Source organism: Pteronotus mesoamericanus, unplaced genomic scaffold (assembly GCF_021234165.1).
Source record: "Pteronotus mesoamericanus isolate MK-2021 breed Mesoamerican mustached bat unplaced genomic scaffold, CSHL_Meso_final contig_182, whole genome shotgun sequence".
Lineage (NCBI taxonomy): Eukaryota > Metazoa > Chordata > Mammalia > Chiroptera > Mormoopidae > Pteronotus > Pteronotus mesoamericanus.
In genome coordinates, this window is record NW_026555078.1 from 3064927 (window position 1) to 3208084 (window position 143158).

General features: G+C 47.3%; 1 protein-coding gene across 4 annotated transcripts; it reads left to right on the plus strand.

Moving 5' to 3' along the window:
• Positions 1-8771: 8771 nt before the first annotated feature.
• DICER1 (dicer 1, ribonuclease III) lies at positions 8772-72738 on the plus strand. 4 transcript variants are annotated; one of them, XM_054567071.1, is made up of 29 exons: positions 25620-25722; positions 26227-26290; positions 27222-27322; positions 30801-30989; positions 31611-31773; positions 33173-33303; positions 34299-34433; positions 34856-35016; positions 36917-37085; positions 38339-38811; positions 45297-45429; positions 46701-46943; positions 47517-47671; positions 50024-50156; positions 50960-51035; positions 51669-51808; positions 52541-52720; positions 52957-53170; positions 53373-53526; positions 54468-54650; positions 54892-54997; positions 55781-55956; positions 56813-57593; positions 60681-60836; positions 64174-65083; positions 66754-67022; positions 69423-69585; positions 69677-69752; positions 70107-72738. In XM_054567071.1, the coding sequence occupies exons 4-29, from the start codon at positions 30876-30878 to the stop codon at positions 70270-70272; spliced, it is 5760 nt and encodes a 1919-aa protein (XP_054423046.1). In that variant the 5' UTR covers positions 25620-25722; positions 26227-26290; positions 27222-27322; positions 30801-30875; the 3' UTR covers positions 70273-72738. The 4 variants fall into 4 exon arrangements, with proteins under 4 accessions (XP_054423045.1, XP_054423044.1, XP_054423047.1 ...); XM_054567070.1 differs by lacking the exons at positions 25620-25722; positions 27222-27322 and adding an exon at positions 8772-9097; XM_054567069.1 differs by lacking the exons at positions 25620-25722; positions 26227-26290; positions 27222-27322 and adding an exon at positions 8772-9097.
• Positions 72739-143158: the final 70420 nt, after the last annotated feature.

The following is a 143158-nucleotide window of genomic DNA, read 5'->3' on the forward strand; positions in this document are numbered from 1 at the left end:
CTTCATTTCTGACCATATATTTTTTATGCTGTTTAGGTACTCACTGAGTTCCTTGAGCACCCTTATAACCAGTGTTTTGAACTCTGCATTTGACAGATTGCTTATCTCCATTTTGTTTAGTTCTTTTTCTGGAGTTTTAATCTGTTCTTTCGTTTGGGCCATGTTTCTTTGCCTCCTCATTTTGGCAGCCTCCCTGTGTTTATTTCTATGTATTAGGTAGAGCTGCTTTGACTCCATCTTGGTAGCGTGGCCTAATGTAGTAGGTGTCCTGTAGGATCCAGTGGCACAGCCTCCCCTGTCACCCAAGCAGGGTACTTGAGGTGCACCCTCCATTTGGGCTGAGTACACCCTCCTCTTGTAGTTGAGCCTTGATTGCTGTTGGCTGGTTAATGGGAGGTATTTATCCAGTCAGCTGCAAGAACTGGCTATGACTACTGACTACCAACCTCTGCCGTCCATGGAGGATCAACTGTGCAGGGGCAGGGTGGTGGTGCTCTAACATGGTCTGGATGTGTCCACTGGTGCACAGGCTCTGAGATTTCCCTGGTGGTGCCGGCTAAGGTCAGCCTCCACCTATGTTCTGCCAGGGCCAACCTGCACGAGCTATAAAGCAATCTGAGATGGCTGCTACTTGTGCTGGGCTTGGTGGTTCCCAGGTGAAGCCAAGCTATGCATCTAGGCTGGCTGCTGCTAGTGCCGGGTGTGGGGCCACTTAGCGAGAGATGTGGGGACTAGGAGTTCACTGAGGCCAACTGTTGCTTGTTTGAGAGGATTTAGGACATTGTGAAGCATGAGCCAAGACCAACCATTCACATGGAAAAGCAGCTTGGGTGGGCTGGTAAGTTGGGCAGGGCAGTATTAGCCAGGTTGATGGTGTTTCAGATAAGGCACCCACCTGCTGGCTCTGCGTCTCTGTAGGGTGAGGGTGCAGAAAAAGGACAATGGCCTCTGCCCTTCTTTCCGTCTGGGAGAAAGCTGTCCCGCAGCTCTTGCCTTGATGCCAGACACTTCAGTTCTTCCCTGTATTGTATGCCACTGGTGCCTTTCAAGCTGCTACCTTGGTGCTGGAGATCAAAGGGAGTGAGCCTGAGTAAATTTGTGTGTGAGTTCTTTAAGAGAAACTGCTTGGGACTCTGGAAGTTTCTTCTCCCAACTCAATCCCTGCTGGTTTTTTTCAGCCAGAAGTTGTGGGGAATTATCTTCCCGGCACCGGAACACTGGGTTGGGGGGGCCTGGTGTGGGGCTCGGACCCCTCACTCCCAAGACAGCCCTCCTGAATTTTTATCCGCCACATGTGGCTGTGGGACCAACCCATTCCGCATCTCCACCCCTACTACAGGTCTGGATGGATGTGGCTTCTTTAATTCTGTCCTTGTCAGACTTCCATTCAACTTGCTTCCTGACAGTTCTGAGTGAGGGTTGTTCTGTAGTTTAGTTGTAATTTTGATGTGGTTGTGCGAGGAGGCGAGCCGTGTCTACCTGTGCTGCCATTCTGACTGGAAGTCTGACAGTTAACTTTGAATACTTGTGTAAGGTAGTGTGTGCTAGATTCTCTTTTGTGAAGTTCTCAATTTTTTTTAAAGAATTTTATGGGGAGATGCTTTGGATCTATGTAAATATCTCATTCCTTGTCCAAATTTTACCAGCTGGACTTAGCGAACATTGACATTTCTTGTCTGATGATGGCCAAATGGTGATTTTTCTAATTCCATCATTCCTTCCAAATTTATTGGCTGCCTTCCCCTCTAAGTAAGAGCTGTCTCTTCTCCATATTTATTAATTCATTTAAAAATGTCAGTGTGAACTCAAGGATTATACTTTATTACATGAGTTGTAGTCTCTTATAATAATTTGTTTTGATGCTAAAATTGCCCCAGATTTGGCCAGTAGAAGCCCCTTCAAGATGACTGCTTTGTCTTTTTGGCATTTTGAAATGTCTCCATAATTCCTTGAACATTTTCATACTTCCTGGCACAGTAAGATGTTCCAGGCTTCTGTGGTACTTAAAATACACTTATATTTATTTTTATAGCTATATATAGAACACCTTGAATTCACATCAATACCTCTAATTCCAATCCAATCACACAAGCCTTCTTGCCTTTTTCATTACTGTACCTGTCACCCCTTCTCCAACAGTGAGAAATCTGGCTCCTATTACCCTCAATATAGTTTTGGGGGTTTTTTTGGTGTCATCTTCTCTATACACCCAGCCACCTGACTTTTGCTGCCCAACCCTCCTGGTTTGGGCTCTGACCCTGACCCTGGCCTGATTTCCTCTCTGAATATGGGGGTGGCTATATTCTCCTATGTAGATAGAAAAGCAGAGAGAACAAACTAGTGGAGAGAGATACCCCGATGGAGCAGATATACACAAAATCAAAGGACCCAGAGTATCTTTTGGGTTCCTGGAAGCTTTCAAGCACCTGGTTCTAGCCCTTGGCTAAGATGTGGCTGTGTTCCTGTTCCTGGCTTTGGTGAGAAACTCCTACATCCTGGTGATAAATTCTCCCAATTTGGTTAAGTTACTTCAGGTTGGTTTCTGTTACTTGTAAACAGAGTAATAACAAAGGGTATGCTTATATCCTGGTTTGTTCTATAAAAAAATAAAAATAAAAAACGTAACAAATTGTGGAATATAATCAGGGCAAAGGGAAAATAAAAATTAGCCCACAGAAAATGCATACCACATGGCACTGTACTGTAGCTTAATAGGAGCTGAAATATTAGCGCTAAGATTTTTATTGATCTCAACCAAGTATGAAACATGATCCCTTACAAGATTTTGTCTCCGGATTTAAAACAAACCAGCAATTGGAGGATGGACAAAATGCCTTTGGGACAAAATAGAGTCTAGAAGTGAACCCTTCGACAAATGATCAATAAGTGGCAAAATGTGTAGGCATCTGGAAAAAATATTATTTTGGATCCATACCTCACCCCATATACTGAATCAGCTCCAAATGGATGAGTGTTTAATTGGAAAGACTGGAACTCTAAATGTCCTTCAGTAGAGTATTGGTAAAATACATTGTGGCATATCCTGGCAATAAAGTTATGGGAATTAAAAAAAGTAGTGAGGAGCTCTGTGTACATTGCATTAGACATCTTCTTGATATATAAAGTAATAAAAAGCAAGACGCAGTAATCCTGTATGGCATGCTACCAATTTTGTAAGTCAGGGATCGTCTTGGCTTCAACAGGCATAAAAATATTTTCTAGAAGAATGAGCAAAACCTAGTGGTTACTTGTTTGGGCGTGGCAACACGTGCGAGGAGATTCTTTTTACAGTAAACCCTTTATGCTTTCTGATGGACGAACGATATGTACTTTTTGAAAAATATTTTCAAATTGATGAAATCAGACAAGCCCACTCGTTTTGACAGACTGCAAGGACAGCGGGAGGGGCGGAGAGTTTTCCCTGCCCACAGAGTCCCGTGGCTGGCGGGCCCCAGTGGCTACCGCCGCCCTGAGACGCCGTCCCTCTCGTGAAGTTCTCTCCCCGAAGCCTTCCCGCATGTTGCTGGGGAGTCCTATTGCCCACAGCGCTTGCCACAGAAGGAACATTACTCTCAGGGAAGTCTGCCGAGAGCATCTGCCTGCTTCCTCATTTTGCCCGTGAACATTCCATGTTTAGGTGAATCTACAGTAACTATAAGACGAAACTTGAGCACAGCAGGTGGCTGGAGCACACCGGCTTCAAAGCCAGAACACCTGGGTTCACATCGCAGTGGTTGACTTACTAGCTGTTTACTTGCTGGAAGTGATTCATTTTGTTCACCGTAAAAGACAGGGGGTGGGGGAAAATCACAGCACCTGCCTCACAGGGTCCACAGAAGGACCACAGGCTTACGCCAGCCTGCCCAACAGCAATATAATGCAAGCTGTGGGGAGCATGAACACTCTTCCAGCACTGACATTTTAAAAAGACACAAGTGAAACTAACATTGATTCCCATATATGAAAAGATACTACCACATGTAATATCTTCAACATGTAATCAATATACAATTATTAACAAGATGTTTTACATTTTTTTGGTAAAGAACACACACATCCAAGTTGCGACCAGCATGTCTCGATTGAGACTCGCTGTATTTTAAGTGCTCAGTAGGCCTCTGCATTGAGCCGTGATGACCTAGACAGGGTCTAGCACAGAGTAGGTGCTAACTCTTGCGAGCAGAGGTGCAATTGCTGTTACCATACCTCGCCTGGAGGAAACCTATGCGGGGAGTCCTCTGGGTGAAATGCCTACATTTTGGGATAAATAAATAGGATTTACCTTAAGCCAGCTCACTTGGCCTCCATTATTTTAACTCACAGCTGCAAGGTGTGGTACTGATCGCAGCCTCTGCAAATGAACAATCTACACAACGGGGGGTTGCTGTCCCCATCTCAGTATGTGGCTGTGCCAGCTCCTGGACTGGGGGCAGGAGGTGGGGTCTGTTGTCCCCTGCGCCACTACCGCAGGGCGAGGCAGGAGAGTGGGTAGGTCTTTGAAAATGGGAGGCAAGTGGCATAAGGGTGCTGCGCCCTCTGGAGAACAGTTATAGCCGTGAGACAGAGCCCTGTTTAGGGGGCTGTCCTGCAAGCGTTCGAGGCCAGGCAGGTTCACACGGGATTTGGGCAGATGGAAGGATACACGCAGAGCCATGCGGACGTCTGACACGCCTTTATTCTGGGGTGGGCGATCCACAGTGTGCCACAAGCCGTGAGTCATGCCACGGGAAGTCCTGACTGCCTCCTCTACTAAGTGCACACAGAGCCAGCAGGGTGCCAATGCTGACCTTCTGGTTATATAACAGCTTCATTCTACGCATGCGGGCCCCTGCTCAAGGCTATATGAACACCGCTAAGTTATGTTTGCCCGGACATCCGGGTGAGGGAGCCTGACTGACTCCATTGTCCCTACTTCCCACCCCTTCAGGGTTCCTCGCCATACAATCTACGTGAGGGTGTCTTCCGCGAGGGTCCCTTGGGGAGGAGGGCAGAGCCCTGCACCCAAATGCTGCAATAACAATACAAGCTGCAACAGCACGCAACCAAAACACAATCACTGCCGCCCAAGACAGCAAGGACCCACCACCATTCGGCGGTTAAGGAGGCCTGCTATTCCTGCAGGGGGTAACCTGTCAGGCGTTCGCCAGCATGGGTCTCAGAAGCCAATGCCATAGAGCTTGGCTTACATTGCGACGGACATTTGGAATGTACCTGCAGCATTCGGCCCCAACTACGGCACATGCCCCCCGTGATGCAGTGAGCATGGCGAAGGCCATGCGATTTTGCAGGGCAACTGATACACTTCCTCATGTAAGAGGCTTAAGGAATCATGTGTTGCATTCCATGCACGAACAGTGTGCAAAGATAAAGCAGTTATCTTAGCCTCAGTGACTATAGAAGGGGCCTGAGGAGAAAAAATGGCTAATGGATGGTACTACCAGGGGTACGCTTTACCCAGTGTTGCATCTTACACGCTTCCCAATTGACTGGCCAGTTTCTAAGAGTTTTCTGAACTCGGGCGGGCAGGTAAGGCCACCCCCAGGTACAATGGCCAGTCCAATTTCTGGGCAAGTATGGCCACCCATGTGAACCACACACCCAGAGGGCCTCAGGGGGAACTGCGGCCCACGTGTTATTCCGCACCTCCCAGTAATGCTTAGGAATAGGCTTCTGACACACAGCTCTTGGAGTCCCGTCCACTTGGCTTTGTCCTTTAGGGCTCTCAATACAAAGGGGGCTGGTCCCGCCAACTCCACGGAGTTGAGCCGCCCGGAGTCATCCCATATGGAGTAGCTGATGACAGGCTGCGGCTAGTCATACTGCTGCTCTGCCCCGGCATGGATGTCGGTCCAGGTCGCATTCCACAAGGGATGTGCACTGTTCTCCTGGTGGTGTAACCAAGTCCAGTTGGAAGTGGAAGCTGGAGAGATGCGCCACACCTGCAGCATTGCCCCTTCTAATTCTGTGAGAGAATCGCTGGTTAGCAAAACATCATCAATGCAGCGGAACAGGCGCACTGCTGCACGCCGTGGCCACCGAGCCAGGTCCTCCACCACAAGCTCGTGACAGATGGTCGGGCTGTGCACATACCCTGGAGGGAGCTCTGTGAAGGTCCACTGTCGGCCTTCCTATGTGAAAGCAAACTGATCTTGACTCTCTGGAGCAATATCAATGGAGAAAAAGGCATTTGCTAGATCAGCTACAACATGGTAAGTTCCCAGCTCATTAGTTAATCGGTCCATGCAGTCTATCACAGGGGTGGCCGCTGCAGGTGTTGGGGGAATGGCCTTACTGAGCTTCCTGCGGATCTACTGTCATTCTCCACGTGCCGTGCGGCGCCGCACTGGCCATATGGGGGAGATGAGGGGACTATGGGCGGCCCTAATTATCCCCACCTTTCCCAACTCTCCTATAGTTTCTTGACCTCCTCATGGGCCCCAGTGGCAGCGGGTACTGCTTCACCATTGTCACCCGTCATGGGGGTGGCATCTGAACGGGGTGGGGGGATGCTCAGCGTGTCCCCACAGAACGGCTTTTACCACTCGCAGCCTCAGGCGGAACTCCCCTGCAGTGGGGTTTGCAGCCACAACCCTGGGAGCACATTAATGCCCAGGATGTACTCAGGAATGGGGGACACATACACAGTATATTCATGGTGGGGGGCATCGCCCGATACCCAGGGAGCACTGCACAGCTTCCACCTTCACACTGCGTCCCCCATAACCATCGACAGAGGCCTCAGGTCCCGGAAACTTGTCTGGGTTTCCATACAGGAGTGTACATTCTGCTCCTGTGTCTACTAAAGCCAGGACCCGCTGGACATTTGTAGGGGACCAGTGGATAGTCAATTCCACATGCGGCCTCCAGTTCGTGCCAGCCCTTTAGACGTGCTCCTTGGCCCTCCCCCTATTCCAAATTACAAAGGATATCTCCTCTCTCCTCAGGAGGCTGGCACAGCTAGGTGGTCTTCCAGCCAGACAGGATGGGCCTCACAGGTTGCGTCCTGGGGTTCTCCCTTCACTTCCTTCTTCTGGGGCCGCAGGAAGCGTTGGTCACCTCGCAGCTGTTTCCACAGTTCTAATAAGGAGGCGTTTGGCCTCCCATTGATCTTACTTCGATCTATTCCAGCCCCCAAAAGATCCACCCACGTTTGGGTCCTGCTCAACCACGCGTGGGGTCGCTTTTTGCCTGCGAAACAGAGGGGGCTTCAGATACCCCCCAAATTCCTTTCTGCTGCCATCACCTCTCCCAGACTTGCCACCATCGTGGTGACGTCATTAATACAGCGCCCAACATATGGGGCCAAAACAGCCTTAAGGGATCCAAGGGAGGCGGAGGGGGCGTGCTGAAGCACCAGATTCCTGTTCCTGCCCTAGAGCAGCCAAGATCGGGGCCCTGAGTATTGAGATTAAATATGGCCTGGCGCATGCCCAACTCCGACAGAATCTGCACTAAATCCGCGTAGGACTGCCATTTACTCAGTGTCTGGCATGTCTCCTGCATTCGCCTAGATGTCGCCAAGAGCGGCCATGACCCATTCTAACAGAGAGCGAGAGCCCGGTCCCCTTTCGTGTGGCCTGCTATTTTGCAGCCACTTGCGCAGGGAGGGATGAGTCGTGTGGGAAGCCAACTCCTCCGTCTCTTTATCAGTGCACGGGATACTATCCACCCCTAAATCGCAAAGGCGGAGGAGCCACGCCGCCAGGGGCTCCCCCGGCAGCAGCCGAAACTGTTGGGCCAGATCTATTTCAGCCTGCGTTTAGTTGTGTGCTCAACCGCCTGGGCTGCGCCAGCTGGACTCCCGTCCCGGTGGCCGGAGGCTGCTGTGATTCCACTTCTGTCTCCGTCACAGCTGGCAAACCTGTAGGAAACACCCAGCCCAAGCCCCGCGGTCACTCGGGCACTCGGCTTCTCCAGGATCTCCCCTCCCACCCACAGGGCCTTCTCTACCATGTTGGATGCACCACTAACATTGGGCCAGTCCTGGGTGGGGAGCCCAGGCCACTAGGAGCCCTGCCACCGAATACTCCATACCGGTGGCAGGCCACCCTTCTATCCCCGCTCCGGGGTTCGCGGTGGCTCCATACCGGACTGCGACGCATTCTGCCAGCTGCGCCAACTGTCCTGCAAGCGTTCGAGGCCAGGCAGGTTCACACGTGATTCGGGCAGACGGAAGAACACAGGCAGAGCTCTGGGGGTGTCGGACTCCCCTTTATTCCGGGGTGGGGCCACCTACGGAGCCACAAGTCGCACCGAGGGAAGTCCCGACTCCCTCCTATACTGAGTGCACACAAAGCCGGCAGGGTGCCAATACTGACCTTCTGGTTATATAACAGGGCTTCATTCTACGCATGCGGGCCCCTACTCAAGGTTATATGAACACCGCTAAGTTATGTTTGTCCGGACATCCGGGTGAGGGAGCCTGACTGACTCCATTGTCCCTACAGGGGCGGTGGGTGCCAGAAAGGGCAACAATGGAGGCAGGAGTATTCCGAGCGCCGGCAGATTCTGCCACGCTGAGTGAACGTCCGCAACCTGGGCGGGCGGGCCCACGGAGGCCGCAAAGGCGCGAGGCCGCATCGGGGGAACGCCAGGGGCCGGACAGGCGCTGGGCCGCAAACACTGCCACAGCCTCTGCAGCCGCGTCCGCTGTCTCCCGGCCCCTGAGTGGCTGACGGGCCGGCATTAACCTTTCACCGCCGCGCTCTGTCCAATCACAGGCTCGCTCTCATGCCGGCTCTGAGCGAGCGGTGCGTGGAGGCGGGGGGTGCACGGGGCGGCGCGGGCGCCAGTGGGATTCTCCAAGCGGCGGTGCGCCGTTGCCGCGGGCTGTGCGCGGGCTTCGGGCAAGCCGGGCGCTGCGCAGTCTCCGCAGGCGCCGGCGGGAGGGGTGAAGGCGGAGGCGCGGCGCGGCGCGGCGCAGGCTGCTCCAGGCCCAGGTGAATGGAGTAACCTGACAGCGGGGACGAGGCGACGGCGAGCGGGAGGAAATGGCGGCGGCGGCGGCGCCGGGCGGCACCGGGAGGCCTGGGCTGTGACGCACGCGCCGGAGCGGGGTCCGATGGTTCCTGAAGGCCCGCGGCGCCCCGTGCTGCAGGTGAGGCGGGCTCCTGCGGAGCCGCTTTGTGTCCGGGGCGGGGAGCGGCCCCGCCCGGCCCCGCGCCCGCCTCCGCGCCCGGCCCGCGTGGGCGCCCCGGCCCTGGGCCCGCGCTCCGGCCTGGCCTGCGGGGCGGAGACGGCGCGGGCAGATGGCGCGGCCTCGCCTGGTCCTGGGCGGCGCGGCCTGCGGGGCCGGAGCCCACCCGCCGGGCTCTGCGCCTGCCGCAACCCTGGCGCGCGTCCTGAGTCGCCGCTTTGGAGTCACTTAGTGCGGTCGCAGCGGCCCTGGATGGGGACGCGGGCACCTCCGCACACTGAGCGGAAAGCGTCCTCAGCCGTCTTCCCGGCCGGCTGGAGAGCAGGGGTTTGACAGGTCCGGTTACGCGCACGGAGCGGTGCGGACACGGCAGCGGCGTCTCGGGAGCATCCTAAGGACTTGCGGTGGCGGCGGCCACTGCTCTGGGCGTCACTGGACACCCTCGAAAGGGCCGGGAGGGAAGGAAGCCTTGGGGCCCGCCCGGGAAGGATTGAGAGGATTGTTCGTGTTTATTGGCAGGTGACCAGGTCTGGGTCCCAGGGGGCGGGTGACCGAGGCCATCTTTCCGCCCCTCCCCTCCGTTGTTTTTGTGCCAGAACTTCTGGACTTGCAGAGGAGCCGTTCTTCAGGATTTGTAAGCTCGGGGAAATCAGTGTATATTTTAAGTTGGCACTCAGATTTATGTAGATTACCTAGAAAAGCTGAGCTGCCCCGATGGCTTCGCCTGCAACACAGAGCTAACAAACCACGTAATGTATCCTCAGTAGCCTGAATATTTGCAAAAACGGAGATGAGTGGGGAGTCCTTGCTCTATAGCGTTTAGTCTCTGTGTGTGTGTGTGAGTGAGCGTGAGCAGAAAGTCGTGCTGAAAAGGCCCGCGTTACTGACCCACGCAAGTCCGAGTGCTCTTCCAGCGAGGGAGCGCGGTTTCACAACGTTCATCTAATTAATCACTTTGAAGTCCGTGCCTTGTGCGGTACTTCCTTAAATTTTCTGAATCTCTACTGTTCTGATTTTCAGTTGTCTTTGTGTTGCTAGTTCTTCAATTGCAGCGCCCTCAGTGAATGGAAAAGGGCAGAAGTTCGGTAACTTGGAAATTGTATATATATTTTTAAATGTGCTTTTATGAAAGGACAAATGGTAGTGGAAATATACAATAAAGATCAAATCAAAAAAAGGTTAACTAAATTGAACAATGTATTGATATAAACATTAACATTTCTAAATAAAAATACCCGTCTTAACCAAGAGCTCCAGTAATTTATTAGAGGGTGGAGGATGGTACAGGATCCTGGGTGAGGAGCCTCGTGATAGTAACTTTAGCATTACCAACATCTGCAGGAAGCAGGTTCTGGAATAATCAGTTTATTTCGCCAAGTGTTGTCTTTAAAACTAGATAGCTATGTGTGGCACATGTACATTATATGTAATGTATGCCGTGTATATACACCCATGGAGTTATTTCAGAACTTCATTTTAGGCCATATTTTATAAAACTTACCCTGCCTATGGATTAGAAATACTAAAGATTGCTTTTAATAGGGTCACTCTAAAGCATTTAAATGGTAATGTTGGTTTAGGGGTTTATTCACAGCATCAAGATGCTGTTTTAAAAAGAGATGTATTAGTCAAATTTAATATGGGGAGGAAAGACTTAACTTTCCTGCAATTCTTTTAGGAAGGACTTGCTTCACTCCTGATGCTGCCATGACCTCCTTAAAGGGGGAGGATTGTCCAGTGCGGCGGCTCGGTGTGTGAATTGTGCCAGGAGGCGGCTTTGCCATTGCTGGACCTTGTGATCTTGGTTATAGGAGACATTTTGTTTTGATGTGGCTCATGATCTTATTTGGTAGCGGTTTTGCGGTGTTACATGTTGGGCATTATGTTCAGTGTAGCTCTGCCTTCCAGGAAGAAGGACTTGTATGGCATCGAGATACTTATTTCCCTGCTGCTGTCTGCCATGTGAGATGCTCGTTTCCTTTGAGAAAGTAGATACTGAATAGACATTCTCTCACTTGGGGCCTTCACATCCTGTGGGCGTTACTTGTGGGAAGGCGAGGGGAATGTTTACTAGTAGGAAATGCCTCCTTGTCTTGTGCCAAGGTGTTTCAGGGGCATTCTCCTTGAATCCTCACCGTGACGCAGGGAAACTAAGCCTGCGGTTATTGCCCGGAGGAAGGAGTCTGCGGCTGGCAGTGCTAGGGCTGGCCTGGTTGGGTTTCAGAGCCCGCGCGCGTGCGTTCATTTCATTGCGTTATATTGCGGTTCTCCGTGGATTTTAGAGGAAAAACCTGTACAACACATAGGTCAGTCTTTAGTTAATACTTGTTGAATGAAGGAAACACTGTCTAACTCTAAATGTTCAGGTGATCCCTAATAATTTGAATATTTCAGATGATAACATATACATAAAAAATGTATCACATTACCCGTTTTTAAGTGTGCAGTTTTGTGGCATTGCATTCATACTGTTTTGCTACCATCTCCAGAATTTTTTCATCTTCCTCAACTACGACTCTGTCCCCATTGGACACTAACTCCCATCCCTACCGCCCCCCAGGCAGCCGCCACCATGCTTCCTCTACAGACACGGCTGCTCTGGGAAGCTCACATGAGTGGAGTCATACAGTATTTGTTCTTTTGCACTGGCTTATTTGGCTTAGCATGGCATCTTCAGGGTTCACTTTTGTTGTAGCATGTGTCAGGATTTCTTCCTTTCTAAGGCTGAATAACGGTTCATGGTGCAGGTATACAGCACCTTTTATTTATCCGCTCGTCCAGAGGTGGACACCTGGGTTGCATCTGCCTTTGGCTTTGTGAGTAATGGTGCTGCGAACATAGGTGTACAAGTACCTGTTTGAGTCCCTGCTTTCATTTCTTACGGGTGTGTGCCCCAAAGTGGTCAAATTGTTTCTTGATCGTCAAAACACTGGACTCAGAATTTATCTTAATATGAATTTTCTCAGGGTTGTTCCAGACGGTTAAGACAGTTCCTCTTTGTCATAAAAGACTTTAATCTCCTTGAGGCCCAGGATTGACTCATTTATATGATTTCAGTTCCTATCAGTGCCTGGCAAATGGATACTCAAAATAGCTGAGCTTACTCAGTTGATCCATCATGGAGCTAGGTTATGCTCTTGGATGCTGGAGGCACTACTGGTGAGGTCTGTGTTTAACCTGTGCAAATAGGAAGTTGGAGCCAAGTGATTAATCTTGTTTACCTTGTGCTTTGCTTTTTTGGACATTCAAGGTTTAGTTCGGTCTAAAAGCCCAGTGGATGTACTGTATGTTTTATTATTGTCTACCTTGAGAAAGGATTTGAGGTGACCTTAACACTGATAGGTGTTCGAAAGGACTGAACCTGGTAAAGGTTGCGGGGTGCCCTGTGGAGGGGGTTGGAGGGAGTTAGAAGGGGGTCTTAGGGCATGGACAGCCCGGCATCTGCATGGAACTGAAGGTTTGCTTTTTTAAAAATTTAAATAGTAGTCAAGGCAAAAGAGGAAGCAGTAGTAATTATAGTTGGCATTGATTAATGAAAGGAAGTATACCAATTAACCAGGAGAAGCAGACTTTTCTCTTGTATGAAGAATAAGCAATTGTTTAAATTCTTTAAAAAAATGATGATAACATATGGACAGAATGTTTTACAAATGATAAGCATTTTCACATGCCATTTTAGAGAAACTAGATAGAAGACTCAGGCATAATAAAGTTTTAGTGATACAAGTGTACGTCATTCTGGTGATTTGATTTATTAGATTTAGTTAATGTCTCTTTCAGATGATTTCCCTGAAATACCAGTTATTTTATTCAGGCTTTTGACAGATGCTGAATGACAGGCAGTCTATTCACAAATGAACTCATTTCTGGACGGTACAGGCAGTCAGGGTTTCCCAGAGTCTCTCTGCCAGTCTCCAGGAATGTGTGCTGGCCTCAAAAGCAGGGCTGCGTGTGTGGCAGTGTGTACTCAATGAAGGAATCCAGAGCAGGCGTTACAGTTGATCCTTGAACAGCGCGGGGCCTTGGGGGCGACAACCCTCCCCACCTGCCCGCCCCCCGCACCCCACCCAATCGAAAACCTGCCTGTAACTTGTTTCCTAAAAACGCATGCATCCCTCGTTGTCAGCTGGTTCCAGGACCAGTTCTCCGCCCCATTCCTGTCCCCCTGCAAATGCGAAAATCCTTGGGTGCTCAAGTCCCGATATATAATGGCCTTCGGCAGCTGTGGACTGAAAACAGCACAGGTATTTACTGAGTAAAAATCCATGTGTAAATGGGTTCTTGACCCTCATTGCCGTGTTCAAAGGTCAGCTGTGTTTTTGAGGTCTACCTGATGAAATGGAAATTTTCAGTAACATAAGAAGGCCTTTATGAAATAAATTCTGAGTACAAAACGACTGTCCTCTTTATATCTAAAATTGTCAGTGAATTGTTGGTTCATCTTTAATATGCAAAGTTGCTATACATTTTAAATAGATGATTAAGAAGTTGCCACAAGAAAGCATTGTCTGAGGATAACACTTACTAGAAATATGACATGAAATACTTAAATTTTGTCCTTAGTGTTTTGATTTTTGATACTTGTAGTGACATTAAATGTCTGTTAAGTTTTATAGAAGAATAAGGGTGGAATAGAACAGTGCCTGGCATATAGAAGGTGCTCCATTTGTTCAATGAATAAATTAGTTTGTATTGCCTTTTGAAGTACTTAGAGGCTAACACAGGTTTATGGAGAATAACATTGCTTGTGTATTAAGCTTTTAAAAAGATTATTACTGTTCTGATTATGGACAGTTCTGCTGCCTGGTTCGTCTCAGTTAGTGAGGTGCATATAATTAGCTGCATAGAAACACTGTGGACCAAGGGAAGTGGTAAGAACTTCATAGAGGAAAATCACTATAAAAATGGGGAGTTTTACCGGTATTGTAGGCTTTCTCATTGTTGAAATGGGCTAAGCCTGATAGTTGCAGTGGCTCTTTTTTTGGTCACAGCTCAATATATGCAATAAAGTCAGGATTTTAAAAACACATTTGGAAATTCTTTTGGGGATTAAAAAATGCCAACAAGTCATAATCAGAGAAGGGCCTCATTTTGAAAACTGATCTTGAAATGATAGTGAAAGTTTCGTTGATTAAGGAGTTAGATCAGTAGCCCCATTTGGAGGGAAAAGCAGCAGACTTGCCTGGTGTTTTGAGATGCCAGGATTTCTGTCTCCCTTCTCTATTGGTAACAGCCTAGGAAGGCAAGACCCACCGGACGAGCGCGAGGATTCGAAGGGCTTCCCTGCTTGCGTGTCCTGCTGCGCAGCCATCGCTCGTGTGTGGCCCTGATCGGTGGCCTCTTAAGCCTTTCCCACTTTGCAACATTAAATATTAATATTTTATTACAGCATCCAAGGGATGTTTAAGATCCAGTCTTTGGTGTCAGAGAGACCAGGGTTCACATTCAGATGCCTCCAGAGCTGAGGAGCGTGGGCACACGGCGGCCTCTCTGAGTCTGGGCTTCCTCATTGGCAGACTGGTCACAACGGTAGTATCTACTTCTGGAGGTTTTAAGAAAATGAGTTCCTTAAACTCTTAGCTGATTCTAGCACATAACTACCATTTGATAAAATTTAGTTGATATTTTTTATTTAAACATGTATGTTAGAGAAAATCATGCTCTATTCTGCATGTGATTATATATATTTTTCCCTCTAAAATGGTTAATATTGAGATGTATGTCTGTATAATGGAAGGTGAAGGAAGAGGGCGTGAGAGCCATATTTTACAGACAAGTTTTCTGTATTGAGACCTGATATGTTGGGTGAAGTGGTTCCACTATTTTAGTGATCACATGTGTAGTAGTGCCTTAAATATTGCTCACTTTCCCGCAGTAACCATTCTTCGATTGTGCATGAATAAATAAATCATCCTTGAATCTGTATTTTGAATCAGCATAAACTTTTGTTATATGTCACATGTACTTGATGTGGCCAGTGGTTTTTACTTGTTGGAGCCTTCTGCTTTGTACACACTCATACTCTTACATAGAATTATAGGAGATACAGGGACTCCCCCGAACACACTCTGTAGGCGCTGCATTTAGATTATATCTGCACATGCAATGACAAGTAATGGTTAACTCAGGAACAACACCACAGTTCTGGATAACTGAGGCATGAGTTCCACATGGTTGGAACTGAATGAACAGTAAAAAATAATAAGCAGTAAAGAAACCTGTGTTCTAGTTTGGTTTTCCTTCTAAATAACTAGCTGAATCTTAAGGGAAGTCCATCTTGGCCTTTCTAGACTTACCTTTTAATTTTCTCATTATAATATGAGAACATGTACAAGTCTCCAGCATGTGTTACAGTCAGTAATCTTCGAGGCAGCCATGTAGTTCAGGTACCTGTCTATTTCAAACCGAGATTCCAGACTAACTCTTAGATGTGAAAAAGAGAGACTGCACTGGCCAAGCACCAAGGTTTGTGGAGAGGGACCACAAGAAAGGGCATGATGGGATTGTGAGGTGTTCTGAGCAAAAAACGGAAGATGAAAGCCCTGGGAGATAGTCTTAAAAAGTAGATAAAGTCAGATTTTTCCTCGAGTGGACAGCAGGCCCTTACACAGACAATTGAGTCTTTTCGTCTTCTATCACCTTTGCTGCTAGTACAGCGCAGCTGAGTGCATGCTTGTGAGTGGGCGAGATTCTGGAGCTGTCTCATGCTTTCTATCTGATCAGCGCGGAGAAGCCCAAGTAACCTCCTGAGGGGCCTCTGGTACGATTAAGGAGAAGAAAAGTGTCTAATAGTTACCCTGGTATTTTAATTTTAAAAGTGTTTATTTTATATAAAACACTGTAGGGAGATTACATAGCCTTTTTCACAGTTTTGTATAGCTAAACATTAAAAAGAAAAAAAAACCCAATTTCTAAATCTTTATACATACCTGTTACATATAATAAACAAGTGATTTATTAATCTTATACCAAACATTTTGGGTGTTTTAAGGAAAATGCAGAATTTTGATGATAAAAAAATAAGAGAACCACCTAAATTAGGTATTTAAATATAGTATGCAGATGGAACTGGAATTAAGGCAAGCTGCAACTCCTACATGCTACTGTATTAGTATCCTAAAAGAAGTAATTTTTTATTGCTTAGGAAATATATGGACTTTGGTTTTCAACACTTTCTCCAACAGTAAGGTGTTGCCAAATAGTAGTATTCTTTTTTGGATACATTTGAAAACAGTTTCCATTGACATACAGGGTAGGACAGACATAAGTTTACAGTTGTGAATATGTGAAACAGAACTTATTCTTTTACATATTACTTATTAATTATTGTATTATTTTCCATGCAAACAACTGTAAATCTACTTTAGCACCACCAGTATGAACAGTATTCCAAAGGAGAATGTTGTCTTTACACTCAATCTTTGTAAGCGTGCAGCTTTTGTTTCTGAACATTCCGGAAGGTTTTTTTTCTGTTTTAAACACATGAGTTGGGTTCATACTTTGGCCAAGAGAATGAAGATAATTTTTTAAAGCCCCTTTAACATAGACACATAGATACATATATACGACACTACACATAAACACACACACACACACACACACACACACGTGAGATCTCTGTCTTGCCTAAGCAGCAAACACTCTGGCAAGATGCTTACGGTGTTGTTTGATTTGAGTGAAGAAAAAATTACACAGTATATTGCAATTTCTATAAAATTAATTTATCTAGTTTGATTTGCTGTGTCTGAACCCCCTTTATGAAAATCTCTGATGATAGAACTTATCATTCATTAGAGGAAGAAGTCACTATGTAGTGTTTGTGCCAAACAGTGAGTCATGTTCAGTCTGCAACTGAATGGAATAAAAATACTAGAAAAATTGTGAGACATGTAGTCAGTTATTATGTATTTATGGAGCACCTGTTTCTAAACTAGCAAGGCTGAGGGAGATGTGAGCAGGACTGATTTCAGTTGCTAAGGCTTTACAGTTAAAGCAGTGTTTGTTTAGATATGTTTATGTAGATTCAGTTAAAAATAAAATATTCAGTGATTTTGCCTCTTATCTGAAATTGGATCCACTCTTTTTCAGCCCCTTGAGATCAAAAGGAACTTAGCCAGATGCAGCTTATGTTGACTGGCATATCAGTGTAGATAGATCACCTTGTCTGATCGTGGTGTATTGCAGGTTGTAGAAATAAGGGAGTCAGACAAAATTTTAAGTAGAATTCCACTTCTCCCATTTATTAGTCAAATGGCTTTTGATAAGTTATTTCAGATCCCTATAAAGTGGAGATGATGCTTAGTGTTGTTTTGAGGACAGGATTAAACCAGATAATGGAACTTAAGAGCTCAATAAAGGTTGCTGCCTTCTCCTCTTATTCTGAGAGCTTTTGCTATTTTATACCTATTGTAGTAAATGAAGAATTTTTACATATTATGTTAAGGATTGTTTTCTTTTAAAAAAAATGATTTTATTTATTTATTTTTAGAGAAAGGGGAAGGGAGGGAGAAAGGGAGAGAAACATCAGTATGTGGTTGTCTCTCGTGCCTTACTCTAGCTTCAGAGTCTTAATAAATTTGTTGGTTTTTTTCCTTTTTATATTAAGCCATCTTTGCATTCCTGTGACAAAGCACAACTGGTTTTGATGCATTTTTCTTTTCAAATATTCATGGATTCAGTTTGCTAGGATTTTTATGTTTTTTGTTTGAGAGCTAGGTCTGTAATTTTACTCTACTGTAATTTTACTGTCCTTTTTAGGCTTTGGTATCAAGTTTAAGCTTGTCTCATAGTAAGAGCTGGGAAGTATTCTCTCTTATTTCTGTCCTGAAGAGTTTATTTTTAAGATTGGAGTTATTCTTTAGATATGTTGAAGAATCATTAGTGAAGTCATCTGTGCTTGGAGTTTTTAAAAGTTAATTTTTAATAACCTGTATTCCTTAAAAGGTATAGGCCTCTTCAAATTTTCTGTTTCTTCAGATTTTTTTAAAGATTTTATTTATTTATTTTTAGAGAGAGGGAGGGAGAAAGAGGGAGAGAAACATCAATATGTGGTTGCCTCTCACACACCCCCTATTGGAGATCTGGCCCGCAACCCAGGCATGTGCCCTGACTGGGAATCAAACCAGCGATCCTTTGCTTTGCAGGCCAGCGCTCAGTCCACTGAGCCACATCATCCAGGGTGGTTTCTTCAGATGTTGACTTTGGTAAATTGTGTTTTCTCAAGGAATTTGTCCACTTCACCTAAAGTATTTCCTTGCATTGTATTAGGAAATAATTGATACTAAAAATAACCAGATAAAACTTGACTCTGCTTGGAAAAATGACAACTTTTTAAGAGATCATTAAGTAATATAAAGAATACTCTTTTTTGTATGTATTGAAGAATAGACAACAGTTAATGCCACTTAGGTTCATTATACTCTTAGTTAGGCATAAGTGTGGTTTATGTGGACAAAGTTAGTTTCCTGAAAACTAATGATATTCAGAAGCTATTGGTATGTGAAATCCGTAATAAGATTGAAAGTAAAATTTTTAATCTTTGACCAAATTCACTTTGGATTACTCTAACCAGTGAATTACAATTTCACATATGCTTATTGTTCTTTGAAGGATTGTTTCTAAGTAATAATAAAAATAAAAATTTGTGAAGTATAAAATAGGAGTATCTTTAAAACATTTTGGGAGGAGGACAGTCAGTGTATTTGACTTCCTCTTGCTAATTAATATGTGCAGTTCTTTTTCCACACCAAACATCTTAGGTTTTGTTAGTGATCTGCATGTATGTCTTGGCTAATGAATTAAGTGTATGTGCTCTGGATTACTTAGGGGAGCAAGGGGACCCTGGAACTGACATCTTTATAGGTCCCATCATAGAAATGCAGCTCAGACTGAGGCCTTACAGGTAACAAACGGATGCAGTCACCACTCTGACTCCGAGCCCGCTTCCTTCCCTCTCACATCTGAATTTGTTCGGTAATATATGTATATTGGGTATAATTGTAACATGGTGGTGTGAAATAAGAGTTGTTAGCTTAAGAAGCTTCATTTATTCTGATACTGCTGCTTTTTTCCCAAAATTCCTGAATTCCTATAATGAACAGAGTAAAAAAATTTTTTTTTTGTATTTAGCAAGTAGCAAATCTTTATCTTTTTTATTTTTATTTTTTAGATTAATTTAACTTTTGGAACAGCCAGAAATTCCCTTAGTGACAAAATGTGGCCCTCCAAGTGGAAACGTGCAGCAGACGGGCAAGGCTAGAGACTGGGAGCTGGAGGTGGGGTGGCCAACTGTCCTGGTTCTTCCTGGGTGGGGGTGGGTGGGTGGGCGGTGCATGGGACAAGGGACTTGCAGTGCACAGACAGGGACAATTGCAGGCCAACCAGTATGAATACAGGTAATGTTTGTATCCAGGAAAAGGAATGTCCACTCCGAAGGAAAGAGTTCAAGTTCAGGAGTCTCTTCCTTGTTGTGTTTCGAGGTCCGTGCCTGTGCAGTGACGTGTTCTGAGGTGGCACATTCTGATTATGCCCTTTTTACACGTTTCCTTCCCTAATAAAAGAGCCAGCCCAAGAATGTACATTGCATTTAGTTGTCGTGTCTCTTTGCTCTTTTATTTTATTGTTTTTTTTAGTCTTCACCCCAGGATGTGTTATTGATGAGAGAGAGAGAGAGAGAGAGAGAGAGAGAGAGAGAGATTGGTTGCCCTCTGCGTGCACCCTGCACTGGAGATTGAACCCACAGCCCTGGCGTGTGCTCTGGCCAGGGATGGAACCTGCAGCCTTTTGGCGCCTGGGACAATGCTCTTAACCAACTGAGCCACCCGGCCAGGGCGTCTCTTTACTCTTTGATTCTGATAGTTTCTCAGCTTTTATCTTTCATGATACTGACATTTTTGAAGGACACAAGTGAGTTGTTTTGTAAAATGCATCGCAGAATTGGTTAGATTTAAGTTTTGCACTTTTAGCAGGAAAACTACATAAATGATAGTTCTCAGTTCATCACATTAGGAGGTGCATGTTGTCAGTTGGTGATGTTAACTTTGTCACTTGGGTTAAGTTAAAGCGGTATCTGTCAGGTTTTTCCAGTGAAAAATTTCAGTTTCCATTTCAAATAGGTAATCTGTGCAGAGATATTTTAAGATGTATATATTCTTTTGTAATCATTACCAATTAGTTTTAGCATCCATTAATGATTCTTGTCTCAATTTTACTAATATGGTTAAAAATGGCGATTTATTTTTTTGTCTTTCCTTCTGTACTTATTAGTTGACATTGAATAGAGTTTTATCTGGATTTTAAATCTTGAGAAAAATACAGTTTCTAAAAATGAAAAGTTAATGAGAAGTATTTTTTGAGTCCTGGGGTTTTCCCAATTGCCCTTGAAACTGTAGAGCCTTAAATTGTTAGGGAAGCATTTCCAAGGCCAGTGCCAGATGAGACTGCGTTCCTGGAGGAGCCAGGTGCACAGCGCCTGGGAGCGCACCTGGGGGGGCCTCTCATGGGGGGGCGGATGCAGTTGGGTGACGTCAAAATTGCCGTTTTTCAGATTGATGCCTCTCTAGCTTTGGTCCTTTCATGTCAGCCCTGAACTTTTCTTTGTAGGAGGAGGGGGCAGGGATGGAGACATTTAAACTTATTAAAATAATTTGGGTTGTTTAAAGTCTTTAAAAAGGAGGAAGTATGTAAATTGAAATTTTCTTTGACCTACAAAGATACATGTTAATTTAAGGTGAGATAGATGAAGTTTATTCTCAACATAGTTAATTAACAAAAATATATTTTTGTTTATTTCTAGCTTTGCTTGAATTTAGTGTAAGTCAAGTAGGAGATCATCCTTCATTTCAGAGATTTAACAGTTTCAGGGTGGAGGGATAGCGAAATCAGTAACGGTCAATGAGGAGCAGAAGATACAGTTAAGCCCTGACTTGGATGATATAGATGGCCTGTGTGTGCTGGGCAAGAGGAGAGTCAAATGATAGAGGTTTTAAGGGGGAGCCTGGTGGGCGACGGGTAGGGCCCCCGAAGGGGAAGCTCACCTATGAAGGCTGGGATGCACGTGTCACAGGGAACGCACCTGAGTGGTTGCTCATAGTGTTCAAATTGAGTGGCTTCTTTCCCGACTCAGCATTGATTAACATAACGTCATACTCCGCAGCCTCCCAGGCTCATTTGGTCTCAGGACCTCTCTTTAGTATTAAAATGTCCACATTATATTGTGTTAAAATCGCTTGACGTAGAAAATTGTGCCCCTTTTTCCTCATGGGTGGTCTTAAGTGTAAAAGATGGGCAGGTCTCAGTTGAGTAAAATTCTAGTGCTTGTTGAACAATGTTTTCATTGAGTCAAGTACAGAAACTTGGAATCAAACATCATCCATAAAATTCACCTTGAAAGCTAGAGGTGTTTTAAGTATTTACATACATTGAAGCAAAGCTGCAGGGTAAATGCCATTATAGGTAACTTGAAGGGGTAGGATAGGTATCTGTGCGCTTTTGATAAGTTGGAAAGTATTCCAAGTAAGTGAGCCATTGGCTGATGGCCTAGAGAGACTTTGTGTATGGAAATTTTGAAGGATGGAATTTGTTATAATGGTATTCGACCTGCATTCAACTTCAATTTTGGACAAATCTAATTTTAGGCATAATTATGTTGCAGTGTAAACATAATATATTTATGTTACAAATTTAGAGAAACCCAAAAATTTGTTTGGTTCATAGAGGAGTACAATAAAAGAAAGCTATTGAATTTGCGGTTTAAGTTATAGAAACTTGGGTCAAATTTACCACATTTAATGACTTCAGAAGGTAGAGGTTTTCTCTTCCCCAGGATCTAAAACAGAATCATATACCTTTAAACTGTTGTCTTTATACTAATCATTCTCAGTTTGAAAGTTTGGTTCCCAATTCTAAAAGTAATAAAGAGTTCAAATTGTAAGGAATTTTAAAAGGCAGAAGAGTTTTCAGGAAAAGAAATCACTCTCTCCATTTTTCCCTCCCTCCCCCATATGTTTTATACTTAAAGATGTAATCATGATATTACTGTAAATAACAATGTTCTGCTTTTTTCATTGAATGCCATAACATAAGCATTTTTGTTCATTATAAACGCATTATTTTTAATGGTTCAATTGAACTTCATTATGTAAAATGAACCATGGTTTATGAAACCATTCCCTCATTTGTTGGGAGGCATGTTAGATTTGGGGGTCGGATGGGAGGGGCACTTTTTGCTATTATAGTTGGTAATGTTGAGGGAAACATTTTTACATGAGGTTTTTTGTTGTTGTTAATGTTGTAGGGTAGGTTAATCTGCAAGGATTTCTAATTAATAATGACAGATATGACAAGTTAAAGTGGAAATATCCATGTAATTAAGAATCTGAAGATACCAGTGTTTAAATTCTTGACGTTATTGTCCCTTTCGTCTTCTTTTTAGTCTCAATTTTTGGTTTGACCTTAGTCTTTTCATAATCTATATTCATCAGATAGTTCCTGATAAATCCTTGAAATATATTTTTTATATACTATAGATATTTTGAGTATTTCCTACTTTTTTGTTTTTTCTGACATTCTGTATTTTCAAAACTTGTCTATTTGATGATGATGGTGATTTCTTGCCCCTTTGTGTCCCATTTTATTGCCTAAGAAACAGTGAGGGAAGTGATATTTTCAGTGGTGTCTGTGGAGCCAACAGAAATAGCATGTGACTTTTTGGTTTTTTTGCTTTTAAAGAAAACTAGTGGATACAAAGCTATTTAATTTTATTTTACATTATATGCTATATTTTGTGATTTAAATTTGATTTTTTTATCCTACTGTAAATTCATCGTGACTAGCTAGTTGGGAGTTTGGGGGTTTTCATCGGGTTAAAATACTGTATAAAATCTTGTATACTTTAAATTTTTATGAGAATACACTTTCTATACTGAATTTTAGGATTAATAAAACATTTTAGATTTTCTTTAAGAAATCCCTTTCAGTCTTAATTAAGGATTGCTTGAAAACATGGTTCTAGATAGAGATGGCACTGTGGTTTCTAAAAAACTACCCCTTTGTGAGCATTTTCTGTGCTGCAGGCACTTTTTCTCTAGTAGGCTTAAAACACATAGATGATCTTACTTGATCTTCATAATAGTCAGGGGTTCCTATTCTGTAGGCAGGGAAACAACCTCGGAGACAGGCAGTGGAGTCTGATAAACCATGGTCTTCCTGACACCGGACCCCTTGCTGGCGTTCAGATGATTTTAAATGAAAAATACTTGAAAAAACAAAGACTTGGCGTTCTCCGTCCCCAGTGGCCTTACTCGGTGCCTCTCCCACATCAGAGGGCCTCTGAGGGGCCGTGACCGTGCTGAGCGCCTGTGCGGAGGGGGGCTGGTCAACGTGACTTAGGACGTTAGCTTACGCAGGTGAGACTCTCCTCTGACTTGAATGTAGAGAGGGTGCTTGGTGGGAATTAGACAGCTTGGCTCCTTTCTGTGTGCAGATTTCTTTTTAACAGGGCTCTTGGTCCGCTTAGTTCCCTCTTCTTCTTTAAAACCCCTTTCCCCAGTACAGTTGGGCGGCATATTTTAGGATTTCTCTAGTATTCAAGTTCCCCGAAATGGAATTATGTTATTTGGCATGCATGCTATTTGAGAATTGGAGTTTTTAAAATATTTTACAAAACCGATGCTGGGGAAATAGAAACAAAATCTCTGTGCAGCCTGGAAAAGTCTCTCCACGGGGGTGCAAGGGAAGAAAACAGTTTTATTGCTGAGTAAACATGGAGCCAGAATGTGATGGCATCACCGGTGAACCACTAAAGAGATGGCGAAGACAGACAGAAAGCTTGTTCTTTTATACACCTCAGTAGTTACAACCCATTGCATCCCCGTTGCCAGGATAAATTGCTAGTTTTTTATATCTTTATCACTGGAGGCAGGTTTTGCAATTTGGATCAGGTCACAGGTTAGGCCCCTCTCTTCCTAGGAAACTCGGAGATTGGGCGTTATCTTTCCTGATTACATTTCAGATTTGGCTCTCAGGTCCTTAAGGAGACATTCCTGAGCAGTGACAAGGACTCAAGTTTAAGGTTCACATCCATTTGGCAAGGACTGAGAAAGATTTCTGTTAAAAAAAAGAGAGAGAGAGAGAGAGGGAAGGAGTCTTTTCTATTTACTTTTAAGTGGGAGAATTAGCCTCTTAATTTCAATTTTGCCCTTACACCAACGACCATAGAAGCAACCCTATAAAGCTGTCACTTTGTATCCAGGGCCAGGGGTGCCTTGAGCGATTTAAGCTTGTTGGAGTTAAAATAATGCCTTGGATACATACCGTAGCACATTATGTTAAACAAAAAGTGTTAACTTCCGTGACTGAGAGTCTCTAAAAGAAAGGGTTTATTAGGCCATTGCTAGGGGAAGAAAAGACCTGTCTTGGGGCATAGCGTGGCTAGACAGAAGAGACAGCATGTTCCCCGTCCTGGCCTTTTGCAAGCATTTTTACACGTCAGGTAGTGGGGAGAAAGAGGCGAGCCCTTCTGAAGGAACTGACATTGGCTGTAGACAAAAGGGACAGGAGAGGGTGATGCGGAGCCACTTCCGGGGTAGCAGCGTCCAGGGAAGAAGTGTTGGACAGAGTCTTGGACAGGCTGTGCGCAAGTCTGGAAAGCTCAGGTGTAAATAAGGAGCTCAGGTTCCTGGGGTTCCATGGTGACTGGCTGTTCTCTCTTTAGAATAACCTGGGAAGTAGCCCCCTGGAAGTTAATCCGAAATTCCAGCGAAGGCCCAGGAGCGTGCAAGGTCTGTGAGAGCTGGCTCAGGGCTTGTCACGGGCCAGCCGTTCTTTTCTCTCTGTCTCGCGCTCTCGCTGCTGTAATTTTAATTTAGAACACCTCAGAATTGTTTTTCTGGTCAGTTACTATAAACTAAACTAAAAGCTCTTCAGTCATTTTTTAGTTTTCTCTGTTAGCTCACAGGGGTGCTTTTGCCCGTGTTTTAAGGTCACAGCGTTCATGTTGTTTTTCTTTTGTTCACTATTGGACTTTATGGTAGTTGTGCATTTGGCCTTCACAAGAGTAGGAGTACAATCGGGACATTAATATTTATAAAGTTAATAGTATCAGACTCTGTGACACATTACAAGAAAATGGATGAGTTAGAAGTTTTGTGTCACCAGGACGCTCTAGATGCCTTTCCACTTCAGACCAGAGGGCCCGTTGTGTGCGGTCGCGAGCCTCCGTGCGGAAGGGCGCAGCCATGTGCTGGGGGAGGTGCTGCCGTGCGCTAAGCTTGTGGGTTTGCACCGAAACGTGACAGAGCGGTGTGTGGGGTGTCTTTTTCAGAGTTCAAGGGGCCTATCAAACAGGAGTTTGCATGTTTGTAATTTAAGTTGTGGTCATCAGTTAAAATTAGAAAACACAACCGATTGTCTCTGTATTATGAACATAAAATAAGTTCTCATTATTCTTGGCATGTTAACTTTGTAATGTGTCCCTACAGGATTGGCTAGGGAAATAACCTGGATAACGCAGCAGTAAGAGTGGAGCGGCAATGAATTGTGAAGGGTTATCAGCGTACTATTTTGGTCATGGTGCTTCTAGAAAAGAGGTGAATGAATATGAAGTAGAAAAGAGGGAGTGAGGTTGGTGTATGAAATTCACCTCTTATTACTAGGGGGCGGTAGAGAAAGGAATTACAAGTCAGAGCATGAGGCGGCTTTAGGAAGCAGGAAAGACAGACTGCGAGACAGGGAGATGCACGCGTGCTCGTCTAAGGGATGATACTGACTTACCGTAGTGTTTAAGTGTTTTCAAAGCCAGATTTTACTGGGGGGAAAATGTAATTTACTACCAAGAAATCTCCCTTATGTCGGGTTGTACTAACAACTTTTTAAAATTTTCCTATTAGAACATAATAAATACAAATTTTAAAGGGCACCTCTTTCAGACATGTACTGTTTTCTTGACTCCCCATAGATAGAACTCAATTATCTTATCACGGATCTTATTCTGATAAGTTAAATATGAAAGTTTTGTTAAGTAGAAAATTTCTTAAAGTTGGCTTTTAAAAATGAGTTGCATGTTCTAAAATATTCTCTCTGATTGCTTTTAGGTTACCTAGGGTATGAATTAATACAGACTTGGAAACTGAAAGAACTTAGAATCAGCATTTTGAGGTAAATATGTACGTACTTAAATAGCGGTAAGGTTTCCCCATTCTGCTTTGTTAACTTACTAGCAAATAAACTTGCGTATGAAACGAGAAGGTTGAATCTCCACAGGAATGTTCTTTAAACAACTAGACTGGACTTAGATGAGTGAGAGGAGGCCACTGCCCATCTGGTCTTCCTGTGCTTCTGCTCCCAGAGGCACTGCCGTAAGTTAATGGGAACCGGTGTCAAACCCAGCAGTCGGGTGGTGATTAAATTGAGCTTTCATCTCAGTGCTTTGTGCTTCCTTAGTTTTCAATTTAGAATCTGTTAGGAGAACCACCCCTAAATTTACATTTCTCTACAATATTAACATTGGTGAAATATGTTCCTAAATTTTTTTATTCATAAATGAATTCTGTAAGAGCTTAGGGTGTGGATTTAACTGTTTTATGAATTTGTTTTTAATTTCAAGAAATTGAAATTGCTGATGCATTTTATACATGTACTGAAGACCTATGTCTAGGTGACTTGGGTTTTATAGCCAGGTTACCCCTTCTGTTGACCTTTATTATTTAGTGTGTGTGAATTTAGGAAATAACACACACTTACCCTTTTATTTTCTCATTTTCCTAGTTGCTATCTTTAGAGTTTTACTTTGTTTCAGAATTTATTTACTTTGTTTCATTTCCTTATATTCATTTTAGAGTCTTTTCTTGAACTTTTTTCTTTCCCCCACATCTCTTGGAATTAGACCTACGATTGTTCCTTTTCTTGTTCTTTGTTTTAGAATAACTTAGTGTCCTACAATAACCCAAATGTCTTTTGTTTAACATTTAATACAGAAACAATGGCCTTTAGTCAACGCTTCATATCAATGAGACGCTCTTATAGATGTATTTGTGTTCAGTTGAAGGGCAGGAGTGTTAAATTGGCTGTTTTTTGCGTTTGTTTTTAGAGCAGAAGCATGGGCATGCTGTGATTTCCCAATAAGCTGCTCTCACAATGTCACAGTGCAGCTCAGGCAGCAGCAACACAGAGGGCTCAGACATTAAAACGGTAAACCAGCCATTTATCCGGGGTGGGAAATGGAAAAGAGTTCATTTGAGTGCTGTCCTAAGTTGTTTCTGAGTGAATAATAATATAGAAGCTACGAAGCAACCTCGCCGATTCCATGAGTGTAGATTGCTTGACCAGAGTTAAGATCTGCGATTGAAAAACAGTCCTGTGTAGTCACCGTGGGCGCTGCTGAAGCAGCGACCTGTGGCAAGTTCCTTTGTGAACTGCACAACTTGTGCTTCCCAGCAGGGGCTCAGAGCTTTTCATAAAGGGCAAGCTAAGGAAGAAAGGACAAGTCTATTTCACCGTGCCAAAGAAAGTAAAAATTGGCAACATTACAGATTTTTCTGTTTTCACATTATTGGATTACCTGTCGAATTTTTAAATATTGAGTCTGCTTTCCCTCAGTGGGAAGTCTGTCACTGGGGCCAGTCACCGTATACGAAAAGAGAGAAAATCACCGGACCTGTCCGGCCTTACGGAAACTCTGACTGGGAGGGTTAAATTGCTGTCCTCCGTCCCCTCGCGCGCCCTCTCTTCGCGCCGCGCCCCGCACCCTTCACGGCTGGGAGGAATGGGGTGCGTGTGCATTTCCAGACCAAACAGAAAGGGTTTTTTTGGAGTGCCTGTGATTCTGTTCTATACGTTACTGTGTGGACACTCTTGAATCTCTGATGAGGTTCATCGGATGTGTATTTACTGAACTGCGTGTACTGCGCGTGTATGAAGGAACGTAAGAGCTGTGGAGAGTGCGACTGTGCATCTTGTATGTACGGAGCGCGAGTGCCAGTACAAGAATAGGGGGTGTGTGTGTCTCTGAACACGTGCAATACGGCAGGTGTTACAGGAGGCAGAGGGAGGCTGTTGGAAGGTTTTCCCGTCGCTCACGTGGACGTTGTTTTCGTCCCGCGGACCTGCTCGCGTGTGTGTCCCGTGCCAGCTGTGGCTGGCACGGTGCGTGATGCAGATGTGTGTGGGACGTACGGCTCCTGGGCTCAAGGAAAGCCTAGCCCGTTGGCCATGTTTGTTTACCCTTTGCAGCTCTTTACTTGGAAATAAGTTCAATTTTATGGAAAAGTTGCAAGATACGAATAGGACAAAGAGTATATCCACATTTGCCCCGTTTTGCCCCATTTCCTGTATCAGTTGCACACAGATGATGGATGTATCTATATGTACTTTCTTTTTCTGAACCATTTGAGAATAAGTTGCATATATCATGGCCCTTTACCACTAAATACTTCAGTGTATATTTTCTAAGAATAAGGTGTTCTCTAACACAGACCGTAACCACACTGCAGCTCCCAGCTCAGTGAGTTTAGCAGTGCACCTCTGTCGGTGGACTCTGTGTTGTGCCGTGCGGCACTGTTCTGCCGCACAGGGTCCAGTCAGATTAGTTCCTTCATTTAGTTGTCATGTCCCTTGATAGTCTTTAATCTGGAACATTTTCATAGTTTTTTTTTGGTTGTATTTTATGTATTTTGAAAAGTGCGGACTTCCCTTTTCAAAAACAGGACATGCTTCTCATTTGTTTTTGGACAGTTTTTCCCTAGAGTTACAATTATTGGTGTCATTGACACGAGAAGAAATAGTGGCATGGTGACCGTGGGGGTGGGGGGGTGTCGCTGGTTCTGGGCTGTGCCCGACGGAGGAAGGTGCGTTCGGGGATTGACACTGTTGTCCTCTTCTTTTCTCCCATCCTGCCCCAGGATTAGACTGGTTTCCTGGTACTTTCTCCCACGGCTGTGATTTGGGTCGGGCGAGGAGTGAGGGGTCAGGGGAAAGGATACATAACCCTGGACAGGAAGCGGCCTGCAGTAGGGAGGGAGAAGTACAGAGGGATCCCATGAATGCAGTCGGGCGGGAGGTGCCTGCAGGTCTCAGCCTTGGCCTTCACAGTGACCTGAATCTCAGGAAATTAGGTAAAATAGGTTTTCACTTTGGGTCCTTGGCAGCTGTGCTGAGTAAAAAGCTTGAATGATGCGCCTGAGGGTGTGTAACTTGTGGGCCTGCGGAACTGAGAAAAGTGAACGCTCCGCATGGGGGGAAAGGGATTGCTGCTGGGGCCCTGGTTCCGTGGAGAATGAGCAGATTGTCCCTTTGATCCAGGGAAAATAATGACTTGGGAGTTTTTTGTGCTGTGCTCTGGGATGCTTTGCGCGCCGTCTTCCTCCGAGGGGTAGTGCAAACGGTTGCGCTGTCTGGTCCCCAGATGGCGCCTGCCTCTCTGAGGCCCGGGACTCCCGCGGCCGGGTGCCCGCTCCATTTCCTGGGGACCGCACTTGTGTGAGCTGGATGGTGAATTCTGGTCCCCTGAATTAGTCTCTGCGGTCAGAATTTGCATCATGTTTACGCATAGAAGAGGACTACGCTTGAGACTTCTTGCTGGATTAGGTGCAAGGACTGAAGTCACTGTTTACCAGGTTGTAAATTTAATATGTCAGGAGATTCAAAGTTTTTGTCATCAAGCAACAAAGAGCTGTATTCTCTCTTTTCAGTTCCATAGGGCGATAACAATGAACACTCCAAGGGAGAAAGTTGCCTTCTCCGGGGCGAGTAAATTCTGCTGACAGGCAGCAGGGCTGGTCATGGACATTGCCATTGCCATATGATTTGAAACCCTCAAACTCTGTCTGCAGGTTAGGACTCTTAGAAAGACTCAGTGTTTGTCATTTTACGTAAATAATTTATCTTCAGGTAAGAAGACAGAAATGCACAAGACTATGCCTAGATACCGTAAAAAACCTGTCATTTCACAGAACGGCGTGTTTGTGTTAATTTATCTAGGATACGTATCATTTTAAAGATACGTATTTAAATAGTTGATCGTGTCTGCAAGGTGGTTGATTGAGAAAAGACCTGTGTTTGGTCTTTTGATGAAAGGATTAAATGTTGGCGGGCGCCGGAACCTGTCCTCTGTGCGGGCACCGTGCTAAGTGCCTTCCTGCGTTGTTTCATTATTTGGTCAGTAATAGCTTCATGGGCTTTACAAATAACATTTGAAACATATCTGTGTACATACTTACCTGTTTTATGTATACATATATTTAAAAAAGGAGTCCTACCACACATATGGACGCGGTTCTGTGTCAGTAAATACAGACGTGTGTAATCTCCGTGGATTCCAGGTATTTCAATACAGCCGTGCCGTCTTTGCTTGGCTGATTTTTTATTAATACATTTAAAGTTATTTCTTGTTCTTAGTAATAATGCAGCAAGAAATGTTCATGTACTTACATGTTTGTACAGTTGTCTAATTCTTTTAGACAAGCTTCTAGGGATAAGGTTGCTGGGTTGGAGAGAATAGAATGCTTGACTTTTAAAATGATCCTCTTTGATCAAGAAAAAGCTAAAATAGTTACAGGAAGACTTTGAAAGGCTCATAGGAGTGATATTCTGATGTTTCTCTTGTTTCTATGCTTTCTTTTGTTTTTAACCCTGCATGGTTGTGTAATGGTATTCTTTTTCCCTTTTGTAGTAAGCTGTGCTAGAACAAAAATGCAATGAAAGAAACACTGGATGAGTGAAAAGCCCTGCTTTGCAACCCCTCAGCATGGCAGGCCTGCAGCTCATGACCCCTGCTTCCTCACCAATGGGTCCTTTCTTTGGACTGCCATGGCAACAAGAAGCAATTCATGATAACATTTATACGCCAAGAAAATATCAGGTACTAATGAGAACACTAATACTGAAGCATTTTCACTAAAATGGAATAAATTAGCATATAGTTGACACAACTTATAAAACTCATTTACCTTTTCAAGCTTTCCTCTTCTGATTAATTTTCTCGTTCCAAATACCTTTGTTCTTAATAGTCCTTTTCTTTTCTAACATCTGCTGGGTAATTGGTTCGATAGTTTTATTTGTGAAGTTTTTTGTTTTTTTACCCCCTCTGAAAACATCACTGTTCCTTAATATCCATTTGGACATGTCTGTCCTCATGAGCTGGGTAAGAATTGAAATTGGTTTGAACAACTATGAACTGGCAGAACCACGGTTGCTGTAAATTTAGTCATTCGTATAATTCTAGAGAAGTATTCTGTCCGTGCAAAAATCTTTCTTAAATTGTAAATGCGTTTCCACACGTGTTTATGCAGCACAGCTATACATCACAGGCATTCTAATGCCTCTGGTTATTACTTGTATACACAGATGCAGAAAGTCTGCACATTTATGGGAGGGAGATTTTAGGAAACAGTGGAATTTCCTGAATTAAAACAAAATCCAATTTTCTGAATTTTGTACGTAGATAAGAGGTGTATCATCTCTTTTTCCACTGTGTTTCCAGGTTGAACTGCTTGAAGCAGCTCTGGACCGTAACACCATCGTCTGTTTGAACACTGGCTCAGGGAAGACGTTTATTGCAGTGCTACTCACTAAAGAGCTGTCCTATCAGATCAGGGGAGACTTCAACAGACATGGAAAAAGGACGGTGTTCCTGGTCAACTCTGGTAATAAAAAGTTACTCTGTCAAATTGCCTGCAGGAAACTGGATGAGATTTTATGGTTAAGCAGATTTTCTCGATGGGCATTCGGTTAAATTATCGAAAATGTTGTAAGTTTGACAAATAATGTGCTTGTTGAAGCTCTGAAAGAAGAAATATAATTTTGTTTTATTCCTTAACTACATGGTATTTCTCCTAAATGCTAGCCATTTTATTTCATAGGTGTTAAACTTTAGCTTTTTTTAAAAAATGTGATTGCATGTAATTCCCATTCTGCACTTCTTTTGAATGAATTACTATTGGAACATAATTTAAGTTGTGACTTAAATTATGGTTATTTTGTATTTGGTGTTTTTGCTTCACAAGATATGTCAATAGATGCTTGATTATGAGATAGGTAACTTTCTGGTTTATGATTTTGCTCTACCAGTTGTAGGAAGAAAATTACATGCTTCTTAATAGATAGTACGTTTAAAATACTGGTTTTTATGTGTTTGGGATTACATATTAAAATAAAAAGTATAAAATGTGAACCTGAGCTGCTAGGGCACTAATAACAACCATGTCATCCCTCTCCTTTTTTTGTATGATCTCAGCATGTGGTGTTATTTTTTTTGGTAACATTTATTTTTTAAAAGTTAACAAGTACATATAATAGGAACCTGAAAAACACAAGAAGCAAAGAACAAAGTCATCCATAACCACAAGCAGTTTACAGTTTGACATATCCTAAATCCCCTGTGTATCTGCACGGCTGAGCTTCCATTTTTGTGTAATTAAGATCGTAAAGTTATGAATCATGCTTTTCCACACACCATGAATATTTACCATTTCAGTGTCTCAAAACTATCTGAGTATTCTGACAACCAAGAATACACCACACTGACTAATCTGGAAGAAGAAAATGCCTTTCTAGGCAATAAAAATTTTGTAAAGGACAAAAACAGCAACAGACCCCCTAAATAAAGATATTGGCAAAGTTAGGATTAAAATACTACATTCCCTTCATGTTCATAGTTACGTTGTGACGATAACCGTTCCAGCATGTGATGGTCTTACGTGCTCTAAATACACACTCATCTCTATTGTTTCTTGGTGAAATGATCAGATTGTATTGAAGAAAACAAAACAGGCGGATCTGCAATAGTCGCCTTTCTAGGCCAGAAGTTACATTTTTAGGTTGGGGAGAATCAGCTATAAAGCAGGAAGGTGATTCACGGCCCCCTGAAGGGAGTGACCGAGGCCGGGAAGCGAGTCTAATGAGTGTGTTTTGGAAATACTGAACACATAGGTGGTTGGATATGATGCATAATAAAAAGGATTTTATGCCTGTCTCAGTTACTCGTACAGAGAACCAACTAGAGCCAACTTGTCATGTTTACATGGAGTTTTTGTTTGTAATCAGCAAACCAGGTTGCTCAGCAAGTGTCAGCTGTCAGAACTCATTCCGATCTCAAGGTTGGGGAATACTCAGACCTAGAAGTAAATGCATCTTGGACAAAAGAGAAATGGAACCAAGAGTTTACTAAGCACCAGGTATGACTTGTAGAGAAATTTCACTCTGTAAATCCCTGCACGCCCTTGATTTGGTTTATGAGATGACCTTAGCCTTGGCTGTCAGAATTGGACTTGAAATTATGAAAATTCTAGCTCCCTGTGCTTTGTCAGCCCAGAAACTTACTCTGCGTACTCTCTCTCACTGTGCATGCATCCTAAAGCCACATAGATTGCAAATTTATGTTGCTCTTGCTAGAAAAGAAACAGCTTTATCATGTGATTTACTTGCTTGGGGAAAAAGCGCAAATTCCACCTACCAATCTCCCACTTGCAGATAACCTGCTTTCAGAAAATTTACTCTTGAGTTAAATGTCTTGAAACGGGAGACATTTCGTGGTTGAGATCTTTGGGTCTTTAATGAGAGTTCCTCTAACTTACCGCCTCCACATGGCCAGCATGTGCTGAGGGCCTTTGGTGTGTTGGTGTTGGTGGCTCTGACGTGGTTAAGAGCTGCTCCCTAACCAGCCTGTAACAGTCTGCAAACAGTCTACTGGCATGTCTCCCACAGTGGGTTAGGTCCACATTTAAAGCTCTGAAACGGCCACGGAAAGATAAGCTATGAAAAGAACATTTAGTTTGTGTTATCTCCTAGAAAACCTTGTCAATTCAGTGGGGAAAAAAAGAAAAAAGTGTGAATTATTTTGTGATTTGATTAAATTGACAGGACTCACCAGACAAAATATGTCTGTAGGAAACTAAACACCTGAAGTAGATTTAAGAGATTTATCATTTAAAAAAAAAGCTGGTCTCCATTATCAAGAATTTCTTTTTTTGTAGTCTGTTTCATGTTTTCCTAACTCTGCTTCTTGGTTCTGAAGTATGAGCTTCCATACATTTAAAATTTTTGTTTTAATTATGACTAATGGATTTCTCAGTTCTCACCTGCAGTACAGTGGCTCCATAGTCTCCTTTTATAAAAGTGTATTCGGGTGGGTGAATGGCACATTTGTGTACTGATGTTGATTTTATTTTAGGTTCTCATTATGACTTGCTATGTCGCCTTGATTGTTTTGAAAAATGGTTACTTATCACTGTCAGACATTAACCTTTTGGTGTTTGATGAGTGTCATCTTGCAATCCTAGACCACCCCTACCGAGAAATTATGAAGGTAAATTTTTATATTTTACTGGTCTTAATAATTCAATTCAAATTACTGAGTATAAGCAGTGTTTTTGTATATCAAAAACAATAATATTAGTTACCAATTTTGAGAACTTGGTTTCAGTGTATAAATGAATTAATATTAAATTAATGTTCATTTATATCTATGCTCTATGATAAACTATAATGAATAATCTATAATCTAAATTTGTAATAAAATTTTAAACAGAAATGAATTACATAATCTGTCTTGGCATATTTAAATCTTCCTTTTTTGATAAACAGAGTTTTTAAACAAGCTACTGTAATTCTGTAAGTAATATTTTTAGTATTTGTCAGTCTTTTTGACATGTTTTAATATGGTGTTACCTCTTTTGTTACGGCCTTGCAAAATGAATTTCTTACTGCCAGTATCTTTTATTATGTTAGCTCTGTGAAAGTTGCCCATCATGCCCTCGTATTTTGGGACTAACTGCTTCCATTTTAAATGGGAAATGTGATCCAGAGGAATTAGAAGAAAAGATTCAGAAACTGGAGAAAATTCTCAAGAGCAATGCTGAAACTGCAACCGACTTGGTGGTCTTAGACAGGTATGCACTCAGGCTGTACTGGTGGGGTCAGATGAGTCAGAATTAATTTTAAGCCTCTAGTACCTTTCACAGTGCCTTGCAGATAGTACCCGTCTACGAGAAAACAGTGGCTGTTCTCAGGAATAAGCAAGACTAGCAGTTCTTTATCAGGACAGGTACTGGCGAGTGCAGGAATTTAACCTTGTTCCCACACAGTAGCAGATGGAGTTCCTTCTGCCTAAAGAGAGAATGTCACATCAACAGGTGCCCTTTGCATTTGCTGATAATTGACAAGGACTGGGAACGTGGCAGTATATTCATGTCCTTCTCCATCGATGTGTGTGCTTTGTTTTTCTGACCTAAGTGTCTCATGTGATGGTTTGAAAAGAGCTTTATCTAGAGAATTTAGTATTTTACAATATGCTTTAAAATAATTGGAAACACTTTGAAAATGGGTGTGAATTTCTGAGAAAGATGTTCATGATTTCTCAGTTTGTCTCTTTGAGGAGGTTGCTATTTTGAGTTTTATTCACACACACACACACACACACACACAACATGCTTTTTGATTTAAGTTCATGGAAGGGAGTCTGTATAAATTAGGTTTTAAAATAAATGTAACTAATCCAATTCATGTTAAAATACCTTTATATCCTTGTAAGATACAGTCTTTAACAAGGCTAAAGATTACCAAGTGGAGCAGTTAAAATAAATGGAGAAGAGCAATTTCTTAGGTTATGGATTTGAATCAAAGATGGGTTTTGAATACCGGCTCCACTAATTGTAAGCTCTGTGACTTCAAGTGAGTCATTTACTGTTCCTGAATCGATAAAATGGCATTGACTGTGGTTTCAGGGAATTCTTTGCTGATTAATTACATTGACACCTAGAAAACAATTTGCAGTGTGTCTGTCATACAGTAGAATTTTGGAAAAGTTCTCTGTGTAGAATGAGAAGAAAAGGAAATGTTTCAGGTTAGGGAATTTAGGTATCCAAATGCTGTATGAACTACAGATCTCATAGCCTTTAGGACATGGTACTTTTGACTTTTGAGCCAAAACGATCCATGATATAGCAGTGAAGGGTTTACTTTTGTTTTTATTCGACCTGAATTAGATTGGTAGGCTGTACTACTGAAATCTTCAAAAGCAATAGAAGTAGTAGAGCATTTAAGTAAAACTGACAAGTAATCTGTTGAATTTGGCATTACCTAGTTCTCTAAATGTGGCTCTTTGGTTAAGTATAGATTATGGTTGAGAAGAATAAAAACGGCAGTATTAAATATGTCTTTATTTCTTTTCCTTAATTATTGTATGTGCTTTTAGAATAATACGTGCCATTCTGGTGGTTATAGTTTATGAAACGCATGAAAGATCCAAGGAATGACATTGAAATTGATCGAAAGTGGAAGGGAGCTTTCCTATGTCAGGAGACATTAAAAACACATTAAAAACAAAGGTGACATTTGCAAATGCTAAAAGTTTCAAATAGTATGGAAATGGGTCAATTTAATGATAACACTGTCTCCCCATGATCTGCCTGTGTCACTGATTTCTCTCCTGAGAAGTAATCATTGTTGGGTTTCTTGAGTATTTCGACCAACATTGTTCTAAGGGGATAAAAGATGAAGGTCTAAACCTAAAAAATGAAACAAAAAACCTGGGATAATAATGGATTCACAGAATTCTTTGATTGTCAGCTTTTGGCGGCTGCCTCCGGAGCCCTGGCAGGCACACAGTGTGGGCACCGGGGGCAGGGCGGGGGGGGCACCGCTTCAGCAGGGCTCGTGAGTCTGCCTGATACCCCAGCAGGCGCACAAACCGAACGTGGGAGGTTTCTTTTTTGGTTTAGATATGTAGTGAGTCATAATGCAGTAGTGAATTTATTGTAGTATCGACAACTTTTGTTTCTGATGTTCAAGATACACTTCTCAGCCATACGAGATTGTGGTAGACTGTGGACCATTTATGGACAGAAGTGGGCTTTATGAAAGACTGCTGATGGAATTAGAAGAAGCACTTAATTTTATCAATGACTGTAACATATCTGTACATTCAAAAGAAAGAGACTCTACTTTAATTTCTAAACAGGTAAGTGCTGTTTGTACAAAGTAAGTACAGGAAGTATAATAAAAGCCTTTTGTTTTAGTATTTACATGAAAATATGCTTCTAATGAGGCTATCTTCTATACATTTTCATTTAAGGCCTTACCTTCTTTCTCTTTGGACATTTTTTATTAAACATGTATTGGGTTGAGTTTACTACCTGCTACCGGACAGACATTTCCATTAACTGTAGACCTTCCTGATTTAAGAGATGACTTAGGATTTTTCTCATGGCTATTTAAGTCAAAGGAGTGAGTCCAGTTTTTTTTTTTTTTTCCTCCTTGGTCAGATGGGTTAGTTCCTGTTCAAACCTTTGGTTAAACAGCTTCTTCTGAGATAGCCTTATATGAACTGGATATGAGCTCGTTGTCCCCCAGTGGGATCCAGCTTTGAGAAGAGATCCCATAAGATAGTGGTTCTCAAAGTCTGGATCCCCCTGGAACTTATTAGACATGCAAATTACGGGCCCACCCTTGACCTGCTGAATCTGAAGCTCTGGGGCTGGGGTCCATCCAGCTGAGGTTTGACAAACCCTCCAGTTGTCTTGATGCATTAAAACTTGAGAACTTGTTCTAGGACTTTGCAGCCATTTGTGAATGTTAACACTGTTGAATCTGCATTTTAATTTCTTTCTCTCGCAGATTTTTTCTGAAGCAGCAATGCCCAGACTCTCCTCAGCCCTTGCATTTTCATTAAGTCTCTGTTGAGCCCAGTGGGCCTTTTACTTGTCTGCAGAAGATTCCTCAGTTACTCGCTATGGATTTATACTCTGCTCTGAGCTAGGGTTGTAAGGTGTAGTTCTCTGGGCATAAAGTTAAAGGCAAATTGCTTGCTCTTTGATACCTAAAATAAAATGACTGCAGTGGAATTCCTTGCATAGTTACCTGGAAGTCCATGGCTCATTTGTACTTCTGACTAATCACAGATCTAAAATTGAGTTTTATTATCCTTTTACAGTTGCATCTTTTAATTTCTATTATTTGGTTATTTTTGCTGGGGAAAACAAAAAAATCGTTCTGGACATAATAGGTGTGAAAAAGTAGAGCTTGAAAAGACCACTGGCTCCTTCCCCCACCCCCAACCTTAGGGAATTAACCTTAGTGTTTATATTAGTGGTATTAGTGGGGTGAGTTTATTTTGAAGGGGCGGTCTGAAGACAACTTGAACCCCAGTTAAACCCCATAGGAAAATGCGACTGGATTGTTGTTTAGCGTTTGGCTCTTCACATTCTTTCGTAGATACTGTCAGACTGTCGTGCAGTGTTGGCAGTTCTGGGACCCTGGTGTGCGGATAAAGTAGCTGGAATGATGGTAAGAGAGCTGCAGAAATACATCAAACATGAACAAGAGGAGCTGCACAGGAAATTTCTATTGTTTACAGACACTTTCCTACGGAAAATACATGCACTATGTGAAGAGCACTTCTCACCTGCCTCACTTGACCTGAAATTTGTAACTCCTAAAGTGATAAAACTGCTTGAAATCCTGCGCAAATATAAACCATATGAGCGACAGCAGTTTGAAAGTGTTGAGTGGTACAATAATAGGAACCAGGATAATTATGTGTCTTGGAGTGATTCTGAAGATGATGATGAGGATGAAGAAATTGAAGAAAAGGAGAAGCCAGAGACAAATTTTCCTTCTCCATTTACCAATATTTTATGTGGAATTATTTTTGTGGAAAGAAGATACACAGCAGTTGTCTTAAACAGGTAAATCTCTAAGATTAACGTTTTCCCTGTGGCAGAACAAAGCGGCCTTTTGTTTTGCGATCGGCCTGGCAGGGCCTGAAGAGCCGGTGGAAGGGCGACGGAGGCGGCCCCTGGCCCCTCGCGGTGCGGTTAACGTGCGGCGGGTGCCACACCGGCGGGCTGCGGGGACGTCGGTCCCGAGGGTGCGGCAGGCTTCCCGAAAGGCCGGGTTTCCCACGACTGAGATTTTTTTCTTAAAGGCTACTAACCTATTTGAATCCAGCGAACAGAGAGAGCAAGTGAGAAAAATCAGGTTAAAGTAAAGCATCCCACATGTGTTGAATTCAGCTGTTAATTCAGTTCGGATATTTATTGTGCCGTGGCGATGTCTCAGGCGCTGTGTTGAGCATTCCACAGCGAGCTCTCTCCTGAAGACAGTCTTTGGATGAATTTTTATCACCGGGTATTTGTGGCTGATTTTTTTATGTTAGCTTTTTCTCCCCTTAACAAATGTTGATTCAAGTTTGCAAGTTTGCAGTGGAAACATTTAGAACCACTGGCTTCACAGTTTGGATTGGTTCAGAGACTATATATTAAATGTTCTGAATCAGGAGAGAATAAAACATTAGGGAAGAGTTTGGAAACTTTTGGCAAAGGAGACAGTGAATCCAAGTTAGGCTGTGGATCCCCACCCTCCTTTTCTTCAGCGACAGTTTATCTTTCTGGAACACAGACCCTGACAAGGAGATGGACTTGAAATTTGTGTCAGATTGTCACCTGATGACTAGTTCTTTGGTTTGTCGATAGATGCTTTGTTATCTGTAAGGGCCAAAAAGGGGGGGTGGGGTGGGGGGTTTATTTTGTACTTCAGGCAAAATCTACTTTTCTGTGAGATCCATTAATTGGCCAGAGTTGATCCCTAAGAGCCTTTTCTGCAAGTAGTGATCTCCGAGGAGAAATTAAGCTATGTTTCCTGAGGTAATTTGGGATTTTTTTCCCCCCTAAACTGCTTCTGACTGGTTTGGGATTTTTGAAAACTTACTTGAGTAAGGAGAAATTGGACTCTGGGGTCGTCATCTGGTGGTTTTCAGTCTGGTAATTTTCATAGTCATTGGGCCTGATCCTTGTGATGAATAGAAAGTAAAATAACTTTAGGTACTGAATTACACTGAAATCAGAAGTTTAAGGTTGGAAAGGGACTTCACCGACTATCTAATCCAGCCCACTTATTTTTATAAAAAAGAGAAGGGGCCTCAGGAGGAAAAGTGGTGTGCTCCCAGCTAAATTGCTAGTTGGTGACAGAGACGCCGCGGGAATCCTGCTGTCCCCCTCGGGGCCCCAGCCCCTCCTGCAGCCCGGAGCCTTGGCGCACACCGGCGCCTTGGGCCGGGAGGGCTGCCCCCGGGAGTGGGGGGCTTGCATCGGGCGCAGCTCTCGGCCTGGCTGCAGACCTGCTCCCCGCCCCTGCGGGACGGTGCAGGAATTCAGTGCCCTTTCTGGGGCTTGGAGAGAAGAAACGGGGTCTCTTTTTTTTTTTTCCTTGCCACTCTTCTCTGCATGTGTTTTTAACTGTAGGGATGGGCCAGTTTTCATTGCAGGAGTATTAATTAGCCTGAAAAGGTTCTTCAAAAATCAGTCAGTTACTTCCTATTGACTTTGAGGATCAGATGAATTGTGATCAACTCTCATAAAACGGGGCTGGAATTTAGTGTTGGATGATGAATCAGGAGCGGTTTGAGGGTTGACTTTATGGGCAGCTAATTAAATATACAATAGAGGTCTTGTTCCAGTTAGCTTTTTAATAAGCTTAGAAAAACTTCCTGAAATCCAGAATCCAGATTCTTTCCTTCCATCAACTTAATGGGAGGAAAAACCCCTTCTTCAGTGAACAGTTTCATGGGAGTATGAGCTATTGTAATACATGGGCAGTTTTCTCCTCTGCTAATTAAAAAAATAAACCACATCTCCTTCTGTATACAGTGTGGGTTATGTGTACAGTCTTACGTTCATAGTTTCCCTTTTGCCATATATATACAGTTCATAATGTATCTTTATATATGTATTTTTCTATTTAACATCACTTCATGAGAGGGAAAGGTAGATATGTTTACTATATTACAGATGAGGAAATGAAGACTCAGTTTGTGACTCTCCCAAAATAACGCTGATACGAAGTGGCAGAAAACAGCTCCCATTCTCTAAGTCTAGTGCTCTTTTCACTGTGTGATTCACTAGAATTACGTGACATTGGGGTTGGACAAACCTGGGTTTATGTTACTCCCCACCCCCACTCTGCATTCTTCTAACAACTTTTTGTTTACAGAAAAATTGCAAACATAGTGCAGAGTTTCCCTGTACCCCTCCCCTGGTACCCCCATCTCTTAGCAACATCTTATGTTATCATGGTATGCTTATCACAACCAAGAAATGGATGTTGATGTATTACTATTAACTAAATTCCAGACTTCACTTGAATATCACCAATTTCCCCATTAATATCCTCTTTTTTCAGTATATGTGCTGCCAAAGCGAGCACTACTATCCTCTTTATAATCCAAGGCACCATATTGCATTTAGTTATTATGTTTCCCTCATCTCTGGTTTGTTACAGTTTGTCAGGCTTTCCTTGTTTTTGATAACCTTGACAGTCTTGAGGAGTACTGGTCAGGATTTTGTAGAAAGCCTCTCAATTTGAATTGGGTGTTTTTCTCAGTATTAAACTGGAGTTTTAGGATTTGGAATAATACTACAGAGATGAAGTGCCCTTTTCTTCACATTATATCAAGGGATTCATGATATCAACATGAAGCATCACTGGTGATATTATTACATGGTTATGCTAGCGTTTGCCAGTTTTCTCCAGTATAGTTATTATTTTGCCATTTTCTTCCCTTTAGTCTTTAGAAGCTGGTCACCAAGCCTAGTTTATCCTCGGAGGGCAGGGTTGAGCTCCCTTCCTGGGGAGGGGCGTATCTACGTATAGTATTGGAATTCTTCTGTAAGGAAAACATGACTCTCTTATCCTGTGGACCTACTTATGTTTATTGAATCAAGTTCTTTTATCAGGATGAACTCATGTTTGTTTATTTTATGCTCCGGGTTGTAAGCCAGTACTAGGTGATTTATCTTGTTCACGGTGTTCTGCGCCTTTGAGGGTGGCTGCTGTGCTCCGTAGCGGTGCCCTCCCCGTGTCCGGGGCACTGCCGCATCCGCTGGCGCTCCGGCGCGCCTGGGCTCCTGTGCTTTTCCTGCTGCAGGACTGCGGTTCCTCCTAGGAGCTCTGGTTCTATTTCTACCCACTTTTTATTTGTATATTTTGTGAGAGTTATTTAACTTTTTAAAGCTTCGGTCTCTTCACCTGTAAAATAGTAACAATAGCTTCCTCTCCTATTGGATTTTTAATAAGCAACGTTGTATGTAAAAATGTCTGTTTTCTCACCTGAAACACAGTACGTGCTAATTTTTCATGTTCTTTGTGCATTTGGGGAATACATTATCCATGTATTGTAACTATCAGTGGGAGGGGGGTTTTTTTGGTAAGATTATAAAGGGGTCACATTTGATTTTCTTACAATGATAAAAAAATATAAGGAGTACGGATATTATTAAAGGTATTGCTGAGAACATACTTCAATACCTGGCAGACATTTCAGAGGATGTGCTTGCGTCTTTGAATTTTTTCCCCTTATGGCTGTCTGTGAATTAGGTTTAGTCAGATCACAATTTTCAATAGTATGACTAGATCTGTCCAGAAAAAGTCCAGCCATTGCTAATATAACAAAAATGGTTTGTGCGACATCAGTGTAACCTGGTGGCCAAGCAGAGCAGAGTGGAATGCGCATGCGAGAACAGTGATGGCTTCACTGTACTAGTCAGTGGGGGCAGTACATTGCATATGCACCAAGTTTTGCGTTAAGCTTGAACATTCCTCCTCGGAAACTATTCAGGTGATTCAGGTTTTCGGGGACGATGCAATGAGTGCAGCGCAAATAAAAATGTGGCACAAACCCTTGAAAGGTGGTTGAGAATCCGGTGAAAGTCACTCATGTTCTGGAAGGCCCGCGATAAACAGAACACCTGAGCATGTTGAACGTGTATGGGCTGCAGTCAACAAAGATCAGAGAAGTGTGAAGTCCCAAGGTGTCTGCTTTGAAGGAGACTGAGGCATCATTGCTCCATGTACAACATTTCTTGTATCTTGCATCTTCTTCAATAAATGTCCCCATTCGGCATAGCGCTTAGCTGGATACTTTCCAGACAGGCCCCGCGCACACCCCTGTTTCGGAGCCTGGCGTGCCTCTCTCCTTTCTGGGGCCGTGCTGCTTCCTGTGTGATTGGGCAGGCACGGTGCCTTTGCGCACAGCCTCACCCGGGATCCGTGCCAGCTCTGCCGACTTAGGTACGGAGAGGGAGGACAAGCATCCAGAAACTCCTCGTTTTGACAATAATTATGCCTGCTGAAGATGATACGACAGTAATGATCTTTAAGTTTTATGTTGTTAGTAGTTCATGTTCATGGAATTTTACAAAAATACTGGTTTCTGATGGATTCGAAATTAGAAAAAAACAATAACCAGTTCACTACAGATAGTTTTGGAAGCTCTGTGGCGGACAGCATTTATTTTGCACAGCTTGCTTGTGGAATAAGTCACATGAACTCAGGGTGAGAGTCAAAAGAAGCAAATGAGGCATCGTCACCCAGCCCTCTGGTGCCCTGGCCTCCCCGGCAGCGCGCCTCGCTCACAGGAGCTCCCTGTGGCAGCCGGCCGGCTGGCGCGCATTCCCGGGGGCCGCGGCTCTGTCCTGGGCGCGGGGTTGCCATCCCTTCAACTCATCGGAGAGGGAGATGAGCTTTTTCTCTCTGTGTGTCATTAGCCTAGGTGAATAGCCTTTAATTGCTGCTTACAAGAGATTTTGGTTATTAATGTGCACATGGTCTCTTCTGTTCTCTGCACTACTGATGTGAGTTTCACGGAGGAGAAATAAATTTTCTCTTAGTGCCTCCGTTTCTCAGCTAATTAAAGTCTGCCAGGCCAATCAGTTTGGTAAAGTGAAATACAGCCTTTGCCTAATGAGTAGCTTGAAGTGCGTTGTCGCAGCCTCTGTTGCATTCACATTGATGCTTACTTACATAGACGAAAATTTGGAAGCACATAGTTCTAAGATAATTTCATATTTTAGATTTTGGGTCATGCTCTTTGTTTGCATGTGGCACTGCTTTTTGTCCCACATGTCTTAGACTCATTACAATAACTAAACAAAGCTTCGAACATATTAAGGAAGTTCCTGATTCTGAACATTTTAAATACTTGAATTGTAGACAGGCTTTCAGATTAACCTGGACAAGCCGGGGTTTTGCTGACTTGGAGGCAGGAGGATATTTTAGATGGCCACTCAAGGTTTCTTCCAGCTCTTTGATATTAGTCTGTTTCATGTATTTATAAAAGAAAAAAAAAAGAATGGTTTGACTTAAAAATGCAATTTTCTATTAGGAATTTATACTATGTTGTAGGACTTCAGAAGGACCATATGGAATCACTTATGTCAGGTGTGGAACCATTTATCCTGTGTGCCGAGTTTTTGAATGTGGATATTTCCAAAATAGCTGTAATGGCAACACTAACTGTTAACCTTCTGCACCGGGTAACACGATCTCCTCCTGGAGCCCTTTTCCGTTTCTTAGCCAGAAGGCCAGCTCTAGGTGCCGAGCACAGTGGGTTAACGCAGAGGAGCGGGCGGGGAGGGGGAGCTCCGCAGTCTTGCTCTTTCATCAGAGGGTGGGACTGGCCCCTGCGTTGTTGTGCCCCAGTCTGGTGGGTGTCGGTCGTGCAGAGCTGCGATCAGTGCCGGGACAGGAAGGCGTTGGGGCTGCAGCTGCTTATCATAGACGCAGGCCGCCCTTTCCCCGGAGCCCGGCTTGCAGTGGTACCAGGCGTTGGGGTAAGACTGAAAGAACTAACAGCCTGCCCGTTGCGCACAGCTGGAGCTCTCCTTGCTCGCACAGGGAGATGAGGTCTCCTTTGCTGTGGAATTTCTCTCTTTGGTGGCAGGGTGTGTGGTTCTTCCTCTGAACGCGAGGCCTCGGAGATGAGGCATGGCTGCCGCCACAGGTCCTGCCTGCTCTTGGACAGGCTTGTGAGGCCTACAGCCAAGGAGGAGGAGGAGGAGTTCCCGTTTCTCTCCGCCTGGCTCTGTCCCCTCCTGGGCCACATTTCTATCAAGTCATTGCTGCCCAATTAGGAAGCTGGGGACACTGTGACCATTCTGTTTGTCTGTGTAAAGCGCCCCTGTATTTGGTGTTATAAGCGTTGGGTTCATAGACTGCTCGGTGAGGGGTGGCAGTGATTTCTGTTTAAGCTGCTTGGGGAAAAAAATACAAGATCATTTTGTTAGGTATATTGGCAAAAAAACACATGCATTTCCATTTTAAGGGGGACTTCCCAAACAAGGTCTCAGTTTTTTTCCCTCACCAATGCTTAACTTCAAAATGTATATAATTTTCTTAGATTGATAAAGGAAGCTGGCAAACAAGATCCAGAGCTGGCTTACATCAGCAGCAATTTTATAACTGGACATGGCATCGGAAAGAATCAGCCTCGTAACAAACAGATGGAAGCAGAATTCAGAAAACAGGAAGAGGTAACTTAAGTTAAAATCATCATACAATGACAGTTTTGAGAACATAAGCAGGCATACTCTGCCCATAGGAACTCCCTTTCTTCATAATTCTTCCACGTTTCTTGTAATAGAGAGTACTTCTCCATAATTAGAGTAGCTGTCTCCTCTGAGGTAGCTGGATAGTGATTCATAAGTTCAGGAGGGAACTGCTGTCTGGTTAGTCCGTTTTGTCTCTTAATTGCTATCAGCCGTTTCATTTTCCTTTATCAACCTGGTGGCCGTCAAGTACATTTCATGGGCAAACAGCACGTGTAGTCATGGCTCCTGCTGACTCCAGGTGACTCTGAAGCAACAAATGGAAGTTTTTCCTAGAAACGCTTTTGTTTTGCTTCCCATCAAGATTTTGACTTTGTTTGTTTTCATGCTTTTTAATACTTTAATACAGAAAACAGCATTCTGAAGATGCAGAAATCTAATACAGTGTTCTGGCTCACAAACAAAAACTTTTTCGTTGGAGTTTGTTACTTAACTTAAAAGTAGCAGAATAATTCACGTTGATGTCATATCCTACGTCATAGCTTTTCGATAATACTCCTAGGTTGGGGAGCCCAATAGCCAGAGTCTGACAGATCTGTCTAAAACCCAGTTTATGTTGTTATTTATTCTGGATTGGGAAGTAATGTTATTTTAAATTTAGTAAAAAAGAAGTTTTCACTTTATTTTTTAATTAATTCTGATTTCTGTGATTGAAAGTTTCCCAAGATTCCAGAAAAATAAATAATGCCTTATAATTTTAATTCCAACTGATTTAGGGATTTCAGCGAATTTTGACATGTTTGAGGGAATGTTAGCCCAATCTCACAGACATGCGACATCATTGCAGAGGGTCAGAATGTCAGCAGGACTCAAGAAGTGGATTCATTTGTTCACTTTGTTGGCTAAATTCTTTTGTGGAGATTGAAGAAGCCCACCCCTTCAGCCTGAAGGCTGTCTGCTATTTGTACATGGACACTTCCGTATAGTTAAAAGGCACTTTGATTTTTCAAGTCGGACTCAGTTGAAAACTGTTTTTTCACCCGTGTGTTCATGCATCTTGAGTTTTGTTTGATGTCATCTTCTTTAGCCTGTCCTAAAAAATCTAGTGTGCCCGGAGTATGTGTCAGAAGTAACAGCTGTCACTTTTTTTTAGTTTAATTATTTTTTAATTGTTCAATTACTTTGTCACTTTTACAACATTGTTTTCTTTGGAAAATTCCTTAAAATTGCTTTTATTGGTGGATTTTTTTTTTCAGGTACTTAGAAAATTTCGAGCTCATGAGACCAACCTGCTTATTGCAACAAGTATCGTGGAAGAGGGCGTTGACATACCAAAATGCAACTTGGTGGTCCGTTTCGATTTGCCCACAGAGTATCGCTCCTATGTTCAGTCCAAGGGAAGAGCCAGGGCACCGATCTCCAATTATATAATGTTAGCAGATACGGACAAAATAAAAAGTTTTGAAGAAGACCTGAAAACATACAAAGCTATTGAAAAGGTAAGATCCAAAAATCAACACGGTATCTTTGTTATTTTTTACGTACATAGAAATTAAGTGTATCTACAGAGAATAGTCTCAATAGACATGTACAATGTGCGCATTATAAGACGTTGAACTTCATCACAGAGGGCTGGGAGTATTTATAAAATGTTTGAAACCTCACAGTAAACTAAAGTAGCGAAATGGACAGAAGGGTTATTGGGGGACACCGCCTGCGAGGCGCCCTGTTAGCGCGGACAGGGTGGTAACCGTTAACTGGCTGTATCGGGGGAGGGGGTCTGACATGGTGACGTAGCTCCTGCGCTGATGGAAGGCTGGTGACGACGGGTGTGTGCGTGTAGGAGGGCGCGGCGCCAGCCCCTGCACCTGTGTCATGAGAGCCACTGTGAGATGGACGCCGGGAGGGAAGCACTGGGAGAGGGTTTCTGCAGCAGGTGACTTTGGAGGATTGGAGTGCATTTAATAGAGGTTTTACACTGAAGAAACTTCTCTAGGTACAGAGGTGGAGAACCCACATATGGCAAAGAAGGTGTGTGTTCTCATCACAAATTCTGTTTATAAAACATTCAGATCTTGAGAAACAAATGTTCCAAGTCAGTTGATACTGGTGAGACCGACATTGAGCCTGTTGTGGATGACGACGACGTTTTCCCACCTTACGTGCTGAGGCCCGATGATGGAGGCCCACGAGTCACAATTAACACGGCCATTGGACACATCAATAGGTATGGTATGAACTTGTTTGCATGGACTACCTAAGAGTATTGCAAGATTTAAGTCTAAACCTGTAAGTGTTGCATTATTGTTTACCTTTTGTAAACAATCACCAATCTTTTCATTCATGGCTTATAATATTTTGATAAGAGGAAGGAAAGTTGTTTTTTTTCCATTCATTCTTTTTGGTCAAGAGGCACAAGGAGTATTGTACGGTTCTCATTGAGAGGGTTGACTTAAGGAAGGCATGCGTATTTTAATTAGATTTAATTTTGCAGTACTCACTAATACTTTTCTGAATTCTGAATTTATTGTGCCGTGTCACAAATGTTGGGAGATACTGCATTTTTCATCAGCAACGATTTAAGATGATGATGAATTGATTTTTCAGTATGTTCTAATTTGCTTTGTCCTGTGTTGGCAATGACATTTTTAAGAACTAAGAAAAGCAGATATGTACCTAGGTTATGTATCAGGATAGAGAGGCAAAATACAGCAGCAGCAAGCATGAGTTTTTCTTTTTAACTTTTTATTTGAAAACAATTTCAAAGTTTAAAATGTTGCAAGAATTCCACGTGGAACTCCCATATACCCTTCACCCAGGGAAACCCATTCAAGTTTCACGAGAATGTTCTTTGTAGTGAAAGAATCCCGTCCAGGATCATGGCTTGTATCTGTTTTTCTCATCATCTCTGGTCTCCTTCAGCCTGGAACTATTCTTCAGTCTTTCCCTGACTTTAATGACCTTGAAGCTTTTGAAGATTTGCAGGGCCAGTCACTCGGTGGCCTGTCTCTCACTTCGGGTTTATCTGATATTTATGACGATTAGACCCAGGTTACACACTCTTGGCCAGCGGGTCTTCTCATCTCATTTCATCAGGCACACTCGATGTCAGTCTGTGCTCTTACTGGCGGCGGTGACTTTGATCGCTTACGTGAAGTCTTCTTGCTTTTGCTGCTATAAAATTACCTTTCCCACTTTACAATTAGTGACTTTTCATGGAGAGAGACTACATAAAATCAATCCTTATTCCCAGTTTCACCCATTACCTTAAGAAACTATTGATATTTCTTGCCTAAATTGATTATTACTGTGATTTCTGTTGAATGGTGGTTTTCTCATTCCATTTTTCCTTTCTGCATTTATTAGTTGGCCTCCTACCGTAAGGAAGAGCTTTCTCTTATCATCCAATGTGAATAAACAGACTCCTGTTTTATTCAAGGGGTTATTATCTATTATTTGTTTCACTGTTAAACTTCTGGCCTTTGGGAGCCTCTTCAAGCTAAGCCGCCTTGTCTCTTCAATGTGCCACTGTCACTCTCCGGGCGCTCTCTTATGGCGCACCAGTGAGTTTGAGACTGAACTCACACTCTCACTGCCCTGGGCCGCACCCTGGCTCCACAGGGGCCCGGCTCCTTCCAGGGGAGGAGGAGTGATGTTTGCAGACAAAGAGCTGAACGCTAGGTGCGCCCCTTGCCGCTGGAGGACTGCGGCTGCCAGGCTCTTCAGTAGGCGCAGCTGGAAAGTGCATTCCTGCACGTGCATGTGTGCATATTCACATCGGCATTGGCATCTGTGTTTCTGTACTGACTCTTGATCTGTGGGCTCCCTCCATTTTTCGTGTGACAGCAGAGAGTCCATTCTAGTTTTCCTCTTCTCCCGTCTTTGTTCCCGGCTCCCTCGGCAGTGAGAAGTAGGGTTCCTGTGGTCTTCACAGGGTTTTGTGTCCAGCCTCCCTGTGTGCAGCCAGCGCCTCCGCGCTGCAGGGCTGCCATCATGTTTGCTTGCCCTCACCGCCAGGCTCCGCCCTGCCTCCCGTGAGCTGGCTGCTGGCGCTGCAGCGGCGCTGCCCCTGTGCTGGGGGGTGGGCTGGCCCTCGGCCTCCTCGGTCAGTGCCGGCTGCCCTTCCGCTCTCCGCTCCTGCCTTCTGTGCACGGGCCCCGGCGGGGCTGACAGGTGTGTGGCTGTGTTCTCATAACAGATTCAGAACAGCATTTTCTGCACTGTCTAGCGTGGTAGTCACTAGATGGATGTGGCTATGTAAATTCAAATTTCGATTTTAATTAAAATGAAATAAAGTAAAAAGTTCCCTAGCTGCCTGCTCCACATTGCAGGGACTCAGTGGCTACCCTGTTGGACAGTGCATATACAGAACGTTATCGCAGAAGGTTCTGCTAGACAGCCCTGTCTCATCTCATTGAGAGTTTGAAGCAGTGAACCTCCAATCTGCATGTGAATACCAATCCAGTAGAGGGGAAGAGGGACGTAAGAAATCAAACTTGAGGATGTAAATATCAGTACAGATTTTTTTCATCAGCTTCTCAGTTGTACATTGAGCATCCGAATTTCTTTTTCTTCACAGATACTGTGCTAGATTACCAAGTGACCCGTTTACTCATCTAGCTCCTAAATGTAGAACCCGAGAGTTGCCTGACGGTACATTCTATTCAACGCTTTATCTGCCAATTAACTCACCTCTTCGAGCCTCCATTGTTGTAAGTTTAGAAAAAGAAACAATTGTGTGTTTAACATAAACCATTAATGGACTTTTCCCCCCAGCTTCTCTAAGCCTATGAGGTTTATAGGTAAATACGGCTTTACATTTACTTTGAAAAGTAGATATATAAATCTCTTTTGTAATCAACTACATGCTCAAATTTTTAGTAGACTACATACCTTACAGGCTATTAGAATTGGAATATATGACCTCTGCAGTTCCCTGGAAGCTCTGATTAATGTAAACCCTTCTGACATGATCATTCGGCTGTGGCTTAGATACAGACAGTGACCCAGAATTCACTGAATATGATTGGACCACTAGTTATTTTGTTGTTGACTCGAGAATCTGCCTTTGAGTAACTGCCGCTGTCCTTGGTCCCAATGCTGATTTCCGAATCCTCTTCCAAGATGGCGCGTCTCTGTCGCACGTTACAAGTTGTCCAGTACTGTTAACATGTGTGTCATGGTCACGTCCTGCTATATCTTTATTTTCTTTTGGTTATAAATTTGTAGATTAGTGAAAATAAAATACATTACAATCTTGTTAAAATTTAAATTCACCAAAATCGTCAAATCTTAGGTATAATTTATTTAGTTTTTTGTGGGCAAGATTTTTAAAAATGGCTACTTTAGATACGGAGATGAGGATATTTTAAACTTGTTGATATTTTTCAAAATAAAGAACTTTGGTAAATTTTAATTTTAAAGGTATTGGGGCAGAGGTTTTGTAGCTGTTTTGGGTGTTAATGATAATGTAGCTACATTCATATACAATGGAAATGTATTTTGTTACTTTCAGGGTCCACCAATGAGTTGTATACGATTGGCTGAAAGAGTTGTAGCTCTTATTTGCTGTGAAAAACTGCACAAAATTGGTAAGCATTTGAAAAGCATGTGCAAGTAAAAATAGAGTTAAAAAACATTGTGAAATAAAAACATATCAAGGACTTTGTAGGCCTCTGGGGATTCAGTGGAGCTGTGGACTCGTGGCCCTCACTGTGCCTTGGCAACTGTGGGCGTGACGGGGGTGGAGCCAGAAGACCCGGTGCAGGTGTAGGAGTGCTTTGCTTCCTGCAGCTGAACTGCCGACAGCTGTCATTTTTGTTTCTTTACTGACTCCTTCTAAGTACATAAAGGTTTTCTTACGCTGTTGAATCACAAATGTTTGTATTTTACTGTAGCTCTCAAATCTATATTAGTGTACAAATTCATTCACTTTCTCCATGACTTTTGTCAAGTGATGATAATGTGCTGTTTTCCTGCTTAGATGTTTTTTATTTTTGAAGCTTGGAACAGTTTATAATCCTGCTCACTTTGCATATATGAATGTCAACATAGACTTTGCCTTAAGTGTCACATGCAGTTACTTTTTTACTAAGAGCAAAGATTCTTTCGTTGTCAGTACCCTTCCCGTCGCTCTCTAACGTAGTGCTGTTCTGTGTTACTTACTAATTACTTAGAGTGGCAAAATTTGTGTTGTTTATGTTAATTCTCTTTAAATTTTGTAGGTGAACTGGATGACCATTTGATGCCCGTTGGGAAAGAAACTGTTAAATATGAAGAAGAGCTTGATTTACATGATGAAGAAGAGACCAGTGTCCCCGGCAGACCAGGTTCCACAAAACGAAGACAGTGCTACCCAAAAGCAGTTAGTATTGGTTAGGACTGAATAAAAATCTAGTCCTTCTGACTTTTTATTTCCTGCTACATCAAATCTCAGTCCCCGTGCTTGGCTTCCCAGGCCCCTGTTATTTGGTCCACGCTGGACCTCCACTCGTCATCCCCATTTACACCTCAGCTCGGATCAGCCTGTTTGCTTTTTTGCACGTGTCCTCGGTTCCGTTTCCTACTCAGAATAAGTTGATTTCATTTAAAGAGAGAGTTGTTTCATTCACTGTAGTGAGAAGATTTTTGCTTTACTTAGGTTTGGGGCTAAGACAAAAGAGGATTTGTATGATAAAATAGAGAAGTGAAAAGATGCCCGTTCAAGATGAGGGGCGCACCTGCGGTATAGGTACACGTGTGTGTAAGGAGCTAGAGTGTGGCCTACTGGGAGTCAGGATCGGTTACCTCAGTGCATTGTGCCTGGGTCGTCTGTGGCAGGATTTATGCACCGAAGCGTCCTGAGACTGACTGCTAGTTACAGACGCATAAGCAACAGTGCGTTATAAGGCGGGCGAACTTGGACCACCTTGCATCCCAGACCTGAGAAATGCGTCCTGTCTGGTGGGTTAAGTAATCCAGAGGTCTGCTTCTGTTTTTCTTAGCTTTTCCTCATCAGTGTTTAGTAAAGCCAGAAATCAGTTTGTTTTCGTGCCAACATCTGGGAATGGGGCTATTATACTTGAGCTTAATGCTTAATTTTTTTTTCCACTTCTAGATTCCAGAATGTCTGAGGGATAGCTATCCCAAACCCGATCAGCCCTGTTACCTGTACGTGATAGGAATGGTTCTAACAACACCATTACCTGATGAGCTCAACTTCAGAAGGCGGAAGCTCTATCCCCCTGAGGACACCACAAGATGCTTTGGAATACTGACAGCCAAACCCATACCTCAAGTAAGACACTTGACAGTGATAGTTTATGTTAAAAAATACATTGTTTCCTTAAAAAAAGAAACACTAAGAATGACTGCCTTTTGTTACCTCAGTGTTTCATATTTAAAAATTGAGGTGTGTCTTCTGTTCCCTGACAGGAAGCATCATTCCTCTTCGAAAGTTACTTCTTTCGAATATTTATAAAGGAATAAAATACCTGTTAACCTTTGGGATGCTTTATTTTTCTTTTTGCTAAGATTCCGCACTTTCCTGTGTATACTCGCTCTGGAGAGGTTACCATATCTATTGAGTTGAAGAAGTCTGGTTTCACACTGTCTCTTCAAATGCTTGAGTTGATTACAAGACTCCACCAGTATATATTCTCACATATTCTTCGCCTTGAAAAACCTGCACTAGAATTTAAACCCACAGACGCTGATTCAGCATACTGTGTTCTACCTCTGAATGTTGGTAAGCAGGACCCAAACTCTAAAACGTTCACTTATACTCACTAAAAAACGAAAGTTTTGTTTGACAACTAGCTTTTGTGTCTACTACAGAATCTCTGATTTTGATAACTCTAAATTAGCCACATATATGAACATATACCATAAGTAAGAATCTTTTCTGCATCATTACACTTTAACAGACTAGAGTCTTTTTCTTCCCAAAGTTAATGACTCCAGCACTTTGGACATTGACTTTAAATTCATGGAAGATATTGAGAAATCTGAAGCTCGCATAGGCATTCCCAGTACCAAGTATTCAAAAGAAACACCCTTTGTGTTTAAATTGGAAGATTACCAGGATGCAGTTATCATTCCAAGGTAAGTAGTTAAGTGGAAATCAAAGTGCTGGGATACTTTGTTTCAAAAGGTTAAATGGTTCAGGGTAGAATGTGAGTGGGCTGTGATTTTGGCATTGATGTTTCTACTAAAAAATTTAAGTATCTCTCTATGGTGGACTTGTTCTCTTCAATTTATGTCCTTAAAAACAAAACCTAAACACTGTAATTGAGATTTTACTTTGTGAAGGTCAGGTAATCTTGAGTGGTGTTTGACAGGCTTTCTTCTTAAAATTGCCATCCTTTTAATCCCCAAAGTCTTTTAGAATTTAAATGATATTTCTCTTAAAATTTTAGAGGAAATAATGATATGAAGTACAAAGGATGTAGTAAATCAAATTTTTTTTTTTTTAGTAAAATTTAGGATAGAGACTTTTAGCAATACAGTTCAATACAGGCATTTTTCAAAGAATTAGTACTGGCTATAATATACTCTTTCTCTGATTCTTTTTCTTTATGCACTCAGTGTTATCTTTTAAGTGTTAGCTGTCATCAAACCATCAGCATCATAAATGGTACAGTAACATTTCATCTGGCTAGTGTCTGTTGTGGTTAGCATTAGTAATGTACAAAGTGTTTATACATTTTGGATATTGGAAGTTTTATATTCTGTTTATATTGATGATATAAAGAGATACTTAAAGGTGTCATTTAACGTCCATGTGTTATCTAAGTGTAGATAGTCAAGACAAGGATAATAGGAACTAGGGGAGAATGGTCAGTTAGATTTTACTTGATATACATGTAATTCTTTTTATCAAATCTGCTTGAAATATGTAATTTGGAATTGAAGTTTTCATTAATGTTATTTTTAACCTTTTAAACTCTTACATTAAAATCATATTTGCATATCCATGTTAAAAACAGTTGTGTTTTGGAACAATTGATTTAAACCAAAAGACACTGATTGTTTCTCTTTTTTAGGTATCGAAATTTTGATCAGCCTCATCGATTTTATGTAGCTGATGTGTACACTGATCTTACCCCACTGAGTAAATTTCCTTCCCCCGAGTATGAAACTTTTGCAGAATATTATAAAACAAAGTATAACCTTGACCTGACCAATCTCAACCAGCCGCTGCTGGATGTGGACCACACATCTTCAAGGTAAGGCGTTGGATTTGCGGCATTTTCCCAGAGCTCATTAGGCACCTGTAGGGGTTCACTGTCTCTCTGACCCACCTGTAGACTCTCAGTTTTTGCTCACTCGGTCTTCCGGGGTGCGGTCCAGGGGTCTGTGTTTTAAGTGAGCTTTTCCAGTGGTTTATAGTCGCACCGAAGTTGGAGAATCACTATACAAATGTACTTGTTTTTGTCTGTTCGATAAAACTGTTTTGAAATTTTACAGACTTAACCTTCTGACACCTCGCCATTTGAATCAGAAAGGGAAAGCTCTCCCTCTAAGCAGTGCTGAAAAGAGGAAAGCCAAGTGGGAAAGTCTGCAGAATAAACAGGTGAGGAGCCCCTGGTTCCTAGCGTAACTGAGTGCTTTGAAACATAAGTTTGACTTTTGTAATACCAAGTGAACTAAGAGACTGGCAAATACTTTGGAAATTGCCTGACTCTTGGGTTTTGTTTTGGTTTAACTGATATGTTGAAGTTCATCTCACTGTCTTTTTGGTAATTATGAGTGGATCAGCTTTTACATTTGGTCCACTGATACAATTACATCACGAAATCATCCTTATAAATCCTAGGATAATCCCATTTGGCCCTCAAGGGTTATTTTTTTTAAAATTTTGTTTTCAGTTTTTCAGTTACAGTTGACATTAGTTTCAGGCGTACAGCATGGCGGTTAGCCATTGACGTAACTTACGAAGGAATCCCCTCTGTGAGTCCAGCACCTCCCTGACACCATGCGCAGCCATCGCAGGATCATTGACTGTGTTCCCTCTGCTGTACTTTACATCCCCATGGCTGTTTCGTAACCACCAGTTTGTATTTCTTAATTCTGTCACCTTTTTCACGCAGTCCTCTGCCACCTTCCCATCTGGCAGCCGTCAGTGTAGCTTATATATTTGTTCCACTGATAATTATATCATGAAATCATCCTTATAAATCTTAGGATAAAACCCATGTGGCCTTCAATGATTTTTTTTTATGCTTTTAAAAATAAGGTGGTGCTAGTACTTAAGATCTTTGTCTTTATTCATTAGTGAAATTGGTCTTAAATTTGTTTTCCATTCTTTTGTGTGTTTGGTTTGCATTTACCAATTCGCATTTTCTCACATTCAAAGATACTGGTTCCAGAGCTCTGTGCTATACACCCCATTCCAGCCTCGCTGTGGAGAAAGGCAGTCTGCCTCCCCAGCATCCTCTACCGCCTTCACTGCCTTCTGACCGCGGAGGAGCTCAGAGCCCAGACAGCCGGTGACGCTGGCGTGGGAGTCAGATCGCTTCCTGGGGACTTTAGGTACGCCTGTGCTGTTGGCCAGAAAGAGCAGCAGAACTGAATTAAGTGTCCATTTTAATTTTAGGTAAAATCGTTCTTAAAAGATTTTTAAAAATGGATGTCTAATACACGACATAAATGCATCCTTTGATTCCCAAGTGAAGATTTGTGTAGCCCCGTGTTTTGTAAAGTTGCGGAGGGAGACGAAATGCTAAGATTCAAAGTAACCATTCCTCCCTCAGCGATGGCAGCTGAAGTAAAAATGGAAATAGGCCTTTGTTCCTGCGCTGGCGTTCTAAGACTGCTTCCCTGTGTAAAATCCAATGTATATTGAAAAGCAGTTGCCTTAAAATGTTCTTTGTCTTCGTTATTTTCTTCCTACTAGTAAAGCCTCTGTGTTCTATGGAAGTTATTGGTTTATCCACTCAAATTAGTTTTGATTATCCAATTGGCAAGACCAAGACGGTTCTAGAGCTTGAAGAACTTGTTAATAGTAGGAATTGTTGTTAGCTTCTCTTCCAGGTAGGAAGCTCAGGCACAGAGAGGTCATGGAAATTGCCCAGAGTCACCCAGCCAGGTAACTGGAGGCCCAGGGTCCCAGGCCCCGTGGCCCGCTTCCTGCCTGGCCCCACCACCGCACCGCTGGAGGGCAGGGGCGAGGGCGGCGGCGGGCCGCGCGCGTCCTGCCGCGTCCTGCTGCGCAGCTCACACTGTGCGGACTTCCAGGAATGTGGAGGGCTGCCTTGGAAGCTGGTTTTTCTTCTATAGTAGGAGTATATTTTTAAGGATTTTCATTTATTTTACATTCAAATTACTGTTGCTCTAAGCCTAGCCCTTTTGAAGGATCTGATGAAAACTTATAAAAATGCCTTTGCAGGTACCCTAACTTAGACTTTGGGTGGAAAAAATCTATCGACAGCAAATCTTTCATCTCAATTGCTAACTCCTCTTCAGCTGAAAATGATAATTACTGTAAGCACAGCACAATTGTCCCTGAAAATGCTGCACATCAAGGTGCTAATAGAACCTCCTCTCTAGAAAATCATGACCAAATGTCTGTGAACTGCAGAACGTTCTTCAGTGAGTCATCCAGTAAACTCCCAATTGAAGTTTCAACAGATCTGACAGCAATTAATGGTCTTTCTTACAATGGAAATCTTGCCAATGGCAGTTATGACTTAGCTAACAGAGACTTTTGCCAAGGAAATCAGCTGAAATGCTACAAGCAGGAAATACCTGTACAACCAACTACCTCATATCCCATTCAAAATTTATACACTTACGAGAACCAGCCCAAGCCCAGCGATGAATGTACTCTACTGAGTAACAAATACCTTGATGGAAATGCTAACTCATCTACCTCAGATGGCAGTCCCGTGGTGGCCGCGGTGCCTGGTACTCTGGAAGCTGTTACAGTGCTCAAGGCCGGGACGGGCTCTGAGCAGAGCCCTGCTCCTGGGTACTCCTCGAGGACTCTTGGCCCAAATCCTGGACTCATTCTTCAGGCTTTGACCCTTTCGAATGCCAGCGATGGATTTAACCTGGAGCGGCTTGAGATGCTCGGTGACTCCTTTTTGAAGCACGCCATCACCACGTACCTGTTTTGCACTTACCCCGATGCTCACGAGGGCCGCCTTTCCTACATGAGAAGCAAAAAGGTAAGACATTGTTTTTCTGTTTTGAGCAGTTAGAGGAATTATTCAGGGTGCCTCCCTTGCTTTAAAGGATTGGGTGGTTTCCGAGGATGAGGAAAGGGTGGCCCTCAGGGCTCGCCACACCCGACCTGTGCCGCTGCAGCCTGCGGTGTAGCCGCCCAGGAGTTGGCACGGGTCTGCATGTCGCCGATTACGCCCTGCGGTTGGGGCTAGCTGATCTGTGTGTGCCTTGTTCGGTGGCAGACACTCCGTTCAGATAAAACTGTGAGAGCGTGTGTCTTCCTCAGTTGAGCCGAGTGGACAGCACTGCTTCGGGAGGCTGCCTTGGCACGCCGGACATACGGACGCAGGCGGGGCCCGGGGCTTTCCCGGAGCGGCCCGCCTTCCAGGCCCCGGGGAGCCGCGGCAGGGAGCGCGCAGCGCCTCGCCTGAGCTCCGTGACTGCAGCCCAAGGAGAGTGAGCCCAGGGTGCTGAGGAAGCAGCGCTTGAGAACCCAAGGGGGGGGGGGGCAGCTGCTTAAATTCAGTGTGGAATCACGGTTTAAGGAAGAAAAGTAATGAAGGTCAAATGTGTAGTGATGATAAAAGAGGTGTCACAAGGCAACGCGTGCCTGCTTGACAGATAACTTAGCAAGCCACCAGCCCCCCTCCGCACTCAGGGCAGGGGTCAGCAGAAGAGGCTCATTCACAGTGCATGCGTGAGAGGGACACGTGGCCGAGCATGTGGGCTCTCAGTGAATCCGATGTGGCAGCAGCAGAAGTCTGGACATTTCTGAGAAAAGACTTGAAAAGGAAGGCGGGCTGAAGCCATGCTGTGAAAGATCTCCCATGCTAGGCGAGGGAGGTTGCACTTTGAAAGTTGTAGGCACTGTTGAGTGTTGAAGGTACTTTTTGCATAAGGGACTATTAATATTACCAAAGCAGTGGCTTTAAGTGATCAATCTGGTAGCAGGATGCAGCATGAATTGAAAAGCAAGACCAAGCCAAACCAAGTGACCAGATAGGCGTTCAAGAAGTCCAAGCTTAAGCAGACAATGGGATAGATCGGAGTTCTGGCAGTGAGGGCTGGGGGGCAGGGGCTGATATTTCAAAGGAAATAATAATTTTAGCCAACATTTAGGAAGCGTTTACTCTGGCCAGACACCGCTCTCTGTCCCATTTGATAGATGAGGGCACTGAGGTAGCAAGGTCACCATCACACCAACCTTCCTTTGATGTCACCTGGTAATACCAGGCACTACCCTGGGCATTTCACAGACCTTCTCCCTTAATCTCTCAACGAGCCTCTGAGAGGTGGGCCACATGTCCCCATTTTTCCAGATGAAAAACTTCCTGGAGAGTATAAGTGGTCTGTGTCAGGTCACCTGGCTAATCTAATAAAGTCAGGAGCGTGTCTGAAGCTCAAGCCCTTGCCCTTCACCGTCTTCTTTGCTGCCTCCCAGTATGGTTGGGTGACAGAGCGAGGGCTGGGGGGACAAGACAGGAATGACAACCATATAAACTGGAAGGTTGGGGTGGGGGAGGCAGAAATGTGGGAATCAGGGTTCAGGTTGGGTTTTTAGACCTCATGGAATATGAAATAGAATGTTCAGGCAGTTGAGAATTTTGGACTAAGAAGGTTTGGGGGAGTAGTCTTCGTACAAGTGATAGTTGCAGCTCTGAGGATGAACGCAGTCCCCCAGGGGTGCCTGCAGGACGACAGTATCAGAGACTAAACAGCTAGAAAGAAGTCTGTATACTCTGTAAGGTGAGCAAGACATTATTTTATATTTCAAAAATTCATCCACATGCCTGCCAGAAAGCTCTGACTCTGATTTCCTGCAGAAATCCTCAGTCTCATCCCCCCGCCGCCCCCCACCTTTCAGGGCGCTCAGCCCGAGGCGTCTGTGTCATAACCAGGCTCACGCCCTGGTTCCTCACCCAGACCTAGTGCACGCACACGGCTGGCATTCCTCCCCACGCGCTCGCCCCGTTTCCGCCTGTGGAATTCTGCTTGGCCCGCATTGAGCCTCATAGAAGTCCTTAGTTATGAATGTTTTTTTATCCTGCCAACTACTTCTGTCGACTTTGTGATTCCATCCCTTTCGAGTCCTTGTTGCACTTGGTCCTCTCGTTGCCTTCTGGGACATGGCGTTCTCCACGTATGGAAAAGGAAACTAGCATTTATTTGCGCTGTTGTGCTTCGGGCAGCACAGGAAAGCCCTGGAGTGCTCGGTGGGTGTCGGGTGGACCCCTCTCCCCCGGCAGGGTTCTTGGCAGGGCCCCGCACCCCTGCCTTGCTGACTTTGTTCTCCAGGGGACGCCCGACCCAGCACCTCTCTGGGGGGGGTGCTCCTCCTGTGGTATTGAGTTACTTGGGAAAGGGGCTCGTGAAGTACTTAAATAAAAGGAAACCCAGTTTTTAGAAAACAAAAATGAGGTTGACAGTTGTAGACCTTAGTTTCCAAGTAAAAATGAAACAGAAATGCATTAATTTGAGTAAGTTAGGGAGGAGAGGGAGGCCTTAGGGAAAACAATGTTTTATTGATGTGCATAAACATGGGAGTTGTTGCTGATTGCCTTTTGCTCTATTTTCAATGGTTGAACAAAACTATCTTGAAATACCATCCAAAACAAAAGAATAATGTTTAAGAAAACATTACAATTGAAATCATATTTGTGGCTTATATTCTAGCAATATAAAATTATTTGAACTCTGTTTAGTGCCAGTTTTCACTTTATTTCATTGAGAGTATTGTGACATCTTGGGCTTTTTATATACATTCTTTTTCTGATAGACCCAGTTAGCAATTTGCATTTTATATCATCAGGTCATGCGTTCACAAGGTTGAAATTGAACTCTTTCTTCTGACTTTACAAGGAATTTGCATCTATCTATTATCTATCTATCTATCTATCTCAGGTTTTTTCTCATCTGCATTTAATATTCAGAAATAGTCATCTAACTACACTAAAGGATATAGAATTTAATATTTTCTGTCAGTCTTGACAGTTGAGGACCAGTTACAGTAGTTTTGGTAAAAACATGTTAATATGAATTTCAGTACTGATCATTTATAGTAAGTGTGTTATAAATTTTTTTTGCTAAAGGTCAGCAACTGTAATCTCTATCGGCTCGGAAAAAAGAAAGGACTGCCCAGCCGCATGGTGGTGTCAATATTTGATCCCCCTGTGAATTGGCTTCCCCCTGGTTATGTAGTAAATCAAGACAAAAGTAACACAGATAAATGGGAAAAAGATGAAATGGTAAGTTTTTGGTAACTGGAAGGAGTTATATTTTGGTGATAGGAAGAAGTTTGTTCTATTAATTTTATGTTTCTTTTCCCTGCCATGTTTATATTTGAGTAGATATTTGTTATGTTGAGTTTAATAACTCTGTAAATAGACTGTTTTTTTGTTGAATTTACAACCACTCTTGAAATTTTGATGGAAGACAACTTCTGTTATGTTGCTTGCCAGAGGTGAAGAGTATCTGATGTTACAGCTCAAAAAAGAAGAGAAAGAAACCCCACAACATTTCACTTTCCTGTTACATATTGTAGTTTAAAATAGATCCTTAGCTCTGTTCAATGAAATGACTTTTCAATGACCTATGCTCTCCAGTCTGTGAAATAATGAAATATCAATAAAATCTGCTTTGGCAGCTCAGGGTTTTTTCAGGACTCTTTCTCCTCTTGTGACTGAAAAATAATAATAAGTAAATCTGTGTAAAGAAAGGTTGTTTTCTGGAAAAGGTGTTGCCAGTGACTTCAGAATACTTCAAATGTTAGCGCACCAGCTGCTGTGCAGTGTCTTGTCCGGAAGGCCACCAGGGGGCACCTTGGAGGGCCGTGGCTGTGGCCACGGAGCCGGCAGCTGGGTGGCTGGCGGGGAGACGCCAGAGCCCCTCTAAAGGGAGTGGTGATCTCAGGCACTTTACTTTCTCGGATATTTATTTTGTGCTAATGATAAGCCGGTTCGTTGTTACTTCATTTTTACTTCAGGCCAACAATAAGAATGCCGTTTCTTTCACAGGTTATATTTTCTAAATGTACATGTTCTTATCTTCTTTCTGACATGCACGTCCCACATATCTGTCTTAAGTATTTCCAGGTTGCATGTTCTATGACTCTATTTGGATTTTTACCTCTTTATTGAGTATATTTTCAAGGCATGCAGTATTTTACCTACTGTAGAAATTAAACTTATGTGGAGAAGGATTAAGAGAATATTTTAATGCAAGTTGGGTTAGAAAAAGTACATTTGTCATTAACATAGAAGTAGGTAGAACCTTAGGAGAAAATGTATAGATTCTGAGAATTTTAGAGGAAATACTACATTTTTACAAAAATTATTCTAGTGAAAAAATATATCCTGCCTTGTAAATACTGTTTCATAATATAATTGACTGTTAAAAAAAACAAACAGCATAAAGTTGACATTGGCATGTTGTTTCAATTAAAAAAATTTTTTTGAAGATATAGCACACAGTTCTTTTTCCTGACACTTCAGATGAACTGACATTTTGGTTCTTTGAATACATTAAAAATACTGTTTCTTCTTTCACTGAATAATTTATACTTATTTGAAAAGCTTATCCTTATCCCACTCCTGTTCTACCTGCCCGCCCCCCAGCTGATGGGGTTAAGCGAACGTTCTGTGCAAACGCCGCAGGTGGTAAGAACTCAGGTAGAAAGCACACTTGAACTGTAAGAGAAGAATTTCCTGCTGGTTTTCTTATTTTTAAAGAGCTTGCAGTGCTCTTGGAAACCATTTAGTGAGGCAGGATTCCACTGGTTTGCAGATAGGGAAGCTGAAAGACAGAGGCTTAGGAATTTTGCCCGAGATCATACAGCTTATTTTTGATAAAACCCAGTCCGTGTGTGTGTGTGTGCACAGTCTGCCAGTTATAGCTTATGTTAGCATCTCACTAAAGAGATACAAGGTTTTTTAAATTAAAAATTATTGAGTCTCTGCCCTGACCAGCGTGGCTCAGTGAGTTGAGTGTCATACTGCAAAGCAAAAGGCCGCAGGCTCAATTTCCTGGTAGGGCACATGCTGGGTTGTGGTGCGGCCCCTGGTTGGGGCGTGTGCAAGAGGCAACCGGTCAATGTTCTTCTCTCACATTGATTTTTCTCTCCCTCTATTTCTCCCTCCCTTTCCATGTCTCTAAAAAATAAATAAAAATCTTTTTTAAAAATTATTCAGTCTGATTTTCAAATTGTAATTTGGCCCTTTCTTCTAAGGACCAAAAGAATGGTCTGAAGCATCTGATGTCACCTGGAAAGTATAGAGTTCTAACAGGAAGGAAATGGTTCCCAGAGGTTTGCTGTTGCGATTTCTTTCGGCATTCTTCCTTATTCTTGAGAAAGTGGTATGAACTTTTTTTACTTAAAAAAGTATAGATAGTTATAGATATATGGCTTGGCTCACTTCTCTTATTTCTTTTCAAACAGTTATAGTTTGTATCTCTTTTGAGCCTGGCTTAAAAATGAAAATATTTGTGGTATTTAAAAAGTGCTTGACAGAAAGTTTGAAAACTTTTATTTTTTTTTCAGGACACTCTGGAAAGTTGTCAGTATCAAAATTGAAGCACACCCTCCTGCTTATCCCCCCAAAGTAAAGTTTTGGGGTTTGTTTGTTTTTAATTTCATTGCTCAAGAGAAAGTTAGCATCTTTCTAGCATTGCAAAAAAAGTTCTATCATTACTGAATCCTAACCCATTATTAAGATTGTCATTCACAAATAAGCTTTTGCCAAAGAAATTGGAATTAGCAAAGGTCTTCTGACAGAAATTGGATTGTTGTGTTTCGTGTTAGTCTAGATTTTCTTCTGTTTTTGTCAGTTCTGCTATACTCTGTTACCCTGATTACTGTAGTTCAGTGGAAGGGAAAAGTGTAATTTCTCAAATTCATAGCTTAAAGGTTCAGTGATCACTTTTAGTTTTCAAGTAAAGCAATTTAGTTTTACATTGTAACAAATGTTAAAGTAGAAATAAGGACAAAAACTTCATCATGAAACTCGGTTGCACATTTTTATTGTTATGTAGAAATAGGGACAAAAACTTTATAATGAAACTCTTGCACATTTTTAATGTTATAAAGATATAAGAAATAATTTTATCTGTTTTCATATTATACTCTTAATTGCAAAGATAATGCTTTTTCTATGTCTGGAATTTCATTTTAGTAATTTGAAAATCTTTTTAAAACTTTATCAGCAAAACTGAAGATCTCCTATCAGCATGTGCTTTTTGGTTGTGTGCCCTGCCAGAGGTGGACTTCTTAGCTGGAGTTTTGCCTTGTGGGCACTAATTTTAACTTCATATACCATGTATAAAGTCCTTAACTTAAAGCTTCATACTGGATAAAGGTCATTTTATAACTTAGAAAATGAACATTCAAAGAACATGTTTTACTTTGTTTATATGATTAAATAACTTATTTTATGTTAATTGAAAACAAATGGCCATGATTTTAAAGTTGCCTTTTAGTATTTGTGGTTGTCATTTGAAATTATCCATAACCCTTGCTTTTATTGAGTCTCAAACCCTTTTAAAAACAGCAGCCATGTCTCCTCTCCTTCCCCGTGCCCCTCGCTGCAGACAAAGGACTGCCTGCTGGCTAACGGCAAGCTGGACGAGGCCTTGGAGGAGGAGGAGGAAGAGGAGGAGGAGGAGGAGGAGGAGGAGGAGGGCCTGGCGTGGAGGGCCCCCAAGGAGGACGCTGACTACGAGGACGACTTCCTGGAGTACGATCAGGAACACATCAAGTTTATAGACAACATGTTAATGGGGTCGGGAGCTTTTGTAAAGAAAATTCCTCTGTCTCCTTTTTCGACCACTGATTCTGCATATGAATGGAAAATACCCAAAAAGTCCTCCTTAGGCAGTCTGCCGTTTTCATCCGACTTTGAGGATTTTGACTATAGCTCTTGGGATGCGATGTGCTACCTGGACCCCAGCAAAGCAGTGGAGGAGGATGACTTTGTGGTGGGGTTCTGGAGCCCGTCAGAGGAGAACTGCGGTGCTGACACAGGGAAGCAGTCCATCTCCTACGACCTGCACACGGAGCAGTGCATCGCTGACAAAAGCATAGCCGACTGCGTGGAGGCCCTGCTGGGCTGCTACCTAACCAGCTGTGGCGAGCGGGCTGCGCAGCTCTTCCTCTGCTCGCTGGGGCTGAAGGTGCTCCCGGTGATTAAGAGGGCTGACCGGGAAAAGGCCGCGTGCCCCGCCAGGGAGAACTTCAATGGCCAACAAAAGAGCCTTTCAGGGGGCCGCGCTGCTGCCTCTGGAGCCAGCTCCCGCTCCTCCGCGTGTAAAGACTTGGAGTACGGTAGCTTGAAGATCCCGCCGAGGTGCATGTTTGATCATCCAGACGCAGATAAAACACTGAATCACCTGATATCAGGTTTTGAAAATTTTGAAAAGAAAATCAACTACAGATTCAAGAATAAGGCTTACCTTCTACAGGCTTTCACACACGCCTCCTACCACTACAATACTATTACTGGTAAGGAGCCCCAGACCAGCTTCATTTCTCTGAAACTGAGACCATGTGTTAATTGTGCTACTTTGGCCTTGTTAAAAAAAAATGACCTATGCATGTACAGACTTAGTGCTTAATTTGCATGGTGGGGGGAGGAAGCAACAAAAAATGAAAGAAGCCTTTAATTCCCTCATCTTTTGGGGAGAAGGCGCTGCTGCTTTGACCGTTGGGAGGATAGCTCTCCTCTGTGCTGGCACATGCTATTTTACGTGCTGCGTCATTGGGGGAAGTGGAGCCGTGGCATTTTGCTGTGCTTTTCCTGTTGTACCCCCGCCCCAGTGTCTTTCTGAGGCCTGCTCAGTGCTGCCTTTGGTTCTTGATTTATTTGAGTATTCTGGATGCATTTCCACATCCTTTTATCATTCTTCCTGAACGAAAAAGAGCCCCCTCTTAAAGATCTTTTTAAGTCTAAAGATGAATCGGTTATGAGGAACTGCCTCAGAAGCGGCACGGCCCGCCCTGACGGCTGTCATCCTCTGCTCTGGGTTGGGCGTCATGTGCCTCCCCTTCTCTCTCCCGCGGGCTCCCGGTCCCTTAGACGGGAAGGAGGGATTGGCACCCAAAAACTAAGTCAGCTTCAGCCTGCGCAACCCAGCTGATGTCAACGTATTTTTTCTGTATCAGAGTAAGAAGGGCTTGAATCCAGGATACCAAAGCAAAGTATAAAGTTTGTACAAGGAAAAAAAACAATGTAGATTAAGGTGGTCTGAAAAACGTAAAGCCAAAGGTGAAAAATGATCCAACTCTGGGCTAGAAAGACAGGTGAAATGGAAACCGGTCTTCCTGGTGGAGAAACGAGGCATGGCTGTCCACTGCGCCATCATGGGGGAGGCCTGGGTTCCAGCCTCAGCCCCTGCCTCTTAACTCACAGGGGGAGCTGGGGCACGTTGCTTCGTCTGTCCCTGCCTCAGTGTCCTCGGTTGAATGGGCGCTCTCTAGTCACGGAGAAAGTTTAGGTGCTGGTTAATACTGATAACGTTTCACATTTTGATAGCCAGCTGCTTTTGCCCGAGGCCTTGGCTCACTTCCGCACCTCTTCTTTCTCAGTCCCTTGCTTTGTGTCAAATGTCAACATTTCTAATCCAAGTTGAGAAGAGGGTCTTCTTGTACTAACTGCCACCTTGTGTAGCAGATGTAACCCAGGTGTGGCGAGGCCTGGTGTCACTGACACACATGCGAGTGTCAGTGAGCCAGTGCACACCAATGGCAGCAAAGCGTGAGGCAGGTGGAGGTGTGTGTTCAGGGATTGGCCTCCAGAAGTGACGTGCGACGGAGGCTCAAGGATAGTGCCCAGCACCTGCTGGGCCGGCATGGTGCCAGAAGAAAAGGGCTCAGTGATCATGATGTCACCTTTTCCCTTAACAAGCCGCTTGTCTTTGGGCCACTGAAAGAGTTTATGACCCCAACTTCTTATATAAGAAATGTGCTTAATATGCCAATAAAGTTTAGTTGCCAGAGGCTTCAGTAAGTATGAGATGTTAAGTAATTTTGTCATTGAAGAATATATACGAAAGTGAATCCAAATAAAATTCTCTTCAGTGGCTCCGGGGTCAGACCTCTCTACCCGTCACTCTGTGGCACCCGGGGAAATGACTCTGCCCAGGCTCATGGCTCCACTTTGGCCCCTCCCTCAGATTGTTACCAGCGCTTAGAATTCCTGGGAGATGCGATTTTGGACTACCTCATAACCAAGCACCTTTACGAAGACCCGCGGCAGCACTCCCCAGGGGTCCTGACCGACCTGCGCTCTGCTCTGGTCAACAACACCATCTTCGCGTCGTTGGCCGTGAAGTACGACTACCACAAGTACTTCAAAGCTGTGTCCCCGGAGCTCTTCCACGTCATTGATGACTTTGTGCAGTTCCAGCTCGAGAAGAACGAGATGCAGGGGATGGATTCCGAGGTTAGTGCTGCTGGAAGTGTGTTCAAGGCCGAGTGTCAGCCAGACGTCTGGGCCCTCGGTAGTTTCAGTGCCCTGGCTGCACCTGCACGTTCCCGGGGAGACCTGGGACTGAGCCGGAGTCTTCCGGGGCCCTAGAAACCTGGCCACCCACACGGGGGACGGGGGAGCCCAGAGCAGTCAGGTATCATCCCTTTCCCGTCGCGTCCCCAGTCCCATTCGGGCTTCCAGAGAAGTGCAGTCCCCCGCCCCCGCGGTAGGGTCAACAGAGGGAAGGCTCCGCAGGGCTGATTCGCTCTGCCTTGCTGTTCGGAATGGATCAGGGGCGTTTGCCCAGGTCTCAGGTAAACAGCACAAATGTGTTTTCTGCTTCTGCTGGAAGTGGGAGACTCAGGTAAAGACCAAGCTTCTACATTTTTAACCGTTGGAATTTGAAAGGCTTCTCCTGTAAGTTCAGCCAAAGGTTCTCTGCTTGTGGACCTTTCTGCCGCTTTGTCTGAAAGGCTGTTGCTTAGATGTTCCCAGCGTCCCCTCGTTGCTCACTGCCATCCACCCGCACACCTGTGTGGCCAGGAGGATGCTCCTGTCTCTCATCCTCCCTGTGTGGATCCCTTTGTTTTTCTTATTTTTGTAGGTTTCTTATAAGATGTTAAGGAATTAATTAAAAATTCCTCTGGTAGCCATTTCAATTTTCCTTCTTTGATTTGTTACCTTCCCTTTTTTTAATTACACCAAACCACTGTGGGGGATTTAGTGCATCCTCTTGACCGCCTCTGAGGAGCGAAGGGTCTCAGTCTTGGGGTGTCACCGCAGGCTGCGGCTGTGCGCACGGGATGGCCTCTGCACGGGCAGGAGGTCAGCTGGGAGCGGGGTGGCGGCTGCGGGGGAGGGAGGCCGCCGGCGGAGGTCGTGCCCGCGTACGCCTCCCCGGGCCGGCGGGCTGCGCGGGGACCCAGCCAGCGGCGGGGTTGGGGAGCAGGGCCTTCCCACGTACGGTCAGCGGTGTTTCCAGTCTCATTCTGTAGGAGTACTTTCCACTTAGAATTTGAGGAATTCGCTGAAATTAGATTTAAATTCTCTTTTAAATGACTGGTTCTGTTCATTTTTGTTCATTCTTTTTCTTCCCTTTGTCTATAGAAACAGGTATAGAAGTTACAAAAACTGATTGAAAATGTCATGGCCTGGCTTTCCTAATTTACTATTTGACTTTAAGAAAATCTCTTCACCATTCTGGGCCTCAATTTCCTCATCTGTAAAAGGAGAGAATTAAACTTCCTAGGTTTTAAAATATTGTTTAGGAACAAGAACTCTTTTCTTTTTCCAGTAGTTGGCATTATAAATGATATATAGAACTTTGTGTCACTAAACAATCTGTTGAGAAATTACTGGTGCCCTGCTTTTTATTTCTCTTTCACAAGTAATTTGTTTATTTTAGACAACACAAATAAGCAGAAAGGAAATTAAAGTTACACAACTATACAACCTGAGAAATAATCCAGATTAACATTTTGGGATGTAGTATTGCTAATGTATGTAGATGTAAACGTATATGAAATGGAATAATATTATGCTTAGTGTACTATTACCCTTTTTTTCACTTACTATATTGTGGATGACTTTCCATGTAGTGAGTGGCAGTATGACTTTCAGGAGCTGCACACAAGTCAATATACGGCTATCATGTATTGTATTTAATAGTCCTTTGTGGCTGGATATTTAAGTTGTTTTTAGTTAGGACTTCTAATAAACATGCAGTAAATATTCTTATTTATCCAGTTACCTCCTTAAGATAAATTTCCAGACTTGGAATTGCTGTGTTAAAGAATTATGAACCTTTAAAAAGCTTTTGATACCTATGTAAGTTTTTATTCTGTGAACTCAAATACACAGTGCATGTCAGGTATTCTTTGATAGCGAACATGTGTTAAGTGTTTCATAAAAAGGAGCTTGGAGGAAAATATCTTCTAAAGGAGCTTGGAATCTCCCTGACAAAAGGATTCTGCTTAATCCTTGCAAAGCCACTGGGGGTAGAATCGTTAATGCACAGTTTTTTGATGGCAAGTGAATTTGAAGTTTTTAAAATATATGTATTGACTATTTCTAATTTTGTGCCAAAGTTGTATTTATTTAGAAATAACCTTTTTTTTCTTTGTTGGGTATATAATATTAAATGGGTAGGGATTTTTTCATTTTTTTCTTGAGAAGTTTGAAAACACTTTATTTTAAGGTAAGATACTGTTGTGAAGAACCTATTATAGCACAGTAGGCACGCCGTAAGCGGTTGGTGGTGTTACCTCCATTACAGATGTAATAAAAGTCATAGCCAAGAAAAGAAACATGCCTCTGCGGACTGCCTTTAAAAATGGCCTTTGTGCTTACAAGTCACTTTTCTCTCTGTAATAGCTTAGGAGATCTGAGGAGGACGAAGAGAAGGAAGAGGACATTGAAGTTCCAAAGGCCATGGGAGATATTTTTGAGTCACTTGCTGGTGCCATTTACATGGATAGTGGGATGTCACTGGAGATGGTTTGGCAGGTGTACTATCCTATGATGCGGCCACTAATAGGTACGGTCGGCTCCCCTTCTAAAGAAACAAAGTCAAAGTTAAAAACAACTTCAAGGGTATTATTTACATTATTCTTTTATTTTGATTATAGAAAAATTTTCTGCAAATGTGCCCCGTTCCCCTGTGCGAGAATTGCTTGAAATGGAACCAGAAACCGCCAAATTTAGGTAAGCAAAAATGTGCATGGAAAAAATTAACTTACTTAAAAACGAGGTGGGGGGAAGTTCTCAAGGATGCCATAAACGAATGATTCTGAAAAATATTTACACTGGGGCACGCTCTTGTGCAGTTTCCACTTGCAGTCTGATTGACTTCTCTTTTTGTTTTTATAAAGTGATGCTGAATTAGAAGGAACGGCAGCCCGCCTGCCGCTGGTGTGCAACAAGTCATGGTGCACGTTTCCTTTGTGTGGCGTCGGCTCGCACACGGGACGCTGCGCCCGCGAGTGCATACTTCTTGCTGATTGACAATCATAATAAATACTTCTGACTGCTAATTCAAGCTGTTTGGCCTCTTTACAGCCCGGCTGAGAGAACTTACGACGGCAAGGTCAGAGTCACCGTGGAAGTGGTAGGCAAGGGGAAGTTTAAAGGCGTTGGCCGCAGTTACAGGATCGCCAAATCTGCAGCAGCGAGAAGAGCCCTACGAAGCCTCAAAGCTAATCAACCTCAGGTTCCCAACAGCTGAAACCCCTTTTTAAAATGTAAAAAAAAAAAAAAAAAAAAAAGCAGAATTAGGGTGGAAATATTTCAATTGAAAAGGATGATTTAAAGTTGATACTGAACGGAACGAATTGAAGGCAGAATTTAAAGTTTGATAACAAGATAGATTACAGAATAAAACATTTAACATATGTATAAAAACTTTGAAACTAATTGTAGTTTTAGTTTCTTGCGCAAACACAATCTTGTCTTCTTTCCTCACTTCTGCTTTGTTTAAATCACAAGAGTGCTTTAATGACATTTAGCAAGTGTTCAAAATGATTATTGACAGTTTTGGGTTGTTTTGTTTTGTTTTTAGTTCAATTTCCATCACCTTTGCTTAGTGTTAGGAGGCCACGGAGCTGAAACCTCAAACAGTCCCTAGGGTGATACTCGAGTCCTCGCACGACTCTCAGTGTGTCCCACCTCGTGGGGGAGCCCGATAGGACGCTGCGGTTTGCGAGAGGGAGGGAGTGTGCCGGTGTCGTCTCTGTCTCCATGTTCCACTGTGTAAGATGATGTTTCCCAGGCGCTGTTGCACTTAATAGTAAGGGACAGATTTTAATGAACATTGGCTGGCATGTTGGTGAATCCAGTTTTAGTTTTCTCATGCCACATCGTCTTGCATAAAGAAGGTTCTTGCCTTAAAAGTAAAATCTTCATGGATAGTCTATAATTTCGGATCTTTTTTGGAACAAACTGATTTTACATTCCCTTCATTTTGTTATGCATTAGATGTTGAGATAGTGTGATGCTCACAACTCAACTAGTATAAGTTGTAACTTAAAGCAGGATATTAGGATTTCTGTCTCATGTACTGAAGACATTTTAAAAACCAGAATCTGTAGCCTATGGATTTTTTAAAAACACGGTAATAAAAATGATCTTTGGCTAAATACTCAATTTTACTTAAAAAAAAAAACCAACCTCCTGCTAGGTAGTTCCACTGATGGAAATTGTTTGTGGCAAATAATTTTGCCCTGTAGGTTGTTTCTCTAACAAAATAAACTTTAAACATATCACACCTAAAATATGCTGCAGATTTTATAATTCATTGGTTACTTATTTAAAGACGCAAAACCCAGCACCTTTACCCTTAGTCTTCTCACATAGGTTTCTTATTGTACTTTTCACAGTGTTGCATGTGTATTTCACCTACCAAAGCTGTGCTGTTCATGCCGTGAAAGTTCACGTTTGTGATAAACTGCCGTAATTTTGATACATCTGTGATTTAGCTCATTAATTTAGATAAACCAGCTCGTTATTTCCATCTTTGGAAAAGAAAAAAAAAAAACATTTTTAGGCATTTGCCTAAGTTTCTTTAATTAGACCGGTAGGCACTCTTCACTTAAATACCTCAGTTCTTCTTTTCTTTGGCATGCATCTTCCCCTGTTTGGTGCTACGTTTATGTATTATGCTTGAAGTTTTAATTTTTTTTTTTTGCACTGTACCTATAATACCTCTTAATTTACCTTTTAAAAGCTGTGGGTCAGTCTCGCACCCCCACCAACACACCAGTGGAGGTTTGCCGCAGTTCGCCCCATTAATTACGCTTGAAGTTGAAGGGAGCCGAGCGGAGGTGTCTAACATCTGCTAGCACACTGTTCCGAGCTTGACGCTTCGTGCAGTGCTGCACCTGTGTTGTCAGTTGCAGCTGAACGCTGTGCTCCTCGCTGTGTGTGCACCACCCACCCCAGGGGGGCGCCTCCGCACGCCTCGCCCTGAAAACTGTCAGCTTCACTCGCTGAGGAGACCTGAGTGAAGGGCATGATGCTAAGTTTCTCCGTTATTTGTTGTCTCCAGTCTTACACTTAAATTGGAATGGGTCTAAATTATTAAATCAGTTTTTGAGCAAATTAATTTGGGTGGACTTGTTTTTAAAATACTGAATTCTGATTTGGCAACATAGATTTCTGTTTGGTTTTTTAAAAATAGCTCAACATACGACCTCCTGGCAAGTAAAAACCAAGCGATCCTGGAATAATATAACTGTAAGCATGTACAATTAATAAGTAAGGCTGGATGTGAATTTTACTTATGAGGGTGATTTGTGGTGAGGTTGTGTCACAAATCTCTGAATAGCTTATAAACTACCTGCGGCCAGGAGCTTAGGGCTTTGCGTTGTGTCCGATGCACTAATCCCAGTGTTAGGGATTCTCTCGCCTCCTGGCACCAAAACCAGATTGTTCCACAGTTACAATTCCCATTGGGAGAAAAATGCCTCAATATATTTTGTAACCTTAAGAAGAGTATTTTTTGTTAATACTAAAAAGTTCAGACTTCGATGTGATTAGGTCATACATTCTCAGGGGTTCAAATTTCCCGCTACCATTCAAAATATTTTATCAACAGCAAAATTAAGCTATTTCTCTTTCCTCTCTCTCCTCTCTCTCCCTCCTCCTCCTCCTCCTCCTCCTCCTTCCTGTCTGTCTGTCTCTCTCTCTCCCTCTCTCTTTCAATTTTCTGGAGAAAAGTAGCTGAGTTTAATTTGTGGCTCACACTTTGAAGCATTCTACGATCCCCTGGTTACTATGTTAAAAAAGGAAAGCTATGAGTTAGACCTATGAAATGGTTATGAACGCTTTTGTGCTGCTGATTTTAATGCTGTAAAGATTTCCCCAGTTTAGCTTATTGAAATGTTTCGTGTCTATTAATTAAGGGAGAAAAAAAATCGCTTTGTGTTGCCCCACTTTCCAACTCTGTGTGTCCCCCTTTTGTTCCTGTGACCGCCCTGTGTGACCGAATGTAACGCGGAAACCCTGCCTGCGGGGGTGCCCTTGCGCGACCGGCACCCCGTGACGGGCTGGTGAAGCCTGTCTCGAAAAGAAACTACAGAAATTCCTCATGACGATTGTGTGGGGGTTCGTTGGCCCGAGCCTTCATTGTACATGTCTTTCGTTTCTGTTCCATGCCTTCGGCAGTCCTCACTGTGCTGCGGTTTGTACGGTGATAGTGCCCCCCGCCCCGCCCCGTTCATGTAGCACCGATGAGCGTTGCACTTGGTACCTGCCATGCTTTACCTCATTTCAAGGAAAACAGGCTTCACTGAGAGGAAAGATGGGGTTTGGCCTCGCTGCTGTTTGGATTGACCGAATCTGAAAAAGATCATTGTAATGCCTGCAATGTGTCATATACTTGCACAACTTAAATAGATCGTTTTTGTCTGTGGCATTTTTACTGTTTGTGAAAGTATGACAAAGATTTGTTAACTGAATTCTTAATTATGTTTTAAAAATGTTTGTTACTTTTTTCTTTTACATTATGTGAAGTGATTAAATTTAGAATGACCTCTAACACTCCTGTAATTACCTTTTAAAATACTAATATTTTTATTTTCTTAATAATAGCTTACCCTCAGAAAGATTCCAATTTCCCTGCCTAAATCGCAAGAGACTCGAAGCTGCTTTGGTTCCTCGGGTTCCGTCCACGACGGCAGCCGTTGCCGGCAGGCAGCTCCTCCGGGCACGGCCTCAAGTGCGGCGGGGCTGCGGCGGGGCTGCGGAGGCCTGCGGAGGGCAGAGAGCAGTCAAAACCCAGACCTGCCGAGCGCAGTCTGAAGGCCCAGTTGATTTGAAACTTGGTGTCTTGCTCCGTTAGGGTGTCTAACTCTTTTACACAAAATTTTAGCCACCAAACTGAGGCCTTGATATTTTTATTTAAACTGCATCTGAAATGATGTCGAGTCCCTCACCGGTCTGTGTCCTCTGCAGAGGAGAAGTTCATGTCACGTTTATGACTTGCACGGTTCTTTTAATTACATTTAACTAGGTGTATTTTTTCAACCACTGACTACCTTTCAGGAATTTAATTATTTCCAAATAAATGTCTTTATTTTATATTGTACATGAAAAGTTTTCAAGATACATTGAAGACCAAGAATATTAAAGCGATTTTAAAAGTTATTGGAGACGCCAGTAGCAGTATATAAGGAATTTGCATTGAGACGATTGTATTTTCCACTAGCAGTGAAAATGATCTTGCGAAACTAACTTGTAAATATATTTTAATCATTAATTGCTTTTTTTTCCAGTCTATTTTTATTTGAACATCAACCACAGACAGTTTAAATTTTATAGATGTATTCAGAATTCACTGCGGCAGCAGGTTACATAGCAAAACTGCGAAGGTGAACAGGAAGTAACATTTCTGGCTTTTCTGCTGTAAATAGAATGAAAGAAAATGACTAAAATCAAGTAAAACTAACATAATTTGATTGACAATAAAATATTTACCATTACATGCTGCAGATGTTTTTAAGGAACATGATGGAACTCATTCATACCATGATCAGGCTGCAGAAATTTGCAGTCTGTACCTTATGGGTCAGTTACCTTTAGTTTTCTGTTTTGTTTTGTTTTAAAATAATTGTAGCTGAGTAAATCTCCAATAAAGCTATGGTCTGTTCATGTTCACTGTGTGTCCTTTTATCTTTTTCTTTTCTCAATTTGATCGGCTTGACTGGGTGGTAACTCAAGTAGTTGTAACAGAAATGATCTTTAAAATGTTTTAATTCCACGGTCATATGAAAATGCGTATTTTAATATGATGAAATGTTGTTTACCAAGTTCTGCTTCACAGCTACTTGTAGAGTTGCAGAGGAACAATTGTCTTTTTCTTTTCCAGATTTAAATAATACCAGTGTGTTTTTCTGAACTTCTGCCACAGTGACTGATATGTTCCAGGTCCTGGGTTCCTTATGATAGATTTGACACATTCCTTAAGAGAATTTGGTTATTCTGACATCAAGTGGACAGAATGTTCAGCTTCCAGGCTTGTAGGACCTGCTTCCAAATTGTTGGTTAAGAAAGAATTTTATTATTTCAAGCTTTGACCCAGCCTTTTTGTAACCGCAGTAAACTAAGCGCTAATAGAAATGAGGTGGCTGTAGGAACAAGATGGTAAATGTAAGTTTCTCAGAACAAGAAAAAGATTTTAGTTTTCCTTTGTAAGAGTTTAAATTAATCCCTTCCTTTCCCCTCCCTCTCACTTCTCTAACTAAAGGAGAAAAAGTGCATGTATTTTCAGTGCTGAGGAATTTGGTTAAGCGCTACGTGCTTGTATGTGTTGGTGTTACTGCCCAGAATCCGTTGGATAGTTAAGGCCAAGCCTCAGCCTCAGCTCCTGCCTGCCACCTCTAGACCGCGTCCCTTGGCCAGCCATAGAGCACACAGCTAGGCCAGGAGTATCAGTTTGCAGATCGTGATGTGCGTGAAAAGAATCCAGATGGAAGTGAAAAAGCTTTTGCTTTGTGCAGCTCCATAACCCTAGTGCGTGTGTAGATGGAATGGTAGATGCCGACTCAGCGGGCGCAGCTGCGAGCTGAACTGTGATCTTTGGACGACACTTGGAGCGGGGCGGGGGCGGGGGGTGGGGGGCGCCCAGGTGGGCGTGCAGGCCAGGAGCCGGCTTCCCAGCCCGCCTGCAGGGCGCTGTGTGGACCACTCCTCCGGCCTTTTGTTTCTTTTGGTGGTAAAATATACATGAAACTTACCATTTTAGCCATTTATAAGTACAGTTCAGTGGCATTAAGTTCATTAACATTGTTATGTGACCGTCACCACCATCCATTTCCAGAACTTTTTCTTTATCTCAAACTGAAACTCAGTCTCTTTAAAACACTAGCCCCGCATCCCCTCGCCCCCAGTCCCTGGCGGCCACCATTCACTCTGCCTTCTGTCTCTGAGTCTGACTCTCCCAGGGCCTTCCCAGGCTGGTATCAGACAGTGTATGTCTTTTGGACTCATGCTTTTTTATTTTGCTTTACATAATGTCTTCAAGGTCCATGCCTGTTGTACCATGTCACAGAGTCCTTCTGAAGGCTGAGTACTGTTTTATGTATTTTGCTTGTCCATTCCTCTGCTGATGGTGGGTGGCTTCCACCACGGGGCTGGAGTGAACGGTGCTGCTGTGAACGTTGGTGTTCGCACATCTGCGTCCCCACTTGCCATTCTTCAGTCTCCGTGTCCGGAAGTGGGTTAATAGATCATCCGGTAATTCTGTATCTAGTATTTTGAGAAACAGCCACACTGTTTAACACAGTGGCTGCCCCATTTTATATTCTTGCCTGCAGTGCACAAGGGTTTCAATTCCTCCTCATCCTCACCAACACTTGTTTTTCTTGTTAATAGCTTTTTTTGGGTAACAGCCATGCTCATGGGTATGAGATGGTATTTTATTGTGGTTTTGATTTGGATTTCCCTACTTCACAAGGGTGTTGAGCATTTTTTTTTTTCATTTGCTCATTGGCCATTAATATTTGTTCAGAGAAATATCTATTCAAGTCCTTTGTCCATTTTTGAATTGGGTTGTTTATTTTTTTGTTGTTTTAGGAGTACTTTATATATTCTGGATAGTAGACCCTTATTAGATTTTTTCCCAGTCTGTGGGTTGCCTTTTTATGCCTTTGAATCTCTTGAAAAATTTTGAACTGCAGAACACGTTGACCTCAGGCTGGGCCTAGGAGAGCTAAGGCTGTTGGTCGTGTGCCAGGTGCCTGGCCTGTGCCACAGTCTGACGTGTGTTATGCCATTTACTCCACTGCGGTGATAGAAATGGCTCCTTTTGGAGGGAAGTTATCGCACAGAGATTCAAACTGAGCACAGCAGGCAGGCCACCTGGTTCCCAGCACCGTGACTTTGGGCAAGTCATTGAATCCCTCTTAGCCCACGCCCTGGCCTGCACCGTGAGCAGCCGTCCTTCGGATCACGGAAAGGTCACGCAAAGCGCTGGGCACAGTGCCCTACATGCCGTAAGGCCAGCACGTGAATGCTAACTAACTGTTGCCACGATCCCCATTTTACAGATGGGGGAAGTAAGGCGCAGAGACGTGAAGCAACTCGAATGGAATCACAGCAAGGAGTCAGGGCCTTGAACCCGTGTCTGCCTGAATCAAATGTCTGACCATCATTCAATGAGTCTCTAACTTATGTGGACCTTCTGAGATGAAGGGGGCATTAAAATGTGTGGTTGTATGTACACGTGCATCATACGTGGTTCCTGTGGAGAAGGAAGCCAGAGGCTGACACGACCAGCGTAGGCGGCAGTGGTGGGATTTCTGTCCCTTCGTTGTGAAGGTGACCCGATAGCTTGTTTTTCTCAAATGAAGAAAAGACTCAGGTCTTCGTCAGAGAGCCAGGTTGAGAGCTGCCATTAGTACCCTGTTACCCGACTCACATTAGCCCGAGAAACTAGGGACATGCCCCGTGGCCACTGAAGGCCTTCATGTGAGGCCAGTCTTGGCAAGAGAAGCCATCAGTTCCCCATTTTCAATAATGCTTTGCCAAGTTTGATGAGAAGCAAGCATGTTCTTGAATCTTTGCTGTTTTCCCACCTGCGTTTGCATTGCCGGTGTTTGGAAGAGCGAGAAAAGCCCCTCTCCCTCAGTAAAGCCGCCTGTTGTGCTGTAAGGTGTCACTGTAATTGTAACAGGACTCAAGTGAGTGAGTGGAGCTGGGGCTTCAGTTCCAGCAATAGACACGCTTGCACGCTCGCAGCAGCAGCTGGGCCCCTAGCGGCACATTCGCCCCGCAAAGTGCAGGAGATGTTTTCTGATCTGATGACGCTCTCCCAGTTTTTCTTGGTTGGGGGAAGAGGCTGGCGGTGGTTGATAGGAGCGTAACTGAAGCTCTAACTAGGAAGTTAATTACATAGTGAAGATTACTAGAGTGCTGTTTTTACCTGGAAAAACTTTCACTTTTTTTGGACATAATTTTTGGTGAGCTGCATATAAGCCTGGATGCACACGTACTCTCTCTCTTTTTGCTTTGAACATTGTCTTTCATTTGTAAGACTTCCCACCCTCTCCCACTTGCGTAATTTCCGGGGATGTTAAAACAGATGTGATAGGACCAAAAAGGGCTCCATCGTTATCTAAGTTCGGACGGTCATGGGCGAAACAAAACCAAAGGGTGCTCCTTGCAGGACCTCTCAGGTTCTTCGCTGTGCTTTGGGGCCCTTAGGCAGGCCTGCGTTTCCCAAACCGATTAGACTGAAGGCCTTCGCAACAGGCCTTGCAGTACCAGCGTCCTGAGCAACACACTTGAGGACGTGCCCTACCAGGGGCCCGGGCACACGCTGAGCCACATCCCTGATGGCGCCAGGAGCTCAGGCTGATGGGCCTGCCCGTCAGCCGGCCCCAGGTCACAGCTGTTGCTGACCGGCGGCCCCTGCCGTTGGTGGGCTGGAAGGGAGCCCGGAGGTTCTCCAATTCCTGGGTCCCTTTGGCTCCCCGCTCACGGAGAGTGAGTCTGGGTCCTGTGGTCCTAGCTGAACTTGACTTGCACCGAGTACTTGTAAAGCCAAGCCATTAAAATGGGTGTTTTATGTCAAACGGGTTTGGTGTGCATGTCCAGGCGCTGGACCCTGACGGCCCCAGAGCAGACGCGATTCAGGAAGCTGGCTTCCCTCGAGGTCGATGGCTGCTTCCTCCTGATGATCCCCAGTCTGCAGTTTGTGGGGAGGCCCTTCCAGGTGCTGCCACCTCTGCCCAAAACACTTGAGGGCCTTTTTACTCTCGGGACACCTTTACTCAGTCACACTACCCTTCCTTGCAGGGCTACCTGGGTGCCTGGCCCTCCCCCCTGCCCCGCACACCTGCTTCCTATACCCAGCCCCACCCTGGCCGGGTCTGCCACAGGCCCAGCCCCTCCCGTAGCACACCTCACCCTCGTGTCACCCTCTGCCTGTCCCTGAGCTGCTGGGATGCAAGGGACTGTCCTAAACGCACCCCTCCATGTTCTGGGCCCCAAGTGCTGCTGAGCTGTCCCATGTGCGTGGACGGCTCTTAAAGGGACAGAAGCGCAGGGTCAGGAGGGAAGGGGCGGGGGGTGGCTCCCAACCGAGGAGTGGGGAATCTCTGCTTTTTACTGTCAAAGGAATGGGACCTGGGTCCCTCCTGAGTATGTGCCACTGAGTATGTGGCTGAAGGGTGGATTTCCTGGCCAGTCTGACACAGCTGCTACAGGAGGAGTTGAAGACCCGGAAGAGAAACGTCTGGAAGAGCCCAGAGCCCCGTGTGCTGCCTGAAAATTGGGTTTGAATGGACACTGAATCTTGTAGCTGGTCTTTTCCTTTTTTGCTTTGACTGCTGGGCAGCTCGGAGCGCCGGCAGATGCCCAGTTCACCCACTCACTAAGGTGTTTATTGAGCACCTTCTAAGTCTGGGGGAAAGAGCGGCGAGTACATGAAGCTCTTGTCCTTCCTTACAGGCTGTTGCACCCAAGTGGGTCCGGGTCGGGGGGGGGGGGCAGGCCATGGCCACAGCAGCAGGGAGTCATTTTCTGGGAATAAAACCCTGTGTTTGTATTAGCTTCTCCCTTCCTAGTCCTCCATCCTCCCGTGTTAATGCTACCTGTACACTCGTCGTCATAGATGGTTTTGGGGACGAGATGAGCTATAACAAACATTGATAATGCCTAGTCCAAAATCCATTTCCGAAGCAGTGGCTAAGGACTGGACGTGAGCTGGCCTGGATGAGTAAGGGACTCCCCAGGAGGCGGGTGGCGTTCTCCGGTCACTGCTCCGAACCTGTGCCGCGAGGTCCCAGCAGGCTGCCGCAGTAAGTGGGCACAGCCACAGCGTGCGCGCCGTTTTTGTGAAGACAAGCGAGATGACAGCCAGCGTGGCCCCTCACGCGGTAGGGGGCATTGTGCTCCCAGTTTTGTCTCGTTGAGAGCTCAGGTTTATATGTGGGCAGACACCATCAGACACGCGTCGCTTTTATGGGAAAGTGTGTTTGAGCTTTAGGTTCTTTTAAGAGCTGTAAGGCCACTTTGGGTTTTGTTGGGTGGGTAGTTATTTTTGCTTATATTTACCTATTTTGGAATAAAGGGCTGAATCAGTCCTCCTGACAAGCCAGAATTCCAACTTGAGGTTATGTGTATATATAGAACATCTAGGCTTTCCAGAACTAAAACTCACTCAAACCAATTTTGTTGACAAAGGGGAGGTACTGTCAACTAGTGGTGTGAGCATTTTTAGGCAGCTGGAACTGTGGAGTGGCAGACACGCCCCCAGCGCCTTTCAAGCTTAACCCTCCAGTGCCAAGGCTGCTGAGAGGGGCCAGCCCACGGGGCTGGGGGCCCGCACTCGAGAGTAGCCTGGACCCACCCACCACCCTGGCTTCTCTGTCTCCTTGTCTATGCAGTGAAGGAGGTGGCTCCCGGGATCTACTAGCAGTTGACAATACTCAAAGCCACAGATGTTTAATTTGTGAATGCAGAGGAATAGAGACTTGAATCATGGCAATTCAAGACTAAATTCCTAGAGGCCAAGGTCATGTCCTTGCCCTTTTGCTGAACATACACGTGCATTCGCCCACCATCATTATCCAGCACTGACCACTCAGGGTGCTGCGGGCTCAGTAGGAACCAGACGGACGGACAAGCCCACAGGTTCACAGAAGCTTACTGTCCAGTGCTGGGGTGCGGGGGGAGGTTGGGGAGACAGACATTAAATAAACCTGATAGTTTCAGGGAGTGAGACTTGCTAGGAAGACAATGAGAGCATTGTAACTGAGTGACTGGTAGAGTGGTATGGCCCAGTTTAAATAATGAGAGGAAACTTCTTGCGTACCAACCGCTCTGATCACTTCTGCTGACTTTCATAGAAGAGTCGGTACTACCGGCATCCCCATTTTACAGATGAGTAAACATACACAGGGATACTGAAGACAGAGCACCTCACATGGTGGGGACAATTGTGTACCTAAAACCAAGGAATTTCAGTCCAGTGTCCCCTCCAATAAAGAACTGACCAGGGCACAGAAGACAAAGGCTGAAGGGTTAAGGGAATGTTCACTGGGGGGTATGAGGGACGAGTGGACATTCTCACTGTGGTAGTTGGTCTGGGGCGCCGTGGATGTCTGAGATCTCTTCTGTAGACTGCGTTGTTCTTGGGACAACGGGTCCAGGGAGGCTCCTAAGACTCAGCTCATGGTGTTTGCCCACTTCATAAAGTCCTGAATGTTTGAGGAATTATTTAAGGTAAGTGATCACTATAAATCTTCAAAATTAACTCACACATTTTAACCCAAATATACAATTTCAATGTGGAGAGTGACGCCGCTGCAACAGTCTAAGAGCCCGCTGATTTTTCTGCGTTACAGTTTTAAACCTGTATTTCCTTAAGCAAATCTCTTTTCCTCTCCGAGTCTCAGGTTCCTCAAGTGTAAAATGGGGGCTGAGCCAGACCAGTGAATCTGAGTTAGAACCAAAACAAAATCAGCATCCCGGGTGAGCGCGAGCGTGTGTATTTTTAAAAAGTTGCCCAGGTGACTCTTAACATGCAGTCAAGGCGAGGAAACAAAGAAGCAGAAGAAGGTCTCCCAGCGGGCTCTGCAGAAGCCGATGGGGCCAGGAAGGAGGGAAGCTGCGGGGCTGGGCCTCTCCTCTCTCAGCCAGAGCTCTTCTGATTTTATCTGCTATTTATTGAGCTTTCTTAAAACATTGTGTTGGAAGAAGGCGCTCACTGTCAAAAATTAACGTTTGAAAATCCCAGGGACAGAAGCCAGTTAGGAGCCCCCGACTGGACGCCCATCTGCGGTTCCCTGCAGTAGGGCTCCCCCCGCGCCCCGCCCCTGTGGTCTGGGTCCGGGTCTGGGTACCATTTCTGCACTCCCACGGCAGCCGCAGCCTCCGCTCCCAGGTCTCGCCACCCTTCCTGGGTAGGTGAGCTAATCCCCCAAGGTGGCCGCACAGCATTACAATGAGAGGCTTGATTGCCTCCTTGTGAGTTACAGCCAAGCGCCCTGGTGAAGGGTCGGAGGTATTTGAGATCCTTGGGGATCCAATGCGAGATATTACTAAAATGAGACTCCATTTAATAGGTGATAAATCTTGATATTGTGAGTTTAATATAGTTTGATGGTTGTAAATCCAATGACTCTACTGTAGGAATTTGCTGTGTGTTGCGTTTATGAAATATTTAGTCAGGTGTTTCTAAAGGTACGACTTTTCTCATAAGGTCCTAACTTTTATGGGCTTAACAAGAAAATTTCATATTGGTGTCAAGTGCGCTGCTGTTTGTGGGCCTTTGAAATGAAAAAGGAAGAGGTTTTGCAGTCTTTTTCTTTTTTTATATAAGAAAACTCTCTGATAATATTCACAGTAAGAACCAAATCAAGAAGTAGATTTTACCATCTTTAAGAATACATTTTAGGATAAGCACCTTAAAAGTAAGCTTATATTTGATGTTTAGACTGTAAATAGGAGGAAGAGATACATGTACGGGGTCGAAACGTGGCCAGAGTGTGGACGTGGGGACACGGCCACTAGGACGGTGGCCAGGAGCTCCTTGCCAGCCGTGTGTGTTTGGTTTGTTTCGCTGCAAAACAAATTCACGTAAATGTGGTGGCTCAAAGCCACCCCCACTCACTCCCTCACAGTTCCTGTGGCTCGGGAGTCTGCGGGGCCTTCTGCCCGGGCCCTGCAGGCTGCCATTAAAGTATCACCTGGGCTGACGTCTCACCTGGGCCCGGGAGCCTTCCTACCTCCCTTGGTCAGGGACCGATTTCTTCCCTTTGCAGACGCGGGCCCCTGGCAGCCGGCCTTTCCAAGGCCAGCAGGAGAGCTTCTGTCCCAGTTCAGTCTCTCTTTTCGGGGAAGGCCGGGCCCCACTTTTAAAGGGTTCACCTGATTAGGTTGGGCCCACCTAGGATACTGTCAATTTTGTTTCATTCACAGCCAACTGATTAGGGATCTTAATTACATCTGCAAAATCTTTCACCCTTGCCATATAGCATGACCTTACCATGAAAATGACATTCTGTCCTAGTCTCGGTCCCTGTCTGCCCTCAAGGGGAGGGTGTTACACAGGCACACACAGCACGGGGCGGGGATCTTGGGGACCGTCTCACCTGTCACACTATGGCTGTGACCTGAAGTCTCTTCTTGTCTTGGAGCCTGACAGCTGTCACATAGCGACGGTAATTCCCGCCTGTCTCGGAGGGATGCTGTCGGCCTAGAGGAGAGGCTGTGTGGGAAGCCCCGGGTGCTGCGTGCCGCGTGCCACGTGCAAGGGGCAGGCGGGAAGTGCCTGAGTGGACGGAGATGTGGGGAGTGTTACTCATGCTAATGCTGCGGTTCTGCTTCAGCCCGAAGATACCAACCGAGCACCTGAGTGGATGCCAACAGGAAGGCAGCCCGGACAAATCCCCCGTTCCTTTCCTTCCATCAGCGGTCCGAGGGGGCACCGAGCGGATATTGCTGCCCGCTTTTCACAACAGTTGCCTTCCCGAATCCCCACACTCTGAGCAGTGGCCACGACCCCTTTCTTTGAGGGGGGGGGCATTAGCAGCAGATGCAGTGCCCAGTCCTCACCGTGACTCTATTGTCCTCCCAGCCATTCACTGAGATCAGGAAGACACTGTACTCAACAGCTCTGTGACTGACTGTGAGTGCCGCTCGGGGGGACATGCCCCCCTCCTTCCTGGGACTCCTCCCCCGGGACCCCCCGGATCACTTTCCACTTCACAATCAATGCAGAACCCAACTGGACTCAGAAAGGAGAAGGCCGTTTGCTCGCGCCATTGCCTCAGGTTGCGGGCAAGTTATTGGCTGAATCGCGCGCGACGGGCAGATAACGGCTTTTGCCATTGCAGCCGGAGGCGCCCTCGGCGCAGTGGTGATTACAAATGCGGGGAAATGGAGGGAAAATCCATCTTATTTAAAAGTGTTTTAGTGTCAGCAAACACACTGCGATGCCATTAGGAAAGTTTTTGTTAAGGACACATTCGACTTGAGGTTTTTAATTTGTTTGAAGTGTTTTGCTAAAACAGAATTATGTTGGAGTTTACATAAAAGTAGAGAATGACATGAAAAGTTTTAACTTAAGCAGCAAAATATAAAGGCTAATCTTATTTAAAAGTAATATGTATGTCTTGATTGAGTGCCCAGATACTCTCAACTGGGACTTTTTAGTGGAATCGGGCCTAAGCTGTTACACTGAGTTATACCGAGAAAGGGTTTCCTGAGCTTATATTGCCAGACCTGAAATACTCTTGTGGCTGCATTTAATAAAGAAACGAAAGTCTTGAGTAAGGGGATATGATTTTTTATGACAGAAGGAATGCAAATAACTTTTAGTCTCATTGCCTTCACTGGGTTCGGTTTGATTTGATGGCGTTTAATAATGACTTATAACCTGTGCTGACAATATGCAGGCCCGCACAACGTCATTTCACTCATTTATTCTGCTTGCTGTAAAAACAAAGAGATGGCAAATAAATATATGGAATGTTCATTGTTTGTCAGAGGGCCCAAGCCAAGAGTTTTCAGTGACCTTTTAAAATATGGTCCCAGGCTAGTACTAAAATGTCTGTCACTCAACACACACACTTGCATGCTTTGACTCTTTAACCCACGCATCTTGTGTTTTTCTCCTTCAAATGGGTGTATGAATTTCCAATCAGCTGCCCCGATTTAGGTTTTTGCATTGGAGGATTACTGTAAATTGCGGCCTGACAATTACAATACGCAGGGCACTGGCGAGTTATTAATGGGCTCGCCTACTGATGGCCTTTCAGCGCTGCCTCGGCCCTGCTGAGGCTCAGCCTAATTAGATCCAGGGGTAGGGGCCCCTGCGGATGAGGCGAGTGGGGAGGGGGGGTCCCTGAGACCCCACCCCCCGCAGAGGAAGATATCAATTGATTATGTATGGCTCCTGTCCGCCATGTCGGATCTCTAATGACTTGTATTGGCTTAAGGGGCTCTGCCTGATTTGACAGCGTCAAGCTCAGCTGACAAAGACCAGCAGGTGACTTTAATTGAGGACTTCGATTGCAAGAGGTTTTATGCAAGACAGAGCAGCAGTTCAACAGACACAAAAGAGGCCTGTAAAAAAAAAAAAAAAAAAAAAAAAAAAAGTCTGTAGCCCGTCTCGAATGAGACCGGGACCAGGCCTGGAGTTAGCTACTTTCCTTTCGTTCAGTTTACACTTTTTTCACCCTTCCAGTGGTGGGATCAGGAAGGGAGACCCCCTTGCCTCCCCGATCCCCGCCCCTGGAAACTCTGCAGCCGTCTCTCCTCTCTTGGGTTTCAATATTTATCTTTAGGGATAAATTATGTCCAGGCATAAATTATGTTTGACACATCTCGATGCTGGGGGAAAAAATTAAATTTTTCACTGCTCTGAAAAACATTCCCCAGAACATATCACGCTCAGAGTGCGTCCTGAAAGGGCTGAGCGTGCTGTTTAGTTTTACAGAATTAAATGGATGGTCTGTCTGGAGCATCGGAAGGCGGAGGATAATGATCAGTGAGTGAATGAATGAAAAAAAAAATGACGGCTGATAGGATCGCAGACTTGGAGACCCTGTAAAGGAGGGGAGAAGGAGGGCTAAGCTGGCTCCGGCCAGAAAGCTCCTCACCGGCAGGGTCAGTTAGAAAACTCTGGAGGAGCCGCCTTGGCCTTCGGGAGGGTTGGGCCAGCTAAAGGCTTTGGGGTCATCCAGGAGGCTGGGCGGCCCGCATTTGCTGGTGGCCTCTGCTGTGTGCTCCATTCTAGAGACTCGGAGGGACTGTCTCTTCCTTTTTGGATGTGGTCAGTCCATTGTGAACTCCACATCCTGTTCAACCAAGCACCCTATACTTTGCCTCACCCAACTCCTTGCCAAGTATTTTCATGCTTCCAGGCTTGCCTGTGCTACTTGCTCAGCCTGACTTTCTCTTCCTCCTCCTTCCTCTTCATCTTGCAAAGTCTCATTCACCCTTCATGGCACAGTTTGGCCACCTCCTCCAGGAAGCCTTCAGTTGCTCCCTTTGCCCCCACCCCCCCACCCCCAGCCATCCTGACTCTGAAGCCTACATTCTCACCCACTGTGCTGTGTTACCTCCTACAAAGGGGTAAGGAAACACTTGAATATCCAGCTGACCGGCCAGAAAACAATTTGCGCACCCTGGAAGGTACCAAAGCCCGAGTCCCAGAGTTAGGGAGAAGGGAGAGATGAATTCTGGGGGAGGTGGGAGGAAGCGGAATCAGGGGATGCTTAGAAGGGACTTGGACCCTGAGCCTGGGCAGGACTCTGGGGTGGTGGTGGCTGTGGGGTATTCTGGGCGGAGCTTGGACTCCCGAAGCCAGATAGTTTAAGGGCTGGGAATGTTGTCCACAACTCCTGACTGGGAAACTCCAGGGCCCGTTTGGCTGAAAAGCCTAGCTTGGTCCACAAGCTATGAGCAGGTTGGGAGATGCTCCCTGAGCCCCCAAAGGAGCAAATTCAGGCAGTCCAGCCTCCCTATGAGCTCCCATTGCCGTGGCCTCAGCCTCCCACCTCTGCGCTGCTGAACAGCCTTCACTGTCCACCCGGCCGGGCCCCACCCAGCTCACACAGCAGTCCCTCCTCTGGGAAGCCTTCCTGGATTCCAGGTCTTGGTGGAACTGACAGTTTCCTCGAGCACCTATCGTGTGTTATCAGTCCTGTTCTGTGCATTCCTGGAGCCCCACTGTGAGCTGCTTGGGGGCTGGTATCAGTTTCTTCTCTGTCATCCCAGGGTGGCCTCTTGTCTGCTGTTGAATGAAGGAGAAAGCACAGAGGAGGAGCTGATCCCAAAGAGCTTTCTCCAACCCCCAATTCTGGAAGTTGCTTGATTTGTTTTTTTTAAACATATACCTCGGAACTCTTTAGTGATTATTTGTCTCTGGGGGTCTTTCTTAGGTAGCACAGTGTGTGATGAGGGTGGTCCTCTCTGGTTGCTGAGCACCTACGGAGGACTGGGCTCAACGGGGCTGGTGGCTCCTGCCACAGAGGTGACTCCGGTCCAGGTGCAAACAGAGAGCGATAGGGTGAGAAGAAACCCGCTCTGGGCCCGGGGAGGTAGGGAAGGACGGAGAGGGGGACATCCCGGATCTCGTCTGAGAGGAAGGAGGAGGTGAGGACTCTGAGTGTTCACCGTTCCTGGTGCAGGGGGTGGGGACAGTCTGAGCTCCTGCGGTACAAGGACCATCACAAAGTCATCTTAGCCTCCCTTGAGGTCTGGTCCAGAGCCTGAAACAGGCGGTTTTCAATACGTATTGAACGAATGAATGAGTGAATGTTGAATGCGTGGAGAGGGTCCTGAATCTACACACCGGCGCTGAATTTTAGCCGCAGCCGGAGTTCCCCAGTGCCTCCCACTCTCCTCAAGCCCAGCCTGGGTGGTCAACCCGCTGTTCCCCGCACCGCTCTCTGCTGGGCTGCGGGACCCGCTTTTCTCTGCTTCTAGAAATGCCCAGATGCCTCCTTCCCCCACAGAAATGTCTCTCCTGTCATGTCCGATGCCAGGCTCTGCCTTCCCGCTGGCCTGTCTGGACCTTTGTCATAGCTCCTGAGCAGCTGCCTGTCTTCAGCCTTCCTCTCCTGACAGCTGTCCAAATTTTGGATGGAGACTGCTCAGCTCCTGCCCAGCCTCTTCTGATGCCTCCGAGCCCTCCTCTCTCCCCCCTGCTCTGCCCCCGAGTCCTTGCTGCGCACCTCTGCTGGCCCGTCCCGGCGGTCGCTGGCTCCTGCCTCCCTCCTTCATCTCAGCTTCCCTGCCTGTCCACCACCTTCACTTGGGCCACACGTTCTAGGCTCCATTCATTGACCTTAGACTAGCAACTTACCCACGACCCTTCTTGGTTCTTGTGTTGCTAAGATGAGTGGGTCAGTTGGAGTGAGCGGTCAGGGATGGAGGTGACATGACATCATGGAGAACCGCATAGCGTGGACCCAGGCAGGGCTGGGTTCGAACCCAGATGGCACCACTTACCCGCTGTATGACCTTCTGTCAAAAGGTGACCATGACAGCACCATAGGGTTGTTCTGGTGCTTAGCACAGGGCCAGGCACGCGTCCCCTGCCATCTGGCTCCACCCCCAAGTGACAGGAAAGGGTGCTGCTCTTGGCTGCCCCCCGTAAGCTTTTAGGATAAGCACCTTAGGAGGCCACCTTGGGTGCCTTTCCCCCAAAGGGCCCGGCCCTTGGGGGCCAGGGACCCCGGAACAGTCCAGAGTTGCAGGCCAGCCTGGGGTCGCTTGCTGGGCCGAGCACGGCAAGGTCAGGTGCTCCACGGCTGAGCTGGTGTCCGTATCACTGCTCTGGGCTGGCCGCCTCACAGCCCTTCTGTGGACAAAACTCAGGCCTCGGCCGGGCCACTGGCCCACGTACTCACGGGACCCTTGGGCAGCTGGGATCAGCTGCGGCCCTTCACTCGTCACCGCGGGGCGGGACGGGGAGGGGAGCCCGCCTCCACCCCGCTGGGAGGCTCCTGAAGGAGGCTTTGTGAATTTCATCCGCAGCCCAAAGACACGGCTGTGATGGATGGAGGTTTTCTGGCCAAGCTCAGCTGAAAATGGGCCCCACATTCGAAAGTGCTGGGCTGCAAGGGGCAGGGCTGGAGGACGGCGGGTGGGGAGGGGGATGTGGCGGCAGTGGGCGGGAAGGGGCAGGCCGGCGGTTTATGTGCCTGGGAGCTCACCCAGGAGGGCACAGCCCGGAGGCCGGCAGTGCCAGTGGGGGTGTAGCCGTCCCTGCGGAGATCACTGGCACCTCCCGCGCGCGAGCCATGCCCCCTCTCCCCGGGTCCCACCTAAGGAGGCTCCCGTGAGAGGTGTCCAGACAAAGAAGTGGCCTGTCCCAGGCTGTGGAGATGCAGCCCCATCTCTGGGGCTGAGCAGCTTTTAGGGGCTGGGGGCAGTGACGCTTGGCTCTTCCACCCTCGTTGGGGAACACGGGACGGCGCGGGGGCCTCCTCCCTCCACAAACGTGCAGTATGAGAGCTGTGTGGGGCCTTCGGATCTCCCAGTATAATCCTTCCTTCCCTCCCCAGACCACTTTCTAATGCGGGGAATGAGGCACAGAGAGGGGAAGTGGCTCGTCCTATGTCCCCACCTGTCTGACACCTGCCTGGCTGTGGACCTGAAACAGCAGCCTGCCCGGGACCCTCGGCACGTTCTACCATATGCCCCTTCTTCACTTCCGCCCCACCCCCACCCCATTCTCCCTGTTTTATATTTTTCTTCTCTAGGCTCTTTCCAGTTCAGTCACCCCTTAAGCAGAGGGAAGAAGCCAAGACGGGGGGTTCTGAAAAGGAGCACGTGCATGAGAACCACTGGGAACGGGGCGGAAGAATTGGGGTGAAGACCCAGGATGACAGAAGCCATCTCCGGGTGTGGCGTGATGGGGAGGAAGAGGAGGCGTGAGAGTGGGACAGTCGCAGAAAGAGAGAGGGGCAAGACGGGGGGAGGGTCCCTGAGGAAGGAGGCTGGAGACCCGAGATCTTGGGGGGGGTTAAGGTACCCTGAATTTTCTCGGACTAATGTTGGGTATGAGCGAATACATAAATGGCGGCGATGGTCATGGTGGCGGTGATGGCGGTGGCGATAAGGATGGCGTGGTGATAATGGTGAGGAGGACGGTGGCGATGGCTATGCTGCTGGTGGTGGTGATGGCGGTGGCAATGCAATGAGGAAGGCGTTGATGATGATACCGCTACCTCGCCTGTGTGACCGTGGGCAAGTCCTCTTCGTTTTCGCTGGGACTCAGCTTCTCCGTCTGTAAAATGAAGAGGCAGAGCTTCAGCCTCCTCCCTCCTCGGAGATTCTGTGATCCCCGAGAAGGGATCAGGAGGATGCAGGTACATTTTGGGGGGAAGGAAAGAAAAAAGGCTGGGCCCCAAAAAACAGGAGCCCAGAGGAAACATCCGTGTCGTCACGAGACAATAGAGCCACCTCTCCTGGAAGTCTCTGTCGTCCCTGGCCTGGGAAGGCCGACCCCGCGCTTCTGGGGATGAGGAGCCGCTCGTGCTGGGATGAAAGTGGGCTCACGGCACAGCCCACCGCGCGCTGACAGCACCCGGCTTCCCGGCCCAGCAAGTCCTCACCTGCTAATTACATCTACCAGGCCTGCCTCCACCGGGAATTTGGCTCCACACAATCACCGCCCCACCCCCCAAAGGGTCTGGAGCAAATCATTAAAATATCAGGTTTCCAGCCTCTGGGGGATGAGTAGGTGCTAAAAAGAGGCCAAGCTGGATTTGTCAAAAACCAATCAGCTCTCACACACCAAATATCCCCTCTCGGTGCGAGCAACCAGCCCGGCCTTCAGGGGTGTGAGAGGCAGTGGGAGGGGGTGGGGAGGGGGGCTCTGGGAAAGCACTTAACTCCAGGGCACTAATTGGTTGCCCTCAGGGCCAGACAGAGCCATGGGGAGCCGGGAAAGGCCCAACTGTCCAGCAGGCTTGAGGCAAGAGAAATCACCTTGTGACGCTCCTGCCGGTCCAGGTCTCCACCCAAGGAGGAAGTTTATGAAGCTCGGGCTCAGTCTGGCTGGCCTCCCGCACGGGACAAATGGGCCCCGAGCCGCGGCACCACTCTGCAAGCTGCAATGCACCGAGGAGCCGTAACGCGTCTGTGCGCTCCTTCGGGCTAGAGGGCCTGCGAGCCCCAGCGCCAGCGCCCCCGCCGGGGAGGTGGGCTGCGGAGCCCGCGTCTGCCCCGGGACGCCAAGTTCTTCTTTCTCCACTTCTCCCTCAGCCTGCGACCACAGAAAGGTCGTCTCTGCTGGCTTATCCTCTGCCTGCCCCCCCAGATGTGGGGGCTCTTCAGCCTCTGCCCCGGGTTCAGCTTTTTCCTCCTCTCCCTTCGTCCTCAGTCCCTGGGGTGATGTCTTCGACCCCCATGGCCATAATTACTCTGGGTGCCAATGGCCCCCCAGGTCTAAGTCTCTCGTCCGGAACGATCTCTCACTTCCGGACCCGAGGATCGGTCTGCCGCCGGGACTCCCCGCGCAGGGCCCTCCGCACCAGCTCACCGAGAAGGGGGCACCCTCCCAGCGCCCCCCAGGCACTCCCCCTCTGCTCCAGGGACGACGGCAGAGTCCTCCCCGCTGCCCGGCCGGCAGGCCTGGGAGTCACGCTGTGAAACTCGCCCTCCTTGCCTCATCGCCCGTCAGGGACGCCCAGGTCCTGCCTGTCTCCCGTCAGAGCTCTGGCTTTGGCCGCCTTTCCCGGCCCAGCCGGGCGGCACCTTCCCGGCAGCCTCCCCTCGGCGCTCCGTCCCCAGCCCTGTCTTTTCTGACCCCTTCTCTGCAGTCACCGTAATGACCTTTCTGAAACACAAGCCTGATGCCAGCCCCGTTCCGTAGCTTTGCCACATAGGGGACCTAGGAGAGCCCCTCTGTGCCTGTGCTCCTTGGGGTCTCACTGCCGAAGGGCCTCCTTCCAGTGGTTTTTACCTACCTATCAGCCTGGATCTAAGCAAGTCACTTAACACCCTCAGCCTCAGTTTCCCCCTCTGTGAAATGGAGAAAACACGTGCCCAATGCACAGACTGCGGTGCGGGTCCCATGAGAAAGGTGTATTCCGTGTTCATACACCGGGTCACAGATATGTCATGTACACGTGTGTGTAGCAGTGTTCCGGTGGCACACACAGAATTGCAGGGTAGATGTGAGGCGCTTCCTTAAAATATCAGTTTCACTCAATTCTTGAGGCCCAATATTCATTTGTTTACATATTGACTTCTCCAATGTATCTTTATATTAAAACACGGACACATTATGGAATCGAATGTGTCAGCAGACACCGCTGGCGGCCTGCCCCCCTCACCCCTCGCACCCAGGCCGCGCCCCTCGCCTCCCATTGAGCGCAGCTTCAGCATTTGTCCGGGAGCAGCCGCGTCCTCCTCCCACCCCACACAGGCAGCAGGGCAGGACACAGACCCGCTGGCAGGGGCCACCCACCCGCGAGCAACCGGCGTTGTTGTAGCTGTGCCACCATGCTCATGGAGGGGGGCACAGGGTGAGTGGAGAGCTCTGAGGTGTGCGTGCTCTGGGTGTGTGAGCCCTGAGGTGTGGACGCTCTGAGATGTGCAAGCCCTGAGGTGTGCGTGCTCTGGGTGTGTAAGCCCTGAGGTGTGCGTGCGCTGGGTGTGTGGGCTGCGCTGGCTGCAGCAGGGTAGGGGCAGCTCCCTTCCTGTCCCAGCCCCGCTGCTGAGTCCCGGGGTCCTTCCTCTCTCGCAGTGATCTCGGACTCTGCCTCTGGGAGAATGAAGCTAAGGCAGGACTCTGTCTACCAACAGCAGCCAGCAAGAAAAACAACCATAACAACAACAACAATAGCTGCCAATTGGCGTGCTAATCGTTTTCACGCACCATCTTCACTTAATCTCGTGTTTCCCCGGCAGGAGCTTTAGAAAGGCTTCTTAACAGGGCCAGCAGCTGGTGAGAGGCCACAGGATTCCAGCTCCTGAAGAGTCTTGAGTGACCTCTAACCTCTAGGCCATTGGCCACTTTGATTGGTGCCCGTTGGTGGAAACTTCCAGAAGCATGACTTGAGGAAAACAAGGTGGATTGTTATCCAGGTGGTGCTGAGGAGCCCGAGGAGCCCAGAAACGCTCTGGGCCAGGCATTCCCCGCGGGTCGCCACTCGGTGACACCCCGCCTTTTTAACAGCCGTCTCGCTGTCCCACCTGACAGACACGGGGCGCAGGGCACCTCCCTGGTTCTCAGCGGCATGGAACGAAGGCTCACGGCCCGGGAAAGCAGTGCCGGCTCCACGCCCTCAGCTGGGATTTTTCACAGGAAGCTCGAAATCCCGATTTTTCGATGAAATTTCCCATTTTAAGATATTGGCCGCTATTTAAAGACATTTAAAATCCCTGCTTTGGTAACCCAATTATCCCCATCTGGGGGCCAAATTTTGTCCGCAGCTGCCAGCTGGTGACCCTGGCTGTGTTGTGACACCTGCCAGAAGCTGCAAGGGTTGTGCCTTCTGTCTCCTCCTCCCTAGGGAAACCCAGATCCCCGGCTTCCCTTATGAGGCAGGGGGACCCCTTCCGGGGCCCTGCCGGCGGGCTGGGGACGAAATCTCTTCACTGGAACACGCCGTGTGGGGCTGAACTGAACCTCCCTGTACAACCAGGGGACACTGAGGGGGGCAGGGGAGGCTGGCTGCCAATTCCCACCCTCCAGGCAGTGTCTGGACGGCACCCGCCCTCTCCCCGGCCTCCTGTGCCCCCACTGCTGGCGTGGCCCCGGTAGGGCCGCGGGAGGGGCCCTGGTGTGAGCGCCTGGCGCGAACCTCCCCGCTGGTCTGTGTGGGTGGCTCTGCCCATTGGTTAGTTTTCAGAGCCCGGGGCGTTGGAGTTTGCTGACAACTGCCAAAGCCCTGGGTGAGCAGTGAGCCACCAGACTTCAGAGGCTGCGGGTGTTTATTTAAAACCTTACAAACAGTTTACAGCCAATGGAGCAGAGTTTCCAGGCCAGGACCTCACTGCTGGGCGGCCGGAGAGGCTGTGGAAAGGGCAGGCTTCTAGCCGGTCCTCACACGTGAGGGGCCCCCAGGGACATGCCTGCTGATGGGCACCCCGGGAGGGTCCCAGCTCTGGCCTTGTTTCACATACTCTTCTGGGTTCTCTCATTGTTATGGGTTGAACTGTGTCTCCTCAAAAGACATGTTGAAGTCCTAGCCCCCGATCCCTGTGAACGTGACCTCATTTGGAAATAGGATCTTTGCGGACATAGTCAAATTCAAGTTGAGATGGACTCTAATCAATTACGACTGGCGTTCTGATGAGAAGGCCATGAGCAGACACAGACCCACAGAGAAGGCCATGTGAAGATGCAGACAGAGACTGGAGTAACGCGGCCACCAGCGGCGGATGGCCGGGAGCCACCGGAAGCTGAGAGAAGCAAGGAAGGATTCTCCCCAAGAGACTTCAGAGAGAGGGGGCCCTGCTGACACCTTGACTTCACACTGCTGGCCTCCAGGACTGGGGGAGGGTAGTTTCTGTTGTTTTCAGATACCCAGTGTGTGGTTCTTCGTTACGGCCGCCCGAAGAAACTGAGGCACCCTCCCACCTGCCGGCCCTCTGCTCGGATTCACTCACTGTGCACGCCCCCCACGTCCCCCCACACCCATACCCCCTACCGCCACTTGGGCCTGTTCACCTGGGTGCCCTGGGTCCCCAGCAGCTCCGCTTTGCAGCAGCCAGGAGGGCTCGCGCCCTTAGGGTGGCCTGGCCGGTCTGAAGTTCATGGTGCTCCCAGGCCACAGGGCCCTGGGGCAGGTGAGCAGGAAAGTGGCAGACACCACCTGGGAGCTAAGAGGACGTGGTCCTGAGCCTGCGACTGGTGATGGAATCAGACGCCCCGGAGAGCTGAGGGTGGGACCTGGAAGGCGGAGGCGGAGCTCCTACCCTTGAGGAAGGTCCCAGTTGCCCTCAGGCTGCGGGGCCCTATGCGCAGTGGCCTTGCAGGTGACCTAGCTGAGCTACCCGGTCTGAGACTCTACTGCTCTGCTGTGTGGGGGGCGCCCTGGGTGCTGGCGAGTGCCACCTTCGTTTATTTGATTGGAGTCCATCCCCTGGTGTCCAAAACCTCACTTTTGTTTATTTTCCCGAGAAGCTAAACAAGCCAGTGAGACTGAGCAGCTTCATGCCAGACGTGCGTTTGCGCTGTAAAAATATTTTTGCGGGTCAGAAAATCGCACCAAAATGTTTTCACAGGCAAAATGCTGCTGGGGATGAGGCTGGTCAGCCGCCCGGGATGGGGCTGTGTGTGTGTGGACCCTGGAAATGCATTTCAATAGCGACAACAACGACGACAGGGAGGTGTTAGGAAGCACTTAGTATTTGTCCGGCAGCCTGCCTTAAATTCCTGTGGGACGGAGTCTCACCTCCACGCCCCCGCACCGGGTCAGTGTGAGGGCCATCAGTTCCACTTTGCAGATGAAGGAATCGAGGCCCAGAGAGGCTGAGCGGCTTCTCCGAGGGCACAGAGCCTGAGCGGAGCAGAGTGGGATTTGGAGCCAGGTCCGCTTGACTTCAGAGTCCATGTGGACAGGAGTATTAGAGTCCGCAGGGCCCCCTGTAATCTGCTCCTGGTGCAGGCACACGAGGTAAGTGACGTGGTGGCGCTGGGCTGAGACACCCAGCCACTCGGCCTCCCGGCCTCCCGGCCTCCCGGCCTCCTTGGCTGAACTTGTCTCCTTGTCTTGTGAGGCTGGCTGTGTCATGTGAAAGCAGCCCACACAGCTTTGGGGCATGACTGAAGCTCTCGATGGGCATCTTTATACACAAAGGCATCACGGGATGTGCCGCAGACCCACTGGAACTGCACCCTGCATCGTAGAACGCGTCCCTCTGAGCTGTGATTTCAGGACTCACAGGGGAGTCTAAGTCACACAGCAGGACCATCACTTCATGTTTATACTCAACTGTATTTACCCAATAAAAAAATGGGTGTAAAAGTCAGTTTAAATAATGTGGGGGGCTCCTCCCTCCCGCCCCCCAGGCCCACGATGTCTGGGACCAAGCTGGGAGCCGCAGCGGACAGAAACTCACAGGCACATGGCTTCCGCCGCCACGGCTCCAACGCCCGCAGCTCAGGGGGCTGCTGCTCGGGTCGGGACGCCGGGAGGGGCCGGGCTGGGTGGGCTCTGCAGGAGGCGGCTATGACCCCAGGCCGGGCGGCAGGCAGTCGGAGGTGGTGGGAGGAGGTGCAGAGCGTGTGAATGTATGTGCGGGCCCTCGCCCTCTGTGCGCCGGCATCTCCGACCTGGGGAGGGTGAGGTGCCCTGTGTGGGTTTGCTTGTTATCCTGCCCCCCAGGGGCAGGGCCGCGGCGAGCCCTCTGCGTGAACGCGGTGAGTGACGGGTGGCATAGGGCCAGGGTCCTGCTGTCCTCGGGGCGAGAGATCTCCCCGCTCTGGCTCTGCAGAGAAGCGTTTTGGGGCCACAGACCACACCTGGGGCCGGGGCTTCCAGCAGCTGTGGGGGCAGGGCAGGACGACCCAAGGGGCATGTCCAAGGGGGACAATGACATCCTCTGGTGGGAGTTTTTAGAGGGGTCGGTCACTGCCCCGGCAGACTCGGGGGCTCAGTAACTGAGGGAGGGAGGGAGGGAAGTTCCTGAGCAGCCAGCCCCTCTCCTGTGCTGGGCACCCGTCCGCCCCGCAGCCACACAACCCCTTCAAGTAACATCACGGTGCCAAGCAGAAGACGTCACGCACTCCCGCTGTTGTCTCTGTACACCCAGAATGTGGCGCAGGGCGGGTGTGGGGGGGTCCTCTGTAAACAGTGTTTGAACAAAACTGTATAATATTTAGACCCATTTAGTCCCGGATGATGGCCCTCTAAGAGGTCTGGATGTGGCTGGCCTCATGTTCGCCTCGAGACAAAAGATTTTATACACCAAACAGTCTCTTTTACAAATGAGGACAGCTGCCCAACCCTGCAGTGTGTGTGTGTGTGCGCGCGCGCGTTTGTGTGTTGGGTACATTGTGTGTATGCGCACACGTGTGTGCTGGGGAGCTGGAGATCAGCTCCAGAGGGGGCCGTGCTGGTGGCCACATGGACAGATGCCAAGGAGGGACCCAAAGGGGCCCACTGCATCAACTGGGAGCCAGGGCACCCAGAAGCAAGTGGAGAGGGTGGGAAGCCATGCATCTGCCCCCAAAGAGGAGGGCAGGGGATTGAGCTACAGACTCAGCAAAGGTCAGGCGTGTGAGAGACATAGAGCGGACTGGCAGGCAAGGGACTGGGGCATGCGAGGTGGGGAGCAGGTCCTCGTCTCCGCAGACCATGGGGCACGGTGCCGCCGCCGCCACGGTGAAGCCGCATTGCCTCTACATCCCTGCGTGCTGGTCCCTCCGCTCAGCCCTATGGACACTGTCCCATTCAACATGTGCCCCAGGCTCAAGAGGCAGGGCTCCTGCTGACATCATCAGTGGACTGATTGCATGACACCAGACACATGAGGGGACGCATCCAACATCCCGCAGCAGCTGAGAGGCACAGCTGCAGGCAGACCCTGAGCTTGAGCCACTGTGTTGTGGGAGGACCCGAGGTGCTGCTTGTTGCACGGACATTCTCACCTTCTGTGATGGACAATTTATGTGTCAAGTTGACTGAGCCACAGTGTCCAGATATGTGGCCAAACATTATTCTAGATGTTTCCATAAAGGGTGCTTTTGGATGAGAGTGGCATTTAAATTGGTGGACTTTGTAAAACAGATTGCTCTCCCTAATGTGGGTGGGCCTCACCTAATCAGTTGAAGGCCTGAGTAGAACAAAAGACTGACCTCCCTCAGCAAGAGGGAATTGTGCAGTAGATAGGGGCTGAGCTTGAATGTTGGTGTTCTCTCTGGTTCTTCATCTTGCCAGCCCGCTGTCCCAGCTCACCCTGCAGATGTTGGATGTGCCAGTCTCCATCATTGTGCCAGCTAATTCCTTAAAATCTACTCATCCATCCTATTGGTTCTATTTTTCTGGAGAACCCTGACGAATATGCCTTCTCAAGAGTGGATGGCAGTAGGAGTGGGAGACCAAGGTTGGGCAACTTGAAATTGACTTGAATGGAAACTTCTGGCATCCAGAGTGGCCTGGGAAAGGAGGTGAAGCCAACGACTGTGAGGTGCAAAATGGGTTTCCGAGCAGGAAGAACTGGGGCAGGAAAATGGGTGCAGTCTGGACAGGGCACCCGAGACTAAACCCCTCTCTGCCACGCCCTTTCTCTGTGACCATGGCTGAGCCACATTCCTGCTATCCGCTGCTGTTTCTCTCTGTTCATGTGTCCCCTGAACAGATGGTCTGTGTACCAGATGGTCTGTAGTGTCCTTCCTGCCTGGATACTCAGTGACCTCCAGAGGAACAGAGCAGAACTAAGAACCCCATGAGGGCCCGCGCCGTCTCGGGACCGCTGCTCACGGCCTCCAGTGGGGGTGTGGACACAGCCGGCAGGAGGCCCGGTTCCGGCCCTGCTTCAGCACGTGCCAGCTGCGGGGCCTCGGGCAGGCCGGTTTAGACTCCGTGTCCATTTTCCCTCTGCAGAAAAGGGCGCAGTGTCACCCAGCTGGCTCGTTCTGAGGGTGAAGTAGGCGGTGACGCAGGCCTGGCACTTGATACACGTTTCAAGGAAGCACACTGGCCACTCCCGCCGAGCTCCTGGAGTGGGCAGGCGCGATGCGTCTGACCTTGCCTTCCCCTGAAGGGCTCACAAGCAGCATCTCCACCCCCGTCCGCACGGGGGCTTCTCTTGGCAACATCCAGGGGGCTCCTTTCTCAGGCCTCCCTCCTGGACGTGCAGACAGCTGTGTTCTCCCTGCGTCTTTGCCCAGTCCTTCCCTGGTGTTTCCGTGTCCTCTTATTATAAAACACCACTCAGGTCGGAGTAGGGCCCACCCACATGTGCCCATTTTACCTTAATCACCTTTTAAAAGGCTCTGTCTTCAGACACTGTCACATTCTGAGGCTCTAGAGGTTAGAACATCAACGTAGGAATTTCAGGGACACAAGGTTCAGCCCGTAACACCTCGAAAGGGAGAGGGCTTGCTTCTCCTGCACCAACACATTGGGAAACTGAGTCACCGAGGGGCACATGACTCGCCCGAGGCCTGTCACCAGCATGTGGTTGGGCCACGTCCTGTTCAACGAGTGCCAAAGTGCTCCCTGCCACCAGCCCAGGCTGCCTGGAAAGCTGAGCGCGTCACCTCCCCGCTGCTGGGTCCCATCCCCGCAGGCGCACCTCATCAGCGACGGGGGCCGGGCGAGAGCAGGGCCGCAGCCCCGCTCCCCAACCTCACACTACATCATGTCGTCCCCTTGACGGTGGCCTTGGTGTAATCAGACACCCGAGTCAGATGTCGCAGAATTAACAATCCTCCACATGGTACAAACAGAGTCTAAATCAAATGCTAGTGAAAGGATATTGCCTTTTAAATAGGCCCTGACAGCTGTGGAAAATATTATGCCCAAATAGAATCCTTACATACGACAGACATTAATTCTTACAGAACCCCCGAACGGGTCCTCTGGATCGTTTGTAAGATTTTATTTTATTATGGATTGGATGTATTGAAGTAAGACTATAATCGTATTGTGCGCTGACCTCTGTTTTTATAGCTCTGTATAAACGGCAGTTACCGTATTAGATGGAGAGATGTTTACAGACGGAGAAATAAAAACACGCCGGTTTACTGTGTTGTGGAAACCTGAGAGCGGCCCGAGGCAGGGCCTGTGTTTCATTCGTCAGAGGCCCCGTCCTGATGGGAGCAGACAGCCTTGACAGGCAGGGACCCAGAGCAGGGGGGACGCGAGCTCCTGGCTCCTGAGCGTCAGGTCCTGGCCACGGAAACCCCGGCCGGTGGGACCCTCGGTGGGACGCAGCCGAGCAGAAGGTTCTGGCCTGAGGGGGTTCGGCTCTGTCTACCTGTGGAGGCTGCGCAGAGAGAGGGCTTGGGCTTTGGGGCTGTGCAGATCCGGGGCTGGTCCTAGCTCTGCACCCCAGGATTCTCTGATCTTGACCTTCAACCCTCGGAGCCTCGTGTCTGAAACGTGGGAGTGACAATACCCGTTTCATAGGTTCCTGTGAAGAATGAAAGAGAATTTTAACAGATGGCGCTGGGTGTTCAAGAACATTCCTTGCCTGTGGGTTTGTTCCCCAGTCGGGGCACATAGAGGAGGCGGCTGATCAATGTTTCTCTCTCACATTGACATGTCTTTCTCCCTGCTGTGCTCTCTAAAATCAATAAAACATATCCTCTGGTGAGGAGTAAAAAAGAGAAAGAAAGAAATTTTCTTGCCTTTATCCTCCCCCCCCCCTTTTTTTTTTCCTTTTCAGTATTTGGTTGCCTCTTGCAGACCCCCAAGTGGGGACCTGGCCAGCAACCCAGGTATGTGCCCTGACTGGGAATTGAACTGGCGACCTTTTGGTTTGCAGGCCAGCCCTCAATCCATTGAGCCACAACAGCCAGGGCTGACTCTTCCCCTTCATTTAAAATCCTATTATCTTTCTGTGACAGTGGACCCAACAGTTCTCGGACAGTGGCCTTGCCGTGCCCGCCACGGGCCACTTTGTAGAGCCCACTTTGGCTGCCCAGGATCTCTTGCCATTTGTTTGTGTGGAAAGCCAGCTGGAGACACGTGCAGGGAGAAAGCGAGGGGAAGGGCAGCGGCAGGCTCTCCGGATCGGGGATGTTGACCTTTTAGGGAGAGCGACTAAGGAAACTTTTGAGACGTTAACTTTTGGGTGAAAACCCAAAATAGTTTTCCACGGAAAACTACACGTAAACATTTGGGACAAGATGACTCCAGGCAGGGGGGACAGGCAGGCCCAGGCAGGGGGTTTGAAGCAGGAGTGAGGGGACAGTGGTGGGGATGAGGCAGGGTCAGCCAGGGCCAGCTGTCCAGATGTGTGTGGTCGGTCACTCAGCTGGAGCCGCTGTCGGCCCGCTGGCTGCAGCGCGGCGCTGGGCACCCGGGGCTGGCGGCTGTCCACGGGCAGGCCGCCGGAAGCGAGGTGTTCTGGATTGAATGTCTGTGTCCCTCTTAACCCATATGCTGAAGCTCCGGCCCCTAATGTGAAAGTATCAGGAGGCAGGGATTTGGGAGTCATTAGGTGTAGGTGAGATCATGAGGGTGGAGCCTCCGTGGTGGGATCAGTGCCATTTAGGAGCAGAAGGAGACACCGGAGTTCTCTCTGCTCACCCTCAGAGAAGGGGTCCCGTGAGCACACAATTAGAAGGTGGCCGCCTACAAGCCAGTCCTCTCACTGGCATCACCTGCCTTCCTCCGAGGGTGGCAGTGGGAGAGGAGGGATCTCAGCATCCTCTTCAAATAGACAACGGCCCTGGGACACAGGGGCAGGCTCAGCCCAGTGCGGGGGGTCCTGGCGATGGACACCGCAGCAACGCAGGGACCTCTGAATGAGCCTCCGTCCTGGGGGAAGGACCCAGCCCGGGGCCCTGGCGCAGGAGGCGTGGGCCAGAGGTGGAGGCAGCGTCGTCAGACGGGGAAGGGGCGCGGGGTTCCTCCGTCAGGCGAGGGTCCGCACTGCTCGCGCCTCCCTGCTCTGAGTGCCCGTGAGTCTAGGGCGGTGCGTCTCCAACAGGGCGATCTCCCCCGCCAGGGGGCAGCCATCAAGGTCTGGAGCCATTCTGGGGGCACTGTTCTGGCACCTCATGGGTGGAGGCCAGAGATGCTGCTAAGCATCCTACAATGCCCACGACAGCCCCCTGGCAACGAATGGTCTGGCTCAAAGTGTCCACCGCAGCTGCGGTGGACATCAGTGTCTGGTGAGGACCTCAGAGGTGAAGGCATGTTGGAGATGGGGAAACTGAGGCCCAGGGAGGGGAAGGGGCTTACTCAGGGCCACACGGTGAATCGGGGACTCTCCGTCCAGTGCTCATTCTCTTATACCTGGCCAATCTGGTTACCGGTTCACCTCGGAGAGCCCCGATCTCTGCCAGCCCTTTGCACGAGTAGACAGTCAGGGCTCCGGACGAGCCAAGGGTTAAGGTGACACCGTGCCCACAGCCTTGTGCTAGTATAGATGTAGTCCCCACTTGCTGGGTGGCCGAAAGTCGGGAACATACTTCTTTTTCACTCTCCCCCTCCAGAATCTGGACTGAACTCAAACCAGACTTACCATCTCCTCCCTGAGCCACAAACCCAAGCAGGCCTCCTTGTTCATCTGTCTTACGGCCCAACCCAGCAACACTGGCTCGGTTTCCACCCTTAACGAAAACCAGCGGCACGGAGGTAGAGATAAAAGGCTCAGCCTCTTTGGGACAAAGCAAGTAAAGGTTCTTCACCTCTAGGCTGTTGGGGATGGGTCCGCGAGGGAGCTTCCAGCATGGGCTTTGCACGCAGCCGCGTCCCCCAACGCCTCTTTTGAGACCCAGAGGCCGGACGCCAGGCCTCGGGTGGGAGCAGCGACTGATCAGAAGAGCACTTTCTCTAGTTACACCTCAGATCACACTGGAGACATGCAGGGTCCTCCCGCGGAATCTAGTGCAAAAATGAGATGCCGGCTGGGGAGCCTGGCTTGCGTGTGTGCATTAGCCAACCCAGCTGGAGTCATGGGCCCGAGGGTCCCCGTCCCTTCTGCCCCCAGGAGTGTGCAGGACCGGCCCATGGCTCTGGGCCATCTGCTGGCTTCCTGGCAGAGAAGCAGTCCCCTGGGGCAGACATCCCCAGCCTCCACGGATGGAGGGAGGAAAGGAGGTCAAGGAGAGTCTGAGCGTGAATTGGCACATATTCCGTTCCATATTTCCGTATTCTTCCTTTTTTACCTCTTTATGGTGAAATAATGATAGACTCATAAGATGTTGCCAAAACAATTTTGAGAGGCCCTGAGGACCCTCCCCAGCCTCCCCTAGTGGTGACATCTTATGGACCTGTTGTGTAGTGTCAAAACCAGGACATTGCTTGGCACAACGCAGTGAACTGGACCACAGACTTTGCGTGGATTTCACTAGTTTGTACAAGCGTTCGTGTGGTTTTATTTTCCGCTTGTCTTTGTGCATGGCTCCATGACATTTTATCCCACGTGCCGCTACCACGATCGTGACTCAGCCTGCCACCCTGAGGGACTCTCTCCAGCTTCCCCTACGTAGTCACACCCGCCCTGCCATGTCTGGCACCCGGGTCCTCTTCTCTTTTCCGCATCTCTATAAGTTGGTCATGCTGAGAATGTCCCCTATAGGGGGCCACACAAGTAGGGCCTTTTTGAGACTGGCTTTTTCCACTCCCTACAATGCCCCTGAGATCCATCCAAGTTTGTCCCTTTTTACCGCTGAGGAGTGATCATCCCTGGTGTGGATGTCCCAGCTTTGTTTAACCCGCACTCCATCAACATTGCCAAGGCGGCCCAGTTGGTGACGGCTGCGCGGGACACGGTGACGCGGAGTGACTCAGCCCCGCCCTGGTCAGCGGAGGACACACCAAGGTGATGGGCCATGCTGCTCCCGTCCATGGGTTCACACGGTCGCTCAGCACGGTTATTTGGCACCGACTCAGTACAGCGTGAGCGACACATCAGATGTCAAGGGAGATCCAGTTCCAGATGCCGAGGAGCGTATGGCTCAGGGGCGGAGACGAATATTTAACAATTAAGCAGAAACTATCGTTATAACTTGTGGTAAGAGCTTTAAGAAAAAGAGCGAGGTGCTGGGGGCGAAGGTGACTGACTGGGTGGGGTGGCTGCTGCAACATCACCTGAGCATGAGGAAGAGACGTCAGCCCGTGGAGGAGACAGGCATTCCAGACCCGGGAACAGCATGTGCGGGCGCTTGGAGGCTGGAAAGGAGTGCACGTGCTGGAAAAGTGGACAGAAGGCAGAAGAGCTGAAGCCTGGCCCAGGGGCCTGGGGTGAGGCTGGGCCGTCATCTGGGTCCTTACAGGTGCGGCCTTTTATCTCCAGGGCAAGGGGAAGGTTTTACAGTGTTCGAAGCAGGGAAGGGGGACCGCCTGGTTTGGGTCTTCCACAGACACGCTGGCTGCAGTGTGGAAGGACATGGAGCCCTAGGGGCCGGGGGGAAGCTGGAGACTTGTTGGGAGGTCACGACGGCCTCCTGTGACCATGACCCTAGCAGAGCGGTCTCAGCATTCGTTAGAGAACGGGACCGACTGGAGAAGTGGACCTTCGGGGACGATGGGAACTGCGTGAGGAGGAGGTGGAGACACTGTCCTGGGTCTGCGTTGCCACTCTGGGCTGCGGCTTGTAGGGAAAGGGCCGCATCAGGTGGCAGAGAGCGCGAACCGGCCCTGGACAGATCGGCCGAGTTCAGATTCTGGCTCCACTGTTCGCTCGCTGCTGGGGCTCGCTGAAGCGGCTTAGCTTCTGCCAGCCTCCGTTTCCTCATCCGTAGAATGGGTATAGTCCTTATCTCACAGAGCTGTTGCAAGGACCAAATGGGAGGGTATGTGCATGGCGTCCAGCACAGCAGCTGAGGCAACAAGCCCTCAATAGATTATAATCATCTTCCCAAAGCCTCTCGCCAAGGACAGGAGTTGGGTCTCATTCGGCCTCGTCAAGCCAGCCTCTAAGTGCCTGACACAGGGCAGGTGCTCCATAAGGGCCTGTGCATTCTTCCCTTTCCTTGAATTTCCATGAGAGCCTTCTCATCCAGAGACATGTGGATGGTGCTGGGAGGCTATAGGGCATGGGGGGAGGGGGGGCGCGCTCCGGGACAGAGGATGTGGCCGGGGCCCCTTTGATGTGCTGGGCTTGAAGCGTTCTCTCCTTCATTTTTAGAAAGTGTGATCCACACTACATGATGGCTGTTGAAGCTTTTAAAAGCACACCCCAGGGAAAGGCGTGGGAGATGAAGACTTCGCAGGTCCAGAGGGGAAGGAGTCTCCTGTATTTCTTTCATTTGAAGTCAATATTCTTTCTCTTTCCTCCTACTTTTCAGCGTTTTTGAAGTCAGGATCCATCACGCATCTGGGTGTGTTTTGTCCCCCAGAACTGTAGTTAAATCTTTCAGCTGATGGCAGTTTATATGGAGGAAGCCTGGCTGGGCTTGCCTTCCCTTCCCCTGATGCACTCAGTCACTGTGAATTAGGCTGGGCGAGCCAGACAGAGCCTGTCTGAGGGTTTTCCGAGGCCCCTGGCGGTCTCTCTTTGCTGTCCAAAGCTTCTGAAACTAGACGGAGATATTTTATTATTTGGTAGTGTATAACTTCCTCAGCGCGGTCTCCTGGGGGTTATTACTGGTGAACTCGGAGACATTGACTGCGCATCAGGGCTTACCCCCGACAGCGCAAACCACTGAGTGAGGAGAGTTCCCGTCCGTGACGAGTGTGCCATAGGAAGCGTGTAAAAAGCGGGCTGTCCGTGGCAAGGCCCGCGGTCAGAGGGAGGAAATTCTCGCCCACCTGTCCCCTGGAAGCAACGGTCACGGCTGTGCTTTCGTGAGCGGCGTGGGGTCTAGCCGAACTTGAAGCAGGGCTGGCGCTGACTGGACATGACTGGACATGACTGGCCCCCGGGTCAGTGCGCATGTAAACTCCTGCACGGGGTCAGGATGTGTGGGGAGGACGGGGAGGCAGAAGGTGGCCCAGAGGAGACACCCTTTGGGTGCACAGAGTTTTGAGGGAGCGGGGACCCCTGATGTCACGGGCCTCTGGTCTCCTGTGCTGCTCCACATCAGTGGTGCTGGACACATGGGTCACGAGGAAGCCCGCTTGTTTGTGGGCAGTTCTGATTTCTACATACAAGGCTGCCCTCCCCCACCGCCCCCCACCCCAGGCTCAGTCTGTGGCTTAGGGACAGAGTGGATCAGCCCTGCCCTTTTCTGAAGGACAGCCCTTCAGAGAGGCGGCTGTACCAGTGTGGGGCTGAGCTCTGAACTATCTGTTCTTTCCGCACCCTCCCCTGTGACATGTGGATGACCCCAGGGTCCACTTCCTGGCGCGTGGTGACACAGGGAGCCTCACAGGACAGGGGAGTAGCCCTAGGAGCTTCTTCTATGCTGTCCGGCTGTAGGAGGACACTGTTCGGCATGTGGCAGCGTGTCCCACAAGGAGCCAAGGTGGACACTTCTCTCTCCGCAGTCCCAGGCGGAGCTTGGGCTGCCCCGGCCCCAGCTAGGCTTGCTGTGAGCACATGGACTGTCCTGCCAGGCACGGAGGTTTTGGAGGGTGGGGCCCGGCACCTGGGGGTCTGAGGAGGTGGCTCAGGGCGGCTGCAGCGGGGGGGAGCGCCGTGGGTGGGGTGGAGGCCGGGCTCCTGAATGAACGCTCCCCGCCCCCACGCAGCACAGCCCCAGACCCATCTGTTTTACATACTGTGGTTCTCGGTGAAATGACTTCTGAGGAAGGTGGGCCCTCAGAAGGTGCTAGCTCGGCCTGCAGGCCACCAGGCCCCAGGGGTCGGACCTCCGCCTCGTCATCCCTGCCCATCGGACTCTGGGCTGCGTGCATTTCCCTCGGGCTGGTTTCTCCATCTCCTTTTTATGGTACATGTTTTGTGTCATTTCATGTAGCCCATTTTGGGCTTTTGAGCCGGGCAGGGTGAACTGGCTGACAAACACCGTGACTGTTGGCACGCCCTCTGTGTCGCCCTCAGGTGTAGGGACTTGTCCAGGGCTAGGAGAGGCGGGGCAGGGCCTGGTCCCGAGACCCTCCCCCCACCCCCCTCCCCCCCTGTACCCCACGCAGCACCCCTCCCTGCGAGCCCAGTGGCTCCCCACCCCCGCGCCCACTCCTTGTTGCCGAACTCTCCGGGAGGCCAAAGGCTTGGGACCCCTGCTCCAGCCTGGGCCACATTCCTTTCCTAGAGTGTTTGTTTGATTTTTCTTCTGTCCTGTAAACACTCCAGGAGCCCATGGGCATGGCAGGCACTGTTTAGAGAGAAGCGAACGATGACTGTCCAGCTCAGTGGTGGATTTGGGCTGAGCCGGTCTTCCCGGCAGGGGCGGAAACCCTCAGTGGAAGCGGGAGGGGTTTGGATGCAGGGAGGCGGCGGCCCTCGCTGGCCAGGGCCGGGCCTGGACCGGGCCTAGACCTGGGCTGGGAGCCCGAAGCCCAGCCCTGCACAGCCTGCTCCAGGGTCCCTCTTCCCGGACGGGACATGTGCTGACCGCTTTCCCTCCCGGAGGCGAGGCTCCACGCACAGGCAGACACAGGGCCTGCCCCCCAAGCGGAGCCACGCTCTGTCCTCAGCCGGCCGTTCTTCCTCGGAGGAGGCAGCCAGCCTTCGCAGCATGGCCCGTCTGGCCTGTGTAATGGGGGGCATTTGGGCAGCCTGTGGTCGCCATGTTGGTTCTGCTCGCTGCTCCCGTCCCTGGGCCTTCAGGAGGCCTCTGGGAAAGGTTGGGGCAGTGCAGGGCCCCCTTGTGCGTGTCCTGGTGGGACAGGCCTCACCCCGCCTGGGCACTTGCAGTCACAAGCAGGCCCCTCCCTCTCTTAAGTCTCCTTACCCCCACGCTCCCACCTGCACCAGGCCGAGCCCCTCCCCGGTGCTCACTCACACCGCACGCCGAGCACGCACATGCCTGCACCAACAGTCATACCCGCTCCCACACACACGGTCCCAGGGACAGTTCCACAGGTGACCAAGTGCTCACACACATGCACACATGCATGTACACACACAAACATGGCCCCAGGGACAGTCATAGAGGTGACCAAGTGCTTTCTTACAGACACACACATGCATGTACACACACATACACACACACACACATACGGTCCCAGGGACAGTTCCACAGGTGACCAAGTGCTCAGTCACATGCACAGACATGCACACACATGCCCCTCCACCGGGTACTCTTCTTCTCCCCAGAGAAGAGCGAGGGGCGGGCGCCCCCCCAAAAGCCCCACCAGTTTCCCTGTGGGAGGCCAGCGCCCCCTCTCCGGCCCACACTCCTGCTGCCGCTGGCGTCAGCGGCCTGCGGTTCTTTTAAGGACCTGCCCCTCTCCGGGCTTGGCCTTGGCTGAGCCCACCAGGGAGCCCAGGGGGTGGGCAGACCTGGCCACGCAGAGGTGTGCCACGGCGCAGGGATGGGCACGTGACCCAGCTTGGCCAAAGGTAGCCCTTGGCTGGAACTTTCCAGAAGCAGGCTGTCCCCTCAGCTGCACTAGTGGACTGAGAGCCCGGAGGTGTGTGCACCCTGGCCAGCCTGTGCCCAGGGCGGGAGCTGCGCTTGGGCTCCCTTAGGGGCACTTATCAGCCTTCCTTAGCCCAACAGTTCGTGTTGGGTTCTATCCCTTGCACCCAAAGGCACCCTGGGGCGGTGGGGGGAGGCGGGGGTGGAGTTGAGGGGGTGACGGGCCCTGGGACACTTTGGTGTGAAGAGAGAGCTAGGTAGCCAGGCTTGGTGAGAAGGAAGTGGGGGCACGTGGCTGGTTAAGGGGTGGAGCCAGGACTGAAAGTCAGGGTCCCGTGTCCCAAATCCTGCTCTTCCTTTGTCATTCCCCTCAGGCCTGCTTCCCTAATGCCAGCCCGTCAGGCTGCTTGGAGTCCCTCTGAGAATGACCTGTGCTCTGCCGTGTGGGGGCCCTCTGCTGTGTGGTCCTCGCTCCTCCTCGCAGAGACGGGCGGGGGTCAGTGGACACCTGCACCAGCCTCCAGTCCCCCGATGGGACAGTCCCGAGGTGCGTTCCCTGTTTCCCAGAGAGGCCCCAGCCAGGTTGGGCCCTGGGGCCCCCAGGGGGGACCAGCCGCGAGCCCCCCTCTCCTGCCCCACTCTGCCCCTCCATCCTTGATCTGCTCTTCCTGGGACAACCTCCAAATCAACAACGGCCCCCAAGGCCTGGTCTCTGGGTCTGCTTTTGGGGGTGCAAATGGAGACAATTATTCTGATGGTAAAACAAGACTGCCTCTCACTGCAGCTGAGCACCATACCAGGCAGAAAGTAAGTGCTTAATAAACACAGGTCATGGTCGCTGTATCATTTACCCTGTTCCGTCATTGGCACTGTGGCTGTCACCCTCCCTGCGGTCATCAGTCATGTTTCTTCATTGGACCTGGCTGCCTGATGTAACAGTTTCGCTCATCCTCCCACCCCGCCTCCCCCCTCCCCCGCAGGGCACTTGGTGGCAAGCGCTCCACACAATTGCATTCCAGATCAGCTGCCAATCAGATGTCCCGAGAACTTGTCCCTGGCCCTGGCACCTGCCAGGGGCCCTGCTGCAGCTGCTTTTTCTGCCTTTCTGCCTTTGAACTGTAAGGTAGAGGCTCAAGTGTCCCGGTTGGAGCGCGGCCAGGGGAGCTGGCCCCTCCCGCGGGCCTGGCGGTCCCCTCCAGCGGCTCCAGCAGGAAGATTCGGTGACTTGCAGAAGGCGGGCGTATTCTGGGCCCAGATGGCTGCATCCCCCCAGCCCTTCCACACACAAGATGCACGTTCCTCCTGCTCCGTGGTCCGGTGATTAAAGCAAACATATTCAAAGCAAAAAGTTGTGCCAAATCAAAGGGAAGACAAAGAATGCATAAAACCCCAGCAGTTTAAGTTTCATATTGGAATATCAAAAGAATATTGAAATATAGGAATATCAAATACCAATTGGTTCTTTTTTTCATGTTTTGCATTTACAGACTCAGTTTCAACGGGATAAAGCCTGCCGTCTCTGAGAGGCTCCTGTAGAACATAGACTTCACTGGTTTTAAAAGAAACAGATTGGAGACCTGGGGCACAGATAGGTTTTCTCCACTCCCACCCCTTGTTTTTGCCAGACCTTCGTTGGTTTGTTAGTCGAGTCATCAAGGCCCCGTGGAGGAGCTTGTCTGATCCCGCTGGGTGCTGGGGAGACTTGGAGTAACGGATGGAGCTGTATGTTATGGCTCCTGCCTTCAAGGAATCTCAGTCCTCCTGCTAAACAAGATTGACCCTGGATGTGTTAGTCAAGGTTCTCTAGAGAAACAGAGTAAGTTATATGTGCGTGCCTATGTATAGAGGTCTGTCCAGAAGGTATCCGGCCATGTAATATGAAAAACAGAGACATTTATTGAAGAAGATACAAGGAATATTGTACCTAGGACAATGATGCCTCAGTCCCCTTCAAAGAAGGCATTTTGGGACCTCCCATAGTTCTCCCAATTGACATCAGCTGGCCTGTTGTATTTTCCTGAATCTCATGGATGGTCTGATATCTCTTTCCTTTCAAAGGTGATTTTAGTTTTGGGAAAAGCCTGAAGTCACAGAGCCCCAAACCGGGAGCGGGGGGGCGGGGGTGTCACCTAGGTGATGTTTTGCAAAAAAACTGCATGAGACATGATGCATGAGCAGGTGCATTGTTGTGATGAAGCTGCCAATCACCAGCTGCCCAGAGCTGCGGCCTTCTGAATCATCTGAATAGTTTCCACAGAGGAATGTTCAAGCTTAACACAAAATTCGATGCAGATTTGTTTCTCTCCTCACTCAGTCATTTTGAATGCAATGGCCACACAGTACACATGCTCACTCGATGGCGCCTACCACCCTCACTGACTAGTACAGTGAAGTTGTCATTGTTCACATATGCGCATTCCAGTCCACTGCCTGTTTACATCGATGTCGTTCAAACTGTTCTTGTTATACTAACAATGGCTAGGCTTTTTTCCAGATAGACCTGTATATGTGTTTGTCTGTCTGTCTATCTATCTATCTATCTACCTATCTATCTATCTATCTATAATCTGTCTATCATCTACTTTCTATCTGTCTCCATATCTCTATGCCTATCTATCTAGAGACTTATATTGAGCCACTGGTTCATGAGACACTGTGGGGGCAGGTCCAAAACCTGCCGATCGGACCAGCAAGCTGGAAATTCCCGCAAGAGTTGTCACTGCAGTCTTGAGCGTAAAGGTGGTCTACGGACAGAGTTCCTCCTCATAAGGAAACCTCAGTGTTTGCCCTTCAAGTCTTCAGCTGATCGGATGGGGCCTACAACATTACAGAGAGTAATTCGCTTTGCTCAAAGTCTACCAGTTAAGTATTCATCACATCTAAAAAATACCTTCATAGCATCAGCAACATTGGTGTCTGACTAAACAATGAATTATCATAGCCTGGTCAAGTTGACTTGTAAAATTAACCAACACGTTTATCAAACAACCTGAAAGGAGCATATAATTCATACAGTTCAGTGCGGAGTTTGCCCAGTTGCTCAGGCGCTCTGATGCGCCCAGCGTTGTCCCCACTACTGGAGAACGAGCGGGAAAGCGGGAGGCCGGGCTTCAGATGCCCCTCTGGGGGGAGCCTGGCAAGGAAGTGAGTGGACACACTCACAGGGTGAGCTCAGGGAGTGGGAGGAACTGTGGAGAAAACGCAGCAGGATAATATGATGGACAGAAGTGACACGTAGCTCTGGGTAGGGGGAGAGCCGCTTGGATGGGATGGATGGTCACCTCTCTGGGGAGGTAACATCTCAGCAGGGGTCTGAATAATGCGAAGGAGCCGATGATGCGACAATGAGAGGGAAGCGTGTTCCTGGCACAGGGAACAGGCAGCACAAAGCCCTGGGGAACAGCCTGCGACCAGGAAGAGGGCTCACACAACCGGCATGAGTGAAGGGGTATGTCGTGAGGTTAGAGGGGCGGGCAGACATTGGCTGGAACATTCTGGAGTCCATAGGTTATTTATATTCTACAGTTAATGGGAAGCCTTTAGAAAGTCATAAGCAAGGGAAAGGCATGATCTGATTTACGTTTTTGGAGAGCCACTCTGGCTGCTGGGTAGAGACCGGTGTAGGGAAATAAGTTGCAAATGGAGAGCCCAGTTGTGAGGCTGCTGCAAAAATCCAGGGGGGAAGAAACAGCTTCCGGTGCTGTTGGGAGCTCTGCAAATCCTCTTGACAATGAAATAGGCAGAGCTGGTAAAAATATTAGAAAGCAACTATTAAAGTCTCTGGAAATTGTTCTAAGGACACACAACAAATGAAGAAACATTCATCCAAGAAAATCTATTAAATCTGTGGTGATGCATATGTAACCCACTCCCTTCTCTCCAAAAACACGGGTCCCTCTCTCCCAGCTCCCCCTGACGCGACAGTGTCTCCTCAGGAGGAGCAGCCGCCAGTGTTTCTCATGGCCCCAGCTCTGGGCTGCAGGGGCTGTATCCCAGGGCAGCGTGGCAAAGGGGTCTGGGCTCTCTCCTCCAGTTGCCCCCACCGGGAGAGTAGAAGCTCGGCCCCAGGTGGGCAGGCCAGGATTACACAGGCTCCAGGTGCTGGCTTGCCCATAAGGTGGAAATTCTGCTAAAGGGAGAGCAATGTGAACAGAGACGTCTTGAACCGCATTATAAATCAAGAACATCTAACAATTGTCCATCAAATAGGCTACCTAACCACAGCAGAGTTTTCATTCTCCTCAGTGCACATGGAATATTCTCCAGAGTAGACCAGATTCTAAGTCCTAAAACAAGCTTCATTAGATTTGAAAGTTATTGGAACACAGTATCTTCTCTGGCTATAATGGAATGGCTTTGGAAATCAGTAACAGAAGGAAATTAAGGAAATTCACAAATATGTGGAAATTAACCTATTCCTAAATAACCAAGGAAAATTGGAAAACATTGTGAGACTCATGAACGTGAGGCTACGACATACCAAAGCACGTGGGGTGCAGCTGAAGTCACGCTTAGATGGAAATGCATAGGTGTGAATGTCTATATTAAAAAAGAAAAAAGATCTCAAGTCAATAACTTAATGTTCCATATTAAATGACTAGAATAAAAAGAGCAAACTCACCCTAAAGTGAGAAGAAGGAAGAAAATAATAAATATTAGAGAGGAAATAAATAAAATAGAGAATGGACCAACAATAGAAAAAAATCAAGGCAACCAAAAGTTGGGACTTGGAAAAGATCAACTAAATTGACACAGCTTTAGCTAGACTGACCTACCCAAAAGAGAAAAGACTCAAATGGCTAATAAAATCAGGAAGGAAAGAGGAGACATCAAAACTGACTTTATGGAAATAAACAGGATTACAAAGGAATCCTCTCAGTAACTATGCCAACAAATTAAATAACACAGATTAAACAGACAAATTGCTGGAACATACCACCTACCAAAACTGAGCTGAGAAGAAGTAGATAATCCAAAATAGACTTCTACCAACTAAAGATGTTGAATTAGTCATTTAAAAACTTGCCACAAAGAAAACCTCACACTCAGATGGTAAATTCTACCAAACATTTAAAGAAGAATTGGTACCGATTCTTCACCAGCTCTTCCAGAAAAGAGGAGGAGGGGACACTTTCCAACTCATTCTGTAAGGCCGCGGGACCCTGGCCCCAAAGCCACACACGGGTATTACAGAGAAACCTGCAGACTAACTTCTCTTACTTTGAAGACGTTATTAAAGATGAATATTGAAGAAAATGAAAATAATCACGAACTAACCCAGTAAGATATAAAAAAACATTGTGCCCCACGACAGGTGCCATTTATTCCAGGAATGAGGTGGCTGCAAGGGGTGAGGGCAAGGAGGGGACCCGGCAAGTATGAGGTTCTGAGATTCCAGCCTGAAAAATTCATGCCATGTACTGAGGTGGAAGATGGAGCCACGTCAGCTTGTTTTGGGGGGCGGGGCTAGGAGCTCTGGTTAGACCTGTGTGAACAGCATGGGGGACATCCTAGTGGACACCCTGGTGACAATATGCACTGTACAGGGGGAACATTCACTGTTGCTCTTCCTCCCATTCTGTAAATGAGAAAAGCAGGGCTTGAGAAGCTGAAGGCACTCTTTGAAAGGACCCATCCCGAGGGGCCCCAAGGAAGGAGCCAATGCCTCGAGATGTCACTGAGCAACCCAGGGGCCGCCTCACAGGCATTTTTGCTTAGAGGAGAGAATCCCTGATCTTTATTGCGGAAGCCATCGGAGCAGAGGTTTCTGCTCCTTGCAGCTGGAAGCATCCGCTGAAGCGTGCTCCACCATTCTCCCACAGGCTAGTCTCCGTGGCAGCTGGCTCTGCCTGCTCCTTGGAACGAAACCCAACCCCAAGGCTGGGGAAGAGATGGCTGCGGCCATGGCTGGATCCAAAGACCCTCCCCAGGTTGCTGAGATGTCAAGGCCCACATCCTATCAGCTCAGCAACCCTGACAGAAAGAGGACTTCATCAGTGGGAGAACTCTCTTGGGCAGGCTTGCACCGGCTGTCCGGTTTTGTGACGAGACATATGAGAGAGGTTCCGATTCAGCCCTTAGAGGCCACCACAGAAACAAGAAGCATCTGTCACTAGAAGAAGAGGGGAGGGTGCCGGACAAGCAGAGAGCCATAGATGACCACTGTACCTGCCGCTGAAGGGCTTTGTGGGTCTTTGTTTGGGAAGTGCTACAGCATAGATCTCCATCCTAGAAATTTACAAGGCATCTTGGAATATTAAAGGCTCTGAGAAGTCCTGCAGAAAAAGGATAAAAACTCTTGGAAAAATGTAACCTAGCATGTAATAAACCCTTTCATTTTGTTTTGCGTTAAAGTTCACTAATGAGCATCACATGAATCCCAGTTTTGAAAAAGGGTTGGGAAGTGCTGGGCTCCAGGCCCCTGCTCCCAGGCCCCGCCTCTCACATTTGTGGATCCTTCAAGGTTACTGAGAAGGAAGCAAACAGTAAGGTCCTGGGCTCAAGGGGGACGCCGCGTAGGTGCCAAGTCCACTCAGTGTGGCATAGCTGAGGCATCGATTGGGAGAGTCGGTTGTCCCCCGTAGGCGCACCGTCCACCAATGTGTGTGGCTAAAGCAGGGGAAACCCCCATGATACCCCGAAGATGTGCTCATGAGATTGTCAGACCGTGAAAACAGCACCCCACCTCTGCCCCAGAAGGTCCAGGGTGCACAACCTAGGTGAGCCAACGGTGAGGAGTTTAAACTAGTCCTCTTGGCGTCATGGGGTTTGTATATGTTCACAAAATCAAGGCAAAATTTGTGTTTGTGTGTGTTTCAGATTTGTCTCATGCAAATGGAAAAAGCACTGCACTGGTTGCAGCTTCATAAGGCTGGGAGATCAGCCTCCAGATCTGCGCCTTGAGATAAAACGGGGCCACTGCGGAGGCGGGCCATTGCCTGGAACGGCTTCACAGGGAGCCCCAGCACCAGAACTGAGGACTCTGATGGCACGGAGACGTTCCAAGAATGTTCCCAACCACCGGCATTGCATCAGCCCTGCCTCGGGGAGCCCAGGCCGAGGCTCCCGCCCAGGGCGCTGCTTCCCCTGCGGACAGCAGGCTGGATTCCCAGAGCTCCGCCTGCTGGCCCTACCACGCTAGGTAGGTGGGGTGTCCCTGCCCCGCTCGATGGTGGCCAGCCTAGTCTAGCTCTGTCCCCGAGGAAGCGAGGGACAGGTTCCCAGGACTGCTCAGATCACCAAAGGCAAAAGAGAGGAGGCAAGATGCCAGAAACAAGCCACAGAGCCATTGGGAAGTCGCTTTCCCTTGACACCTGAACTTCCTTTGGCCCTCCAGACCCTCAGCTTTTGCCCGAGGACTTTTATGTCCTAGATCCTTCTTCTGAGGGACAAAACATCTCCAGACACGCCAAGGGACACATGTCTCTCCCTTTTAACTTTAGAAAGGTTGTTGAATAGGGAACAGGCTGCAAGAGCTGTTGGGAAGTTGCCTTCTTCAGACACGGAAGTCTGGGGGGCGTCTCTAGGAACTCTGTCGCTCACTAACAGCCACGGAGATACAGAAGTTCTGATGATCGAAAGAGTCCACAAGGCCAAACTAGGAGAGATGTTTGTGAAACTTAGTTGACAAAAGATTGACACGTGGAGCACACCGCCTGATAGAAATATAATGGAAGGTACATATGTAGTTTTATAGCTTCTGGTAGCCTTAATAAAAAAAAAAAAAAGCAGGTTAAATTAGTTTTAATTCATGTTAACAATATGTAACATATATAATAAAGTTTTAATGAAAAATATTCAAACTTCCTCAGCTTTTAAATTGAAATACATTCAATAAAATTAAAAATTCAGTTCCTCAGTAGCACTGATCACATTTTCCACGTGGCAGTGGCTCAGCTTTCACTCTTAACTGTCTCAACGGCCAACTTTTGGAATGAAGATTACATTTTTTAATGATTCAGACACATACCCTTTCTCAGCTTCTTGTGCTTGAAGAACAGGAACGGAATTATTTTATTTTGGCAGCTTAAAATTTTATTTTAAAAGCAATATAACAACTGTTAGAGAAATTTCAACAGAGAAGAAAACCTCCCATAACCCTACCTTTCACATTCCCGGGCAGCCTGTGTACACGCCCTCCACACCACACGTGTCACGCCTCACATTCCTTACACGCAAGTGTGCACACACATGCACACACTCCCGTTTTGCACATCAGACAAGGTTAAATTCAACAATCCTCCCTCAAACACCCTCCCAGAGCCCTGCACTTATCACCAGCACCTAGTACACAGCAGGTGCTCAATAAATGCTTGTTGAATAAGTCACTCCCGCAGCCCTGCCAAGGCTGCCCTGTAACATCTGTTATTACAGCAGAGCACATTTCCAGTTTGCGGCACCGTCTTCACACCCGAAGGCTGACCTGGAGGAGTCCATGTGGGATATTGGCTCAGCCCAAGTAGCGTAGCAAGCTCTGCGTTTATCAACAGCACTGCGAGGAACCTCTATCTGCATATAGCCTCATCGACTGACTTGGGCCTCCACCATACTGTCTCCAGGGTGGTCAGACCGGGCCAAGCCTGGGATCCTACTTACAGCTCTTGAGCGACGTTGCCAAGCTGCCCTCCAAAAAGGTCACACACCAGGCCCGCCTGCCAGAAGGCCCTGCGTTACACTGGCGTTGCCAGCAGTTTGTGTCCTGTTAAAACGATTTCTTTTGCTAAATAAAGTGGGTCGGTTAAAGATTGCACTTGGCCTGATGTTTATATTTTGTTTCATCAGACGTGCGTGCCTTTTCCTTTGCAATTTTCTCTTTGGCTTCAAAGCTTAGAAAATAACTACTTCTCCAGGAGCGTGACAAATATTTGATTGTATTTTCTGCTAGGCTTTGGGGATAATGTAATTTTTTTATGTATAGCTTTTTTTTTTTATTGGAAAAACCAATATAACAACATTGTGGAACATTTTGAAATAAAATTGTTCATACCCAACGCGACCACCCCATCAGAGCTCCTATCATTTTCTGTGGCCCTCTCAGTATTTTTCCATATGCACACATATTTTACATAGTTTGAGTCATGAACAGAGGTGACGCTATATTCTGCTTTTTCACTTAACATAATAACATAAACATTTCCCCATGTTGTCTCCTGAAGAAGAATTTTAGTTGCTGCATAATATTTTATTGAGTGAATGTACGTTACAACTCGATTAACCAATGTCTTCTTTTTGGATACCTGAGTTGCCTTCGGCTTTTTACTATTAAAAACAATTCAGCAATAAATACTTTTATGCATAAAGTCTTTTTGGATGATTTCTTTAGGATCGAGTCCCGGAGGAACATTCTTGGTAAAGGGCATTAAACCACAGCAGACACAGTTGTCTACACAATACTCCTTCATCTTTATAAACAGCACCTCAGATCCTGTTCAATGTTAAAATTACTTTCCCAGATTCCCTTGCAGCTGGCCCAGCCCTCTGCCTCGATGAGAAGCAAACAGCAGCCTGAACTTCAGGGGACTGGGAAAACTATTGACTTCTGGTTTAAAAAGGAGCAATTTTGAGAGCAGGGGGAGGGAAGCCACCCCTTAGGCTGGTAGAGCAGACAGGCCGAAGGACCCTGGACACTGCAGGCGTCATGAAGATGGTGCCTCAGCCCCGGAGCGTGTTTCTGGACTCTTGGAATGTGTCTCATCGGTCTGCCGTTCCTGGAGTATTTTAGAATATCATATCAGAATTCCTGTGTTTCCCGGAGCGGGTGGAGGATGGGTAGTGTTTGGAGGAGGGAAACGACATATACTAAACACCTCGTAGGTACACACCAGGTGCCTAACTTACAGCATGTCCCCTACCCTTCGAGGACACCTAACGGGGCAGATGTTATTATCCCCATTTTATCGATCAGGAAGTAGGGCCAGGCAGCTTAAACTATTTTTCCAGGTTTTCTGACTGTCAAGTGGCAGGGCTAGGATCCAAATCTGGATCTACTTAACTGGAAGTTCCATGATCTCTTCCTAAGAGAAACCGGCCGTGTTGGGGAAGGAGAGGTGAACCCCATTCATTCAGAAAGCAAATGCTGTTGGGGTCAAAAGGGGATGATGTTTGCATCTGAGTTCACCGCCTCCTGCAGTGAGGTCTCTTCAAAATCATGTCCACAACTATGACCTGTTTCTGGTTTTAGCCTTTCCCTTCTAGTTACCTTTTTTTCCCTCCTGATTTCAGAAGCAGTACATATCTACTGCAGCAAATTTGGACAATCTAAGGGAAAAAATCAAAATCATCCAGAATCTTCTTCCGAGAGTAAATCACTAAGAACATTTTAGTGTGGTTTCCTTCCAGTCTTTTTTTCCACGTTGCTGTTTTGTACATACTTCAATACCATTTCTTCCTTGTGCCGATTACATTGCCTGGCTAGGAAGACTTCAGCAAACACACGGTCAATGAAAGGATAAGCAAACTGGAGATACTATATCCCAGATCTAGCAGAGTGCCCGGCACATAGTAGGCCATCAATAAATCTTCATTGAATGAATAAATAAGGAAATAAATGAACACTTGTTATCTCAGCTCCTAGCCTGACACCCAGTAGATTCTCATTTAAATTGAAGAAAGTAACTAAGTGCTGTTTTTTCACAACTTTTTACCAGAAACATGTTCTCATTTCATTACAAGCTCTTTATTGTTATTACTTTTAATGGCTGCATACCATTCTACCACTTAATCTTTTACTGGTCTCCTATTGTTACATATTTAAAGAGTTTTACAATTTTCACTGTTATATAAAATGTTATGACTATCATCTCTGTGCGTAACTGTGTATATTTTAAATAGATTCCTCAATATAAAATTATTGGGCCAAAAGTTTCTGACACTTTGCTATTGAAATAAGTCTATTCAAAACCTTTGTTCAGACTCACGTCCAGACCAACAAGGTACACACACGTCTGTTTCATTTTATGCTCAACATCCCTGAGCGCCATCTGCGTTTCGTTTCGTTTTGTTTTGTTTTGTTTTCCCACCGCAAATGCATTTTGCCGACTGCTACGCATTGCAAGGGGTTCCAGGATGAACAAGATGGGGAAGGTCCAAAATCATTATTTTAAAAGTGGGGTTAGGTTAATCCTCCTAAGTGCCTGATTGTATTTATACTTTTCATGATGGGCTCAGTCTCCTCCTCTGGTCGGTGAGGAGCAGGAGCTGGCAAATCTTTGCAGCTCTTTTCAGCTCTGGTGGACTGCAATTCTAGATCCTTCTCAGGCACCCACAGGAATGCAGATTTCTTTCCTGCTCTGCACTGGTTCTTTTTTGTCAAGTGCAAACTCATTTGAGAGTTAATTATGTAGTTTAATTGGGCTTAGCACTCTTCTGGCTTAGCTCTGACAAGTGCCTAACCTTTGGGTAACAATTCAAATAAATAATGTTTGTAGACTACATTATAATTTCCAAATCAACATCACATGCCTCAGCTCCTTTGAACCGCAAACCATTCCTGAGAAAAGGTGGGCATTACCAGCACACCCATTTTTGAGAGCAACGTGACGTTCGGGGCATTCTGTCGACTTGCCTGCGATCACATGGTCCCATGCTGGTGGAAGCAGGACTTGAACTCAGGTTCTCTGACTCCAGCTCCCAAAGATTTTCTACTCGGAGGGACTGAATAACAACCTACACCTGGTCAGAGGGGCCAGTGCCTACCTTGTATCCAGCTCTTTTTTCCTTCCTGGGCACAGGGAGACTGCACATCCAGCCCCCACACAGAGAGGGTCACGTGACTGGTTCGGGGCTGTGCTGTGTCAGCGAAAGTGATGCCTGTTATTCCAGGTGGAGGTTGGAAGGACTCTTCTGTGATTGATTCTCCTGTCTCTCCCACCCCACGCTAAGGTAATTTAGGAGGAGCACCCATGTTGGGATGGTGGGGCCACACAAACGAAGCTTCCGGAAGCCCAAGGATGGCTGCCTGGAAAATCACCCAGACCTGCCTCGGAGCTTTCGGAGACTGAGCAATCAAGTTTTGTGTTAAGTGCCTGAGATTTTGGGGGAGTGTTTGTTACTGCAGCCTACCTGAGCTCACCCTGACCAACACAAGAAATTCCCACATAAAGGGGACGCACTCCAGGAGAACTGTCCCTGGGTGTGGCAGAACCTGGCTTCCGGGCTGAAGTCTGCCCCTTTTGCAACCTTGCTCAAGTCACTTTCACTTTCCGAATCTCCACTTTCTACTCTCCAATATCAAGCCATTGAGTATCAATAGTGTCAAATATGTGTTTTATTATTATTTTTTTAAGCCAAGAGCTCCTTTTTTGATGAATATTATCTACCTTGTCATCCCGATGAATAATCTAATAAACGTAAAGCTTTGCTGCTTGGCTGGCAGGGGATGCTGAACAGGGCTTCCAGAGCCAGGCCTGCTTGGCTTTACTTCTGCTCAACTCCCCGCCCCTCCCCCATCCCCTGTTCCAAGAATCTAAGGGATGCAGCTCTGTGATGTCCTGGAGCCTCTCACAGCCCAGCTTCCAAGTCGTGGGCCGGAAGGGAGTCCAGGTTGTTCTGTGGTACTAGCTTTGAAGATACTGGGCATATATTCCAGACTGTGGGCTCTGGAAACTTCTTCCTATCAAAGCAAGACTTCCCTTCAGAAGGTAGGTGATGGTCTTTATGGAATCCATGTGTATTTCTGCTCATGGCCAATGTTTCCTGAGCATCCGTTGATGCCAGGCCTTCATTTGAACCACCGGGGGCGGGGAAGGGGCCAAAGATGATGGAGATAGCTCCTGTTCTGAGGCGTTATCCCATAGTGAGACATGCAGGGAAGAGTGGGAGGTAGAAGATGATACATTTTATATGCAATCCTTGTGCAAACAAACTACTGTTTTTGGAGCACCATGATGTTCTGAGCACTTTGGATATATTAAATTTTCAATCTTCATGGCCATCCAGTATGTCCCAAGCGTTAGCCTCCTGGGTGTCCCCTAATATTGCCTGCGGGGTCACTTTTCCTTTTAATAGTTAAAGGAGAATAACTGGAACCCCTACCTACATGTGATGAGACCGTCATCAACACCCTCCACCCGACTTCTTTGGAGAGTGTTGGCAGGGGTTCCGTCTCTCCCGCTCTCCACCAACTCTGAGCTCAGTCTCCGCCCAGTTCCTCATGGCACCTTCATCTCACCTCCTGTGTTCTGGCCCATCCCTCCCAGCAGCCCTTTGATCTGGATTTCTCCCAAACAGCCCAAGAAAGGCCGATGCGGGAGCTGGAGCCCTGGGGAGTTCCAGCCCTGGTACACCAGCGACGCATGTGGCTTAAAGTTCATCTTTGCCGTGACTTAAACTCTCTGCCATGACTTTTGTTTTTCTGTCTCTGTAGGTGGTAGGGAGCAGTACTGAGATTTTTCCTTCCCTGATACAAACGACACTGTGTCATCTGTCACTGCTACTCCCTTCCCCGAAGCCCCTGCTTGGAAGGCAAAGTGGCTACGTTCAGTATTGTTTTATTTTTTAAACACTCTCCATTTCGTGCCCATAAGGCACAGTCGACCCTCATCGTTCTTGGATTCTGTGTTTGTGAATTGGCCTCATCGCTGAAATTTATTTGTAACTCCCATTTTACACACATGTGCAGAGCCATGAAAATGTAGTCTCCGGGTACGCCTGTGCACTTGAGATCATCCAACAAGGCGATGCTCTGCCCCTCGTTTCTGCTTGCTTACTGTAAACCAGAGTCCTCCAGTATGTTGTGGCACATTTTTTTGCACTTTTGCACTTTTTCTGATGATGTTCCTGTTACAATGTTCCCCAAAGCATAATGTTGGCTAGGCTAGCTCAGGAAGGCTGCGATGATGATAATAATAATAAATTTAAAGAATCCCTGACCGGTGTGGCTCAGTTGGTTGGGTGTTGTCCTGCAAAGCAAAAGGCCACTGGTTCGGTTCCCAATCAGGGCTTGTGCCTGAGTTGCAGGTCTGGTCTCTGTTTGGGACCCATGCAAGAGGCAACTGAGCAATGTTTCTCTTACACATTGATGTTTCTCTCCCTCTCTTTCTCCCTCCTTCCCTCTATCTCTAAGACCAAATAAGTAAAATCTTTAAAAGTAATAATAATAATAATAAAAAGGCTGTGATGGTTCTTTTTAGAAAAATGTGTGTTCATTCAGGCATGAGTAACAGTGTGGTTGGCCATGAGTTCAATGCTAATACATCAACAACATATATTAGGTAAGGTGTCTTTAAACAGAAACACACGCATAAAACAAGCTTATGTCTTGATTGGTAGATGAAAACATCGCGACCAGAGGCTCACAGGAGCCTAACCCTGTGTTTCTCTGAGGGGCAATGGCTCCGAATTTGCTAATTCAGTGTGCACAGTGACTTTATAGAACGTAACTACCATGAATAATGAGAATCCACTGTGCTTACTTACCCTTCTCATTTCATACACAAGGGAGGTGAGTTCAGAGAAGGCAGTTGCCAAGCTCATGCCCAGGCTGGCTGGTTCTGAGGCCCCTGCCCTTCCCACGAAGCTGGGTTGGCCCCCGCCCCCCTCCGTCCTCCTTCTCGCTCCCTGCTCTCCTGTCTACAGCCTCTGAAATGCGAGGTTTATTTTCTATCCCTTAAGGGGTCATGGAAAAATTGCCCATCCCCGCTTGTCCCCTGAATTTTAATTGTCCCAGAAGGGTCTGGGGGCTGAGAGTGGTAACCTGTCCCCCCACCCGCAAGCTGGGCCGGGCATAAAGGGTCCCCATTTCAAGTTCTCCCACCCCCCAACTTTGAAGCTTAATAGCTTTAAAATCTTACAAGTTGTAAAAACAATTAAAGCAATAATCTTAAAAAGAAGCAGAATGCGGCCTTCAAAGGAATGCGAGCCATTCACACTTCGCGGTTAAATGCAGCCTGTAGCTGGCCCAGCCTGAGAAAACGCAGAGGCGCCCTGTGAATTTGTTGATGCCAGTTTGGACAGACTGTTTATTTTCATGATTTCATGGAAGAATTTTAATTTAATGAGTGTTTTATACTCTAATGTAAAGCATCGTTCGAGCCCTGTAATTACTGTGTCAAAATAAGCCTTCTTAAGCGGCAGCAGCTTGAACTCTGGGGCTGGGACTTGCATCCGAATCAGGCCGGTGGGAAGGAGGAGGGGGCTGCTGGGAGCCCATCGCCTCCTTAATGGAATCGGAAACTAACACCCAAACGGGTGGAGGGGGGTCTCCTGGAGCTAATTCCCCCCAGCCCGTGGCTTCAACGCTGGAGCAGATGGGCCCGTAGACAAGGCTCGCGTTCTCCTTGGCCGTTCCAAGCTTGCTCCTCACTGAGAAATAACTTGCTTTTGTAAAGGCCTGTTTACCCCTCCAGGTTTGTGCCAGTCGGCAATTTCAGACACATATTTTATAATTTCAGCTCCCCTTCCTCCCCTTTTGAAGACGGGAATATTTTGCTTTTGGCTTTGTGCATGACCCACAGAAATTATTATTTTTCCTCTCATTTATTTATTTTAGAGCATGGAAGAGATTTTTGTGCCGCCCAGAAGAGGAAAGGGCAGCTGCTCCCATCCTCTGGGTCACACCTGGAGGCCCTGGGGAACCCTCTAGTCTCCGCGAGGTCCCTCTCCCTGTCCGCTACCTGCTCTTGCCGTCTTCTCGTCCGCTCTCCGAAAGGGCCGGCGTTCCAACGAGCCTTGCGCTTTTCTCTAATGAAGCACAAAATGGTCTTTCCAGATGCAGGCTGAGAACCTCATCTTTCATCACACTCCCCTCGTCCCTAGACGGGGGATCCCCCAAACAAGCCCCTGGAACGTCTTCTCCGGGGAATTTTTTTCATGCTAAGCAGCCCAGATTTGTGCTCATTGTTCCAAGTCCAAGAATCCGACTGCAATTCGATAACTTGCTATTTCCATTCCTGCTAAGAAATACATGTGTAGTCAGACTCTGAGTCCTTTTCTTTCTTTTTTTTTTCTGTCTTCCATTTTTTTGTTTAATCCACTCTTTTAAAGTGTATTTTATTGATCATGCCATTACAGTTGTCCCAATCTTTCTCCTTTGCCCCCCTCCACCCAGTACCCCCTCTTTCTTTCCCTCCAGCAATCCCCCCCCCCAGTTCATGTCCATGGGTCATGCATGTAAGTTCTTTGGCTTCTCCATTTCCTACACTGTTCTTAACCTCCCCCTGTCTCTTTTGTACCTATCATTTATGCTTCTTAATCCCTGCGCATTTCTGCCCATTCGCACCGCTCCCGATCCCTGCCGATAGCCCTCCACGTGATCTCCATTTCTATGATTCTGTTCTTGTCCTAGTTGTTTGCTTAGTTTGTTTTTTTAGATTCAGTTGTTGGTAGCTGTGAGTTTGTTGTCATTTTACTGTTCGTAGTTTTGATCTTTTTCTTTTTCTTAGGTGAGTCCCTTTAACATTTTGTATAATAAGGGCTTGATGATGAGTCTTCTTAGCAAGGGAGGGAAGGACTTCTCACCCTGGTAAGGAACCAGCCTCTTTTATTTGCATTCGATGACGCTCACCAGGTATGAAGTAAGAGCAGCAGTGAACATTTCACCGCATCCAAAGTCTTCCCTGGATACACTGTCTCCTTCCCCGCCCCCCACCCCCCCCCACCCCCGGAATTAGGGCTGCTGCTATCATTTTCCTGCTGGGAGACCTGAGGCTCCCAGAGGTAAAATGTGTTACTAAGGAGCGGGAGGTCGGAGGTGGGGGGGGGGCAGGACTTCATCTCTGGTCTTTTCTGACTCTGAAATTTAAATTCAGGTAATAATGAATACTTTAAAAATATATCCATATGATATTTAGGACTCTCATACACTAAAAAATTATTTTTTATATGCAATTCTAATTTAACTGGGTGTCCTGTATTTTATCTGAAAATCTGCCCTCCAGTTCACCAGCGGCCTTCCCTTAAATATATGAAGATGGGAACCCTTTAGTTGCAAACTGTTGGCCCCTGGCTGAATCCACGAGCAGCTAAGTTAATTTCTGCTGATGTATTTGAGCTTGGAATTTGGGACGTTTTAGGCGGGGTAGGCACTCTTCAGGCCCCACGATCCCCACCGCTCCCACGTGGCTCCGAGGACCTCCAGGGGTGCGTGCGGCCCGGCCTCCGTGCTGCGAGGTGGGCGCCCCGCTCCGGCCTTTCCTGGCCTGGCTCCCCCCGGATCCTGGCTGGAGGCCCCCAGTGCAGCTTCGTGAAGCCGTGTTGTGCGTCAGCTTTCAAAGAAAGAAAGGAAAGAAATGTCTCAGCTGCTTATAATGTGCCAATGGTGCTTTAATAGACACAATCCCAATTGCATTCTAGGAGGGGGGCACAATCGCTCTCAGGGCTGCCGATGAGGGTACGGGGGTCCAGAAAACGTAACGCACTGGTCAGGGCGCATGTCTGGCAGCACCAAGCGGTGCCTGACTCCAATGTCCCGTATGTCTACCCATGACCTGACTCTCTTAAAATTCATTTGTTCATTTCTGTGACCAGCATTTGCTGAATGACAACCATGGGCCTGGCCTCGCTGGGTCAATTGTTTCGCTGGCTGGTTTTACTTCTTTCACTCGAGAAGGACCACGTCCAAAACTGAAAGACCTCGGCAAAGGGCTTCGGCTGCTCTAACCCTGCAGTACGGGGTTGGGTCCGGGTTTATATTTTTTAAGCATGCCGCATCTTGGTGGAAAACCCTCTTCTCATTTTGCGCCTATGATGCCGCTAAATTGTCCCCTGGATTTATTTCAAAGCGAAAAGAAGCAGCAAAGATTGCAATTCTTATGCTGTAGTTGCTCTTTTTAACTCAATTACGTTTTGACAATTCGGAATGAAACTTGGGGCATGTCTTTGTTTAAGCCGTCGGCCTTCCATCAGAACAGTCAGCTGAAGGCGCATGGCCAGTGTCAGGTCTAACAATCTTTGACAAGGGCATTTAGCGGTTGTAATTCAAATCTAATTCAGAACATCTTAGCACCGGACCTGTCAGGCCCTTAAAATGCACTGTAACTACAAAACCAAGGGCAACAGGGCCGGAGCCAGCTCTGTGCGGCCTCAAGTCTATATGTCAACAAGAGCAGTTACAATTAGGGGTTCTTTCAAGCATACTAAACTAATTTACAGTACTCTGGAAAAGTGGGAAAAGAACCTGAGGCTTAAAATCCCAGGACTTCTAGATTTCAAATCCCCAGCACATAAAAATACAATTAGAGTTCGGCACCAGACAGCGCGGGCTTGAGTCTGCCTTTTGGGTTCCATGTGCACTTTTTGCCCTTAAAAATAGGTAGACTTAAAAATGCATGCATGTGTGGAGTTAAAACAAAATAATAATAGTTGACTCTCAACCACTAAAAAAAAAAAAAAAAAAAAAAAATTACTCTTGTCAGGTCTTATTAGGATCATGTTGTGGGTTTGTCGAGCCCTAAATCGGCAATGCACCTCTTTATTATTTGTGGATGCTGCTTGTAATCGAATCTGGCTTAATTGGGGAGTGCTTCTCCTGGACAGGGTTCCACGCTTGGCCACAAAGCACCCAAAGTCGGTGTGGCCTGCATGGTTGGAACGGGAATGAGAGGCTGGGCGGGGAAAGGGGGGTCCGGAGCTCGGTCAGCCCGCTGGACACAGACAGGATTAGGGTGACCAACGTGCAATTTTAGCATCAAGATAAAACAGGGCTCGATTTGAAAGCACTCCGCTGAGTCTAAGCAGCTGTGCGCTTTTAAGAGGCGCTGCCTTTAATGCAAGGACAAAGGCTAATGGGAGTGTTTGCAGATTTTGCTTTTATGATTTATCTACTTTTTATGCACAACAATATAGACCCTCCACTCGGGGGACTCGTAAATGTGATTTTACTTCCCAAATTACAAAGCTAGTCAATTATTCGGGAATGAGTCATTCATTCAAATGTGTCAGTAATGGGATGTGTTAACCATCAGGAAATTTTACACCAATTGGAATTATAAACACCAGATTTGAAAAAAGAAGAAAAAGAAAATCTTAGCCAGCAGTTAACTCTGTTTATGAATGGCACCTCCTGTTAGGTCCTACGTTTGGGGGAAGGCCGGGCTGAAGACACGTGAGTAGGTTTTTTTCCCCTTCCTGCCTCCGCATCCCTACCCCAAAACTAAAGTTCTTTGGATACATTTGTCTGCAAGACAGAGCTGGGCGGTGAGCCACTTCGCTCCGTTACAGAAGGGATGCCGACAGAGGTGGGACCGGAGGGGTGACGAGTGGGCCCTCAGGGCCTCCGTTGGTTGTAGGGTGGGCTGGGAACGCAGCAGCGGAGGGACAAGAGGGTGGGCCGAGCCATTTCTACAGAGCCTCATGGTGAGCATCGACCTCTGCTGCCCACCCCATCCGCCGGGACTCCCCGTCTTGGGCTTGCCCCCTCTGTGGGGCGTCAGCCGTGGGGCTGCCTGCCCCTGTGGCTTTGGTTTGATCCCAACATTCATACACTCGTCCTCGGAGGCGGGCCTCTTGGAAAGCTGCAGTTTGGTATTAGCAGGGAAGTGTCCTTGGAAAGGTTTCGTTGCTACGAATGATCCCAGTGGAAGCTGAAGGGGAACCCAGGGTGGGCTCGTCCTGGAGTTGTTTTGGGAACCAGAGTGTGTGTTTTGGGGGGCACCATAGCATCAGAGTGGGGCGTGGTCAGAAGACCGCCTGCCGTTCTGCTGCGAGGCCCCCGGGGCCTGTGTCTGCCCGAGAGACTCACTCACCCTCTCTGAGGCCCGGGGGGCCCTCCATCCCCTGAGCACTCGCCTCCTTGGAGACCGCCAGGCAGCTCTGGTTCCAACCGAGTTCTGGTTGTGATTTCAGGAGTGCTCCTAACCAGCCTTCACCATTTCTCCCGGTGAACAGTGAATGCCACGTTCTGTCCCCACCCTCCCCTCTTCTGCTGCTCCTAGACCAGGGGCAAAACCTGAGGCACCCAGACTTTCACCATGGACTCGTTGACCACATCTCCCCCCGCCCATGGCAGGACAGGGAAGGTGCAGAGACTCACCCAGGCTGGCCCAGGTGGTTAAGGAGCCAATGATGTATTGATGATTGTGTCCTCTCTTCCCGGAAGGTTGAAGCAGCGGGGAGCAAAGGATTCTAGCTAATCCACTATCTCAGTAGCTGGAGGAGGGTGTCGGGCATGGGTCAGACAGGGATTCCAGCAGAGAGAACAGGTTCCAAAATGATTCTGAGGGCGTGTGTGCAGGTAACACTTCCCAGGAAGCAGCACAGCTTAGAAGAGGACATAAGAGGACATCTGGCCCTTATGGAGATGCTTTACCAAGGGGGATGCATTTGCAGGCAAGTCAGGTTTATGTTTCCTTTCCACTGCTGTACATCATTAGAATCTGAAGGCAGCTGCATGGTTTCACAATTATGCTTACAAAATTATTGATAGACTAATTACTCCTAATTATTGATGTTTACTTGCTCGGGGCCTCACCCTCCCTACCATAACCATCCTTGCTCAGTGTGATGCATGGGGCATTGCACTATATGTGGCCCAGAGTATGTAGCCATTAGATAATTTGTTGAATGGAGAAATAAAAGGGTGGTTACCCCCAGGTTAAAGCTGGAAGTGACAGTGAAGGGATGGTTTCCTGAAGCTGCAGGTGGGTATCCGTGTGTCCAAAACATCTTTAAATGGCATGTCCACTCTCTCAATCATTGGAGGAAGAGTCAAAGCAAAAAGCAGGAGGATAAATCATTTTTAAACAAGGTGATGATTACAAGAACAAAACACCAGTTATGGCCATAAATGTAAACGGGTTAAATCTCATGTTTCCCACAAATGGATTGGGTGCTTCCAGGAAGACGCACAGGGGAGCCCGTCTCTCTGTTCACTTCCTACAGGACCCCACGGAATGTTTCTGTCCAATGACTTGACAGGCTTTACATTCGGCCTTTCCGCAGAGCTCACTTTCCGGACCGTCTGCTTTCCTGCAGCTCCCACACCCAGGGCTGTGGGGAGACATGCTGGGGGGGGGCCACTCAACTCAGCCCCTGGAGGGAAAGCCTGGAGGGCAGGCAGCGTGGGGACTCAGTGCGCAGGGTGGAGAGGGTGTGGCAGTGCCAGGGGAGGGACGGCCAGGTCGCAGGCGCCATGCCCCAACTTGACAGGGACATGGTCCCTTTCATGTTCCTTGGTCACCCAGGGTTCTCTGGGAGCTAATTCTGGGCTAGAGCTCCATGTCTTTCTTGTCTACCTGTCAAGTCATTGGACAGAAACATTCCGTGGGGTCCTGTAAGAAGTGAACAGAGAGACGGGCTCCCCTGTGCGTCCTCCTGGAAGCACCCAATCCATTTGTGGGACACATGAGATTTCACCCGTTTACATTTATGGCCATAACTGGTATTTTGTTCTTGTAATCGTCACCTTGTTTAAAAGTGATTTATCCTCCTCCTTGCTTGTCTGCCCTCCTCTCCAGCTTTCGCCTTTCTTCCTCTCTTCTCCGAAACCAAGGAAACAGCTAACTCTAAAACATGGAACATGAAAGTTCTCTTCCCTCTCTGGCTCTGTGCAAGGAAGCAGGAGGGGAACTTGGACAGGACCCTTTGTCTGCAAAGGCTGTGGGTAGACACTCTACTGTGGGTTGAAGGGTGGCCTCCCATGTCTGCATTCTCATACCTGGACCCTTCGGAAAAAGTATCTTTGCGGATAAGATTAAGTCCAAGATCTTCAGATGAGATCATTCTGGTTTACCCTGGTGGACCCTCATTCAATAACTGTCGTCATAACAGACAGAGGAGGAAGAGACACAGAAACAGAGAAGACCATCTGACAACAGAGGCAGAGATGGAAGTGATGCAGCCACAAGCCAAGGGACACCTGGAGCCTCCAGACGCTGGAAGAGGCAAGGAAGTGTTCTTCCTTCAAGCCTTTAGAGTCAGTGCAGCCCTGCTGACACCTTGCTGTTGAACGTTGGGCCTCCAGAGCTGTGAGAGAATAAATGTCTGCTGTTGTAAGACGCAGAGCGGTGGCAGCATGTTACAGCCGCCCTGGGAATTGAATAGGATAACTAGGCCATAGGCCTGTGTTTGCCGCCCCCAAAGCTGCAGTTGGCATTGAGAAAGTCTCTTCTGGAATTTCACTGTCTAGTTGTGGGAGGAGGGCTGGGGCCCCTTCTGCATCACACCTGAGGGGGTGCAACGGCCTCTCCCCACCCCCACAGCAGCCAACTGCATTCCCCCAGCTTCGGCCCGCAGCCCTGGCGCCCGGAGTTTTCTACACAGCTGTTCCTGCCGTCGACCTGCACAGCCCTACCGTCAGGGAATTGCTGGGAAGCGCTGGTGTCGTTCCCAAGATATCTGGTTGTAGGGATCATGGAGAAAACTGACCAGCAACTCCAAAATGCTCCAGAATAGAATCATTTATAGGTGCTGAGGAAGGGCCAGGGGTGTGGAGGAAATATCCTCAGACAAAGAAAACCCAGAAGGCGTGTATTGATTACCTTTTCACAGAGGTCCTCGATGCTCAGAGGCACATTAGAATCACCTGGGGAGATTTTTCAAATGCTGATTTTTAAAAATCAGAATCTTTAGGGCTGGGTTCCAAGTGTGGGTTGTCTTAAGGTGACCCCAGCAATGTTAATGTCCAGGTGATGCCCCCGGATTGGAAGGGACCTGGAGATTGGCTGCTGGGATGTGGGCATGCAGTTGAAGAGGAAAGGGAGAAATTGGTGTCCACGTTCCTCTCATTTTTAAATGAGTGGAGCGAGGCAGGTCCTGGTGGCAATGCCAGGGGGCCGGTCTGTACTTCCGGTTTCACAGAAGCAGCCCATGGAAAGAGGGGCCTGCCGACTGCCTTCTGGGCATGTCCCAGAGCCTCGCTTTCACGCCGCCTCCTTTGCTATCTTTTCATTGCCTTAATCATCATCCGAACATGTTATCTCCAATGGTGTGATGAAGGTACCGCCTTTAGAGAATGTGCTTGTGGGACTCCCGCCGAGGCGCCTTCTGCCCACAGTGGGATGGGGGACAGGCCAGGGAGGCTCTGATGTTGAGGGGAGGGGAGGGCACCCAAGGGGTTACTTGCATCTGAGCCCTGGCCTTGGGAGGCTAAGATGTGTCCTTTTCTGCACTTATAAACTGTGCTCCAGGGATTCGGTTCCTTATCCTTTTGGAACGCCATCTCTCAAGGATTTTGCCGTATCCATTGGACAAAATCACACATTCATCCCCTTCACAAATGTCAAGGTCGTAAAAGACAAGTTCAGATGGAGAAACTGTTAGAGGCTGCAGGAGACTCGAGAGAGAGGGAAAGTAAATGTGACGTGGGATGCCAGGCAGGTTTCCGGGACAGGAAAGGGACGTGGTGGGAAAACCGGGGAAACTCTTTACGGCATCTGATAGGACTGTACAAGCGTTAACTCCCTGGGATTTCGTAAGTGCACCACAGTTACGTAAGATGTTCACTTTAGGGGAAGCTGGGGGAGAGCTGTATGGACGCTATTATTTTTGCAGATCTTCTGTAAGTCTAAAATTAATTCAAAATAAAAAGTAAGACAAGAAATTTGCCATATCTGAGTTCAATGCTGTTTTCCTCCTTGACTCCCTCCCTTCCTCTTACGTTTCCTCCTGTGCCATTTGGTTGTGCACTCAGTTCTTGCTTCTCTTTGTCAATGAGGAGAACAGCCATGTGGAGAAAGGGGAGAAATAGTGAGAATCTTCCATTTATTTCCATTCGCCTTTGCAAGGAATTTGAGTGTATCCCAACATTCTATTAAAATTTCCCCAACTTCACTATGCATTTGGCTGAAAATTATACCTTTTGGAACCACACATGACTTGGATATTTATTTGGGACTCCTTTGCTCTTTACGCAGTCCTGCTTATTAATGAATTGTACCAACATCTGTAGATTTAACTCAATGATATATTGAATGCCCACCGGCCCATGTCAGGAGCAGCGCTGGGTGCCACTAGTGACACAAAGTTGAATGAGACACAGACCTCCTTCTTGGGGGCTCGGGTGTCAGAAGAGAGCAGATACTTGACTACTCGCTGTGTTTTCTAAGAGCAGAGAATGCTCTGGAAATGAGAAAAGAGATGGGTTGGTTCTGCCGGGGACATCAGTCATGGCTTGGCAGAGGGGGTATGTGAAGGGTGAGCAGGATTTCAGGAGGTAGAGGAAGGCAGCCAGGGAAGGAGCAAAAGGGCTCATCTGCACAGCGGCCGCATAGCCCAGCCCCCTCCCACGTGAAGGGCGACACCTGGCTGTTCTTGGCAGTGGAACGTGAGTACGGGTGGTGTTTGCCATCCCTGGGCTGACGTGACTAAGGGGTATACGGCGTCCTTGAACTCTTCCCCTGTCTGATGATAGCTGGGTTTAGAGGGTTCTGCATTCCAGGGGATGGCAGAGCCACATGGGGGAAGGGGCCTGCGTCGTCGCGCGCAGGAAAGCTGCTCACCTAACGGAGACACGCGCGCGGGACTGTTAAGGAAGCGAGAAGTGAAGTTGCAGTGTACGATGCCGTTGAACTTTTGGGGCTGACTTGTTACAGCAGCTGGTACCTCCATAACCTATGCAAGCATCCATGCAAGTCCGGTGTGTGTGAGCGTGGTAGGTGGCCAGCCTGGAATGGCCCGTGAGATCTGAGAGGGGCCTTGAATGATGCTCTGTGGAGTTTGAACATTTACCTGGAGGCATTGTACTTGGAAAGTCCATAGATCAAGCAGGGTGGGAGCGGGGAAATGGAGTTCAAGTGTGTGAATGGGGTTGGAAATTTTGCTCCCGAAGATAGCTGTAAGTTTTATTTTGTTTTGTTTGGTTTTTAAGATTTTATTTATCGACCTGGCTGGTGTGCTCAGTGGATTGAGCACTGGCCTGTGAACCAAAGGGTTGCTGGTTCGATTCCCAATGGGAGCGCATGCCTGGGTTGCGGGATAGGTCCCCAGTTGGGAATGCATGAGGGGCAACCACAGGGAGAGATACCTCAATGTGAGAGAGAAACATCAATCAGTTGCCTCTGGTATGCGCCCTGACCGGGGACCAAACCCCCAACCCAGGCATGTGCCCTCACCGAGAATCAAACCAGTGACCTTTTGCTTTGCAGAACAATGTCTAACACTGAACCATACTAGTCAAGATTCAGTTTGTTTTAATTGTGGTTTAATTTTTTTTAAAAAATGTTGTAAACATCTCTTTTGCTATGTGGCGGCTCAAACGAGGCAGGCCCCAGCTCACCCACAGATGAGTAATATTTTAGTAGTAAAGGAATTCCCCCTCCCTTTAATATAATTTCTTTCCAAGTGTTATGAATGACTTCACATTAACGAAGCCCTTCAAGTTCCCATTAACCGAGACTTGGGCAATGTTTTCACATTAACACATTCTGTGCAGACGCACTCCGCCCTCCTTGGGAAGGATTGCTGCTCACGTCTCGTCTCATTAGCATGTTGATTAGTAAATTTGGGTTTGATTAACAGAGATGCAATAAATGTCTGCTGCAAAGAACTTCTCCCCGCTTTTAAGGCCATTTATGTATTTATTTTGGAGAATGCATAAAGAATTTCTGAGTTTTGCAAACAGCTTTAAAAGTTACCTAAGAAAATCCTGTGAACGGTGGTGACGTGGTGCAGAACACAGGACTCCATCGGGGAGGGGGTGCTCAGAGGCGGGTGCCCGGGTTCTAGTCCTGGCTCCTAGTCCCGGCTCCATCCTGAACGGCTCGTTGACCTCTGGCAACGTTTTACTTTCTAATCTTTGAAACCGGAGGGTTGCTCTAGGCCGGCGTTTTCCCAAGTTTGGTTCCTGTGGCACTGGTGATACATGAGATGTCTTTAGCCCACGGGCAAATAGTTTTAATATTATAATAATGATATATTTATGTCAATGTGTAATTAAACAACATAACTAGCATAGCAAAGCCATGATTTTGTAGGTCTTATGCATCACTATGATTTCCCTTTAAATTCAGTTAATGAAAAGTTTTAAAGGAAGGAAATTTAAAGGAAAAATAGGTAGATAGTGGAAAGTTCTGTGGATGAAGCAAAACTTGTAAAGGTGGTATGCTAATGACTGAAGTTGGGAAAACAGTGGAGTGTTTTTTTAATTAGGCCTGATCACCTAGGGCTGATGGAACCTCTAACCCTATCGGCTCCTCTTTAGGAAAATGAACCCAGGTTGACCCTTCCCCGTCTTTCCAATACAGTGCCGTATTTTTAGTCATTTTAGGATTATTCTCCTCTTTGGTTCTTGGGTGCTAACTCCCTTGTTTACAGTTAAATTGATTTATTTGTTCAGGTGGCTTGTGATTTTTTAAAAAGACTTTATTTATTTATTTTTAGGAAGAGGGGAAGAGAAGGAGAGAGAGAAACATCGATCAGTCACCTTTCATATGTGCCCTGACCGGGGACCAAACCCACAACTCAGGCATGTACCCCGACCGGGAACCAAACTGGCAACCTCTCGCCTTGCGGGATGATGCTCAACCAACTGAGCCACGCCGGTCAGGGCTGGCTTGTAATTTTTTATCACAATTTCATCTCTCAAGGAATTGTTTCCTGTGGGAATTCGATGCACCTTGACTTATGAATTATCTCTACAGAATGGCCTTTTCTAGTTTCACTTGCCCTAGACTAGTTTTATGTTAATGTATCTGTTTAGGGTTCAACTGCTTCTCTTGTGTGGAACATAAAGTGTGATGCGGGTTACCAAGTTCTAGAATGTGAGGTGTTCCCCCTTCTCGGGGCTGTGGACATGTGGCAAGCCCCCTTGCGGTTTTCTGCAGGCGGCTTCGTGCAAGGTTCTGCATTCTCCAACCTTACACACACCGGAAACCCCTGCTCTGGGATGATGGACACAGAGAGATGGGGAGTTAGAGCTGGGAAGTCCCTGGTCTCATGAAAAGTCTACAGACATCCACAGAAGGGTCCTTTGTTCATTCGCTCACTTGTTCACCACAAGCGTCTGTGGAGTAACTGTCCGCTGTAGACCAGGCTCTCCGCTGGGTGCTGAGGAAAAAGGTCTCCCAGAACTCATTTTCTACCAGGTCCAGCATTAAAAACCTGGCTCCACTATTTACTAGCTATTAAGTTCGGGTGAATCACTTAGCTCCGCTGAACTCTGTGTCAAGCTGAGGGCAAAGAAAAGGCTGAGATTGGTGTGGCTATTCATTTCTTAATGGGGAGAAAAGCACATACGTGAATATACTGTAGTATGTTGTGTATAATGGGCACTTTTTTGTCCAAATTTTTGAGGGAAAAATAAGGATGCACATTATACATGGGTATAATTATTACATACCATGCACAAAATATGGGTACATGTTATACATGGCAAAATACGATACGTAGATTGGTTGATTTCAGAGGGGGTCATTTGAAAGTTCTCTTCTGGTTGCTTCAAATTTGTTTTAGTAAATAAAATAAATGCCTGGTCCTCAGTCAGAGCAAGCTGAGAGGAGAAGGGGCGGGCAGTTTGAGGAGAGGGCGGCATAAGGTGACCTTCTGGGAGAGGAATGATTCGGATAAACAGAAGAGAATGCCTAGGGGGCCCTGCGAGGCCACCAGAGGGCTGGTCAGCAGTTCAAGGACAGTCCATTTGTGTGCCTTTCCCCAGCCAGGGTCGGTTTCACGGGTGCCAGTGTGGAGCAAGTTGTTATATTTAACAATATTTTAATATGCATTGTCTCATTGATCCTTACGAAAGACCTTAGAAGCTCTTTCATACCCATTTCACCAATGAGTCAAATGAGACCTCGAGAGGTGAAGTGACTGACCCGAGACCACATTTAGGAAGGGGCGGAGCGAGGATGGGAACCAGGGAATGCTCCAAAGCTCACCCCTCAATCTTCACGGTACACTCAAGTAGCGGCTCTCCATACCTTTTAAGGGAGCTCTAAGTGGCGTTGATTATTTAATCATCTGGAAGCTGCCATGCAGAATCCAAAGCAGGCAGTCAAATTCGAGATGTGATTCTGGTACAAGTTCACTAGTAGCTTTGGCCACATCGGCTTCTTTCTGAGGGACTTGAATTTCCTCCCCCAAACGAGGGAATTGATCTAGGAGCTACCTCTATTCCTTGTCTGTTCTTTAATTATAGAGTTTTTGGTTAATGTCTCTCTCTCTCGGAAGTACGATGGGGTACAACGGACAAACCCTTGGAATCCTGCAGAGAAGCACGACCCCGCAGGGACGCGCGGCCCTTTTGTTGGACGCGCACACTTCTGGGCACTCTGTCTTTCCCACCGCCATCTCCAAAATCTGGAGCCGATTGAAAGTGGGGATCATGTGGAGTGGAAATCAAGCCACGCTGGACAGGACAGCCGGGTCAGGAGACTGCCGCCGGTCTCACCGTGAAGGTTGCAAGCCCCGTCATGGGGGCACTTGCTTTGTCACCGCGCTGCCCCTGTAATTGCAATAGGCTCTTTTGTTATTAAACAGACCCAGCCAAAACAAAAGGGATACTGTTTCTTTTATGAGTAATGTGCTAACTCACCCCTGGAAAAAAAAAGTTCAAGTCCAGCATAGGGAATGAGACAGCATAAGATTTATTACAAAGGCTACAGAAATTATTCCTCCTTCACAGCACTTAAATTGTCTAATTATTCACAGCTGTTTCCAATTTGTCTCAGGCTGTTAATTAAGGGGTGTGGGTCTTCCCCTCCTTGCAGGGGTGACCACCTGAAGTCTCACGAGGCACCACGCTGAGGAGCTGGGGTGAAGGAGGGCCCGTGGGCTTGCACAGTCTGTTTGTCCATGAACTTCTCCCTGAGATTGAAATGATGCTTAGGAGACACAAATTTTGTTTCCACAAGGGAGGAAAGCTGACCTACAGGGGGCCAGGCGGGATTTCTGGACCCCCTCTGGGAATCCAGGGGACTCTGATCCCCTAAGGTGTTTCGGGAGCCACGCGAAGAGATGGAGGGAACTAGCGGGTCTCTCTAGTTCTGCCTAAGCCCAAGATCCAGGAGTCCAGTCGGACCTTCCGCCCACCTCCCCGCACCCCGCCTGGGCGCCATGCTCACCCGCAGCCTTTGTTGCCTGCAGACCTGTCCCGTCTCACAGCCCTTGTAGCTCCTTGTCTCGGGCACCCAACTGGGCTTTGATTTTGAGAGAGATGATTCCAGTCAATATTTGTTTAACAGATATTGAATGGGTACCTGCTGTGTTGTGGGCAGAGCACTGGGGTTTTAGAAAGGAATAAAACGTGTCTGATTCCCTTCTATATTGTAAGCTGTAAGGCACCTTTAACTTCTCCCCTGTGCACAGCAGGGTAGGGGGCAGCTGGTATACAGCGAAGGGTGGGGATGAATCTCAGAATAAAAGGGGCTAGAGATGGGAAACCTCAGCCTGTGTATAGACTCAACCTCTAGGAGACTGTTGAACCATGGATGGGCGCGGCAGGCCACGGGTAGTTCAGCTAAATAGAAAAGAACTGAAATGAGGTTTGAGCTGCTGTCCAAGAGGCAAGAGTTTGAGGTTTGAGTCTAACTATATTTCAGTTGCCTGCAAAACAAACAACATCAGCATTCTTTAGAGAAATAACAGAATTCAGAGTCTTACAATGTGACAGTCACAATATCTAGGACTCGGTCCGAAAGTACTTGACGCACAAAGAAATAGGAATGTAGGACCATTCTTCAGAGACAAAAAAATTCGTATAGACTGCCTCCAGCTGGGCAGATATTGAAATTACAGGCAAAGATTTTAACGCAGTTATTGTAAGTATGTTCAATGATATAAAGAAAAATATGCTCTTAATGAATGAAAAAGGAAACACCAGCAATGAAACGAAAACCCTTTCCAAAACACAAACAACCCCCCTTCAAAAAAACCTGAAAAAATATAGTAACTGAAATTATATAGGTGACACGTAATGAGTGACTTTACCTAGACAGAGGACAGAAGGGGATAGCCGTCAGGACAAAGGTCCTTCCCAACTCTCACAGAACACTTTAAATCTTTTTTCAACTTCCATTTTTCATATTTATAAAAACAGTAATATCTGCATACACTTTCTTGCGTGATAACCAAGAAAGCCTTTGATATAGGTTTATGTGTTTTTTTTTTTTAATTGTAGAGGTGAGAATACTGAGATTTTCACAGGGAAAATAATAGCTCTCTCATTTACTGAGTCTACCTTACGTGCCAATTGCTGAACCTAATTTCTTGCTCCTCTTGACAAGGACCTTGTAAAGCAGATGTGGTTAGTAGTCCATCTGACAGCTGCAGAAACCGAGACCCCGAGAGGCACGCCGTGTGCCCAGGAAGGCAGCGCCCAGGGATGCGCAGGCACGCTGAGCGGGCCGGAGCGCCTGCGGTCAGGCTACGAGCCTGGCTGCACCGCTAACGGCTGCGCCACGCGTTCCTTTGGGAGGGGCCGTGGGCAGGATGGCAGACCTGCTGGCCTGGGTTTAAATCCAGCCCTGGGAATTTAGGCCTCGATGGTCTTCGTTATAAAACTGGAACGGCGGTGAGGCCCGCCTGCTGGGTTTGTTGAAGATGAAATAAGGAAACACACGTCCGCAGCTGGGAAGATGATAAGGACTCATCACGTGTTAGCCAGTCCTCGTGGGGCCAGTGACGGGAGGGCAGCAGGTGCTGTCCCTGCCCTGCCCTTATCCCAACACCCTCATCGTTGGTGTGCTCACCTGCCCCGCTCCCAGTGGGCAGCCCCGCACCTCTTGGCCCTGGACTTTCTCTCTGTGCCTGGAATCAGCCCTGCAGGCCGGTGAGGCAGCTGGAGGTGCCGAGGAACGGATGCCTCTTGGGAGCCGCCCGCAACCAATAACTGATGGGAGTGGGTGGATTGATACCCCAGCTCCCTCACCCGGGAGGCGGGGGAAAGCTCAGGCATGTACTCTGCGCCATTTTCCGGAGGTCCCCAGTGGGACTGAGCCCTGGTTGTGTGGTGAGAACATGCTCGCTAATCCATCCTTCAGTGGCTGCTGGTGTTTCCTGGAATCACCTCCCAAATAAATCACTTGCACATGGGTTCTTGCCTCAGCGCCTGCTTCTGTGGGAGCCCTGGCTGAGAGGACTAGCCGCCATCCTTCAGCTCCTCTCTGTGCCATGAACGGTGCCAGGCCCCGGAGACACGCTCTTCCTTTTCTCCTAGAAACACACTGGTTGTGGAGGCTGCTTACCCTCATTATATTCAGATATGAAACTGAGCCTCAGAGTGGTTATAAGATGTGCACACTCAGGGGTGGAGGGGAGATTCCATCCCAGGTCTGTCTGCACCCGAATCCCATGCGTTGCCCATCACGGAATGCTAGAAGCTTCTCAGGAAGAGTCTGCGTGAGAAGCGGGGAGCACTTGGTTTACGAGGCCTTTTGGAACCAAGGCAGAGTGTCCTGCCTGGGGGTTGTTCAGGGGCCTCTCTAGGGCCCTTAAAGTGTGGCCGTGACCAGGGTTTCATTGCTGTCGCCGACCTGGCTCTGCCGCCTCTACTTCTGGTTTGAGCCCGTCTGGTGTCTCTGGTTCTCTTGACCTTTTCCCAGGTGTTGTCTATGCAGGGGAAGGGCAGTCGGCTCCTGGGGGAGAGGGTGCGCCCAGATTTGGTTCTGTCGCAAGGAAGCCAGGTTTGTAGAGCGTAGGGCGGTGGGCTGGGCGTCTGGGGACACAGGCTACAGTTGGGACTTTGGCTCTGGGCACATTGAAAGACCTTGAGTAGGTCCCACTCCATCTCTGAGCTTCCGTTGCCTCAGATGGGAACGGAAAGGTCTAGTCAAGTCATGCACACAGGTGGCCGGCGGGCTGCGGGTGAATGTGAGACAGAAGGGAGGGTGTGGGCGCAGCGCTGCGGCCCAAAGGCGTTTTTCAAAAAGCTGACCATGTTGGACAGAGCACGTATTTATTTTTTATCCTCACCCGAGGACAGCTTTTCATTGCTCTTAGAGAGAGAGGAGGGGAGAGAGAGAAACATCGATGTGAGAGAGAACCATTGATCAGCTGCCTCCACTGATCAAGCCCAGGCCAGGGATCGAACATGCGACCCAGGCATGTGCCCTGACCTGGAATCAAACCTGCAACCCTTCGGTAACGGGACGATGCTCCAACCAACTGAGCTACACGGGCCAGGGCAAAGCGTGTTTTTCATGAGAGATGGCACTCGGACTTCTTGTCTGAGATGTTTGGATGACGCGTCCTCTGAGTTTTTGTGCGTTTTCAGTTCTTTATTCAATGTTGCAGAAGCCAGTATTTAGAATCATGCTTTTGCAAGCAATGTATTTCCTTTAACTAAAAAACCAACATTTTAAACGGCTGCATAAGGACTGGCTTCTAGAAACAGTGCCCTGAGAATCCTAAAGCAATGTGCCTCCTCAGCTTAAAATCCTTTATCCATTCTGCAATTTACTGAGAGCCTACCGGGTGTGGGCATCGTGCTGGGTGTGGGCGGCCAAACCCAAGGGTGGCTGCTAGGTGCCCATCTGCTGGCAGAGGAGAGAGAGAGAGGGGACAAATAAAGCTGACCCTGTATACAATGGCAGGTAGTGATGAACCGTTGGAGGAAGAAAGACCCTGGGGGAGGCATGGGGTATGGGTGCAGTTCCAGGCAGGGAGGCCGCACGGAGGGGCTGTGCTTGGAGCGGACACTCAGAGGAAGAGACGGAGTGGCCAGGCCACTCTCCGTGAAAACAGTGAGTGCTCCTGAAACAGCGGTGGCGGCGACATTATCCAGTAAAGCCTGAATTCCTTCATTTGGTGTCCCAGGCCCTTCCCAGTTGGCTCCTGTTTCTGTTCCCGCCTTCCTTCCCTGACTATGCCCCGCCCCACAGCCAGCGTCGGCCAGGCCGGACCCCGTGAAGTCTGCCCTGCCTGCTCCGGCTCTGCTCAGGGCGCAGCGGGTGAACCCACAAAAGGCTCTGCCCCCATGGGAGGGGGAAGGGACCGAGTGCCTGTGGTGGGTCAGGGCAGCTGGGCTGGGCACGAGGTCCACAGCGACTGACAAGGCGCAGAGGTGAGAAAGGCCGTGAGAGCACCCGCTTCCCTGGGGGCCGTGTGTCACACTGCGAGGGAGTGGCTCGTGAGTCTCAGGTGCCCCACGCTGGCTCTCTCTCACCCGCCAGGAGCTCTCCACAGGGCACTGTGGGCAAGCTGCGGGGGGTCCAGCTGCCCCCTGCGGAGATCCACGCGCCCTCAGGCACAGGAGGTGCTCCTGGCGGTCCTGTGGTAAAGAACCGGGGCGCCTCAGGTGGGACTAGCATTTCCCCAACCTGCTTGGTGGCAGAAGTCTTCCCCTGGGGTCGTCTGTTGAATTCCCTCAGAAACACTGCTGCGTCATGCACACGACCCCGCCTGCCGGGTGAGCCAAGCTAGAGTCAAGGGTGCTCTTTGACAGCTCATGTCGCGTGGGTGACATTGTTTGAAGCCACGTGTATATTCCTTTAAAGTGTGGCCTGCATTAGAGTTGCCACCCAGGAAACCAAAACCAGAAACAAAAAAAACCAAAGCCAAAAAAAAAAAACCCAAACAAACAAACAAACACAAAAACTGCCCTGGTACATGCCAAGTGGCAAAATATTTATGCTTATTTCAATCAAGACCTATGACTGTATATGGAAAAAAGCATAAATGATTGAACTTGGTGCTGCTTTCCCTTTTGAAATATTTCCTCCCTCTGAAATCCAGGTCAAAGGTCCTAGAGGGGCTGGGGGCCTCTGAACAAGCAGTGTGGGTGGGAGAAGGTCCTAGGCTAGAGGAAGTCTTCCCAGAACCCTCCCTAGCCCTCAGTAGTGTCACTGGATTGGAACCACCTCAAGGGCAGGGTCTGTGTTGACTCATCTCTGTGCCCACTTTGTCACGCAGGGCCTATCTGACACATAGTAGGTGTGCAGTAGAGTTTTGCCGGGTGAGTGAACTCCTCTCCGGCTTTCTTTCATGTTATTACTTCCTTAACACTTCGCCGTCCGCTCACCCACCTGTGAGGAAGTCCTCAGAACGCCCTACCGTGTGCCAGGCTCGGGGCCAGGAATGACCAACACATAACCCCTTCCCCGAAAAGTTCACAGTTTAGCTCTTTCACTTTTTCATATCAGGGGTCCCCTCAAGCTCTGGATTCTTTAACTCTGAGATTCTATAATTCCATCACTGGAAAACTCTATTATTCTAAGATCCCATGATTCTGTGCCTCTCCTCCTGAGCCCTGGCCATCTGCCTTTATTTTGGATCCTCTATCAGACCAGTTATCTAAATAAGAATCTTCTCAGTTCATTTATTTGTGAATGTGTATCACGCGTTGATGGAGAGGTCACCTCTAAGAAATTTGTAGATTCAGTTCAAGGTCAATTAAAGCTAACTGTATTAAAGCGAGATCTTATCTTGCCCCATGAAATATTAGCCGTTCTTTTTGTAAAAAAGAGAATTAGGCCAAAATAGTTCACAAAAGGGGAAAAAAAAAAGACTACATTGCCGCATATTTACGCATATGCTCATTTGGTGGTTTCTTCTCTTAATTATGAACAGGAGGTAAAGATCTAGGGTCATGCAGAGGGTATGTGCGGATCTGGCCACAGGCAGAGTTCACAGAGGGTAGCACCCGAGACCTGGAGGGAAGTGGGGACATCACTGAGTCAGTCGCCCACGCACCCAAGGTCACACGGAGGTTGCGGTCAGAGAGCAGCCCCGCACTGATTTCCTGCCTCCTGGCCCAGCCTCTGCTTGCCTCCTGAGGGTGGCCGGGCAGGTGGATGAAGACCTGAGATGGAATGAGAACATCAAAGGCACAGGCTCTTTATCTCCAGAACATTGTCCAAGGCTAAGAAGACAGGCTGGTGGCTCCAGCTTGAGGGGATCAGTGAGCCACGGTAGGAAGATGCTGGCCTGGAACTCCACTGGATTTAGTGCGAACCCCCGCCCAGTGCGGGCTCGGGCCAGTCACTTCCCTTCTCTGAGCCTTGGCGTCTTCAAGTCTAAGGTAAAGATATTGAAATCAATAATCTCAAAATAAAACTGCTAACTGTAACCATTTACATTCATGGAGGTTCTTTTTAAAAAATGTTATAGCTATATAAGTAGTAACACTAATGCGTTATATGCCAGTTGATAGAGCTGTAAATGTGAATCCATTATAGACAGGCTGAATAGCACATGGTCCATTTCTTCCCCCGCCCCCAACCCCAACCCTGGTCCCCAGAAGAAATTGGCTTGGGGTGGACGTCTGCGTTCATACATCACATGTGTCCATACATCACATGCACGCTGTGTCATCTCGTCTCCTTGTGTGGCTTTTGTTTCCTTGCTTTAATTGTTCCGTACTTAGCCCTGCCGGAATTCCTGACCCACGGATTTGTGAAAAGCAACACTTCGATGTTGCCTGGAGTGCTACTTTTTGGGGGGATTTTTCACACAGCAGTTGATCATTGAAACAGAAATGTTGTAATTTTGCAGTGTTTTACTTTTTAAGTTCTTTTAAAAAATATTTTATTGAAGAATCATTGGGCATAGCTGAAAAATACAATTGTATATATTTAAATTGTTACTTAAAACAATTTTAGGTGGCTTAATAACCATTTACATTGCGGAATGGCTACCAAGGTCAAGGTAGTGAGCACCTCCATCACGCGCTCGGTTAACTCAATGCGTGCAGCACCCAAGGTCTGCTCTCAGCCACTTTCAAGTGTGCAATGCCGCGTCGTTAACTGCAGTCAGCTAGCTGCATGTCACAGCCTCAGAAGTAGTC

Excerpts from the sequence above, each read along its gene's own strand:
- DICER1 (XM_054567070.1), top strand. The coding sequence starts at position 30,876 with ATGGCAGGCCTGCAGCTCATGACCCCTGCTTCCTCACCAATGGGTCCT. Across the intron at positions 38,812-45,296 it reads ACAGCAGTTGTCTTAAACAG|ATTGATAAAGGAAGCTGGCA; the intron begins GTAAATCTCTAA and ends TAATTTTCTTAG. Across the intron at positions 69,586-69,676 it reads TATGATGCGGCCACTAATAG|AAAAATTTTCTGCAAATGTG; the intron begins GTACGGTCGGCT and ends TTTTGATTATAG.